The sequence below is a fragment of the Triturus cristatus genome, chromosome 12 (assembly GCF_964204655.1).
Source record: "Triturus cristatus chromosome 12, aTriCri1.1, whole genome shotgun sequence".
Lineage (NCBI taxonomy): Eukaryota > Metazoa > Chordata > Amphibia > Caudata > Salamandridae > Triturus > Triturus cristatus.
The window spans coordinates 763,187,020-763,331,198 of record NC_140595.1 but is presented as its reverse complement, the minus strand read 5'-3'; the positions used below and the strand labels follow the sequence as shown (position 1 = coordinate 763,331,198).

The 144,179-nt window shown below is 44.4% G+C and overlaps 1 protein-coding gene across 1 annotated transcript; it reads right to left on the bottom strand.

Annotated features, from left to right (window-relative positions):
- Positions 1-48,728: 48,728 nt before the first annotated feature.
- Positions 48,729-139,330, bottom strand: LOC146782752 (extracellular calcium-sensing receptor-like). Its single transcript, XM_085637227.1, has 6 exons — positions 138,810-139,330; positions 133,138-133,429; positions 115,994-116,815; positions 82,615-82,839; positions 49,746-49,869; positions 48,729-49,657 (listed from the first exon to the last, which is right to left on the bottom strand). Exons 1-6 carry the CDS (start codon positions 139,328-139,330, stop codon positions 48,729-48,731), a joined length of 2,913 nt encoding a protein of 970 aa, XP_085493353.1.
- Positions 139,331-144,179: the final 4,849 nt, after the last annotated feature.

Below are 144,179 nucleotides of genomic sequence, written 5' to 3'. Positions count from 1 at the left end.
TCTGGACACCTTCATCCCGGGCCCTCCGACCTCCAAGTGCGAGGGTCCGGACATCAAAGGGCGGTTGCCCTATAACTGGGGCAACTCCGGAGCAGGAAGGCAGTTGTATCCTGGAGTCAAGAGACACCGAGAGAACTCAGCCTTGACGGACTACTGGCGCTGCCGTAGCCCGCTCTTGTGAACCATCGTCCTGCCTGCTGGCGCTGCTGCGGCCTTCTACAACCTCCATCCTCGTCGGGACCTGCTGGCGCTGCCGCGGCCCGTTGTAACGACCATCCTCACCGGGACCTGCTGGCGCTGCCGCGGACCGTACCTCGACCATCTCCACTGGGACCTGCTGGCGCTGCCGCGGCCCGTGTACTGATCATCTCCACCGGGACCTGCTGGCGCTGCCGCGGCCCGTACCAACTAAGCTCGAGGATTGTGAGCTAATCATCATCTCATCCAAACTACCTGACTGGTAGACAGACTGTCCCGCTTACCCTGCTTTGAGAGACTTGAATCGAGGGGACCCCTGAGTCCAGACCTCCTTGTACCATTTAACCGTACCCTAAGAAGTGCTTATAAAGAACCCTGAACCTTATCCGTGTGTGGTATCTGTCTGTGGGGGGGGAAGTTACTTGTCTGTACGATCGCTGGAGACGGCTCTCCCCGGAGACCTCTCCTCCTGACCCCGGCCGACCCTCCCGGTCCGTCTACCCTTTCTAACACGGGGACAAAAGGCAAAATGGGCAGCGGGGCACAGAGGGGACACGGGCACACAGAGAACAGGGACAAAAGGCAAAATGGGCAGCGGGGCACAGAGGGGACACGGGCACACAGAGAACAGGGAACAAAAGGCAAAATGGGCAGTGGAGCACAGAGGGAGCAAAAGGAGCAAAGGGCACACAAGGCACTCAGATAGCGCAGGTGGAGCTGCAGCGGGGGGGAGCGACCTACCTGGCAAGGTCAAGGGTCGCTCTCCTCACCGCGCAGAGGCCACCATTTTAAGGGTAGGTGGGAGGGACGAGCAGCTGGGAGGCGGGAGGTGGGTGGTAGGGGGCAGCGAATGGGTGCAGGGGGGTGGGGCCACAGGGGAAGCAGCGGCGGGAACGGGAGCGGCGAGGGGGGCGAGCAGGCACAACAGGGGGCGCAGAAGGCAAAATGGGCAGCGGGACACAGAGGGGACACGGGCACACAGAGAACGGGGGACAAAAGGCAAAATGGGCAGCGGGGTACAGAGGGGACACGGGCACACAGAGAACAGGGGACAAAAGGCAAAATGGGCAGCGGGGCACAGAGGGGACACGGGCACACAGAGAACGGGGACAAAAGGCAAAATGGGCAGCGGGGCACAGAGGGGACACGGGCACACAGAGAACGGGGACAAAAGGCAAAATGGGCAGCGGGGCACAGAGGGGACACGGGCACACAGAGAACGGGGACAAAAGGCAAAATGGGCAGCGGGGCACAGAGGGGACACGGGCACACAGAGAACAGGGACAAAAGGCAAAATGGGCAGCGGGGCACAGAGGGGACACGGGCACACAGAGAACAGGGAACAAAAGGCAAAATGGGCAGTGGAGCACAGAGGGAGCAAAAGGAGCAAAGGGCACACAAGGCACTCAGATAGCGCAGGTGGAGCTGCAGCGGGGGGGAGCGACCTACCTGGCAAGGGTCGCTCTCCTCACCGCGCAGAGGCCACCATTTTAAGGGTAGGTGGGAGGGACGAGCAGCTGGGAGGCGGGAGGTGGGTGGTAGGGGGCAGCGAATGGGTGCAGGGGGGTGGGGCCACAGGGGAAGCAGCGGCGGGAACGGGAGCGGCGAGGGGGGCGAGCAGGCACAACAGGGGGCGCAGAAGGCAAAATGGGCAGCGGGACACAGAGGGGACACGGGCACACAGAGAACGGGGGACAAAAGGCAAAATGGGCAGCGGGGTACAGAGGGGACACGGGCAAACAGAGAACAGGGGACAAAAGGCAAAAAGGGCAGCGGGGCACAGAGGGGACACGGGCACACAAAGAACGGGGACAAAAGGCAAAATGGGCAGCGGGGCACAGAGGGGACACGGGCACACAGAGAACGGGGACAAAAGGCAAAATGGGCAGCGGGGCACAGAGGGGACACGGGCACACAGAGAACGGGGACAAAAGGCAAAATGGGCAGCGGGGCACAGAGGGGACACGGGCACACAGAGAACGGGGACAAAAGGCAAAATGGGCAGCGGGGCACAGAGGGAGCAAAAGGAGCAAAGGGCACACAAGACACTCAGATAGCACAGGTGGAGCTGCAGTGGGGGGAGCGACCTACCTGACAACCTCAATGATCGCTTGGATGTTTTACAGCACCTAAAAGAATACAACGATTTACAAAGCAACGTTCAAGTAAAACGCACCACCACTGAGGGAGTGAAAACAGTAAGGGCAAGATCTGCCTGGGTCCTGGAGATTGGGGACCTGGTCAGAGAAAAAAACATGGACAAAAAATAATTTGGGCCGTCTTACCTGTACCTGTCCTAGCTGTCAAAGGAACCAGAAAGGTCCTTCTTCCTCCTCTTGCTGGCCGTTGAGACAAATGGTTTGTCTCAGTTGACCTGACCAAATCACATTATGTGGCTGATTCTTAACAGTAGGCCACATGGGCTTCTGGGTATTTTATTTATTTATTTATTTTTAAAGTTTTTATATAGCGCTAACAAGATCCCAAGGGATATCAGAGCGCTTTACATTAGGATGGGAAGAGGACATACATGCAAAAACGCTAACAAGTAACCATGAAAAACAAACAGGAATGAGCACTGATTCAGGGACAGTTACACCATGGAAGGTAATACATTAGGCAAATAAAAGTGAGCCCAGATGGGGTCATTGTAAAAGGAAAAGAGGAGAAGTAACAAAAGAAGGTACAGTGGAGTAAGAGTAATGTCCAAGGAGGGTAATACAGTAAACAAGTAAAAGCGGGCCCTGAAGGGGTCATTGTATAGGAAAAGAGGAGTATTAGCACAAGATGATACAAAGGAGGTAAGAGCAATGACTTCGAACAGGTGAGTCAAGCTCAATTAGGGTAAGAATTTGTTCATAAAGAATCTTTTGTCTTCCACTTGGAACGCCGATGTTGAAGAGATTCTGCTTACTTCTGGAGGAAGAGAGTTCCATATATTGGGGTGGCGCCTCAGAAGGGTCTGTGACAGGTTCTCTTTTTCCTAAGGATGGGCGGTTTCAAGAGGAAAGTATGGCTCTCCTTAAGTCTCTTGCCCCACAAGATAGCTCAAGTTTTTGCGTAAGGTTCCTGGGAAAATTTAAGTGAAGAGCTTTGTGCTTCAGAACAGCAATCTTTAACTGAATACGTGCATCATAGGGCAACCATTTGAGAGATTTTAGGACTGGGGATATGTGCTCGTTTCACTTGGAGCCTGTAACCAGCCTGGCCGCGGAGATCACTGATACTCTTAAGGGAGCCAGGGTGTATTTAGGAAGGCAACAGAGGGTTGCACTGCCGTAGTCAAGCCTCGGCAGGACAAGTGCTTGGACCACCTGTTTGAAATCGTTTTGAGGAAGAAAAAGTTTGATATTCCTGAGTGTCCCTAGTAGGTGATTTGCTCCCTTGCACACCTTACTGGTGTGATTTTTCATATTCAGGTGCTTGTCCAAGGTGACTCCGAGCGATTTGGCGGAGTCTATGATGAAGAGGAGTGCAGTTGAATGTCGTGAGGAGATTCAACCAAAGGTCAAGTTTGGGGGTGTGGTACAGAGGGAAGATGACCATGAATTCTGTTTTTGCGGTGTTGAGAAGGAGATGGTTCCCAGTTAATCAGCTTTGAGTAGATGATAGGGTCATGTTGAGAGGGATGAGATTTTCTGGGGAAGAGATTTTCACATAGATCTGCGTATGGTCCGCATACATATCAAAGAGAGTGTCCGGGGAGTTTAAAAAGTTAGCTAATGGTTCCAAGAACAGGTTGAAGAGGATAGGTGATAGGGCGGACCCTTGTGGAACCTCCATGGGGACTGGAGAGGGCTGGGAGAGAGAGATGTTTGCCTTGACCCTTTGAGATCTGTGGTAGAGGAAGGACGAAAACCATTGAGGCACCTGACCAGAAAAACTAATCCTGTTTTTTAGAATGTCAAGGAGGTTGTCATGAATAACCGTATTGAATGCAGAGGAAAGGTCCAGGAGGATCAGGAGGCAGGATTCATTTTGGTCCAGCATTTTTAAAATGTCATCCATAACGTGGGTGAGAGCCGATTCAGTGCTATGCCCCTTTAGAAAGCCAGATTGATGCTGGTCAAGGAGTTGATCATTCTCTAAGTGAGCACAGAGTTGGGATTGTACGCATTTTTCAATGAGTTTCGCTAGGGTGGGAATGTTGGAGATAGGATGGAAGTTATTGCTATTAGCCTTGTCTGCATTAGGTTTTTTCAGCATAGGTGATGCCTGATACACATTTAGGCAGTCGGGGATCAAGCCTTGTGAAAGGGAAGCATTTACAATCTTTGTCCAAGTGGGGATGAGTACATTCTTGATGTCTTTGAAGATGGCCGTGGGGCAACGGATCATTGAAGTGATTGGATGGGTTTATATTCTGGAGGATCTTGGTGTTGTTTTTTCACTAAAAGGAGTGAAGGTGCTCCAAGCCGCATTGTTTTTGAGGTTCAGGTTAGAAGATCCGTGCTTTTCTAGGAGGTCAGGAAGTGAAATGTCACTGGAGGAGGGCAATAGATCCTTCTTAGAGGCGAGGTGAATGGTGATGAGTCTTGCTTTCTCAGTGAAGAAAGCCGCAAGTTCATCGCCAGAGGTTGAGCTGCCCCCAGGGTCAGAGTGACCAGTTCGAAGAGTTTCTTAGGGCGCTCTTAATTTGTTTGTTGTAAATGCTCCTGGCTGCTCTAAGGAGTTTTAGGTTGTCCAAAGAGGGATTGGATCACCACAAACGTTCGAGTGCTCTCAGGTTGCGTCGTTCCATGTTTAAATTGTCATTCAACCAGGGTTTGGATAATTTTGTTGAGGCATTTTTTTGTTGGATTGGAGCAAAGTCATCCATGATGTTGGAGATGGTCGAGTTGTAGGAGTCGGAGTTTAATGATCGGAGGCCCCTTTTCCATATCTTTAATTTAGTAGGTTGAGCCTTCCTCATTGACAACTCCCTGTTGATAAAAAAGAGGATGCATAGGTAATCGGGCCAGTCACATGGGGTAATGGCGTCCAAGGTAATGGAATGTTCATTAGAGATAATGAGGTCTAAAGTTTCTCCTTTTCTATGAGTTGGTTGGTAACAGTGCTGAGTCAGATCTTGCTCATTTAAGAATGATTTGAGGCAGGATACCGCAAGGTCAGTGGGGTTCAACCAGTGAAGGTTGAAATCACCAAGGAAGATTTGGGCCACGGTTGGTTCAACGTTTACAGAGATGATTTCCATTAGTTGCTCGATAAATGGGAGCTTGTCTCCCAGTGGGTGGTAGAAGGTGTGAAGTTTACAAACCGGAAGGTTCTTGCTTGATATGCTGAGACACAGGTATTCACAGGAGGCTGGCGTAATGGACTCACTTTGAGAGATCGAGATTGTGTTTCTGTGAATACTGGCTAGGCCAGCCACACTCCTCTCACTACTGTACAGATGGGAGATTTAATGATGACTGAAGACTCCACTTTTCAGAAAGAAGCTGTAAACGAAAATGAGATGTTGCTTCTCACTTTTGAAACAACTACAACTATACATTGAACAAGTACAGAAATTTCAATTCAATTTTTTTACGACTTTTATGTCAACGTGCCACAGATCAAGTTATCTCTCAGTTCTACAAAACCTGCTGAGCTGCCAGGAATAGACCGGACGGCGTCTGGCTCCTTCGTGCATTATGACGATTTCTCATCAGAACAAAGTGAACCTGAGATGCCGTCACTGCCTCTCCCTTTCAAGCTTCAGGTTTATGCTTTCTATCTTTGGCTGAAAAGACTTACTTTATTGTTCTCTAGATACATCTATAGCTTACTTTGCCTGGTACTACGGATTGGTTTAGTAACAGTCTTTTTTCTACTTTTAAATTGACACTATTTCCCAGAATGCTCTGCAGTCCAATACGTGAACTTGGTTCTAAAACCACATGCATCATCACACTGTCAACTAAGAGACGTGTGCCTGTTGAACATTACAGTGGTTCCAGTTCCTGACTGGAACTCCATGGGACAGGGTATCGTATGATATGCATGGTCCTACGGAACTTTTGCAAGTTCCATATTTGTTTAAAATTTCTTTAAATTATATCATCACCTCTAGTACTTTCTCTGATGATTGGGACATTGAAACTGCATAATTTGCTTTCAGATTTAGAGCAATCAGCTGCAATTTCTAATGATAAATTGTATTATGGTATAAGCAATTTTGGCGACATGTTCTATTAACAACATTAAGATCACTATTTTTTGTTTACAATAACACCCAATGGGAACACTGCCCAACACCACCAAAAAGTAGTTCAAACACATTTGCAAGGAAGTTTGCTTATTTTCCAGGTTTTGAAACATCAGACCCAGCCCTATATTACTATAGGCTTGCACCTTCACCTGCAAAGAAAAATATGCTAACAAACATCAAGCCCCTCTATGCTGCCTGCCCACCTGATGAGCCAAATTGCACTGTGTTTGTAAGCATCCTGTGGTCTTGGCATGCAAGAGCTAAGTCTGATAAAGTCAGGAACCCTTCTGTTCCGTGAATTTTAGGCATGGTGTAGTTTACCCTCCTGCGAGAAATTTCAACTGCCTTTCCAGACCTGGACAATTCCCATTTACCTCTGACATGGTTACCAGTCCTTTTGGCTGGACAATTCACATCTACCTCTGCAGGTGTTTCCCGGCCCTATCGGGGAAACCTTGCAATGTAGTACTAAAGAGATCATGCCTAATTCACAGAGCCCTTCAGTTTTTATACGATTCTGAATTAGCGATGAACCAAGCCCTCATGCTTGGTGTGCTTGCGCATGGCTTATTTACCCTTCTGTAGGCAAGTTCGATGGCCTCCACTTAACTTGGGAACTACTGTTCTCTGTTTTATCCACAGCTTTATTTACCCCCATGAGCATGTTCAATGGCGTCCCCGGGGTTGCTGCAACTGATCTCTACTTTTACCACTTTTCAATAAGACACAATAGACACAAAACCTCTCTGGTGGACAAAAACGATTGGCAGATTCAGGGCACAAAGGCCTTTTTTAGAACATGCCTCATACCACATCAAATGATTTTCCTGAACAAGACAGTACAACAAAGTTCATGTCTAGGTATAACAAAAACAAAGGATTTGAACACACCTCGTATTCCTGCATTCTCACATTTTGAAATTGGCAGCACTTTACACACTTTAGTGAGGATACACTAGACACCATGATATGTAATGGTTCTTTCAATTCATCAGACTCAAATTGGAAGGGATGGTTGGTTTGGCCTGTGGACACAAACTGGAGTCAGTCTAGATTCCTTGGTAACTCCATAGGATATAGGATCAATAAGACTGATCAGCAATATGTACAGACAGAACACTCAGGTGGTGCCGTCATATGGTGTTGGGAAGTAATGCCTAGATTGGCTAAAAACCTCAACACTCTCCCAGGTGAAGCAACACTTGTTCAATATTTCTGATGACATGGATCTCAGGGATTTTTTACTAGGTCCCCGGAACCCACGTCAAAAGTGCTTTTTGTACAGAATATACAATGTTGTGTGGAAGATTTCTGAACAGGAAGCTGCTAAGAGATTGAAGGGTTAACCTAGAGAAAGCTTTGGCTGTGGTTGACAATCACATGACCACTTTCTCATCCAGAATGTATTCACTGGGTAACATAGTGTCTTCCGCAATTGACATAATACGACAAGACATGTCTATATTACAACATGGAAAGTCACAATTACGGTCAGTAGTAATATTGAGCTGGATATAACATTATTCTCTGGCCTGGTGCAATGGCATTACATCAACAGTACAAATCTGTTTTTAGCATATGATCTAACAGAAAACAGATGACAATGGCATGTAGAGATCTGAAATATATCATGTTGTGCATTCAAAAATTTGACCAATTACCTTTCACCGTAGCTGAGACACCATCCATTGACGTGTTTGGAGGGCTCCTTCTTGTCCTGCTACCTCTGGCGGGAATAGTGATTTTATTCTATCTGCTCCACAATAGACGTCCCAGTTCAACTCGGAATGGAGACATCACTGCTAGTGCTGCGTTGCCGTGAGTGCATGATACACTGCTTCAGCACAACTCGGCTGCAGGAACTAAATGAGCACTGGTTCTTGTCTTTCAGGCCAGTCTGGCTTAACTGCATTTAACCTGTCTTCCATTGGCTGCTTTGCAGCTAAGAATATGTCCTGGATATATGTCTCAGATCAGAATTGGTTGCGCCACTGGACATTGAAGTACTGCTGGACCCCATAAAGGCCCATGAGTATAACGGCTCTGTGGAACACTTGTTGGATACAACACATCCCTCAGCGGCTGCTGTGGGAATTGGATGGAATCACCTTTGCTCCATAAACATACTATGAGGTGCGCCTCTGGGAATGTCTTCAGATGTGGGCAACAGCACTGTTGCGTCTACCACTTGGAACATATAAACAACTGGCCTTTTCCGTGAGAGAACAAATCTTTATTTTAAATGTACCAAAACAGCCTTTTCTTTTTCTAGACACCATGGCTTTTGGGGGTTCTTGGGATCTCAAATAATGTAATGGCATAAAACATTTTACATATTTTATTGGGAATCTCGCTTTTACAGTTGTTTTTTGATGTTTTTAAAACTGTCTGCTGGCTTTTTAGATAGCTTTTTAGATGTTGACCCTTAGTATGAGGAGTAGGTGTTATATTCCGAGGTTAGGCCCATGTAGTGCAGCAGCTCATTTCTTACATTGTCCTCACAAATAACATTTCCAAGCTGTGACATTTGCATGCACGAAATTATCACAATGCCCTGAACATCATGTGCAAGGTCTTGTTCCTTACTACGTATAGATGTCATCACTATTTTCATCCATGGGGCGAAAGGGCTTTCTACATATCCACAACATCACTAATCTATGCGTACATCACAAGCCTGCTTTCTATTATAAATGATGAGCATCCCAATAAATTAGTAGAGGAGGTACTTCCACTGACACCTAGGGTCGTTGCATGTTGAGAAATCACCATGCAGCGGTCTGACATCTCACGAGGGGTGTCCAGTTCATGACCAAGATGGGGTCCTTCACTCTTTCCCATCAGGAAATGGGGTTGGATCGTCCCTTGGGGAGATTCTTGGCTCCACAACTATTTGCACTCTAGGTACACTTAGAGTAGAGTTCACATAGTAGGAGTAAGTCAGACTACTGCCTTGTGTATAAGCCTGCATATATACACTTGTTAAGCACATATCTACTATTTACGCTCTTGGTGCTTGTAATCACGTTTATCTGCTTCTGTCTACTAATCATTGCTGCACATGTATTTTTTGCAAGAATAACGTTGGTTCAATAAATATTATTGAAAATGTCTCACTGTGTATTCTCTGTATATTTCTCTGGGAATAAGTGAGCACGAGTGACCGAGTGAAATGTTCTGTACTGTTTCCACAATTCCTGAGGAATCAGGGTTGTCATGTTCAGTGGTTGCCAGAAACTCTTCGCTCCCTAATAGGTTAGGGGGGCTTATGGTGGCACTGTGAGCTAGCTGGCCTATAAGCCAACATATCCTGCAGGGGTGTCTAGAATCAGTCTTGACACCAAGCCCTTAGTTTACATTGTCCTAATAATGGGCAGGTACTATAAATTGGTAGGAATTAGACGACTATGTAGAATACAATACATGCGTGCAAGAAAAGCAAAAAGAAATGTATGGTACCCTTTCAGAAACACATACAAGGAACAGCATTCTTAAAGACACCGGATGTGCTTACTAAAAACAACATTTTGTGCCACTTTAAAGACTTGTCAAACCAGGCACCAAGATATTTATACTCGTTCACGTTTTCCAATTTGGTTGGGCCCAAGTACCAATTAAACCTCTGGTCTATCTTTCCAAAACAAAGAATTACGGTTTTGTCCATATTTACAGTTAAATGCTTGGCCGCACAGTATTCACTAAAAGCATTTAACTTCCTTTGTAGGCCCATCTCTGTCTGGTCAAGAAATACTTAATCATCGGCATACAGTAGGCAGGAAAGTTGTTTCCCATTCATTTTTGGGCTAGCACCTCTGTCTACCTCCAAGTGGCAAATCAGTTAAGAAGATGGCGAAGAGTAGAGGGGCCAATACACAGCCCTGTGTTAGACCATTATTAATCGCTATTTTCGGTGTCAAGGCCCCCGCCGTATCATTAATGACTTGGGCCCAGATCTGGATTGCAGCCAGGAGCCCTTCTGAGATATCATATTTTCTCAAGGTCTCCCAAAGGCATCTCCTGTCGACCATATCAAATGCTGCGCGGAATTCTACAAAGCAGCAACACAACTTTCCTCGCTGCTCCATAGACTTCGGCGCCACCGCCCATAGGGCGAAACAATGGTCCACCGTAGAGTGTTCATCCTTAAAGTCTCCTTGTTCCAGCGGCACGATCGATGGCTGTTCCACCCATTCCTTCAAACTGCCCAGAATTATTTTGGAGAAAATGTTTTCACTGATATCCAGCAGATTTGATCAATATGTAATACTTTGGGGCTTTCCTATCTCCCATCAAATGGATTGACCTAATTACTGCCCCTCCACTTTTGGGGTATTTGACCACAGTCCAATATGGCTAAGAACCAATTAAACTGTGTCTTTATTATAATGGCAGGGAGGTTGTCGGGTCCTGCTGCACGTGTTAATGCAAACTTTCTTATAGTGTCTTTTACCTTTTCTGATGTAAAGAGAGTTTTTAAGTCTTGGATTACCACTCCCCAGAGTTTTGTATTGCTTACTACAGACCTTTCACTTGTCCCATACAGTTCTCCTAGATACTCTTCCCAAGGTGATTCTTCCACTACGCAGCTCAAGGCCCCAAAGGAATGTCCGGATGCTTCCTGTATCAGCTTCCAGAACTTTCATATAATTTTTGTTTAAATTGTTTCCAGAAGGTTAGCCCAACATTTCTCTTTAAAAACCCTCTTCTGATTCCTAACTAACATTTTATATCAATTTAATCAAGTTTAACAGTCTTCCCTGGTCATACCGAATCCATAGGCTTCTTTCTTCTCGCCTTATTAATCTATTCTTATTCATACATTCCCAGTTGAACCAGCTTGATTGTCTTCCTTGTATTGTTTGCTTATCATTTGGGCAACCGTTCTTACGTTTTAATTCTACTCTAAGGCATTGTACAACTTGTTCTATTGTTTACTCAAACCGTCCACTTTTTGATCCCTTACTTTTTCCACATTCAATTTCTGTTGGGAGCTGACCAGTTTTTCAACATATTCCTCTGTCAATCTTGTTGTCAGGTGCTTTGGGTGCTGCATTTGTTGGAGAAGTACTATTTCACGGTGGCTTGTTGACCCCCTGGATAGTCCAAACTACAGGGCGTTAGGATCGCTGCCTTCGCTCTGGGTTACCTGGAACCCTTTTACTAAAGGGAAATTCCATGCTTGGATAAACACATAATCAATGGGGCAAAGTTGGGTGCCTATCCTGTAGGACTGTTTAGCCGAGCGGTTGGTTTCCACCTTACCATTTAAACAAAACAACCCCTTTATCCCCAAATACTTCCCTAGCATTACATCTTGTCTAGAAGTGGTACAATTGGGGAAGAGAGCAGGCACTATAATATATGAGACCAATATTTCTTTAAACCAGGGAACTTGTTTTTTTTGGGTTCAGTTTATGATTAATATCTCCCATTACAATAACCAGATCATTCTCGTATTTTTCACACAAAGGTGCCGATTCCGATCCTGGAAAAAACGGGTACGAACCGTCGGTCGGAGCGTTTTTTCCGTCCGACTCGTACCCGGGACAAAAAAATTACAAACATGCAAGTACGATTCGCACGGAAACACCATTTCCGTACGATTCGTAAAAAACACCGACCGACGAAAAAATACATACCAATGTGATCCGAGACAGCGCCGACATGACGTCGGGACGCATTCAGGCTGCGTTCCACGAACCAGGAAGTACGATCTGCACCTCACCCCGCACGGATTAAATTCTCCGGCTGCCAAAAACTGCCGGGAAATCAGGACGACGCGCACAAGGAGCACCTGGACGCGACGGACAGCCATGGACCCGAACCTACGTGTCATCCCAGCACTCATAGCAGTCCACCTGCTCTACAGGAACCGACGCAGACGCCACAGAAGGTCAGAACAACACCCAGGGGCAAAGGTGGGGGGGGCAGGGGCAGGACACATAACCCCCACCCAAGTAACAAATCACACATGCCCTGGACATACCTGACCTGCAGGACCTGGTCACCTCGAGGGGGTGGGGGCGTGTCCAGCAACGCAAGCGTCCGCCACAACGGAAGTGGATGTTGACGCGAACCGGCAACACAACAATACCGGTACGTACCGTACCCACGCCTTAGGAGCGTGGGTATGGGTCGTACCATGCCCACCCCTACGTCACCCCAACAATGGCGGTACGGCCCGTACCCACGCTCTGAAGGCCTGGGTATGGTGCAGACCCCCAACCCTTCAGAGCGTGGGTACGGGTCATACCACGTGTACCCCTACATCACCCCAACAATGCTGGTACGGCCCGTACCCAGGCCTTCAGAATGTGGGTACGGGCCGTACCGCCATTGTTGGGGTGACGTAGGGGTGGGCGTGGTACGACCCGTACCCACGCTCCTAAGGCGTGAGTACGGTATGTACCCAGGCCTGCAGATGGTGGGTACGGGAATGTATGGAGCGTACCCCCACCCATGTATGAATAGAGCGTACCCACACCCACGTATGAATGGAGTGTACCCACACCCCACCAGTGTATGTACGGAGCGTACCCTCACCCGTGTATGAATGGAGCGTACCCCCACCCGTGTATGAATGGAGCGTACCCACACCTGTGTATGAATGGAGCGTACCCACACCCCACCAGTGTATGTACGGAGCGTACCCCCACCCGGGTATGAATGGAGCGTACCCCCACCCGTTTATGAATGGAGCGTACCCACACCCCACCAGTGTATGTACAGAGCATACCCCCACCCGTGTATGAATGGAGCGTACCCCCACCCGTGTATGAATGGAGCATACCCACACCCCACCAGTGTATGTATGGAGCATACCCCCACCCGTGTATGAATGGAGCGTACCCACACCCGTGTATGAATGGAGCGTACCCACACCCCACCAGTGTATGTACAGAGCGTACCCCCACCCGTGTATGAATGGAGCGTACCCACACCCGTGTATGTCCCGAGCCTACATGCCCAGACACAGGAGGGGTGGGTGACTATCACTCCCAGCAGTGCCCAGACATAGGAGGGGTGGGTGCCTATCACTCCCAGCAGTGCCCAGACACAGGAGGGGTGGGTGCCTATCACTCCCAGCACTGCCCAGACACAGGAGGGGTGGGTGCAGAGTCCTCCCAGCAGTGCCCAGACATAGGAGGGGTGGGTGCCTATCACTCCCAGCAGTGCCCAGACATAGGAGGGGTGGGTGCCTATCACTCCCAGCACTGCCCAGACACAGGAGGGGTGGGTGCAGAGTCCTCCCAGCAGTGCCCAGACATAGGAGGGGTGGGTGCCTATCACTCCCAGCAGTGCCCAGACATAGGAGGGGTGGGTGCTTATCACTCCCAGCAGTGCCCAGACATAGGAGGGGTGGGTGCCTATCACTCCCAACAGTGCCCAGACATAGGAGGGGTGGGTGCCTATCACTCCCAGCACTGCCCAGACACAGGAGGGGTGGGTGCAGAGTCCTCCCAGCAGTGCCCAGACAAAGGAGGGGTGGGTGCAGAGTCCTCCCAGCAGTGCCCAGACACAGGAGGGGTGGGTGCCTATCACTCCCAGCAGTGCCCAGACACAGGAGGGGTGGGTGCAGAGTCCTCCCAGCAGTGCCCAGACACAGGAGGGGCGGGTGCCTATCACTCCCAGCAGTGCCCAGACACAGGAGGGGTGGGTGCAGAGTCCTCCCAGCAGTGCCCAGACACAGGAGGGGTGGGTGCCTATCACTCCCAGCAGTGCCCAGACATAGGAGGGGTGGGTGCCTATCACTCCCAGCAGTGCCCAGACATATGAGGGGTGGGTGCCTATCACTCCCAGCAGTGCCCAGACACAGGAGGGGTGGGTGCAGAGTCCTCCCAGTAGTGCCCAGACACAGTAGGGGTGGGTGCAGAGTCCTCCCAGCAGTGCCCATGGAAAGAAAAGGGTGCAGTACCCACAGATACAATGCCCACAATTGTCAGTCAGGTGCTCAAAGACCCTGCAGAACACGTAACATGTGTGCGAGGCTGGGAGTACACACATGCATAGTGTGTAAAAGGGAACATGTCCACATGAAGTAACTTCAATATACTCCACACACAAGTACAGTGACCACCAAGGATGCCACAAATGATGCAGGTGGAGACATTGCCCAGCATGCATGGCCAAAGTTGAACGGATCCGTCACACACAAAGGATATGTAGACACAGCTCAGCACAACATTTAGGAAACACCCTGCAGGGAAGATGTCAGGGTCCATAGAGGAAGGAACACACCTTGGGACAATGTCACCATGCAGTAAGAGCATACATGAACAAAGTTATTTCGCAAATACCTTGTGATGGCACACAGATACCAGGGTCCATCCCATGAGCAGCACACTACTACATTTGCCAGACACCTAACACATTATCCCCACCCCAAATCATGGAGCTGCACCACCAACAGCAATACCAGAAAAGCAGTAGTGTGCAAAGGGAAAAAAACATAGCTTTATTCAGCATTAAAAAAAGATTTGTCATTAAAAGTTCAATATGTACAAGGCCCATAGGGCAGTCCATAGTCCAATTCCTAGTGGGGGACACATAGGGACGCGTGTCCCCTAGCTTGCCTGCACAGTTCATACCTCCTTTGCTTCCAAAGGGGGGGCATCATGTGGGGGGGAAGGACCAGGCACCGCAGGGACAGGAGGGGCAAGGGTAGGTGTTGTGGGTGCAGGGACGGAGGACTCCACCACAGGGAGTGGGGCAGCGCCAAAGGTGGAGGTGAGAATGGCACTGCACACGGTTGCAAGGTCCTCCAGCGTCTCCCCTGCACCCGAAGGAACCACAGGCCCCAAGGAGGGGGGGTGTCGGAGGGATGGGTCGCAGCGCTACTGGGGAAGGGTGTGGACAGGGGGGGGACTCAACTACCCTGACCGGGGACTCCTTCGACCGCTTGCGGGGTGGTGTCACACTGGGGCTCAGGGACAGAGCGGCCATGAAGGATTCTTTAGTGGAATCCTGGCCAGGAGAGCTGAGGGGAGTGGATTTGGAGGTAGTGGGTTGTGATGAATGTGGACTCCCACTGTGGCTGCGTGTCTTCCGTTTGCCCCCCGACCCAGTGGGTGTGCCTACTTCACCCTGTGTGTGCGTGACAGGAGGTGTGCGCTTGGCCTTCCCTGGTGGTGTGGTGCCTGTGTCTGGTGGGGTGCGTGCATGGGTATGTCTGGGTGTGCTTTGGACAGGCATGGGAGTGGGAAGTGTGGATGGTGCAGGGGTAGGGGGGACGTAGCGCTGCAAGAGACCCACTGCTGCAGTCAGTGTCGAGTCAATGGACCTCAGCAACTGGTGTTGGTCAGACTGGGCAGCTGAGACGCCCTCCATGTATGCCTCCATCTGGGTGAGCACTCGTGTGTGGCCATGGAGGACATTAAGCATCGCAGTCTGACCAAACTGCAACTGGCGCAGGATGTCCACAGACTCGGCATTGGCGGCAGCAGTGGAGACAGGGGCAGGGGGTGCGGTGCCTGGCAAGAAGGAGACACGTGGTGACCTAGCACGGCGGGAAGGGACCAGAGCAAGTGGGAGGCCGGTGATGGGAATCGAGGGGGTGGGTAGAGATCGAGTGTTGCTGTCAGCTGTGGGAGCAGCCTCCGCCCCCTCTGGGAGATCAGCCTCGGACCCGTCATAGTCATAATTGGTGGTGTTACTGGACAGGTCCTCCGCCTCACTCCCCTCGGCCTCCGTGCCACTCGATGCGCCAGACAAGACAGCACTGCTGCCACTGGTGCCTGCTCCCTCCTCACGGTCCGTGCCAGTGTCTCCTTCGGAGTCCCCCGACGATGCTGTGGGCAAGGTGAAGAGACAGGAAATAATCAGACACCTGTATACATATGTCACATGAGTCAAATCTACATAGGTCACAGTGCATAGCCTGAAAAGCAACATGAGTAACATCTACAACACAAGGTACATATGTAGGCCCTGCAACACACAGCTGGTTGACCCACAATGCCACTGAGAAACAATGGAGAGCATGACCCAACAGCAAATTCCTTGCTATCAAATAGGACAGAGGAGCCAGGCTCTGGGGACAATCGTGCACAGCATCTGTACCACATAGCATTGACAAAAAAGGGATGAGCAGGAACCATGTCTATTAACTTTTTGCACATGCTGCAAAGCTGATACATTAAAACATGCCCAACATGACTGGGTCACTGCACCTTGAGTGTATGTCCAGACAAACATCACACACAGGCCAGACCTAGCAGGGAGACGTCAGATTTGGACATGTAGGCCTTGCCCGCACAAAGCACCCCCTACCTGAGACAATGTGATTGAGACAGAGGAAGTACTTACACCTCTTACTCTGGGATAAAAACACATGGCCGGCACTAAATCCTGATTGTACACAAACTACCCCTGGTGCGCCTGTCCACATATATCATTGACAATCAACCATCATCAGATTGTCGTTCCAAGACACACAGGCACTGCCCACTGTGAGTATGCACAAGCAAAATTGGGTCACACTGTACAGTGGACACATGTAGCACAGTTTACGTCAATACAGATGAGGCCAGGGTACAATGCCACAGAGCCCAACCTATGCCGAAGACACAGAGAATGTCCACATTGTTGGATGACACACATGATACCTAGGAAAAGGTGCCCAAGGGCACGGTAGTGGCCACACACCTCCATGGTCCTAGATGGATATGACTGCAACTGAAGCAACCGTCCCTGCACTATGCATTACTCTCACTCATGCACATCATGTCAGAGGGCACAACATTGGACATGCATGCTGGAAGGCAGTATACTTTAAAGACACACTCCTATGTTGGGACTCAGCATCAGTGCCAACTGACATGGACCCCAAAATGACTGAACTGGCCAGGGCACAGCCAAGGTCCCAAAACCTGTTACACTCCACCCCCACACATGATGCTGCAAGCATTGGGCACTTGGATTAACTGCCAGCCTAGATTACCTTGTGCAAGAGTGACTACACACAGACCAGGGAACACATGGCAAGGAGGGGAAGGGAGGAAGAACAGCACCGGTTTACTTTGGGGAACTGGTTATGCACTGTACATGTAAACCCTGGCAGTGTATCCATGCAACTGCGCACTTCCAAAAGCTGGTGACACACAACAAACACACATGTACCTACCCCCTTCCTGCTGCTGCTTCTCCTGTAAGCGCCTATCCAAGTCGGGGAAGACCACCGCCAGCACACGCTTATGGATGTGGGTCAGACGCCGGCGCCTACGGTTCATCCGGCTCTCAGGTGAGTCCCCCAGCAGGACCCCTGCAATCCTCCTCATCCAGCACCGGATATCCTGCCAGCGTTTCCTCACCTTGGCTAGGCGCCGCTTCCGACCCTCCGTATTCCTCACGGCACTGACGGCTTGCTTCCATATCTCCCCCTTGGCATGGACGCCTACCTGTGAGGATGCAAAAGTGAGAATACTTTAATTCACCTGAGCAATGACACAGAGACACACATATTAACAATTTGTCTTCTTTGAACAGGCCATGGTATGCAGGCAACTCATTGCACATTTGTCATAGGGACATAATCCACTGTGGAAGACAAAATGCACTACGTGGCATTGAAAGTACACAGGTGGCATGAGGGGTGCCACACAATCAATGATCCTGGATCACACTGTGCATCACAAGCTACACAAGGATTATGTACAGCACCTCAAAGCAGTCACATGCCCCAGCCCACTGACGCTACCTCAGCAGAGTACACAGACACACACAGGCACAGGACAATCACCTGCCATTGCCAACTGCGGGTACAAACCTCACTCTGCCCATGTGCCACTAGACTGGGGGGTGGAACAGGTGTGGGGCAGGCTCAGCACGGCAGTCACACAGCACTGCTCCCTGCTCACATCACATGGGCAGGGTATATCCATCCCTCATGCAGCTGGTGTGCAACACTCCCCATATGCACTCAGCCACATGACAGCGGACTTACACACACACCAATGTCCAGGGGACCAACACATCATTTGGACACTCACAGCACAGGTACACTAAACAAACACACATCTATGGGTACTGTCACCTGTCACACTGGGGGGACCACAGAATCACATCAGGACTGTAGCAACAACATTCCCAGGAGGAGTAGCCAGGCAGAATGTGGCATGCACCATGCATTGATTGTCACAGTAAGCACAATGCAAGTGAGGAGTGCACACAGGAACCACAGCATGCTCTGCATGGGAGACATGAGGCATTCCCCACCCTGGGACCCACTTTAAACAACATTGCATGTCTGTCACACAGGGACACAATGCCAGAAGTCACAGTCACAAAAAAGGGGCACAGTCTAAGCTAGTGGAGTCTGCACTCACCTGCTCCCCTGGTCGACCATACAGCATGGTGTACTGTGGGAGGATCACATCCACCAACGCCATATTCTCCTCCATGGTGAATGGCTGGGCCCTCTCCACAGACCTGGACATGGTGCCAGAGGAATCACGAGCAGCAGCAGTGTTGTGGAATGAAAGGATGTGCAGGCAAGTGCTCTCTCATGGGACCTGGCTGCCTTATATCTGCCTTGCTGGCCTGTTTAATTTACAGGAGTACAGAGTGATTGGTCAGTCACATTAGCATCCTACGTTTCCTCCAATCCCTTTACACCTACCCCAGTGAGTGGCTTTGCATGGTTTAAAACTTGAGCATGATGTCAAGTCAACAACCACTTTGCAACAAAGTATATTGTTTCCAACCGACTTCTGCTGGCCACCTGATGCAATAATTCAAACTTTAAACTGGGTCTCCATGACAACCAGCATGCATTTAGGCCCTTATACTTGTCCCTCATGTGTCCCCTATGTTAATTCAATATTTACACACAGGTACACCCCAGGGCCTAGGGCACCCCAAATGCAGTGATACGGACCGTACACGCGTGTGTAGGGTCCCTATCACTATGGGAGTGCTGGCGTATGCGTACGCCACAGTGATACGACCGTACACGCGTGTGTAGGGTCCCTATCACTATGGGAGTGCTGGCGTATGCGTACGCCACAGTGATACGGACCGTACATGCGTGTGTAGGGTCCCTATCACTATGGGAGTGCTGGCGTATGCGTACGCCACAGTGATACGGACCGTACACGCGTGTGTAGGGTCCCTATCACTATGGGAGTGTTGGCGTATGCGTACGCCACAGTGATATGGACCGTACACGCTTGTGTAGGGTCCCTATCACTATGGGAGTGCTGGCGTATGCGTACGCCATAGTACTACGGACCGTACACGCGTGTGTAGGGTCGGTCCGTATCACTATGGCGTACGCATACGCCAGCACTCCCATAGTGATTGGGACCCTACACACGCCCTCAGAGCGTATGTACGGTGCGTTTCACACCTGACAGTGGTGACAGGTGGCACACAGAAAGGAATTGAGCTGTCATACTTGGCCAAGGCTGGACATCAAGGCATTGTCTGTGCAGTACTACATGTGTCGGGCACAGGTGGGTCAGGCTGTGATGTGGCACTATACTCCTGAGGTGTGAAGCTAATAAAAGTATGATGAGCTGTGTACACATGTCATGTGTGATGGTGCCCTATGTGCCACACATCCCCTTCACTCCTTTGAAATGTGTGCATGTACTACAGACTTGTTGAGCCATGCGTCACTGGCATGGCACAGTCACCGACACCCGCAACTGTCCCCTGATGCCAGGTACACGGAATATTACCCCTGACATGTGAATGCCCACGTTGCACGCTGTAACTATGTCATGTGTGTGTCATGTGTTCCCATAGGTTTGCTGTAGGTGTTTGGTCAAATGCATCTGCAGTTGCTGCAACCAACATGTGTCTGTGTGTAGATGGCCATGGCACACTGTTACGCACACCAGCCCACATGTGTAATCCGACGTAAGGTGTGTATGTATGCATCGACACGGAGTTTCAAAACAAGGACATATCTGCATACTCTCAATGTATGTGTGATCAGTCTTGACATGTAATCCTTCATGGCAAGGTGTGTGGTCTGTCCTTTTTCTATGACATGTGACCTGTGCCTCTAGTGTTCCGCAACCTGTCTGTACAATAAACATCCTTCTTCTGCACATATGTGGATGTCTGTAACTCCTGTAATGCGTCTGCCTGTTCACTTACACTGGCCCACAGCTAGTTTCATGGCATGGCATATTGAGGTTGAGAATCAACGTTTGTAGCTGGCTCTTGGTAGGAGTGTCACCTGCCTGGCATACGTGTCCAGGGCATATTGCACAGACCTGACTCTCTATGTAGCATATGTGTATTGCCTGTTGAACATGTGCTCAGTACATTGACATTGGTGGTGTACTGTACTCATTCTTCGTTGTCCCTTCTAATTCACTGCAGGGCTCCGCCTCTCCCTTGACCAATTCCAGACTTGGCTGACCTGAGGGAACATGACTGTATACGCCGCTACCACTTCCCCCAACATTTGATTGAGGACTTGACGACACGGCTGGCACCACACCTCCAACCGCTACACAGGTATCCTACTGCACTGACACCCAAGATGAAGGTGATGGCAGCCCTACATTTCTTTGCCACGGGTGCCTTTCAACATACCATTGCCCATGTTGGTGGCATGTACCAAACCATGTTCAGCCGTGTTCTGCATGATTTTTTAGAGGCCATGTTGGATCACCTGGATGAGTTCATAAAATTCCCAACTCCTGAGCAGTTGACAGGTGTCAAGCATGAGTTCTATGCCCTGGGAGGGATGCCCCATGTCATTGGGTCCATAGATGGAACACATTTGGCTTTGGTACCACCACAGGCACAGGAGGTAGCGTATAGGAACCGCAAGCATTACCACTCCATTAATGCCCTTGTGGTGTGTCTTGCCAACATGGTGATTTCACATGTCTGTGCTCGTTTTCCAGGATCAGCACTCGATGCCTACATCATGAGGCGTAGCAGGGTGCCTGAAATGATGCTGCAGCTGCGCAACGAACGAGCATGTATTGTTGGTGGGTATACTCTGGCAGTCCTTTATTTAAAGTCATCTTCCTGTCTTACTGCTTCTCCTGACCCACTGTTGTCCATGATGTTTCCATGTAGGGGACGCTGGCTATCCCAACATGCCATGGCTGATCACGCCTCTCCGCAACCCCAGCACGGCTGCCGATCACCGCTACAACAACGCCCATGGGCGGACCAGGCGAGTGATAGAGAGGACGTTTGGCCTCCTGAAGAGCCGATACCGTTGCCTCCACAAGACCGGTGGCGCACTCCCATATGCACCGGTGAAGGTCTGCAAGATCCTCCTCGTGTGCTGCATGCTGCACAACATGGCAGTGGAGAAAGCTGTGCCACTCATCCTGGATCCAGATGAGCAGGACCATCCACCCGTGGAGGATGAAGGGCTTGGTCACGAGGCAAGTGATGTGGAGGAGGAGGAGGCGGTAGAGGACATCCGGAGTCGGCTCATACGCAACTTCTTTGCTTAGTGGTGAGTTCCAGTGTCTGAGTGTGCACGCATTGGGCCGTGTGTGGCATGTGTTGCAATGTGTGTGTCCATCTGCATGTCTGCCAAGTGAGTCAGAGGTGTGTTTGGATGTGTCACTCGCGTGATGGTGCAATGGAAGAATGTTTTTCCAGAGTCATTATTGTCACCTAGCATGTTGACAACCTTATACGTGTCGAGTACATGCACATGCATGCGGATGTGCTTCTTTTGGCTGACTTCTGGTGTGTCTCTCATCCACAGGTACTTGCGCATGCTGTCTGCTGGTGGCATTGTTGTGCTCCTGCTATTCCTCATGAACACAGCAACATGTGCTGAATCAGCGTTACATGCACGGACAAGTTTGAAAATCTCCTTAGGGTAAGGGATGCAGCACGGCTTTTTGGGAGTGGTATTTGTTTTGAATGTGTGTGCACTGCTCCTGTTCATGTTTGGATACTTTACATACATGTAGAATCACCATGGGGCACATGACATGGAGCTGAATTCACCTGAATTGATGGTCAGACTTGGGCACAGTCATCTGTAATGGGATTGTGGATTGTGATGAAGTCATCAATGTGTGTAACACTGCCCTCGGAAACATACGGGTTGCACCGGGTTGACATGGTGTGTGAATTCCCCATTAGGGGCTCAATGGTGTATAGCAGCCTCTCCGTGAGCAGCAGGGGGTGTTTAGCTGTAACCCGTCACTTGTGTTCCAGTTCTATGGATTTCCAGCATCTGTGCTGCAAAGGGGGGTGCCAGTGTTGGTCCCACATGTTCATCCACATGAGCTGTGTATGTGTTGATAGAGTTGCATTAGCATTCCGACACACATGAGTAATAAAGGTGTCCCTCTGCCTCCAAGGTGCCTCATCTCTGTCAATGGTGGTCTGTTGCCACTGTGCATGCGGCATGTCTGGCATTGTTCTCAGATATGGTGCATATGAGTCTATGTGTAGAGTAGCAAGATGCAAGCTGTTTGTCAGGGATTAGAATCTGTATTGTGCATGATGTCCATGGCTGTGTAGGTATTGTGGCATGTCAGTATCCACGACGGCCACTGTGCTGCATGTGAAACCATTGTGTGTGTGTGTGCCATGTTGAACCAGACATTCCTTCCTTGACATACACCTTTTGCATAGTTCCTTCCTGAGATCCTTGTCTTTGTGTGCTACTTGTGGCATTGTTTTCTTGACATGGCGCATGCTGCTGCAGGCCCTGCAGCAAGGGCACCCAGTGTCCACGCAAACGAGGTGGTGTTCATCATGGATAGCTTGCTGACATGTGCTATGCTGATCAGCAGCATCTGTGCCTCATGCTGCAGCACACTCTGCATTATGCACAAGATCCCCAGTTCCATACACCTCAAGGCAAGAGGGAGACCATCCCCCAGGTCAACTACGACAGCCGTGTCTCATCCTACCCTGCACTCTACGGACATGTGCGTTACAAATCCCATGATACTTGCCCACATCCAGGGTGCATCTGCACAGCTCTGCTTCTACATCCGGCGACCAGGCCACATCAACGTCCAACAGAGATGGGGGGAATGGATCACTGGCAGCTGCAGGATGACCTTCTCAATCCACGCACACACTCAGGATGCAGCCAAAAACCACAACACAACCTTGTAGCACTGTGATCCAACACCCCATTGTGCCATCTCCATGCATCCAACCTTGGCCGGCCCACTATTCTCCACATCCACCTGACTCAAGCATGCAGGACATGGTTCTGCCACGTGTCTACACATACCTGGGACTCCCACTCCAGGACACTCCACATGATCCCTGATCTCTGCGCATGACTGTTGCTCTTCTAAATAGGTCTGTAGGCACAGTTGTGCGGGCACCCCCTCAGCTGGTTGGGCCCATCACGGGTGAGTATGGTGCTCCATGTCTGTATTGGATGATACATTGTGACCCATGTGTGTCCTGTGCCAGACTCAGACCCCAGGGTATGGATGGTTGGAGTTACTTCTGAAATCTGACATGGTTTGACTTTACAACACACACATGTAGTGGAATAATGCAAAATGACGGCATCATCTGGTGATTGTGATGATTTTTATTTGTGGTGGGGCACGTGTTTGGGGGGATGACAAGAGGTGCTTGGCGGGAGTGTAGAATCCAAAGTTCACTGGGGGAGTTGGTATCCTTGCCATTGAAAGTCATCAGAGTCTATGCCACAGTCTTTGTCAACATTGGTCAGACAGTGACCAGCAAGGCCATGTGGAAGAGAATGTCATTTGCTGATGTGCTGCTGTTGGGCCAGAGGGCCAGGTGCCAGGCCAGGTGACCTGGGAGATGGTGATGTTCCGCTGACTCTCACGGTCTTTTGCGTGGGCGACCCACCCTCCTGTGGGGACCCTCAGAAGCAGGCCGTGACGATGCTTGTGATGCTCCGTCGGATGAATCCTCCTCCTCCTGATCCCTCCCTGTGGGTGGTGATGTTCTTCGCCTGGTGGCACAGGGAGGGTTGCCCATGTTTTCGGCAATCCGACGGAGTACACGGGTCATGTCCGTTTGCACCGCCACGAGCTCAGCCTGTCTTGCCTCCATCCGTCCTTGGTGTCGCTGTTGACAGGCATGTTGCTCGGCCTGCAGGGTCATCTCCTCGAGGGTCCCCTTGATGTCTGTGAGGGTAGACGCAATCTGGACCAGGCCCCTGGCATCACGCCGGTATGTGTCCAGGATGTTGCTGACGTGTGACATTACCGGTTCCTGAGCCAACTTGTCAGGTTCGCGCCACCGCCATCCTCCACTCCCACCACCCCTGCCCACTTGCGCCTGGCCTGCCGTTGTGGGCACATCGGGTCTCCGGGACCCCTGAGGGATGGCATTTGCGGTGTCGCCTGCCTCCTCCAGGGTGCCCGGAGAACCTTGTCCCTCCTGGACAGACTGGCTGTGTTGTTGTGTGCGGGCAGGGCTCCTGGGTGTCTCCTGGGATGTGGCAGGAATGGGGGTGGTGGTTGGCACAGTTGTACCTGACGCAGGTGCTGCAGGTGGTTGGACACCAGAGGGCCAGGTTGGTCTGGGTCATCCACGGAGTGGTGAGAGTCGTCGCTGCCGGTGGGGTCCTCTTCACGCAGAGCCTGGTCCTGTGAGTCTTCCCCCCCAGTGTTGGGGGGAGATCGACGACGTTGACCTGTGTGTGAGAGAGACAGTGTTAATTGTGTTACATGCGACATCCATGTTTCATTCATTTTTGAGTTGGCACAGTTCCTCTGGGTGGTTGGATTTGGCTAGCATTCCTCTCACAGTGCACTTGTGCATGGGTATGTCCCTTGGCCACAGCTTTCGACACTTTACCTATGTCTGACACAATCTTAGTTGATGCATCTTTTGGGAACGCAGTCAGCAGTGTAGTGAGCAGGCGTAGCAAGCCATGCAGAGCTGCCTTACGTGTTGCACTGTACGTGGCCAAATGGTGTTTTTTCCATGCTATTTGAGAATGCAGGTAGGTAACTTAACCATTTGTGACAGGGTTCTGACAAACACAGTGGGTGGGTATACTGGGTGTAAGGTTATGTTTGTGCCTGCAGCACGGATGTACTCGTGCACAGATTGACACATGGCCCAGTGTTTATCAAAGGTTGAAGGGGGGTTCACGCACTGCCAAACCTTGTCTACATGCACACAAGCCACCTGCTGATGAGCGGACATGGCCACACCAACCAAGGGTTATTTGGTCTCCCTCTGTCTCCCTTTCTCCCTCCCTCTGTTAGCCTCCTCCCACTGTCCGTCTCCCTCTGTCTCCCTTTCTCTCTCCCTCTGTCAGCCTCCTCCCACTGTCCGTCTCCCTCTGTCTCCCTTTCTCCCTCCCTCTGTCAGCCTCCTCCCACTGTCCATCTCCCTCTGTCTCCCTTTCTCCCTCCCTCTGTCAGCCTCCTCCCTCTGTCCGTCTCCCTCTGTCTCCATTTCTCCCTCCCTCTGTCAGCCTCCTCCCACTGTCCCGTCTCCCTCTGTCTCCCTTTCTCCCTCCCTCTGTCAGCCTCCTCCCTCTGTCTGTCTCCCTTTCTCCCTCCCTCTGTCACCCTCCTCCCTCTGTCCGTCTCCCTTTCTCCCTCCCTCTGTCAGCCTCCTCCCTCTGTCCGTCTCCCTTTCTCCCTCCCTCTGTCACCCTCCTCCCACTGTCCGTCTCCCTCTGTCTCCCTTTCTCCCTCCCTCTGTCACCCTCCTCCCACTGTCCGTCTCCCTCTGTCTCCCTTTCTCCCTCCCTCTGTCAGCCTCCTCCCTCTGTCCGTCTCCCTCTGTCTCCCTTTCTCCCTCCCTCTGTCAGCCTCCTCCCTCTGTCTGTCTCCCTTTCTCCCTCCCTCTGTCACCCTCCTCCCACTGTCCGTCTCCCTCTGTCTCCCTTTCTCCCTCCCTCTGTCAACCTCCTCCCTCTGTCTGTCTCCCTCTGTCTCCCTTTCTCCCTCCCTCTGTCAGCCTCCTCCCACTGTCCGTCTCCCTCTGTCTCCCTTTCTCCCTCCCTCTGTGAGCCTCCTCCCACTGTCCGTCTCCCTCTGTCTCCCTTTCTCCCTCCCTCTGTCAGCCTCCTCCCACTGTCCGTCTCCCTCTGTCTCCCTTTCTCCCTCCCTCTGACAGCCTCCTCCCACTGTCCGTCTCCCTCTGTCTCCCTTTCTCCCTCCCTCTGTCAGCCTCCTCCCTCTGTCCGTCTCCCTTTCTCCCTCCCTCTGTCAGCCTCCTCCCTCTGTCCGTCTCCCTCTGTCTCCCTTTCTCCCTCCCTCTGTCAGCCTCCTCCCTCTGTCCGTCTCCCTTTCTCCCTCCCTCTGTCACCCTCCCCCCACTGTCCATCTCCCTTTCTCCCTCCCTCTGTCAGCCTCCTCCCTCGGTCCGTCTCCCTTTCTCCCTCCCTCTGTCACCCTCCTCCCACTGTCCGTCTCCCTCTGTCTCCCTTTCTCCCTCCCTCTGTCACCCTCCTCCCACTGTCCGTCTCTCTCTGTCTCCCTTTCTCCCTCCCTCTGTCAGCCTCCTCCCACTGTCCGTCTCCCTCTGTCTCCCTTTCTCCCTCCCTCTGTCAGCCTCCTCCCACTGTCCATCTCCCTCTGTCTCCCTTTCTCCCTCCCTCTGTCAGCCTCCTCCCACTGTCCGTCTCCCTCTGTCTCCCTTTCTCCCTCCCTCTGTAAGCCTCCTCCCACTGTCTGTCTCCCTCTGTCTCCCTTTCTCCCTCCCTCTGTCAGCCTCCTCCCACTGTCCGTCTCCCTCTGTCTCCCTTTCTCCCTCCCTCTGTCAGCCTCCTCCCGCTGTCTGTCTCCCTCTGTCTCCCTTTATCCCTCCCTCTGTCAGCCTCCTCCCACTGTCCGTCTCCCTCTGTCTCCCTTTCTCCCTCCCTCTGTCAGCCTCCTCCCTCTGTCCGTCTCCCTTTCTCCCTCCCTCTGTCAGCCTCCTCCCTCTGTCCGTCTCCCTTTCTCCCTCCCTCTGTCACCCTCCTCCCACTGTCCGTCTCCCTCTCTCTCCCCCTCTCCCTCCCTCTGTGTGTCACCCTCTGTCACCTCAGCCCAGCTTCCTGGGGACACACTGTTTGCAGGTCTTTCAAAGGCCATTGGCTTGTTCATGTGGGTTTGTTTCTTATCTCCGGGCACCCATTGGGCGGAGTGTCTGAGTCTGCGCTGCTGCTGTGGCGGTGTGTGCTGACACTCTTTCAGAGTGATGCATCTTCATCGGCTGCTGTTATGTGCAAATTGTGCCTTCATACCCATGTCATCCTGCAACGCGGCCACCATTAGCAGGCAACACAGTACTGTGTGGGGACACACTGTTTGTATGGCTGTGCCCTAGGCCATATGGGCTGAGGGCATTGTTGTGTGCTTCAGAGTTGCTCTATGTTAGTTTTGAGGCCCACCCTCCCGGCATCGGGGACATCCTCTCTTGTGTTGGTGTTTTGTGTGGCCTGTGACTTGGCATGGCCTTGCTTGGGGCATGGGGCATGGACGCGCTAGTGGCATGTGTGTGTTTTTGGAGTGTGGTTGTGTACGATGCTGGCTTTGGGGGGGTTGCGTGCATGATTGGTATTTTGGTTGTGCATGGCGTTCCCCCCATGTGAGGTGAGTTGTTTGTGTACTCACCAGGCTCTCGGACTCCTTCTACTCCGTCTACTCCCACCGGCGGCAGCGTGGCCATCACTTTCTCCTCCCAGGGATGGTAGTGTACCAGTCTGCGGGGCGGCCCTCCTCCAGTGATGTTAGCCTGGTTGTGATCATCCGTCATTTTGCGGCGGACCGTCCTCCGCAGATCGTACCACCTGGCTTGGCACTCATGCCTGGTCCTTCTGGTGGACCCAACAGCATTCACAGAATTGACAATCCTCTCCCACATGGCGGATTTTTCGGATATGCTGGTCCGTCTGACCAATGTTCCAAAGAGCTGTGGCTCGACTCTGACGATTTCGTCGACAGGGACCTCCAGCTCCTCCTTTGTGAACTTTGGATTCTTGTTAGTGGGCATGGTGTGGGGTGTGGGTGTGGATGGTTGTGGGGGTGTGGGTGTGGATGGTTGTGGGGGTGTGAGTGTGGTTGTGCAGGTGTGTGTGTGTGAATGTGATGAGGGTGTGTTTGTGATGGTGGTTGTGTGAAGGAGTGCAAGTTTAAGGTGTATTGATGTATGTAGTATGGTGCAGTGCGTTGTCTCTGTGGTCTGGCAGTAGTGGATCTGTTGCAAAGGATCATGGTTCGTGTGTGCTGGGCCTTTTTATTGGTCCATTTGTGGGTGTGGCTGTGTTTGAACTTTGGGTGGGTGTGTTATAAGGAGTGGTAGTGATTTGGGGCTCTGTTTAGCTGTTTGTCAGTTGCAGGTCAGTGTATAGGATGTATTTGGGCTTGTCGGACATGTTTTGTGGTGTTGTGTGCATCGAATAGACTCTCCTTGTGTTTTTTTGGTTTGTCCTGGTTCAGTACGAGTGTTTTTTGCGTCTGTACGGTGCGTACATGGGCCATGTTGTTGTACAGTGCTGTCCTTTGCTATGGCTTAGTACAACTCATACATGCGCGATGTTGGGTGAGGGTGCTGGTGTGGGGGCCTGGGGTAGGGTGCGTACAGACACGGGCAGGGTGTTGGTCAGCACCGTCCATCGGTGGTGGTGTTTCGCACCGTACATACAGGGGGGGCTGGGTGTATGCTCCGTACATACACTGGTGGGTGTTGGTACGCTCCATTCATACACGGGTGGGGGTACGGTCCGTACATACACTGGTGGGGGTACGCTCTGTACATACACGGGTGGGGGTACGCTCCGTACATACACGGGTGGGGGTACGCTCCGTACATACACTGGTGGGGTGTTGGTACGCTCCATTCATACACGGGTGGGGATACGGTCCATACATACACTGGTGGGGTGTTGGTACGCTCCATTCATACACGGGTGGGGGTACGGTCCGTACATACACTGGTGGAGTGTTGGTACGCTCCATTCATACACGGGTGGGGGTACGGTCCGTACATACACTGGTGGGGGTACGCTCCATACATACACGGGTGGGGGTACGGTCCGTACATACACAGGTGGGGGTACGCTCCGTACATACACTGGTGGGGTGTGGGTACGCTTCATACATACACGGGTGGGGGTACGCTCCATACATACACTGGTGGGGGTTCGGTGCGTACATCCGCGGCCGGGGGGGCGTTTGGCGCGTATATGCACGGGATGGGGGGGTGTTCTGCGCGTACATATGGGGTCTGGGGGGCTGTTCTGCGCGTACATACGGGGTCTGGGGTGGGGTGTTCGGCGCGTATGCGGGCACATGTCTCCATGGTTGCTATAGGAGTTCGGTCCGTACGGTGTTTTTTCCATACAGTTGTAAAATCGAAAGGACGGGAGTGATCGTACTTGCACGGTCGGACTTCATTTTTCTGATTCGTACGGTAAATCGTCTGGGGATGTGTCGGACACATTTTCCGACCCGAGGACGTGTGGGGAAATTTTCCCGATGTGATTCGTATGGAGTTTTTCCCATGCGAATCGTACTTGGCAGTTTGTACGCTACTTGTACGATTCGTACGGAAAACAATCCGGATACGATTCGTACGGGGTAAATTTTTCCAGAATCGGAATTGGCCCCAATATGTCCAGATCTTCCTTGAAATGCCCCATTTCCACCTCAAACTCCTCGTTGGAGCCCCATTGAATGTAAACATTCACAATTACCAAGTGTTCACACTTCTTTTCTATGACCAGTAGGGATACCTTACAAACCAACAACCATTTGCATAATACCTTTATTGACATCACCTTTTTCACAATCCTGGTTGAGGTGAGTGTCATAATCCCCCCGGCGGGATGGCCAAACAGTGTTTTCCTTGCTGGCCTATGAAGTTGGGCAAAACCTTCAATTACGGGGGTATTGTCGCATAGCCATGTTTCCTGTAAACAGATGCGCTCTGCACCCTGGGCAAGTTATGGGAAGCCCTGTTTCCCTTTTCAATATCACTGAGGCAATCAAACTCATTCTGATTCAACTGGGGTGAGCTTAGAAAACTATTTTCTGGACTCCAATTACCCCAAGGTTTACTGAACTCAGGATTCTTAAATGCCATTTTGATGTTTTCTCTTTCCCTTCCTTCCCCGGCTATCAGCCTTACCTGCCTTTCACCTACCCTGAATGACATTTCAGAAAGGCACAGTCTTGTTGGTTACCTCCCTCCAATTCCCCTTCTGGTATTAATCTTATCCCCTCTTTCACTACCTATCTTTTTGGCTTTTCTGAAATCTGCTTTTACCAGCTCTGAGTACACTGGCACCGTGGTAATTTATTTCCCTTTGTTATTATAGCTGAAGCCTACCAGCCTCTGATCCTTAGTCCCAATTTCTCTCGAACTTGGGCATTTTGAGAAAGAGAATAAAAGTTGGGATCGATTTAGGTGTGTGATCTTCCTTTTTTTTTCCCTCCCCTTTCCTATTTCAGATGGTTCAAAGTGTAACCATAAATTACCGCTGGTTCCTGCTGCAATGGTACTAATATTCTCTCATCCCCGCAAATTCCTTTACCTGCTTATTGTTTTTGGTAGTCTCCCACTTGTGGCAATATTTCTGATGTTATCCTTTCGCTCCTGGGGTTTTTCACACACTTTAGCCATTTTGTCTTCACCACTGTTCTTTAAAAAAGTTTTTAATTGGTCCTTTCTTTTTTTCTACTTCCACATTCACCACTCTTGGTACGTTCTTAGGTTCCCCCATTAACCTGCTGCTCCTAAATATGGTTTTTGCTTGTTCTATACCCCCTTCTCCCCTTCTTTCCTTTAGACCCCCTTTACCCCTCCCTTTCATCAAAATCTTTAACTTCTTCTGTTGTTCCACCGATCTTCTTATGTATCTCCATGGGTTATACTTATAACGCCTATACCACGTGTGATCCCACCATCTCTTAATCAACATCGGGCATCTAGAGATATAAACCTCCTGTGAATTTGTTCAGAGTCCCTGGCACAGCCCTGAATCGGGGTTTCCGGGACCGGTTTTACTATTGATGGCATTAGGCCCCTAATCTCTTGCAATTCACCCACAATTTTCTAAAATTGAATTTCATGGGTTTTTAGTATGTTATTATTTAACACGGTCACTTCTAACAACCCTTGCAAGGTTTTTTGCAACAACAGCATTATGTCCAACATTGAGGCCAAGGGCGTCGCTCATATATCTATACCCAATGTAATGTTGTGAGCTGACATTTCTATGGACTCAGTTCCTTGGTTTGCAGACTGCCCCATGCTCTTAGCGGGCTTAGACAATATAGCTAAGACAGAGTCATCTCTCTGGTCACTCCTTATTCCATTTGAGGCATCCCCCTCATGTTCCGGTTCATCATCACCAGACAAGGAGATGTTGGGTTGGGTTCAATTCGACTTAAGTTAATTTGGTTACAAAAATTTGGAGCTCAGTGTCCAGTTACCTCTTGATGGTTTAACTGTTCGTGCTTAAAGTCTGGGGTTCTTACTGGGGTCTGCCTCCTCTTAAAGTGCTTGCCCACAAAGTCCTTTATTGATTTTGACACTTGCGCCTCCCCTTTCAATCCCGGTTGGGTATCTTACAATTTTCTTCCTTGTATTTCTCTTTGATTACCTCTTTACATTTTCCTCGGAGGAGCCCATACTCTCTGGTAAAAAAGCCCCATTTTCAATTGAAGATTTGTTGATTAAAATGTTGGGGTCTTTTCGCGCTTTCCATGCTTTTGGCTAGGCCTGGGCGAAAATTCCGTTCTGCTTGCGGAAATTGCGATAATTTGACATTTTCACGTTCCGCGGAAAGTGCGAAAATGTTAAAATTTCCGCAATCCGCATCTTACCGGAAATTTTTTGCTTGCTCGCGCTATAAAAAAATACATTCTCATGTGCGTGCGATCGCCTTACCTGAATCCCCGCGTTCGCCGACAAGATTTCCCGATCCGCTCGCGTTCTCCACGAGATGTTGGATTGTTGGACAGTTCGCGCCCGCATTGACGTCATTTGTCACGCGATCACGTCATTTGTCACGCGATCACGTCTTTCTTCTCGTGATCATGCACCGCGAGACAAGTGAAAACAAGATGGGCGCGCACGTGAGCAACCGAATGGGTAAGTTGGCGAGCCGCGATCACGCAGAAAATACCACGAACGGGCGGGAAAAAAACTTCCACGTCTTCGCGATATTTCCGTGTGTTTGCGGAGATTTTTAACATTTTCGCGATAGTTTGCGAAAGTGAATTTCGCAAATTCCGCACACCCCTACTTTTGGCCTCCTTGGTGCCATCTTTCGGGCCCCCTTCCATATCCCTTGTCTTTATGAGGTTATATATTAGTTGAGTTGGGGGTGTGAAGCTCAGGCTTTCTTCCTGCTAATGTGTTCACTATTTTGACTCCACCACACTTTTTTCAGACTTTTACCTGGCATGAATATTTCTTTACCACTAATAAAATGTATTAATTTTTATAAATCAAGCACTTATCTCTGCTGTGCAATGGCTGGCTCACCGTGTCTCCTACTGTAAGCTGGAAAAACTTCACGTCACAGCGCCGGATTGGTCCCAAACTACCAGCAGCCTGAGTGCAGTTTAGCCCCCAACTAAGGCTGAGGCAAGTAGGGATAGTAGCGTTGGAAGGGGGGTGCTACTGCGAGAAGGAGGCTATGGCCCCTGCACCTCCTGTTTCCCGGTTGCACACCTTATGCTTCCCCCTCCCCTGCCTTGAATCTTTTACCCACTTGGGCACCCAGCCCTAACTCGAGCTCCCTTCACCTCCACCGACCACCAGCGGCCAGGCGACCACCGGCGTTGTATGGGCTCGCTCAAGGTGCAGGGATTAGTGTTTTTGGGTCCAATCTTAATTAATGTCCCGTATTGTTCTGGGACTCCGCAAATCGTTCACCGCAGTACCACGGCTCCTGTCTCCATTCACTGTGGTGCAACATTCCGGCGTTTCAACACATCCATGTCGCTCTCCCGGAATTGCGCGAGTTGCGCACAACAGTCTGTCGGCGTCTGCAACAGCGTCACAGTCAGCCACACAGCAGAGGGATTCGACCCCTTCCCTTTTGACCTTTTGTGAATGGGGCACCAACATTTTTTTCAGAGCAGGCAATGGTCCTATGGACCACTGCCTGCCCTTAACAAGTGAAAAGTAAACTTTTCTTTTTTTTCTTTTAAACGCATCCCATTTTCTTTTAAGGAAAATGTGCTGTATTTAAAAAAAAAACTTGCTTTATTTAAAAAGAAAACAAAGACATCAGACATGGTGGTCTGCTGTCCCCAGCAGGCCACCATCCCTGAGATTGTAAAATTCAAAGAACAGGGTATTCAAATGTTAGGAAGTAGTGGCGCTCTGCTGATAAACGTAGGTATATTGAGTTACAATATCTGTATGGTGCAAAACAGGGAGGGGAAACCCCTAAACCCCTCAAATTGTAAAGGCCAAAGAAATTTTGACCTCAAACTGAGCAAAAGACCGGTCCTGTGCACACATCCAATTATATAGTCACTGGTCGATACAGGTAAGAGCAATGCAACAAAGAAAACATTCATAAATGATTAGAAATTTCCGTTTAATGAGCATAACCAGCCGACACGTGTTTCATCGTGGGAAGTGTGAACCACGAATCTTCAGGGCTGGAAAAAATACAAAATGATTCATGCTAAGACAAGTGCCATAAGCAAGGCGACACTGCACAATAATGATCATTACAAACATAGTATGTAAAAACAGTGCGAAAATATACAGGAAGAAAACACCACAACTCCAAGAAGGTGCTGAAGTAGTCATAAGATATATGTGTGAAAAAATGCCTACACCTCCAATCGGTGTAAAGTCAAAAAAGAGAAAGGAAGAAAGGAAAAAGCAACTAGATATCACCAATGCACCCGAATATGTGGAGCGACTCAAAACGTTAAGTCTCTCACCGGTAAAGGAGTACCAAGCAAAATCCACAAAAGAACCATACCTGAAGCTAATGCCAAACTAGCAGTAGATGCTGTAAGGTAAAACAATACAAACAGCGAATAAACAAGAGGTCTTAGAATACCAAGACAATGGAAAGCGAAGCGTGTAAACACATAATAAAAAACCTTACAGACAGTTGAGCATGGGCTCAATTATGACTCAGAAATGCAATATTTCTTGGGTTGAAATTAAATGGTTCCGTATTTTGATGTATCAATGATTTAATCAGCTGGTGTTTCTTTCTGCTCTCTGTGCCAGTGCCTTACACGTTTTGTTGATATTTTGTTTTGCACTAATTGTGATGTTGTCACAGAACAATTAATTGGGTTTTATTAAATGCTATACTGATGTGGGTTAAATTATGCCAACTAGCTTTTTATATTTCTGCTAGTTGGTGTGCGTGACATGTACTGTATTTATATTTTGTCCGGTCCCCTCTTCGCTATACTTGCCTTTTCCGGTTGCCTTTGAGCCTGTAAAGTTGAACCCTCATATATGTTACTGTAAACAATGTATTCTTTAAATATCATTTTTTGTTATCATGTATTGCGGTATATCTTCACAATTATGAATGACGAATTCTTTAGTGCTCTGATTTACAGTATACATTCTCTTTGTTTGCGGTCTAACTCATTCAGTGCTTGTAACGTGATAATCATATTCTTATACTATATATATTTTTTCACTGCTTACATTCCTCAGCATTGTCTGATCCAATGTGCTATATACACCACTAATATGAGTCATATCAATGTAAATTAATATACAGTTCTCCGCCATATACAATGATAATTATTGGACAGTTCTTAACCTTGTCTGATCCAATGTGCTATACTCCACTATGTTGCATGTATGGATTTACCTGATGGCAGCCTAGGAGCCATAATCAATGATAATTATTGGACAGTGATGTCACGTGTATTTACTGTCCCACCTCCTTCTCTCTTTACGCTGTCGCTCCCTTTTTACCCTTTCCCTTTTTGCTTTATCTTTTACTCTATGTTAAGGAGATAGATACTTATAGTTTCTTCATATACTGGATAGATTGCTATTTACACCTTTAAATAAGTAAGCACACCGTGGTAACTTTAGGTAGTAACACTCATCACTCGCGTCCTTCTTCGGCGGGTTTTGACGACATTTTTTCACTCTCCCTTTTCGCGGATGAGCTTGAGACATATTGTAACATGGCGCTTTGACAATGGGTTCTTTTTGGCGAAGGCTTATCGACTTTCTAGTATGAGACTCTTTGTGAAATTATTTTTTATTACGAGACTTCATCGTTATCACTGTGAAGTCTGTCTTCTTTCGGGTACTTTTCTTGGTTGGTTTACGTTCTAGTGTTCCGGTATTATCCGGCTATTTAAGCACTTCCGGGTCGGGTTTCTGTGACACACCAACACACGGAATTGATGCCGCCAGGCCGCTCGGACGCTTCGCTTCTACTGTAAGTACTTAGTTAGTTGATACACTTATTCGTGGTACACGAGACGAGAGAGATGTCATTCCACATTTTTATCAACTTTGAGTATACGCAATGGGTGATTTATGACTTCACCTAACGTGTTTTCCGTTGTGGTTTACATTATAGATAATGGATGTTACTTACTTGCCTTGACGAACACGTTGACAGACTACTAATTTCGGGAATCTCTCCCTTAAAGACAATTTTTATGTACTTTGGATTTTCACGCGACTGGCGGTACGAAGTTAGTTTTGAACGTGGCTGCTTTATTTTGAAGGTATGATTTGTTGTCTTGTTATTTTAACAGTAAATTTTTGGCTTGCACTTACTCCTCTACGCTTCCACATGCTGTCTACATTAGGCATATTATTACTTTTTATTCACACAGAGACAGTACTATTCTGTGCAGTCCGACTGACCCTGTATTGACCCTACCGGGTTGGAATTATCACCGGTAGTGGGGTAAGAAATCCCTTTTTTATTATGTGTTTCACGCTTCGCTTTCCATTGTCTTGGTATTCTAAGACCTCTTGTTTATTCGCTGTTTGTATTGTTTTACCTTACAGCATCTACTGCTAGTTTGGCATTAGCTTCAGGTATGGTTCTTTTGTGGATTTTGCTTGGTACTCCTTTACCGGTGAGAGACTTAACGTTTTGAGTCGCTCCACATATTCGGGTGCATTGGTGATATCTAGTTGCTTTTTCCTTTCTTCCTTTCTCTTTTTTGACTTTACACCGATTGGAGGTGTAGGCATTTTTTCACACATATATCTTATGACTACTTCAGCACCTTCTTGGAGTTGTGGTGTTTTCTTCCTGTATATTTTCGCACTGTTTTTACATACTATGTTTGTAATGATCATTATTGTGCAGTGTCGCCTTGCTTATGGCACTTGTCTTAGCATGAATCATTTTGTATTTTTTCCAGCCCTGAAGATTCGTGGTTCACACTTCCCACGATGAAACACGTGTCGGCTGGTTATGCTCATTAAACGGAAATTTCTAATCATTTATGAATGTTTTCTTTGTTGCATTGCTCTTACCTGTATCGACCAGTGACTATATAATTGTATGTGTGCACAGGACCGGTCTTTTTATCCCTGAGATTGTAACGTGGTTCCAATGGGTCGCAAATTGCTACCTTCCTACTGAATATTGATGAGGTAACTCATTTCAGACCCCATTGGGAATCACTAAATGTGCTTGAGACACAATAATACATTCCATTTTGTGTGTCGTAAATTGTGAGTCACAAAAAAATCTCAATTTATGACATGCAAAATGGAATGGGGTGGCAGAGTGGGCTAAAGAACGGTGATGGATCAAACCCAGATCTGTTGACTGGATGTGAGTGTTTGATTGGTTCTGACGCTCCGTCCATCACCACCCCCTTTTGTACCGCTTTGTTCGCCATAAGTTGGCAGGGTATGCTCAGACGTGAGTCCCTTGCTCACTTTGCCACTGGTTTCAAGCAAGCCTGGCTGAAGACGGCTGAAATGCCAGAAACCGGTCCTAGGAAGCTTGTTTCCGGTCCAGGGAAGGCATGGCTTGGCAGTTCGGGCTGGACTGTTCCCATGAGACACAGGGTCAGACTGATTTGCATATGGCCATGTCTGAACTGGGGTGGCAGAGTGGGCTAAAGAACGGTGATGGATCAAACCCAGATCTGTTGACTGGATGTGAGTGTTTGATTGGTTCTGACGCTCCGTCCATCACCACCCCCTTTTGTACCGCTTTGTTCGCCATAAGTTGGCAGGGTATGCTCAGACGTGAGTCCCTTGCTCACTTTGCCACTGGTTTCAAGCAAGCCTGGCTGAAGACGGCTGAAATGCCAGAAATCAGTCCTAGGAAGCTTGTTTCCGGTCCAGGGAAGGCATGGCTTGGCAGTTCGGGCTGGACTGTTCCCATGAGGCACAGGGTCAGACTGATTTGCATATGGCCATGTCTGAACTGGGGTGGCAGAGTGGGCTAAAGAACGGTGATGGATCAAACCCAGATCTGTTGACTGGATGTGAGTGTTTGATTGGTTCTGACGCTCCGTCCATCACCACCCCCTTTTGTACCGCCATGCAAAATGGAATGGTCATACATCTGGCCCTTAGTGTTTACTACAACTCTGTTCTTAAGACCAAATCTAACCTTTTTCATTTCTTCCTGATTGACATCTTAGATTTTTCAAAAAATCTGTTTGCCCCATTCTCATTTTCTTTACAATATATGTGGTCCTGCCTGGCAAGATGGAATTTGAGGTGGCCAACCTGGAAGGCATACACAGCAGCCCTGCTCTAGGAGTTCTGCCAGGAAAGAAGGTGGTTAAATACAGGAAGTGCAAAGACAGCAGCACTTAGAAAGCCTTAAGAGAATGGGCAGAAGCCCACCCAGAAGAAGAAGTGGGTGAGGTGGAGAGGTCAGAGTCTGAGGAGGAAGGATTGGAGCAGAACCACGATGGAGGTTTTGCCTTGCAGCCTGCTGATGAGGGGGGTAACATCCTCCCAGACTGGAAGTCCACAGTAGACCAGGCAGAAGTGTGTCATCAAGAAACCAGTCCCCAGACTGGAGGGAGGAGAGGAACCATAAATTGGATCTTGCGAAATTAGAGAGAGCAGGACATTGCTAAATTGGAGAAGGAGCAGGCTCTTGAGGAGAGAAAGCTGACCATGGAAGAAAGTAAAATGGCCCATGAGCTCAGCATGAGAAAGCTAGATATCAGAGACCCGAGAAAGGGGTTCAGCAATGGTGGCATCATACCTGCAGTGTCCACTGGTGAGTTCAGAAATAGGACCCCAAAGGATTTGGTGCCTAGTTATGTGGTGGGGTGACATAGACAAGTAGTTTGCAGTCTATGAAGTGACTCTGAGAGTGCACAAGATCTTAGAGGATTTCTGGGGTGGTAGTTTGTGGAGGTATATGCCCACAGTAGGGAGGGACACATTCCTTACACTAGAGGTAGATGACCAAACATGTTGCACTGCAATGAAGGCCAACCTAGTCAGCAAGTTTGAACTGACCCCTGAGAGGTATAGGCTCAGATTCAGGGGCATCCACGAGATTTCATCACAGACATGGGTGCATTTCCTGGATTTTGCCAGCAAGGCATTGAAGGGCTGGGTGAGGGGCAGCAAAGTTGATGATTATTCAGGGCTGTACAACATAATTTTAAAAAGCATGTGCTTGATATTTGTTTTCCAGAGCTGCATCATTCAACACCTACTTGAAAGCAAGTTAACTGAGCCCAGGAAACTTGCTGAGGAGGCAGACAGCTGGGTCAACACCAGAGTGTACAAGAATGCATCTGGGGACTCCCAAAAGGGTGGTGTGGGTTCCCACCAGAAGAAGAAGGGAGGATAAAAAGACAGAGTTCTATAAAGACCCCTAAAACATCTCACAGGAGAAATGGTCTGGTTCTCCTTCCGAGTTTGGCCACCAGAAAAAAGTTACCCTGACAAAGGTCAGCAGTTCAAGCCCATTAAGTGCTATGAGTGCTACCAGTATGGACACCACAAATGGGAACTCAAGTATACAGAAATAGCTCCACCTCCCACTGGAGGAAAGAATCCAGAGGTGGCTACTGTAGTGCTGGGGAAGGAGTTTGTCCCAGTTAACAGGGGGAGTTTAGTGGGGTTACCCTAGGGTCCCTGAGAGACAGTGAGATGGTCCCTAAGATCCATGTGCCCTCAAATACTACTAAGTTTAGGCAATGGGTCAGCATCAATAAGCAAGGTGATGAGGCTCTGAGGGATACAGGTACCACCATGAGTATGGTAATGAATCAGCCAGTGTCCCCAGAGCAGGTGATTTCCAATGCACTCCACCAAGTTGTGATGTCTGACAATAGGAAGGGTCACTATCCAGTGGACCTTGTTCCCTTTGAGTGGGGGGGGGGTACAGGTCATCTGAATTTTGCTGTGAGCTATGCCATGCCTATAGACTGTTGGGTAATGACCTTGAGCACACTATCTGGAATGAAGTGGAGGTCAAGGCTCATGTAGAGTTGTTGGGGGTTACCTGATTGGATCTGTGAAGTGACAATGTAGATGGCTGCCCGGAAGGGAGTCTGAAAAGGCTGGAGCATGAAACTATGGCCCAGAGAGCTGTTAAAAAGGCAAAAAGGCAAAGGACATTGTAAACTGCTCCTGAGTATCTTCCAGTGAGATGGATAGGGCACCTGCAGTGGCCACCCAGGAGCCCACTGAGGATGGCACTGGTTCCCTAGGTGACCTGCCTACACTTGATGGATGGCATGTAGACCCACCAAGGAGGGGTTCTGTATGGCACAGTGGGAGTGTCCCACCCTTGTGGGCATATGGAAACAGGCCAAAGCCCAAGAGGCAGTGATGTCTCTGGTAGTTATTACATTTGCTGGGAGGACATCCTCCGTTACAGTAAGCCTAAGGCTCCTGTGCATGGGGTAGCCAGGGCCTTGGTGGCCCCCAATGACACAGGGCCTTTACACTGGAGCTGCTCACTAGATTCTCCTGGAAGGACACTTAGGCAAAGACAAATTCTTTGTAAAGATTGTCCCACAATTCATTTTGGACCAAGATCAGGACATCCTCAGCTTCATTCTGCTAGACCCTTGTAACCTGCCAGGCTAGTGGGAAGACAGGGCAAAGGCTTAAAGTCCCTCTTGACCCACTGCCAGTCATTGGCGCATCCTTTGAGAGAATGGCATTGGCATTGTATGACCTATAGTTCCCCAGACTGCTTCAGCAACAGGTTCATCATGGTTCTGGTAGATCATGCCACTCAGTACCCAGAGGCAATTCCTCTAAGAACCATGGCTGCACCTGCAGTGGCAAAAGATCTGATGGGTATTTTTGCCCTAGTGGGTTTCCATAAGGAAACTGAGCCTGACAGGGGCACAAAATTCATGTCTGCTTATATGCAGTCAATATGTCCAAGTAATGTCTCACTTTGCACGTATGCTGCATTGTAGAGAACACATACAGAACAGGAATAGCGTTAGACGATTTGGGGTAAAAGGGTGCCCTTTCAGTCCACTTGTTTTAAAATGGGCACAAACACCATTGCAATACGGGACAATCCTGTGTGTGTTGAAGCATTGGAGCCAAAAGTGTGCTAGCACAGGGAAAGAGGAAAAACAGTGGCAATCTATTTTACACAATGCAACACAACAGCTCTAGTTGTGTTACGTTTTAATAAATATGTATCTAAGTGTGCACCAACCAGGAAGTCTCACACGTCTAACGTCTTCACCTCAGGTACATTTGGAAGTATTCACTGTTTATTCTCAGCATTGCTTAACTTGTAGAAGAATGAGTGCCGGTGTGCAAAGCTCTGCTCAGAAGCACCCGCAAAATACCAAGGCTGTGTAGCCTTGAGTTCACCTAATGCCTTTTGAATTTCCTTCCAAACTCTCTCTGCCCCTTTATCACATTCTTGCAGGTTTCTTCTTTCTCCCTTTGTGAAAATTTTTCCATCTTTCGCATCCTCTGTCTTTACCCTTTGTGAGTTTTTCTCTCTCTTGATCTCAGTAAGTGTCTAACGAGGAAATTAAAAAAATAGTGGTGCCAAGTAACGAGTGCCGATAGGCCCCACCAGCAACCACTGGCTCACTGGTTCTAGGAGGGTTTACCCTGGCACCTTTGCAAAGAGTGGTTAGGAAGCCCTCAAGGCAGACAAAGACAGCGTGGAAAGGATCATGCTTTCAGGCAATGGAGTTCATATCAGGATGGGATGATGTGGTCATATTTCTTCAGGCCCTGGTGAGGCTTGCTTCCTATTTACGATACCCTTAAAAGGGGGTAGTGTGGAGTCTTGGAGGCCTTGTATCAGCACATTTTCACTATCCAGATTGAAAGAACGGGGGCTTAAATTGCGGTTCTGAAGTCGCTTCCTAGGAGGAATGGTTTCACTTTCCTTTCGAAGTTAACAACGCGGCGAGGGTGAGATCGACATCCACATTGAATATTTTTGCAAAAATCCCTATCCCTATTCAGTGCTACTGCTGTTCCTTTGACATTTCTAAATTCTATTGCATGTGCATCAGCCTGCATTGCTACTGATTAATAGACTATTAGAACGGATATGAAAAATGTATACCAAAAAGGACATTTCCTACCTGTTTAATTCCTCCAATCCATTGAATTGCACTAGCTTTGTTTATCAGTATTTTTCCTGGAGGGGCGCTGGAGTCATAGCTGCCCACCTTCACGTATTGTTACCAAGTTTTGACCAAGAAGCATTGTCCTATGTTGATAACATATATCTTACAGATGACTACTTGGAAACACATCTAGACAGAGTAGATCACATTGTTGTGGGATTTGCTGTAATAAGGTACAAATTCATTTTGCAGAAATCAAAAATTGCCTTTCTCAGTTTCCTGTTGTTGGGATATGAGTTATCAAATGAAGGCAAACACTTAGTGCCACATTTCCTTAGAGGCTGTCACAAAAGGTGGCATCCCAAACACAAAAGCCTTACATACAAGATGAATACAGTGGGCCACTTCACTACCAGTGACTTACATAGACTATGTCTTTGACTCAACATTACAAACACAAGCTTAACTACAGTATGAAAAAGAATAGCCTGTGCCCAGGGAAGTTATGCATCTAGATCAATATGACTTCATTACCTACACTGATGGTTTTGCCCAGCCCACAGTTGGACCAAAACATCAATACTCCACAGCTTACACAGCAGAAAGGGGTAAAATGAGGGATAGAGAATTTCATCCTCCAAAAATATTCATGAAGTCACTAGATCGTTGCACTACACAGCTGGCTGAACTGAAAGCTCTAATTCTGGTACTAGAGAATACAGATCCCAAATTCCCCACAAATATAGAGTGTAATTCGTAATAGTGTGTCAAGTCTTAGAGTGAGTACTTACACCATTGGAGCCAGAATGGATTAGAGATGCAAAGGGTCATACTATCAAGCACAATTTGGTTTGGGGAAAGGTGACAAATCTTAAAGCAAGTTTGTCACAGGCTCATGTTATCCATATACTGAGCCACCAACATGCAGAAATACACATTACAGGGATTTTACTGGCTGATGAAGCCACAAACACAGCAGTGCAAACTACATGTTGTAGCTGGAGTAACTCATTCCCACATATGGGTAGATGGAGACATCATGGCGCCTGTCACAACTTTGCACTGTGGCACTCCATTAACAAAATCATATCCAGCATAATACCTACCTACTGAGTGCACATTACATTCAGTTTACTTGTATTCCTGGAGTGGAGAATAGAGTCACTTCAAATTCAGATAGCACACCAGAATTGAGCTTGGCAGCACATGAGGGGCTAGCTTCAGTCCATGCTGGTGTTGTGGCTAATATTTCATTACTGCAGCAATGCTATTGGTGGCAAGGTCTTGCAAACAGATTAAACAGCATGTCCTTAATTGTGACATTTTCCAACAAGATAATGTTTCCACTGTAGCGCACTCACAGCAGACACCCCTCTTGATTTCTAGCAAGCCTCTGGCCTGTGCATATCTGGACCATGGTGGGCAATAAATAGTGAGGGACCCTATACATGCAATCTGTTAGAAGTGGACCCATGTTTTAGATTCCTATGTGTATGCCCACTGTGATCGGCTGATGCTCGAACCTTTATAAAAAAATTTGCATGTCTATAGTAGGACCTAAGGAGTAGCTGCATTAAATTCAGGCCAAAGACCCATGTTTGCCTATAGGGCTTACCCGGATACTATGGGTACCTTCGGTGTGGCTATGCACTATTCCTCTCCTTACCATCCTGAGGAAAATTCAATAGTGGAGAGGAAAAACCATGCCTTAAGCAGACAGCTATAGTTTTAGATTCAGGTCATAATTGGATCCAACACATGAATGGGGTCCAGAGAACTTTAAACAATCTAACTAGAAGCTCCTCCTGTGATTGGAGTCTCAATTAAGTCCTGTTTGGGGTCCAGATGCGGGTTCTGGACCTTGACAATCCTAGTACAGTGGAGGTGGACATGTTTTTTGATATCAATGAACATTTGGCCATCTTACAGGAACTGAAAGACTTCCGGGATGAGTGACCCAATGAGTTTGAAAACATTCTGCCCCTAGAGAAGTGAAGGTGCAACCAGCAACTGCTGGCTGGATTCCAAACATTGGGGATCTAATTCAAGAAATAGCAGTTTGGCTTATCTTACAGAGCACCGGTGCCGGTTCTGGCAGATGAAGATAAATTAACAGTACTTCAACACCCCTTGTTGGTTGCAGACAAAAACTATTTGCATCAATTTATTTAATTAAACCACACCATTTGGACAGTACTACACAGTAGGCCATGATGGCTCATTGGTAGTTACCTGTCTCCTCTCACTACCATACAGGAAATCCCTTTGCATGTATTACCAAACACAGATGTTTCTGCTCCCCTGCAGGGGATGTCTGACACTGAAGTTCTACTACTTCCAATAGCAACTGCAAACACCATACAAACACTACACACAAATTCACACATTTTGACTGCCCCGACTAACAACAAAATAGTTTATTATGAGCCACCTTTGAAACTATCACTCAGTTCAACACTGCCTTGTGAGGTCCCTATTTTTGTACAAATTACCTCTGGCTACTTTGTTGATATTGATGACTTTTCCTCGGAATCATCGAACCAACTGTTGCATGGACCTCGTGCATTTATTATTTTGCTCAAAAATTAATATCTTGCTCCACCTTGGATTTACATTTTGATTTACATCTTGTTGCTTTTCTTTTTCATCTAGGTTGGTTTTGTGACAATATTCTTCTTGCTCCTAAATGGACATTATCTCCCAGAATGCTCTGCTGTTGAACTGGTAACCAAGGTATTGAAGCCTCATTCTTCTTCACACAAAGTGCAAAGAGACCAGCCCCTTGTCAACATTTCCACAGGTCCAATCCCAAATGGCATTGTTTGGGATAAGGTCCCATTTGATAGTTTTTGGTCCCACAGAGACTTTACAAATCCATATGTATTTAAGATGTCACTCAACAATGTGATTACCCTTGGTAGCATTTATGATGATTGGGATATTGGTACTATTAGTTCTATACTTTCTGAGCTAGAACATTATACTGTATTTGAGAGTGAAGATATGCATAGTGGTACATCGAATTAGGATGACATCTTTTGTTAATATCACTATGTACACCATTATTTACACAGGGCTAGTATTCCACATGTAGTATTTAATTATACACAATGGGAAAATTGTCCGACACACAGGAAAAAGTTTGCATATTTTTCTAGCAACAACCTCGCAGACCCAGTGTCTTATTATTTTAAACTTCTCCCTTCCCGGCACAGAAAAATATGCTGACTGAAAGAAAATTAATTTATATGGCTTCCTTTATTTCCCAGAGGTCAATAAAGGGTCAGACTTTTGGAAAGTCAATGTTGGTTTAAAATCTGTTTGGAGAACAATACATTGGCAAGAGCAAGGCACTAAAGCCTTGTTTAGAGCATGTCTCATACCAAGACAAATTGTGTTTCTGTACAACAAACATCTTGCCTAGGCCTGGCCAAGGTAAAGGATTTAAATATACTAAACATTCCCACAGTTTCACATTTTGAAAACTGTCAACAATTTACAAACAACACAGAGGAGCAGCTCAAAAATATTGTACAGAATGGTACATACAGTTCTTCACATGCCAGTCCAGAAGGGTGGCTAATGTGGCCATTATTATTATATATTTTTTATAGTTAGATACTAATGGATGTCATGTACATTTTCTGAACAACACATAGAGTTTCAGAACAAACAGGCCAGACCTGGACTTTGCGGAGGAAACATTTTTAAGTAATCATGCTACAAAAGCTATAATAATTTTTTTTATTACAAAGAGTGCGCTACTGTGGATTGGTTCCATGTCACAAAATTATTGTAGCTGATTGCAACTAGCCAACACGTTGCTCCGGAGGACCACCTCTTGACTGCCATGCTAGCCCGGCCATATTTCTCAAATCCAACTTTATAGAAAATTGCACTGCCCTAGGAACTTGTAGGTGAATGGACTCCAAATTCGACATCTTGCACTTTATTACAACTCCTTTTTCACTTTACTGTATGCACTAAATGCCGATTATTTTACTCCTATTGTAGTTTTATGGAATCATTGTAATTTCTCAAACTTAATTTAACTAACTTTATTAATAAAAAGGGTTGTTTTAGGCATGTTTTCACATGTAACCTACCTTGCAGCTGACCGTAATGGTTTTTATCAATTAAGAACTTTTATATGTGTTGTTCTATGTAGCTGATTGCAATTGTTTTTATTAACTAAGCAATAAAGATTATTATTGTAACAGGCCAGACCCACGTTAAGTGCAGACACAGCGCTCTGGGGTTATTACGACATACATGGAAAAGGTATACCTTCAATTGTTACAACATTCCATAATGAAAGAAGTAAAAAAACATGTCTCTCCATTCTGATTAAATGGATTTACAGTTTTTTTTTTAAATTAGGCTCAAGACAGCCACGCTATAAATGCTTTCTGCATTCTGTTGAAGGAAGTGTATACAATGAGCTTTGGAGGGCTCACAGCGGGGAGCTGCTGAGCTGATACTGAAGTTGACAGAGTAAACATAGAAAAGGCTTTAGAGATAGTTATCAGTGGTATGACTACTTCATCCACTAGAATGTATTCTTTGAGTAACATTGTGTCATTAGTTGTTAACATCATACAGAGTGATATGTCAATTTTACAACATGGCCAAAGTGAGCTTAGATCCTTCATGCTATTAAGCTTGATGTTACAGATTCTAAAAAGAGGTCACAAACCCTAGAAGCACTTAAATGCTACTAATTTAACATATCAGCAAAAAATAATGGGGAAGAAAGATGAGACATACACAATGCTAAATATAGAACACTTAGAGAAGCTGCCATTTACGTTTGCAGATACACCATCTGCAGATTGGTTAATTTGTGCATTTATTTCTCTATCAATTTCAACATTTCACTTCACGTCTGGTTTGAAATACTTTCAGGTAGACAGATATGAGGCATTAAGGGAGAGATTTGTACATGAGACATGGATCCTACCTTTCGATTACAGGTATACAATCCATGCCAAATGTAATCTTTGCAAATGCTAGAGTACAGTGCACGAACATGCTGTCCTAACAAAAGGAGAATGTCCAATGGGAACCATTTGGATTCGATACATGAAATATTCCTCAGCTTTCCTTAGAAGGTACATGCCAAGCACAACACATTTCCACAATAAGCTTCCAAAATAGATGAAGTGTTCAAAAGGTGCAAAGCCTTAAATTGAATTTGCTTAGTCAGATACATAAAATGTGGAGAATGTATCTGATCATTATAAACAACTAGAAACATCAAATATAACATGCAAGCAGTAGTATGGACACACATAAACTTGGTACTATGGTTTATTGCTCACATGTATCATTAAATGGTTTGGCATAATGCAAGAGTCACAAAATCATTATGTTTACTAGTGTTTGTCAAGTGGGACATTTGAAACCGTTTACAACAGGCATCTGTCTCAATCAGTTATTCATTGAAGAGAGTGTTAGGTTTCAATAGGATGGTCCAACATTTGAAGAAAAAAAATATGCATGCAACTAGAGTCTAGAAGTACAGGGTTTTATCCTTTCGACGTCTGAGAACCCCAATGTAATAATTATTGGAATCCTTGGCCCCCCACTGAATCATCGTTGGAATCTGTGGAACCTCTATGAGGCATAACTGGAATCCAGGTACCCTCGCTTAAGCAATTTTGGTGATTTGAACAAGCAGTCACCACATTTTTTTTAAATTTTAATGTAAAGATTGGGGCTTTGCGAAAATCAAATGAGGCCACCCATCACCCACACTATACTCTGCTTGATGCATTTGCACTGCCCCAAAGAATCAATTTGAGGAAACCAATTACATTTTTGGCCTCCAATTCCAAATCCCTTCACATTTACGGAATGTTTTAACATTTTCAATTTTATATGTTTCTGCTGTATTTATATACACTTTATTAATCTGCTAATATTATTCGTTTTCTAAGTAGTCATGGACGCCCTGAGTAGACATTGCAGACCCCAGCTATCACCAGACCAAAGGTTAAGAACTGCTGGTGCAGATCATAAGACAAGAAGACAAATATTTCGGTTGCTAATGTGTTTCTTCCTCTGATGTGAAATTTAGGTGGGCTAAACACTAATTAAAGTGATTTTAGGGACGCTGGTAGATGTGGGTTTTTTAAGCATTTTTTCAGATGTTTGGATAAGTCAGGCAGAAGTTTAATGCATTGGCACTAATGGCATGGCATTTTGAAAGGGAAATTATTGCCCATATTTATCATGGGTTTGTGCTGCCCCGCACCATACAGGGGGGCAAAAAGGCAATGCAAAACCTTCAATGATATTTTGCAAGCTACTCAGGGTCACCTTGCATGGCCCCTTGTGGCTATGTAAATGTGGAGTAAACAAGTCAGTGCTAATTGCTGCGTTGAGTTACTCTGCCCCAGAAGTGAGTTACATGGGTATGAGTCAAAATTCTATGCCTCCATAGGGAATGTGAAACGAGGAGAAATATGTTAATTTCTTCCTGTTTTGTCCTCTTTCTATGTGTGCTGCGTTCTGCAGCACACATAGAAAGAGGGTAATTGCCTCTGAGGATTGTTTCTGTGCAGGAAGGTGTCCCTTCCTGCACTAAAACAATCCTGCCTACAATGCAGGCAGGTTGCTGCATTGGCGTTTCTTGCTCAAAAGTGTGCCAGTGCTAGGAAAAGACAGGAGTGCACAATACAATGTTAAATATGGCACAGTCCTGCCCTTTCCCTTTTACGCAGCGCAGTAAGGTGACTTGCTGCATTGCCTTGCATTAAGTTTTGGAAATTATGGCCCTCTATATGTTTAGAAGGATGGCTACTGGAGGAAGAACATATGCTCAATGTCCCTATTACCCATTTGCTGAATTTCATGTAAAATTACATTTTTTGTGCCAGATCATTATGGTTACATGCAGATTTAAATGTGAGCTCTCCTGAAGTAAGAAAATATAATAGTCATTCAAAATTCAGAATTATGCCTTATATCCTTTTCACCTTTTTTCTTTTTGCCACTCCACGTCCCATCATATAATCCTTTGTATTCTTCTCAGATCTGAACACAATTATGTAGCATTTTGGTAAAAATATGCAAAAAACCAAGGAAGAGCTTGATGACAAGATGGCAAAAATCTCCATGGCCACCATGTACTCGCCCTTGGTGCTGAGATAGGCAGGAATAAATGATAGCCAGACGCTGAGAAAGGCAAGCATGCTGAAGGTGATGAACTTAGCCTCATTGAAGTTGTTGGGAAGTTTTCTGGCCAAGAAGGCAACTATAAAACTGATAGTTGCCAGAAATCCAAGATATCCCAGCATGCACCAGAAAGCAATAGGTGAACCCTCATTGCATTCAATGATAATCTTTCCAGGATAAGTTTGAGTGTTATTTTCAGAGAAAGGAGGGAAAAAAATCAACCAACAGACACAGAGAAGAACCTGGATGAGCGTGCCAACACCAATCACTGTGTAGGACAGCATGGGTCCAGCATATTTTTGTAATCTACTGTTGGGTTTGGTGGCTTTGAAGGCAATGACAACCATGATGGTTCTGGCCAAGATGCAAGAGACACAAAAAGCAAAAGTGACTCCAAAAGCAGCTTGGCGCAGGAGGCATTTTTCTGTGGTGGGATATCCAATGAAAGTCAAAGAAGAGAGAAAGCACAAGATGATAGAAATAAGCAGTAAGCCGCTAAGTTTAGAATTACTTGCTTTGACGACAGGAGTGTTCTTGCAATACATAAAGAGTCCCAAAATAATAGCAGGGATCACCGATAATGAAATGCTGGTTGCTGCCAAGATGGCTCCAAATGTTTTCATATAGGAGAGAAACTCGGTAATCTTTGGGATGCATTGGACTTGCTTCTCATTGGGCCACTGATTCCATGGGCATTTAAAGCATTCAATGGCATCTTAAAAAGGAAAATAATCACATCAGAGCTCTTATCCTGAGGAAGTGAACATCATATTTCAAATTTCCTCGGTTACTTATTCTCTTACCAGTTTGGTTAGAGATCTCCCCGAGTACACACGGGACACACTGGAAGCAGCAAATAGGCTTTCCTGGTATCGTTACTTTTCTATATCCAGTGGGACAACTTGGATTACACACAGAGGGAGGGACCTGGAAAGCGAAACAAGGTCATTGATTAGAGGTGAATGTAAAATGTGACATGGACAAATATTGTATTGTAGCTTTTGCATTGGCCCATATTGAGTTACTTTATTATAGAAAAGAAAGTATAGATAGAAGGAGAAATTGGAAAACAAGAAAAAACACAGGAGGTGAGCGGGTTTTTCGCAAGAGAATTTTAATAAGGCCCTCTTACAGGGTGGGCCACCGGGTGGTCTGGATATTGACTCTGCCTGTGACGCTTTGGATAGACGTATCACGGAGGCACTCGATAGTAACGCACCGTGGTCTACAAAGGCGTCAGGGAGAGAAGCAAAATCTGCCCCCTGGTTCGGGGATGAACTTAGAATGGCAAAGGCAGCCTGTACATGGCTTGAAAGACGTTGAAGAAGAGACTTCTCAGCTATTGTTAGGAGTGAACACAAAGCCAGTCTCAAGTGCTATCATGCCCTTATTAGAAAGACTCGGGCTTCCTACTATAAGGAGAGGCTCGAGATAGCGGAGAATTAGGTTAAAGAGTTGTTCACTGTTTTTAAAGCGATATCCTCCCTGGGTAATATTGCAGTGCCCATTACAGGCTCAGTGGAGTCCTGCAATTGGGTGGCAGACTTCTTTGCGGAGAAGGTAGAGAAGATTTACTCCACCTTCCCGGTCTCTGCACGTGAGGGGTGCATGGATGTTGACGTTTCTGTCAACATAATGGGGATAGAATGCCTTGATACATTCATCGCTCCATCCCATGACACCCTAAATAAGATAGCCACCAGCATTAGGTCTGGCTCTCCTAGAGACCCTATAACTCACAAGGTGCTGAGAGGGAGCACTGAGTCCCTCGAGCCCTGCATTAGACATCTCTTAGAGCGCTTCTTCAGCTCAGGTACTGTCCCAAAAAAATGAAAGGAGGCTGTTGTTCTCCCTTTAAAAAAGAAACCTGATGTCAGCATGGACCAATTGGACAATTTGCGCCCTATTTCGCTATTACCATACTTTGCGAAAATTGCAGAAAACGTAGTCAACATCCAACTGACGGCCCACATCAGTAAACATAGTTTACTTCACCCTACCCAGTCTGGCTTTCGAGCACCTTATTCAACCGAATCGGCTTTGCTCCTTTTTGTGGAGTCCATTCGAAAACCTGTTGATGAGGGACAGACGGAGGCCTTAATTCTATTAGATTTAAGTGCCGCATTTGACACTGTGGCCCAACAGACGTTGCTACAGTGTCTTAGAAAGGGAGGTGTGGTTGGCAAGGCTCTGAAATGGATGGAATCTTTTCTGCAAGATCGTAGTTTCCACGTTGCTCAGGGACCCCATCTCTCAAAAAACATCAAGCTGAAACAGGGTGTGCCACAGGGGTCCACCCTCAGCCCGACCCTATTTAATCTCTATGTCACTCCGGTGGCAGAGATTTCGGAAAAAGTTGGGGTCAAAGTCGTGTCCTATGCTGACTACACTCAACTGGTGGTGTCCCTAACACAAGCAGATGAGAAGACAGCCATTAATTTTACAACATGTTTGCAAGAATTGGGGGCCTGGATGGCTAACAATTGCCTTAAATTAAATGGGAACAAAACGGAGGTGTTGGTGGTAGGCAAAGTCCCTTCAGTGTGGCCGTCGGCTTGGTGGCCACAGACTTTGGGCCCTACCCCCATGCCCAGGGAACAAGTTAGGAACTTAGGGGTGTGGCTTGACACCAAGCTCTCGTTTGAGCACCACACCAGGCGAGTGGCAGGCACATGCTTTGGAGTCCTGCGTGGACTCCGGAAGACCCTGGACTTGTTGCCTACCTCAGCCAGGAAAACCATGGTCCATGCCTTGGTGACATCGAGGCTGGACTACGGAAATGTACTATACCTGGGAGCAAATGTCAAATGTATACCGAGGCTCCAACGTATCCAGAACGCAGCAGCTCGCTTGGTTCTGATGCTACCCAAGAGAGCCCTTTCTAAGAGGGCCTTGATCTCCCTGCACTGGCTTCCGATCAAGGAGCGAATTCTGTTTATGGCTCTTTGTGCTAGCCATCGGATTCTACAAAGGAAGGGGCCCACCTACTTACACAACCTCTTAACCCCTTATTCCCCCACCCGTCAATTAAGATCGAGTGGGACGGGGCAGGTTAGCATCCGTACCATCAGGAGGGCAAGGATGGGCGGTCGCTCCTTTCACTTTTTGGCGTCACAGCAGTGGAACAAACTCCCTTGGGGGCTGCGGATGGAGGCTTCGGAGACTACCTTTCGCAAGGAGCTGAAAACTCACCTTTTCCCCTCAGATTAAGCCATTTGTCTTCTTTTCACCTAGTTCAGGGTCTTTCGGGATGTGGCTCTTAGGTTTGTACTGCAGCGCGGGGACACACTAGCCTAGTGTAACCAGGCGCTTTATAAAATTGAGTATTATTATTATTATTAGTATAAGGTCAAAATGTTGCAAAATATGAACCTTCAGTAGGGTAGGTATTTTATTAGAAGCGGGAAGCATTGGGGACTCAACAAATGTTCTGCTGGCTGCCATTTGATAGCTCAATTGCTGTTGACAGCTGATTTATGGCCTGATTTAGATATTGGCAGATGGGATACTCCATCACAAATATGACAGACATCCCATCTTCCGTATCGCAAGTGCAGTATATCCTATGGCACTTGTAATACAGCACTCTGGGTATATGTCACATTTATGATGGAGTATCCCATCAGTCAACATCTAAATCATCCCTTACTCTAGTAGAATTTATGGTAATATTATCACAGCAGCATTACTCTACTTAGTATTCAGTGTGACATTATTCAGATTGGTACTTGACCCTCAACATTTAACCCTTAACACTAAAGCTGTGGTTTTACATTTGCTAACTTTCCATTGTAAAATTAGAGCTGGATACAAGTTCTTCAAGATAAGTTGAGTTTATTAGTGGCAAGATCCCTATGGTATTGCCTGGAGGCCAGCTCAGTTCCAACTTCTCAGGAGTATCACCACAAATAAAAGAAAGGGAAACACTGCAAGCTGTGAGTTTTCTCGCTTGGCTTTAAGTTACAACGCATCCACAATTTGGAGAAAATACAGGGACTGGGGAACTTAAAGTTGTGATTATTATCATTGATTCTGTGTGAATTACAAAAACTCTAAAAGACAGTATATATGTGATCCTTCTTTAACCACTTAGGGGACGATTCCGATCCTGGAAAACCGGGTACGAATCGTCGGACGGAGCGTTTTCTCCGTCCGACTCGTACCCGGGAAAAATACCTTACAAACATGCAAGTACGATTCATACGGAAACACCATTTCCGTACGAATCGTAACAAACACCGACCGGCATAAAAATACCCACAATTCGGATCCGGGACACCGCGGACGCGACATTCGCATGGAGTCAGGCAGCGTTTTACGGATCAGCAAGTACGATTCGTACCCACAGCACTTCGCACAGCAATATTTTTACGGGACCCAAAAAGTGCCGGAAAAGCTAAGTACGCCGCGATGCACGATGAAAAGGGGGCCCGCTACGTGCTGGGGGTACGCACCGTACATGCGGGGGGGTGGGGGTACGCTCCGTAACTACACGGGGTGAGGGTACGCTCCGTACCTACACGGGGTGGGGGTACGATCCGTACCTACAAGGGGTGGGGGTACGCACCGTACATTCGGGGGGTACACACCGTACATGTGGTGCGTACAGGTACGGGGCTGTGGTACGGAGGTGGGGTACGGCGCATACACGTATGAGTGCTGGGGTACGGTGTGTACATGGGGGGCTGGGGGTACGGCGCGTACTTGGGGGGTGGGCTGGGGGGGTGTTCGGGGCGTATGCGGGCACATGTTTGGACGTCTCCATGGTTGCTATAGAAGTTCGCTCCGGACGGTCTTTTTTCCATACGGTTGTGCATTCGGACGGACGGGACTGATCGTACTTGCGCGCTCGGACTTCAGATTACCGATTCATACGTAAAACTGTCCGGGGAACGTGTCGGACGCTTTTTCCGACCCGAGGACGTGTCGTGGACTTTTCCCAATGCGATTCGTATGGATTTTTTTACAGTACGCGCCGAACACCCCCCCAGCCCCCCCATATGTACGCGCCGTACCCCCAGCACCCCCCGTATGTACGCGCCGTACCCCCAGCGCCCCACCCCCTGCGGATGGACGCGCCATACCCCCAACCCCCCCCGCGGATGGACATGACGTACCCCCAGCCCCCCCACGGATGGACGCGCTGTGCCCCTAGCCCCCCCGCGGATGGACGCGCCGTACCCCCAGCCCCCCCACGGATGGACGCGCCGTACCCCCAGCCCACCCGTGTATGTACGGAGCGTACCCCCACCCGTGTATGTACGGAGCGTACCCCCACCTGTGTATGTATGGAGCGTACACCCACCCCGTATGTACGGAGCGTACCCCCACCCGTGTATGTATGGAGCATACCCCCACCCCCGTATGTACGGAGCATACCCCCACCCGTGTATGTACGGAGCGTACCCCCACCCGTGTATGTACGGAGCATACCCCCACCCGTGTATGTACGGAGCGTACCCCCGCCTGTGTATGTATGCAGCATACCCCCACCCGTGTATGTACGGAGCGTACCCCCACCCGTGTATGTACGGAGCGTACCCCCACCCGTGTATGTACAGAGTGTACCCCCACCCCCGTATGTACGGAGCATACCCCCACCCGTGTATGTACAAAGCGTGCCCCCACCCATGTATGTACGGAGCGTACCCCCACCCATGTATGTACGGAGCGTACCCCCACCCGTGTATGTACAGAGCGTACCCCGACCCTTGTATGTACGGAGCGTACCCCCACCCCTGTATATACAGAGCTTACCCCCACCAGTGTATGTATGGAGCGTACCCCCACCCGTGTTTGTACGGAGCATACCCCCACCCCCGTATGTACGGAGCGGACCTGCACCATACATACGGGGGTGGGGGTACGCTCCGTACATACAGGGGTGGGGGTACACTCCGTACATACACGGGTGGGGGTACGCTCCGTACATACATGGGTGGGCTGGGGGTACGGCGCATCCATCCGCGGGGGGGCTGGGGATATGGCACGTCCATCCGCGGAGGGGGGCTGGGGGTACGGTGCATACATATGGGGGGCTGGGGGTACGGCGCGTACATACGGGGGTGCTGGGGGGTACGGCGCGTACATACGGAGGGGCTGGGGGGGGTGTTCGGCGCATACCGGGCCCCCTTTTCCTCACGCTTCGCGGCGTACTTAGCTTTTCCGGCACTTTTTGGGTGCCGTAAAAATCTTGCCGTCCGGAGTGCTGTCGGTACGAATCGTACTTGCTGGTACGTTAAAAGCTGCCTAACTACGTACAGATGACGCGTATGCGCTGTCCCGGATCACATTTGTATGTATTTTTTCGTCGGTCGGTGTTTTTTCTGATTCGTACGGAAATGGTGTATTTACAACGATATTTAGGATTCAATATTTTTGTGCTTATAGTCCTGGCTCGCTTTGTCAGAGTGTTCTCAACTATGTATTATCCGGGAAATTAATTATTCTTGCCTTTTCTACGCTGGTTTTGGGATCTATTTATGGCCCATTTGTCCCGGGAATGCTCTTTTTAGCTCAGAATGTACTAATTGTGATCTGTATGGTTGTTTCTTTTATGGCTTTACCAACCGAAATAAAGAATTTGATTGATTTGTGTATCTTATTGTAGAATCTGTGGCTCGCAATGTTTTACATGTAGAATTCTAGTGACTGCAAATTTTGTGTAGCTATCCTCCTCTTCTAGGTCACAATGAGTGCATTTTACAGCACCAGATATAGCCTGGCTAGACCTTCAACTGGTTACAGAATGGATTCTATCACCCAGGCTCAATAAGGGAATTCTGTTGCTGCACACAGAGGATAGCCTATTGTTTAGATAATGAATGATATCCTAAACTGAGTGTGCTGATTGCTCCAACAGCTGTAGTTCATAACCCAGGTGGACTCTGTGAAGACATGATAAGAGTTTTGAGAGTTTAATGAAGCACTGCCACCCCAACTCTGCATGCCAGATGCACCTGTGCTTGATGCTATCTGATTGATGTTAGCCTTGTGACCTGTGGCAAACATGTACCTTTGCCCCGGAAAGGAGCCAGACTTGCTTGGGATTTTTTCTTAGGCAAAGAAAAAAACCAACATGTATTTAGCTCCTGGTTGGGTCCCAGAACTGTGTATCTGTGTCCGCCCAAGGAGCCAGAAGCTGTTTGGAAGTTTCTCTTTTCTTAAGAACAATGATTCTCACATACAGGCAAATAAATGAACCAGAAAGTGAGGGCTGGAAGGAGAGGGGCTGGGAACAATTCTAGTCCCTCCCCTTTCAGTCCCTATCTCCTAGTTCATTTATTGTTTTGGAGAATTGGAAGGGATTGTGGGAAGAAGGGTGGGAGGGATTAGGGTGCTCTTCCTGCCTTCCCTTTCCCCTCCCTTATTAATTCCAAAACAAATGGATTGGGCTGCTGAATGTGGCTAGGAAGGGGCTGGGGATATTAATACTTTCCCTTAGCCTCTTGGCTAGCCTGTTTACAGGCTAAATCCTGTGTAAGGCCCTAGAAAGAGCTAAGGAATCCTTTTGTTATGAGATGTTTTTGGTAATACCATATTAGCTGGAGATCCTCAATCACACATGACTGGGATCAAAGCAGTATTTCACTCATTGATTGTGGCATAATGCAAAGAAAAGGCTACCATATCAGACCTATTCTCTGTGTTCTTCATTGGCTCCTCTTACAAGCTAGGTAATCTTTCAAGCTCTGTCTCCCTGTTCATAAGGATGTTCAGAAGCTGATTCATGGTAGCTGTCTATCTTACCTAGCAGAGTTTGTAAATGTTTCAGGATGACCCAAAGGTTTGACATGTAGCCACTCTCTACTGTTCCTAAATTAAAATTTGCATTAGCAAAGAATCAATCCTTCTCTGGTGCAATGGTAGAGCATGGAACTTTTTACCTGTCATTCTTGGATAGCTCGCATCTCTACTTGAGAACTTAAAAACACATTTGTTCAAAATCATTTGTTCAAAACATATTCTTCAAAAAATTCCTGACACAAAGACAAACTAATCCAAATTTTCACCCCCTCTCAACCAAACCAGTTTTCCATCTTTTATTTGTACTGTCACCTATCTGTTAATCAGTCTCATTATTCCTTCTAGAAGATCTGACTTGATTGCCCCTTACAAACTCCTGGATCAATTTTATTGGTTATCTGCACCTACCCTTTCTCGGTGAATCCTTTACTCATAGTTATTGGGTACCTTTCCTGTTCTTGGTTGAGCTATATAAATATTTAAATTTTAAAAATACCTACCAATGAGGCAGCTTAGCAGTGAGCTTAATTCAGGAGTTCGCCAGTGATCAGGAGGGATTGAGCACTGGCAAACTCCCTCTCACCACCCTCACAATGAAAAGAAAATTATACCCCATAGAGGAACCAAATTGTAAATTGGCTCTGGGTTTAGCAAAAACATGCTGCCATATATACATCTCATAAAGGGCATTCTGGCGACTCTCTTCCATGATATATTTATACACCAATAGTGGTTCCAAATAAGGCAGTAGTAACACAGTCCTTTATGCCCAAAGTGGTATAATTAACTTGATTGGGATTACATAATATTTAAACTTTTGCAATTCACGATACTATACAAATCTGAGCCATTCTACTTGCACCTCTTAATACCAAAATAAGAGGCATTTAATGCAGTGGCATAGCCCCCCATTCTAGCAGCTTTTGTGGATGCTGCCACTTTGCCTGATGGACTGGTGAACTGTGTCCCATTAGAATATTGAGCAGTTGTTTATAGACCTCTAATGTCTGCAGCTTTGTGACAATTGAGGCACTCTATGACAGGTGGGCACAGTACAGGCTAGCATGCACAGTGAAGGTAACACAGAAAGAGAAATGATGAAAATAGGAGAAAACACAGTGAGGGGGAAACTGAACAGTGAGCATGACATAAAAGAAAGAATTAAAAAAAGATGTGTTGGTAGGCTGATAGAGGTAACAGGAGTGGGAAGGAAAAAGGAAGAAAAAGTTAAAGGTAGGAGGGGATAGTGAAAAACAAGAAGGGTGAAAGAAGGAGTGAATGGAATGATGAAAGGATGAAAAGATAAGACAGTGACAGGATCACTAAACTAAAGTATTAATAGATTGAAGGACATAAGAATGGCAGATGAGTGAAATTATGGAGCAAGGAAGAGTGAAATAATGGATGGGTTAATGTGTAGATACATGGGTATAATATTCGGTGAAAGAATGGATGGAAGGCTGAATGAATGGATGGATGAATGGGCTGATGGAAAGACGAAAGGAAGGACAGATATGTGAGTGAATAGACATAAATGTAGAAGAATGGATGGATAGAAGGGTGATAAAAGGAAGCTCAGGTTTGCTCACTTCACGTGCTGATTGTAATTAGAGGTATGGTTGAAGTGGGAGGGTATTTTTGCTTTCTAGCTGCCCCCTTACTTTAATGTGTAAATTGTGAGTAATTAAACAATTAAGGTGTACCTGTACCAGTAGAGGAAAGAAACGAGGGTTATTTCCTGGGCACAGCCTACTATGAAATGATATAGAGGTTATTAAGGTAAAGAAGCATTTAAAATCATGGTATATACAAATATAAATTCGATAGTGAAATTTCAGGACTTGGAGTTTCATTTCCTATTGGATGGTAATGGAAAATCCTGTGATTCTAGAAATGCTGAATTCTTAGGAGAATTCACTGATGATATCCATGTGGTGGACCAAATTCGAGCATCCTCAGGATTTAAAATTTCTCAAGGATAGGCATTCAGAGTCAACATGATGAATTGCAAGTACATTTAACATTCAGTCCAAAGTAAGTCAGCTCTTTAACTGCTTTTAAATAATTCTCTTCGGCGATTTAAATCTATGAACCAAAGTATGGTCTTAGAAAATAATCACATTTATGAAAAATGTCCCAAATTCATACATTTGTTACAAAATGTACATCTTACAAAAAAGTACAGAAATCAATTAGATGTTAGTACCATATGTGGACTGCATTACCCGAATACCTTGGAAGAAAGACCTAGGAAAATATAGATTTACACTATTGCCATAAGCTGCAGTAATTTTTATATTGATTTTGCTTGAACAAAAGGTACATTTTTAGTATTTTCTAAAAAAATTGGATTTATATTAGCAAACTTTTAAAACTGTTGAAAACTGCTCGAAGATACTGAGTCACATTTTAGGATGAAATTAACTTCATTAACACACATCCTTTTCTTACATAGCAGGATCACTACTTTCTTATCATGAACATAGCACTTCATTTTATTGAGAGCACAGATGCAGCTGCTTAGATAAATTTTTCAGGCAACTCTCAAATACAGCCACATGCCTGATGTCAGTGTCATCACTGGAAAGTGTGTCTTTAACACAAAACAAGAACATCAATTCTGAAAAGCATGTAGAGGGTGCACCTCTTAAAATGGATTGATGTTCATCAACTCAGTAGTAAGACTCTCCTAAGGAGTAAACAAAGAAAGCCATGCTGGAAACATTTTTAAATATTGTTCAGTGGAGGAAAATGTGATCATCCCCAGTGCAGAAAGTGAAATCCTGGGAGTCTTTGATGTTATCAAGTTGCTCTTCCAACTCCCTAACCATTTCATTAGAGAAAGTAACAAACGAGCAGCAGTGTGCGAATAGGGGGCAAGATGGCGGACATGCTCTTCGTCTGTGAGAGCAGCTGAGTTGTGCTCACCACATTTCGCTTCCCTATGCATTACATCGCATCACATCGTTGAGCCAGCTTCCAGATCTAAGATGCTTCTGACATTCTGACATGCTAAAGGCTGCTACCCTCTATCGTTGCTCCATTACCTTGCTCTGGCGGTCGGTGTTTGCTGGCTTGTCGTACCTGAGGGACACGGGTCTGCACTCTCCTCCATTCTGTGCGGACTGTGAGCGGGGCTTCTGGTGCTCAGTTTCGAAGTCGGCTTCTCCCCACGTAATGCCGCCGAAAACTTCTAGCACTGCAAAGAAGCTGGCTAAGGGAAAGCCAAAGCTGAAGACACGGGCAACTACGGTGGTAACGGTAACGGCAGCGGTAACGGATACCCAGGTCTCCGAGGCCAATATTTCGCCGCCCGTAATGGAAATTTCATCGTCAGCAACTTTGCCGACAACTTTGCCGACAACATCAGGACGAACGGCAACCCACCCTCTTCTCTCGGATTGCTTGCTGAATGGTGAGAACGCTGAGAACGGTGAGAACGGTGAGAACGGCTTAGGTATGTTGAATCAAAGCGCTGCAGTGGTACCTTCTGGGTCCGGTAGTTCTGGGGCTATTCCGAAAATTCCTGGAATGTTTAAAATGAAAAGTGTGACTTCGTTGAATCCTCTAAACCCTCATTCAGATCCTTCCATTACCGAGACTACCTCTTTAAAGACTGTACTTAAGAAAGTATTTGAACCGGTTGCCAAATTAACAACTTATATTCACACTAATACTAACACTTCTCAGCCAGCAGGACAGATTTTGACTGAGTCCTTACTGCTAGATGTGTCGGCTGCCTCCATATCCACCGATATTACAACCAGGGATGTTAACGCGGACACAGAATCTGCTGACTCAGCTGGTAACTTTTATTCAATGTTCGATCTTTCCAATGCATTGGAGCTGGGGAGCATGGACGCAGAGGCGCAGGAGTGGGGGGACGACACAAGTTTAACTACCTCGCTTCAAGAAGAAGATCAGGAGTCATCAATTGAAGAAGAGGCTGATATTGAAACACCCCTGTCAGCTAGAACGGAGTGGGGTGCAGGAGACAATATGGTGCGCAAAGCTCCAGTACTTCCTGGAAAGAGCCCCCCCGTGCTTCTTGATTCCTGTCAATACCTACTACAGCGGAAACATCGGAAGATCAAACCTATCCACCAGAAGTCACACTTAACATGCTATATCAACTTATGCTTCAACACCGAGAGGAAACCAAGATAGAGAACTTGTGAATACAAGGGGCAGTCTGACGACTTCAAAACAACTTTAGGAGGGTGGCGAAAGCCTGCAATGAAACAACTGCTAGAGTTCTGGAAGCTGAGGGCAGAATTTCGGCAATCGAGGACGTCTTAGTTGGACAGAAATCCCAGCTTTCTTCTCTTGACACATTAAAGGACGACATTAATTGGAAGCTGATCGATTTAGAAAATAGGTCTAGGCAAAACAATTTACGAATTCTCGGAATCCCCGAATCCAGCGAGGGGTCAAATGTCCGACAGTTTGTTATTGAGCTCTTTACAGAAGCATTCCCTGATCTCCCCCAGTGGCAGTGGGAAGTTGAGATACAAAGAGCTCATAGGTTCCCATTCCTACAGAAGCAATCCAGAGGTACTTCAAAAGTGATGCCTAGAGCCATTCTGATTACTCTCAACAACTTTCTGGCCCGAGAAGCCTTATATGATCTCGCCCGTCCAGACCGAAAGCATAAGGGAAAAAATCTTGACTCTTTTGTTCGCCCGGACTATTGTCATGCCACGGTTCAACAACGCTGGCAACTACGTCCCCTGATTCCCTCTTTTCAAGCCAAGGGCGCTCAGGCCTTTCTACTTAATCCTTCAAAACTTAAAGTCATCCATAAGGAAAGAACATATTTTCTGGCTACAGAGAAAGCTGCTAGGGACTGCTTACAATCGCTTTGATGTCACGGGAAAAAAGGGGGAAAAATATATAATTTTTTTTTTTTTTTGGATAATTATCTGGCTCGTCAGGTGTATCATGGCCTTTTCAGGATGTGAAAGGGAAAGGTATACGTCCAAACTCTAACAAAAAAAATAATAATTCTGTAGCCTGTGTATGTTAGGATTTCCTTTTGCAATCTCGTAGAGTTTTAGGAATTCCATACTTTACATTCTATATATCTTATCCTTTAATTTGCTTGTTTAGTAAAGATACCCTATGTGGTTGGAAGCGAATGGTGAGTAGCTCTAAGCTTCTCCATCCATCATTAGAGGGACTTTTCAGTCCCTTTGCCCTTTGTGGGTTGGTGTTGGGAAGGGTGGGGGGCGGCTTGTTATGGGTGGAGGGGGGTTTCGGTGTCTGGTGGGGGGGCAAGCAGGGACAGCCTTAGTAACCTTGGTATCCTTAAGAAACATTGTGATTGTGAAGGACTTTGCTATTTATATGTATCTCTTCACTGTTCAGTATCTCTAATACTTAATCTACATTATATGACACTATGTGATCTATTGCTTAGACATGGACTAACTTGCTGTGATGGCTAGCATCAGAGTATGTTCTTGGAACGTCTGTGGCCTCAATAATAAAAAGAAAAGGGGAATATGTGCACAACTAATACAGAGTATGCGTTTAGATTTTCTATGCATACAGGAAACTCACCTTATATGGAATAACAGAGCATGGCTGGCTGATTTGGGTATGCATGTAATTGGCTGTACTAAACAGGGTGCCACTACTAGGGGGGTGGCTATCCTCAGTAGAAGAAATCAGGCTACCCTGAAACGGATTAAGACCGACCAGTATGGTCGGTGGGTGATAGCCGAAATCTTAGTAGATTGTTTCTCGTGGATTCTTTGTTCTATCTATGGCTCAAATACAGATGATCCAGACCTGCTTAATTTTTTAAGTATAGAGCTTGCAGGCTGGCCTTCCACCCTTATCCTTTGTGGTGATTTAAACATTCATTTGGAAGCAGATTTTGATATTCTTCATGAGTCACCGTATACAGGATAAAAAAAAAAGATGTTTAAGGCATTAAGTAGTTTGGTCTCTGAATTGGGGCTTCAGGACGTAGGATTCGTAAAAAGAAATTCTCTTTCTGGCTATACTTTCTTCTCAGCACCCCATCAAAAATTTGTCCGTTTGGACTATTTTCTCATATCTTCTATTTTAATATCTGACTGCAAGTACGAGATTTTCCCAAAAATTATCTCGGATCATAATCCTATTGTAATAGAGATTAAAATAGACTCTGGATCACTGGGTAAAGTAACAACATGGATATTTGAACGGAGGCTTTTAAGAGATCCATCTTACATTGAGCATATGGAAAAATTGATTTTCTTGAGTTTAATATGGGATCAACCTCCATTCAGATGGTATGGGATGCTTTTAATCAGGGGTGAGAGGGGAGACTCTCTCTTTTTCAATTAATAAACAAAGTAACTATCAGCGTAAATTAACATCTTATTATAATGCAGTTCTGGAATATGAAACAAAATTAGCTATAGCCATTAAGAACTCTTTAGATACGGAGCAGATCAAAGCCACTTTACCCATATTTAAGTCTAGGCTATATGAGAATTTTGCTTCCAAACTTGCAGAATAGCTCACTGCTTTTAGGACACAGGTATATGAGCTGGGCGAGAGCCTGAGGTCAGGTCATATTCTGGCAAAAAAAATCCGGCAAAAAGATATCTTCAACACTATAAATAAAATACAGGATGAATTCGGCCAAGTCCATGATCAGCCCGATAAAATCTTGGAGGTTTTTCGCCTCTTTTACAAGAATTTATACATGGAGGAGGTGATATCGTATACATCAGACTCAATCTTAAACTTTACTGCCAATAATAATATCTCTAGGTTATCATCCACACAGACGTCCCTATTAGACAAAGATATCACTTGGGATGAGATAGAAGCAGCTATTCTTTCTCTACCAGCGGGCAAGGCCATCGGACCAGACAGAATTCCTCTTGAGTTTTACAGATCTTTCCGGCATGTCTTAAAACAGCCGTAGAGTTTTCATATGTTTGGAAGCACAGAAAGGCGCAACTCCCCCTTCTTGGAGCGAGTCAACTATCATGGCATTCCTTAAAAAGGAGAAACCACCTTTACAACCGGCCTCATACAGACCCATATCTCTTTTAAATGCAGACAGTAAAATCTATTCAAAAATATTGGCCTCTCGTCTTTCTGGGGTTATCTCTACAATTGTTTCACATCTGCAGCATGGGTTCATCCCAAACCGTGATACTACTGACTATATCAGACGAATGATTGCTTTAATGGACTGGGCCCATGGCTCTAATACAGATTTGGGAATCACCCTGTTGGATGCCGAAAAGGCATTCGACAGGGTGGCGTGGCCATATCTTTGGGATCTCCTCACCTGTAAGGGCTTTGGTCCTAAAATGGTTACGGCTTTAAAAGCACTTTACGTCGCCCCCTCTTCTTTTTTTAGTATTGGTGGGAAGAAATCTCTTCCCTTCAGTATTCATCGTGGTACTCGACAGGGCTGTCCTGCTTCACCTCTTCTTTTCGCTTTATACATTGATATTTTTTTAAATAGACTGAACAATGCTGACCATATAAAACCAGTTCAAGTGGCTGCTACGACATATAGAGCTTTAGCTTACGCAGACGACATAGTAGTCCTGACTACGGATATTAAGGGGGCAATACCAATAACTCAAGATCTAGCATCCCAATTTGGCAATTTTTCTGGCTACAGGCTAAATATACAAAAAACACAAATTTTATTTGTAGGATCGAATCCCCCAGCACAACTAAATATAGTTTCAGTGGCCACCTATTTGGGCATAAAAATTACATCACCTGTTGCAGCTATCCCAGAACTTAACCTGACTCCTGTACTGAAAAAAGTGAACTCTTCTCTAGAATGCATTCATCATCTTCATTTATCTTTATATGGCAGATGCAGCGTTTTAACCTCTTCGATGCCGATGACGGAACGGTTCCGTCATGCACGCCGGTTGGGCTGTGCTTATGACGGAACCGTTCCGTCATGGCCACGCCCGCGCTCAGATCTTTCAGCACTGCGCGGGAATCCGCGCAGCGCTGAAGAGGTTAAAAATGATGATCTTACCTAAATTTTTATACATGTTTAGGGCAATCCCATTAGCGTTCCCCTCGATTCTTTTTCAACAGCTGGAAAGATTGTCTGCTAGATTTCTTTGGGGGTACAGAGGGCACCGTAGGTCATACAAAAAAATGATTCTTCCTAAATTAAGAGGAGGTTGGGGAGTCCCTCATTTCCTTTACTATTATCTTGCTGCAGTGTTGCAGTTCATCTCACCACTGATAATTGGGCCCAGAATATGTATTTCACCTAGACATTCACCATCAATTTATGAATTCGCAATGGGCACAGAATGCCAAGGCAGCTTTTTGAGAATTATTGAGCCTAGCTACTTCAAAAAAAACAAGTTTAAGATTTTGAGTGCTGCGTTCGGTGCTTGGCGGTTAATTAAAAGACAAATGGGCATAGATAAAATCTTGGTGTATACCCCATTTAAATCATCCAGTATCTTTCCGGCAACCTTTCAGGATTCAGTTATGACTCGGTGGCGTAATTTAGGTATTAGTTGCATAGGCGATCTTTGGCAGGATGGTCATCTAATTCCCTTTTTATTATTAGAGAGCAAATATAACCTAACCCGCAATGATTATTTCAAATATGTACAGATACATAGCTTTTTTAATACTCTCCGTCCGCAAGATCGATCTCGCTTAAAGAGGATCCCACTTATTGATAGTCTTTTTACAAAAAAAAAGATTGGCTTATACTATAATTTACTTTTGGCTTCACTTCCAGATGATATTCTGTTATATCAAAACAGATGGAATGAAAAATTGGGTACTGCAAATATTAAAATTCATGAATCTATAGTTCTGGCTAATAGTATATTAATAACTGGGAGAGCCCGTACACAACATTATATGGCCTTATTTGATCTATATTATTCACCCTTCAAAATTAGCAAATGGGGTACTACTGTAGGTACCTCATGTAACAGATGTGGACTTTTTGCAGCAGATGCAATTCACATGTTTTTTGCGTGCCCTCGATTGTCTTTAGTATTGTCTGAAATTCAAACTTTTCTTAAAATATTGATAGGTCAGACAATTGTTTTGACAGGAGAACTAGTGCTAATTGGTGTATCGTCTAGCGATCTATCTGAAGGTCAGACAAACTTTCTTTTTATTTCTATGGCAACTTGGAGGGCATGCATTACTCAAGATTGGGTGAACCCAGACCCCCCCTCTTTTTCTTTTTGGAGAGCACGCTTATTAGCTAAATATAATTTGGAAAGGGCCATATATAGGGCTAAAGGCAGGAAAAGGAGAATGATGGGTGAACAATTGTGGGCGCCTCTAGAGAATTGGATTAATGAGATTATGCACTAAGATGTTTATTTACTTATCATGTGTCTGGACGTCCTTTACCTTCGCTTATAATCTTATATACTATGTTAATATATTATATGTTCTGTTTCTTTTTGTATTAGTTGTACAATTGCTGTTCCCTGCCTGCATTAAATGAAACTGACAATAAAGAGATAAAAAAAAAAGAGAAAGTAACAAACACAGAACCATCTATACTCAGAAGAACAGTTTTGTGGATCCATATTAAACAAGGTAGATTTCAAGAGATAGCTCATTTATGAAGCTTGGTCTACTATATTCTTTACACTGGACCACCCAAGGAACAAATCCAAAAATCATAAACAATACAAAATCTGACAGGCAGATTGTGAGTGGATTTAAAATAAATTGTTTATAGCAACTGTTCCTTGGGTTGGCTCCATTGGTTTCTGGAACTTCAGGGAATTCAGTTTAAAGATCTCTGTAGCAGGTTCAAGGTGCTCTGCAATGGAGGATACCTTTACCTTCATAAATGCACATGTCATCAATTTCCCCATATGGGACCAAACATCCAAATCCACTATGAAAGATTACCAAATGAAGATCACATAAAAAGATGGCATAACATCAATATATGTCATTCATTCATTAAATCTTTATTTCGTATAAAATCATGAAAGACAGTTCCATAAAAATTTCATATCTAACAATGTAAACAAGTTATTTGACATTAAAACATAATACATTAATGCTCTTGATGTTGACAGGAGCGAGCCGAAGTGGAGGTTGCGAAAGCGAAGGTGGCGGCTGAGTGAGGAGAGAGGAGCAACAGCCGTTTGTGCTCTCCCGAAGCGATGCAGTCATACCTTGAGAAATGATGACACTCCCTTTACCCAAGGATGTGGAATCCCTCTGAACTCTATCGGATAAACAATGGTAAAGCGGCAGCAGAATTTCGCAGAGATACATGTAACTTACTCAGCTGGGCTTCAGCGCTAGCCAGATATTCGGAACAGTTGTTTTTCCGTGTTGAGCGAGCCGAGAGGCTCTGTGCTTTCCTCTTGTCGGCCGTAGCTTCAACCTCAGCTTGTGCCATTGGGCCAAAATCCACCGTAAAAAATAGAGGCACAGCGGAACATCTTGTCCCCCCGGAGCTGGAGATCGCCCCCCCAGCTCGCGGGCGCAGGCTGAATTCCAGCGCTCGCACAGAGATCCCGGCTGACAGGAAGGGGAGGGGTTGGGTGCTCAGCCCCAGCCGCACCGGCCCTCTGTTTCGGTTATCGAGTCACTCAGAGGCCAGAGTGCCGGGAGTACCCCAGAACATAAACATGTTTCAGTGGCTGGCAAGCAAAATTCTTGTCCTGACCAGGCTCAGGAAATTAGTCGTGGGAATCTGATGGATTCGTCTGAAACTGGGGAAAATCTTAATTTTAAACCCTCCGATCGGAAAACAGGGCTCCAGGGGGGCAGACAGAATTAACTTTGGATATGGCTCAGAGTACCCCCCTTCAGTTGTCTGACGCTGGGTTAAAAGTTAAAGGGAGCTCTAGGGGCCGTCGGACCCCACGTCGGGATTGGGATAAAGATTTAGACTCAGAGGCCAATGACTTTTTTTCATTATCAGACACAACTTGGTCAGGATTTGGTTCAGACTCAGGTGGGGAAACTTTGTCCAGTGACGAGATGGCAATTCAACATAAGGATAAGTCAGCCTCCGCCTCAGGTTCTGTGGCAACAGTTCGATCATTGAATCTCTGCTCTAAGAGACTCGAGGGACAATAACAGGCGACCCTGAAATGGGATTATGCACTCGGGGACCAACTGATGGGTGCGACTAAACCCAATTCCAATTATGAATCAGAAGCTTGGCCTATTCCGGCTCCTCCAACTTTAGATTCAATCATGCAGTGCGTGGTTGCACACCGCGAGGAATCTCGGATGGAAAGTAAGAGGTCGCAGAATGCCTATCGTAAACTTCAAGGGGCAATTAGGAAAGTCGCAAGGACTTGTAAGGACATAAGTGATCGAATGACCGATACTGAGTCTCGGACTGAAGTCCTGGAATCAGAGATCGCCGGCTCTAAAGGTCAAGTGGACGCTCACGAGGCACGAATTGTGGATATTCAGTGGAAGTTGGAGGAGGGTGAGAATTACCAGCGTAGGAACAACCTGAGATTTTTGGGTATTCCAGAGGGAAGGGAAGGGTCCGATCCACGTACCTATATGGTGCAGTTATTACAGGCCTCCTTGCCGGATTTGGTTGGATGGGACTGGCATAAGGAGGTACAAAGGGCACACCGGGTCCCTTTCACCATTCGTCAACCCGCTCGACCTGATGCCAAGCCTAGGGCGCTTCTGGTCTATTTTGGAAACTATCTGCTGAGACAAAATGTTTTTGAAAGAGCAAGACCAGATGCCCAACTAAAAGCTGAGGGGTTTTTGTTTTTTACTAGACCTGAGTTTTTTGTCATGTCACCGTAGAGCGCCGGTGGCGTCTACGCCAGATGATCAAGCCCTTTCAAGAAAAGGGTGCTCAAGCCTTCCTCTTAAACCCCGCTCGATTAAAGGTAATTTGGAAGGACACTACAAGTTTTTTCACGTCTGAGATAAAGGCGAAGGAGTTTTTGGAAGCTGGAGGGAAAGTTAAATCTTAGGTGTAATTAAATTATTGTTATATTTAGTTTTTCCCTCCTCCTCTCCCTTTTTTTTTTTTCCTCTCCTTTGGATGGTTAGAATGGAGATAGGTAGGGCTATCTGGTCATGGGAGGCGTTATTTTGGACAAATAGGGGGGTGCTAGCTAAGTTAAGTTTATGCATCACTTTCGGGAGAGCACATCATTCATCCACTACAGACCTGTCAGGTCTGTTGCTTTCATTTACAGGGTGGGAGGAATGGGGGGGGGTCTCTGGGGAGGGGAGGGGTAGGGAGTGGGGTGGGCAGGGAAGGGGGGGTAAAAAAAATTCAGGGAAACCAGAAGTGAGGCAAAATCCGTTTGACGCTGAGATGGGGGAATGCTTTAAGTCACTGCATTGGTATAAAAATTATTGGGATGGGTAGGTTGAGAATTTGTTCATTGAACATAGGGGGGCTGAACGATGCTGGCAAACGATTTAGGTCAGCAGAAGCTATTCGATCATTGGGGGCAGATGTTATCTGCCAACAGGAGACCCATATACCTTTTCAGAAGAGAGGGATAAATATTATTCCCGGGTATATGCAGGCGATCTGTTCACGGCAGACAACTACAACAAGAGGTGTGGCTATTCACACTTCCAAACGGATGCCCGTGGCTGAGCGAATTTTAGCGGATAAATGGGGGAGATGGGCAATAGCCTTACTACCTTGTAGAACTACTCTATGCACAATTTATGGTTCTAACCTGGATCACCCAGATTTATGGGCCAATTTAGAGCTCGAGTTAGCTGCCTGGCCTTCTCCACTTATAATCTGTGGAGATTTTAATATCCACCTAGGCACATCAGATGTCTCTGCGGGAAAGTATGATGGGAGGAAGCCACGAGTATTTAAGGCTCTTAAAGCTTTAGTAGTGAGTCACGAATTAGTTGATGTGTGGACTCGAAAAGAAATTGGAGACGCCGGGTATACATACTTTTCTTGTCCCCATCGGAAATATGTTAGGCTCGATTATTTTTTCATATCTGCTTCCCTTATAGAGCGAGCTAACATACGGAAATTGCCCAAGCTGCTATCAGATCATAACCCTTTGATACTGGAGATAGAGCTTGAGGAACATCTGAATCGCCCCTTAAAATGGTCCTTCGATAGGAAACTCTTGGTAACCGAGGGATTTATGGACCATCTTCGGAGTTGGACCAAGCAATTTTTTGAGGCAAACCGGTATAGTGCATCTAGGGAAATCGTTTGGGATACATTTAAAGCTTGCCTAAGGGGGGAGATTATTAGTTTTGCTGGGCATCTTAGGAAAGAGCAGAGGGTGGCTCTGCAACAACTTATGGCTGATCTTTCTAAGTACAAAGGAATTACATTTGCGAACTATTGAAAATAAACAGATGGATGCATTGAGTTTAATTGAATTAAAAGTGATAAGTGTTAAAGCTAAAATAAACGGAATATATAACAACAGGAATGCTAAATTATATCAAACACGGGCTAGAGATAACTATGAATATGGGGAGATGACTGGGAGACACCTCGCACTAAAACTGAAACAGAGGATGGCAGCAAATAATATCTTGAAGTTAAAGCGGCAGGAAGAGAATATGGTAACTAAACCTCAGGATATTCTTCAAGCTTTTGCTGAATTCTATGGTGATGTGTATAAATCTGAGACTGATCCTCAAACAGAAGCTCGGTTGGGATCAACTATCCCCCCTCCAATTATTCAGGAATTGGAAAAAGATGTATCACTAGCCGAAGTTACTGAGGCACTATAGATCATGGCGCCTGGCAAGGCTGCTGGCCCAGATGGAATTCCGATCGAAATCTATAAAGCCTTGCAGCCTGAGCTAGCACATATGTTACTGGATTTGTTTTTAGCAGTACAGTATCATGGCAGCTCACCTCAGTCTTGGAAGGACACCAATATAATTTTTTTTTTTTAAAAAGGCAAATCACCCGAAGACCCCGCTTCGTATAGACCAATCTCCCTTATAAATGTGGACGAGAGACTATACTCTAAAATTATAGCCCGTATACTTGCTAAAATAATAGCCTCCCTGGTTAGTCCATGGCAGCATGGATTTATTCCTGCTCGGGGAACAACTGATCATGTTCGCCGGGTGATCTCTTTATTTGACATCACCGAACAGACTCGGGATTAAATGTCCCTGTTCTTATTGGATGCTCAGAAAGCTTTTGACCAGGTTGAGTGGGCCTTTTTATGGCAGATCCTAAGTACTAATGGTTTTGGCCCCCATATTCAGACAGTTATAAAGGCCATGTACATACAACCCTACGCAAAAATACAACTGATGGGGATGGAATCCGGGAGAATTAAGATCTCACGTGGTACTAGACAGGGATGTCCGTGCTCCCCGATTCTTTTCACTCTTTATATAGACCCATTAATAAGAGCAATGCTCAACGATCAGGCTATTAAACCCTTAGTGGTTAGGGGATATAACACCAAAGTATTAGCATATGCGGATGACATCGCAATAGTTACCCCTGACCCTAAGGCAGCTTTGGACCGAATTGAGGTTTTGGCATTGGAATTCGGTAGGCAATCTGGTTATAGACTGAACACAGGAAAAACCAAGATTGTCTGCTCCAAAAATACTCAGTTCTACAATGTTCGGAGGTCCTCTGAGGCTATATATTTAGGGATAAATATAAATGCGGTGGTAGGGACGATTTGGGACATTAACTTGGTACAGATGATAAACAAGATTAGTATTGACTTAAAGCGAATGGATAATTTACATATTTCCATTATAGGACGAGCTAATGTCATAAAAATGACTATGTTCCCCAAAGATTTTTACTTATTTAGATGCATCCCGATCGAACCCTCCAAAGAGTTTTTTATAAAAATTGAAGGAATATTTTCACAGTTTATTTGGGGCTATAAAAAGACCAGAAGATCAATAAAGCTGATGACCTTGCCACAAAACTGTGGGGGTTTGGCAATCCCCCATATGCTATATTATTTTGGGGCTGTAACCTTGCAGCAAATGATTAGCCTTTTTCAGCCTAAAATTGGTACAGGTACAATATCGGTGGACCATAGTAGGGAGTCTCCTCCCTCTATTTATGAGCTGGCTCTAGGGGATCTCGCTTCAGGTGTCTTATTAAGGCAACTTGAGGGGAGTTATTATAAAAAAATGCGGTTCAAAATTGTTAGAACTGCTTGGAATGTATGGAATAAAATAAGTAAACTTCTGAGAATCCCTAAGGTACATAGGCATCATTTTATATGGCGTTCGTCCATGTTCCCATCTTTACTCTACGACAAATTAGGGGAAAATTGGGAGCAGGCAGGAATTAATGTAGTAGGGGATCTATTTGACCAATCTGAGCTAAAATCTTTTGAAGAGCTTCAAACCCAATTTGGTGTAGATTCCAAGACCTTTTTTAAATATTTACAACTTAGGGAGATAATTAAATTAGTAATGGCCCAAATAACTGAACTGGATAATATACCGATACTTGACTGTCTGGGGCATAGGCAGCCACGGGTAAAAGATTTATATTTAATTATGTTAAATGCCAACCAAGATGATATTGCCAGCTCAGAAAGTGTTTGGGCAGGGAAGCTGGGGGACCAAGATGTGGACATTTGTAGGTCTCTTTATTTGTCGAAAAAAAAATTCATGGCAACCAATCTTAAAGCTCAACACTTTAAAACTCTGTTTAGGCTTTATTACACCCCTGCCAAACTGTTTAGATGGGGGAAAAGGGAAACTGACCGGTGTCCTAGATGTGATCAGGGCCCAGCAGATATGATTCACATGTTTTGCGGTTGTAATAAGCTTGATACTTTGAAACAAAAAATAGATAATTTTCTTAATCAAGTCACAGGTGGTTTAGCACGATTAACTCCTACTTTGATTATAATTGGGATTGATGATAGTTTACAGATGCACTCCTCTCAAATATATTTTTGTTTTATGGTTTCTGCCATTTTTCGATTAATCATTGCAACTCATTGGAAGGATGCTGAACCACCCTCTTTTCAGGAATGGTATGCAAGACTTCTTCATGTTTTTAACTTAGAGAAGGCACTTTATAAATGTAAAGGGAAAAGAGCTAAAAAAAGAGGTCTTCAGGTGTGGGGTCCGATATGGGAAATTGATGAGAATTGAAGGAATAACTGGGAGCTTTAACGAAGAAGTTGTATCTCTTCTTGTTTTCTACCCTTTCCTAAGGGATATATGGATGTAATAAGTAATTTGCGGAATTTGTAGTGATTATTTGACGTTATTGATTCTGTCCTTTTTTTTTCTCTCTTTTTTCCTTTCTCTTTGCAACAATGTATGTATTGGTTTTCCTGATTGAAATAATAAAAAAAAACAACAAAAAAAACATAATGATGAATTTCATAGACATCGATATGAGCAATTTTGTGCATTAAAAGGATGGTATACAAGAAGATAACAGATCCACAATGAAGAGATACATAAATATTTGATAAATAATTAAAATTGCTAAAATTCTCTAAGAAGACTCCCACCATAGTAAGTATAATGATCATAATTACATTATAGTCAATGCAGCACAGTACATAATATTATTCACCCCGACAACGTACAAGGAGACAATTATCAATCCCTCCTCTTCTTTGCACGTATAACCCACATCCAGCTTAAAAACTTGGCAACGGCAATCACAATGGATTCATTAGTAGCTGTTTTTAGGATCCTTAGTGCTTCGCTGCTTAACCTAGTTCCCAGGTTTAAACAGATAGGTTTTAACCATCTGTGCCTAGGAGTTTTATAGGCTGGACAGGCAAATAAGATGTGTGCCAACGATTCATTCTGTGTTGGACAAAATGGACATTTGCTGTGGTTCAGGTTGTGCCATTTACTGACAAATAAATTAGTGGAGAGTGATCCCACCCTAACTTGATGGTAAAGTTTCCTATCTTTAATGGAGGTGATAAGGTCCCAGTAATTTTCATACTCCACTTCATGCTTGTGTTCAAAATTGTCCCTGGATATTAAGGCAGAGAAACGCTTTGCTTTAATCATATTCCAATATGCTGCCTTATATTCATTCTTTGCAGGAAAGGGGTTTTCAGCGGGATTTACCCACAATCTACTCATCCCCATCTCACAAAGTGTGATTTTTACCTGTCTCAACCATGGAACTGTATGCATGCTATCAGCCTCCCTGACTTCCAAGAGTGCTTGTGTGTACCGGGATAACTCTGGGGTAACCCAGAGCCTTCTCAAGTATGCCGCCGGTCTAAATTGTGCAATATCGTCAATAGAATAACAGCCAAGATCTAAAAATAAGGGCAATGGAGGAGTTGACTGGGGAAGGCCGGTCAGTGCCCTAAAAAAGATATTTTGGGCTGTTACTAAGGGGGCTAGGTTGTCGAAGCCCCGCAGTTCGGCCCCATACAAGACCGCGGCGCTAATTTTAGAATTATATATTTTTAGGGCTTAAGCAACAGGTTTAGTGTAAGAAAGACGCTGCTCCTTCAGCAGGGCACCTGACAATTGGGTATGCCTAAGGGTCAATAATCTAATCTGAGGCTTCCAACTAAGTTTACTGCTGATAGTTACCCCCAAATAAGTAAAATTCTGAGTCTGTTCCAGGATGCCTTCCTTCATTTCAACTCTACCATTTATAACCTTGTGTTTATGTAGGACCATAAATGTTGTTTTCTTACATTCACTAGGAGATCATGATCCTGACAGAACTCCTCAAATCTCACCAGAGCAGACTGTAAACCCTTCTGTTTCTTAGAAAGCATCAGAGTGTCATCTGCAAACATAAGCAACGGGATCTTCAAACCTGCTAAGGTAGGAGCATCAGTGGGAAAGTTCTGGAAGTACTGGACTACCCTATTGATATACAATGAAAAGAGGGTTGGTGCCAAAACGCACCCCTGGCGAACCACCTTTGCTATAGGGAACCTTTGTGTGACACTCCCCTGCAGATCCCGGCGTACCTGCGCATAATTAGCATCATGTAGAGTAACCAAAAAAGCCAATATTTCAAGTGGAATACCTAGTTCCAAAAAGGTTCTCCACATTATGGCGCGGGGGACGAGGTCAAAAGCCGACTTAAGGTCGACGAAAGCAGCATAAATAGTGCCCCCGCCTAAAATTACCACACGCAAATAAACTAAAATAAACCTAAAAACCTGGTCAATAGTACTGGTACAAGAACGAAAGCCCACCTGAAGTGGTGACAAAATATCAAATTCATCCATCCAGGCCTGGATTCGGCTTAGTACCATCCTAGCTGAAACATTCTGCATACAGTCAATGCGGCTTATGGGCCTATAGTTACCTGGGTTAGAGCGGTCTCCTTTCTTAAAAATTGGTAGAATTTCTGCTCCTAACCATGTATCGGGCATAGATGCTCCCCTAGCAATAGCATTCACAAGGAGCTGAATGTAGGATGCGCAATTAGTTATATCGTGGAGGAACAGATCCGCCGGGATACAATCTAACCTGGGTGCCCTGCCTCTGGGGACTGATTTTAATGCTGTTTCCACCTCTTTCTTTGTAAAATACAGAGTAGATTTAACAAATGGCAATTCAAAAGTTTCCTGTGTGGGGTTCATAGTTGCAAAGTGGGCCTCATAGTGAGATACCCACTGCTCGGGAGCTACGTGGTTCACTGGCACACAACTCGGTTCACGCCTACCCCATTTCATGAGATGCCAAAAGGTGGCCATGCTTCTCCCTGTACAAGCCTTGAGCAGCTCTACCCAGTATTGTTCATCCCATTCCCTTTTTGTTTTCTGTTGGGTCAACTTGTACCCCGCCCTTGCCTTTCTTATTTCTCCCCGATTCTTGGATCTTATTGCCCTAGCTAGAATTCTATAAGCTTTTCTACATGATTGACCATACCAGGCGGCAGCCTTAGGGCCCGAATAACTCTGTGTTTTTTTGACCATAGTAGTAAAAAAGCCTTTAAGCTTGTTAAACAATTCGCTGTGGACCTGTGAAACCTTTGAGTTCACCTCCTCTTGAGTTGCACAGTTTTGAAGGATAGCTGTTGCACTAACCACTAACTCACTCATCAGCTGTAAGTGCTCTACTTTTTTAATAACAGTAGTCCATTTAACTCTCCTTGTATCATTAGTCAAATGTGCTTCTACATAAGCAGTTCCAGGCACCTGACTAACAACAATGGGAATGCCTTTGAGCTGCATGGAGAGGACTAGGGGGTTATGGTCGCTCTCGGTTCGCTCCCGAACTACCATATCGACTAGGGAGGGCCAAAATTCCTTGTTAAGGAAAATAAAATCAATGCGACTATTTTGCAACCCATTGTTAAAGGTTTGCAAGCCCTGCCTATCTGAGACGGACCTCCCATTGATAGCCCTAACCCCCTGTTCCAGACAAAACACTTTTAACTGCAGGGCTGCCCCTGTCCATTTTTTAATGGGTGGAAGATCCAAATGCGGTATGTTCCACTGGACATCCTCCTCAGAACTGAGATTGACATCATTATCATCAAGGGGCTCAAAGGAGCAGTTGAAATCTCCAGCGATTATCATATTGCTTACACCTTTGTGATCATGTAAAAACATATCTAGGAGGGCTACAGTGGGAGAGGCTTTCCCACCTGGCATACCCCTAGCATAAACATTAATAAGCCACAAATCGGGGACTTCTGCCATCTGTATTCTAATTATTAAAATGTCCCTACTGTCAATATGCAGTTCCTCCGCCCTGTAGAGGTCAGACTGCCTCACCCATGTTGTAAGTCCCCCCATGGGTCTTCCCCTCTGCCCCCCCTAGTGCTGTTTTTGAAAAATGTATAAAACCCTGACGATAAATATGGTCCATGGCCCAGGTTTCCTGGAAGGTCATTATGTTGTGGCCTTCAATAAAAATAGACCAATCCACTGAGGATATCTTTGAACATAACCCTGCTACATTCCAGAAGACTAATTTTAGGTCTGGCATGGAATAGGGCTTATTTACTTTGCACACAGGGGGCCGAGTATAATCTACATGGATTCAGCCCGAAACCCCCTCACCTAACGGGATACTTATTTGTGTTAATCTACAATCCCCTTCTTCGCCCACCATATTGTCACTTGTGATTCTATCACTCCTGTTGCCTGTTGGTTGTGTTAATATGGGTGCTCCTTTATTGTAAATGTTCGTTGTACGATCAACCACACACCGCTCCTTAAATAGGTATGTGTCTGGACTAATAATACTTGGTGTGTGTCCAAGTCAATCTATTTCCTCCAAAGTGGAAAAGGCTTCAAACCTATTACATGTAGGAACCGGGTATTTCTTTCCCATAAACAAACCTACCGTTAGCTCACAAAAGACTTGAACATCACCCATTTCAATTATGTTTTTCTAATACGTATTTTAAATTCGGATGGCCCCAAATTTTGTCTTAGGTGCATGGTCCTAACCTTTTTTCAAACCCTGACACTTCTTGCTTGAGAGAAATGAATTTATCAAATACTCTAACTGATGTACCAAGGAAAAGACAACATGCACCTGTAAAATCCACATCGGTCATTTGTAGCAGCAGTAGTTTCAGCCACTTTTACCCCCACCTTGCACTCAGAAATTAATATAAAGATTACTTACCTGTAATCCCCATTACACTGAGTCCTACTGTTACTCATCACCGTTCTAACATCAGGTGTTACATCCACAGAGACACGCCCCTTTAAGCCATATTTTTGCAAACCTCTCTCTTTGAAGGAAATCTACTAGATCGCTTCCGAAAGAGTCAATCATAGTAAACATCAAATGAAGCTAACATTTAGTACCCATCATGCTTGAGGGAGGGATGGTGGGACGTAGGACTAGGACAAGGAAGAACAAGACTCAGACTCATTGTGATGTAGACTACAGTTAAATAATCAGAGCATTACCACGTATTTGCTCTTCCTAAAGACCATCCTAACACATGCAGATTTGGCAAGCAATATAGGAAAACATTGATATAAAAAGTTCTCTTACTTGATACATCACAAATGAATATTTTATTTACAGAGATAGTGCAAAAAACAGAGATTACAATGCCACAGAGCCAGGCATAGCAAAACCAAAGGCAGCGCCCAAACCTGGAGCCTGCAGTGCCGAATGTAGGTACTCAGTGACAGCTCTGCAGATGTCAACGATAGAACACAGGGCAACTATTCCAGTCAATCAACTTAGTACAGAAAGAGAAAGGGGATCTAAGTCAAAGGCCAGTGAAATGGCAAGATACACCGATTGGCTAAGAGTCAAAACAGATGGTCTAGGACCCTGTTGGCTAGCCCCGAATGTCACAGAGAGTCAGACTATAAAAACTGGAAGTATGCTCAAAATACACATACAAACCCTCCCACCAGCCATTTAATGTAATGTATGCTCATTATCTAATGAGGAGGAAGGCCATAAATAATGAAGAACAATCCCTTACACAATAACAGTATGTAGGGTAAAGAAGAGAATGTCCACTATTGCTTCCTCTGCACAGCAGGGGACTAGCAATGTACCACTAGAATGACTGCAGAGCAGTGTCACTAAGCCCCAATAGTTGGGGTGAAGCAAATCCAAACACTGCAGGGCTTCCTGTAGTAATGAAAGAAAGCAGAAATATTTGTAAATATCTTCTTTGCGCCTAAAAGTTAAATGCAGGAGCACTAAAATGTTTTCCTTCCTCCGAGACAGAAAAAAGACAGTATTCACTTTACTGCTAATGACCTCTTACGATTCCCTTAGAGGGAGGAGTTTAAGAAATGCTTTAGGACTTAAAGGAGCCTGTTTCTGAGGTGGAACACCTCATGTGTGAGGACGAGAAAGAGGGACGAACTGGCTATGGTCATCGAGGTCACATAGCACCATACAAAAGTTTAAGTATATCAATATTTAATTCTGTATTTATTTGGGGTATGTTATATTGAATAAATCCTGCTGACCTGAAGTTTTTCACATAAATCGATAAGGATTGAGTGGACAATGGTAGCTGCACAAAATTACAAAAGGGTGCCACCCTTTTGTCTCATCCTATCACAAGTAATCAAAATGCTGCAGCTGAAGCTGTACGTGTAACTTGCAGCTCTAAGTTCTCCCACACAACCTCACCCCTAAAGAAACAGGAAAAGCTCAATGGTCAAGCAAGGCTCAAGTTCAGGCTACGTTTACTGAGCACAGTTTTCCGCATATTCGCACGTCAACATCCAAGCTCACAGTAGAGAGCACAAATTCCTCTAAAGAACATTTGGTAATACAAGCTCTTTCCTTCAACCATGTTAGATTGGCTTATACACAATTAGCATATTTAATTCACTTGCAAATCCCTAGTAAAGTGGCACTCCCCGTGGCCAGAACCTGTAAATTAACAACCACTAGTGAGCCTGCCGCACTGACTGTGCCACCCACATAAGTAGCACCTTAAACATATTTCAGGTCTTCCATTGCAGTTCTAAAATGCTGTTTCGTCCTGGCAAAGTAAAACTCTTACCAGGCCCAACCCTTCCTTGTTAATACATATGTCACCCCTAGGGTAGGCCATGGACAGCCCAGAGGGAATGGTGAAAAGTATTTAATAAGTAAGACATGTACCTTTACGTTTCATATGTCCTGGTAGTGACCTACTCTGACTTTTTTTTCGCTACTGCAAGGCCTACCTTTCCCTTAGAATAACAATGGAATTACCTTATTATGTTTTACAAATTTAATTTCCAAATGGGAACAGGTAACCCTTTCATGTTTTGTGTCTGGAATCACAATTTAAAATCTTAACTTATGGTGAAGTCAGTTTTTACATTCAAATTCTCAAATGCCACTTTTAGAAATTTGTCATTTTCCTGCCTTAGCTACTTAGTGCCTTTAACTCTTTCCTGGGTCACATGACTGGGTGTAGCTGACAGATGAGCTTTGGGTATTTCTCTTAGACAACCACACACAATAGGGAGCTCAGGAGTGCCTGGATGGGCCATCACTGGCAGAATGAGAGCAACAGTTACACTTGAATAGGCTGTTTCCTGCTTCAGCATACCCCCTGTAGTTAGTCTGGAGCCTGGACAGGGAATAAAGGATGCCTGGGGACTTCAAAGGGAAACGTCTAGAAGGTTCTACTCCACTTCAAAGGCATAACTGACTGTAAATACTGTACCTCAGACACCAACTCTTTAGTACACTTCTGGAACTGTAGATACTCTGCCAGGAAGAAGGACTGCTGTGCTGCTGAAGTACTGCCACTCTGCTGGACTACTGCTTTGCTGTGCTGCTTTGCTGTGCAGACCTGCTGCCTGATGTCCTCCTGCCTGGGTGAGAAGGACTGGACCTTCATCTCTTGAACAGAGAACCAGAGAGTGACTCCAAGGGCTATTTGGTTGGCCTCTTGATTTGAGCCGCAAGGCTAAAGAAGATTGTGCCTGCACCTGGACTTTTGCCATCTGTGAGGATACCCTGCCAAGTGGTGCCACCTCAGTCCTGGACCATTGGAAGTGATCCTAAGGTGCTCAGCCAGCGTTTTGTGGACCCAGCGGAACCAATGCATCTCCTCTGCTGCGCGGCGCAACTCGCAGCAGAACCGTTGCATCGCCGCTGCTGCATGGATCGGAACCGCAGCAAAGAAGGGCATCGCAATGCAGCCTGTAGCTGCATCAGAACCGCTGCTGCCTGACACATCCTCAGCGCAGGCCCTTGCATCCCTCATCGACAACAGCCTCAATGATGATGCCGGAGTCCGCATCGCAGCCTTGTAGCTCCTTTGGACCTACACAACTCCCCCACTGCACAACTCATCCCTGACTCTGGACTTCTCATTGCAAGCCCTCATACAGTGGATCTTCGACAATGATGAAGCACAACCTCACACTGCAGCTCGACGCAGTGCTTCAGCTACACAAAGCATCTTCGATACTGATCCTCTCAATTCTCTGCAAACCAAGATTGAAGGTACTTTGTTCAGCAGGCCTAAAGTGATCCCTGTAGCCAGCCTGTGCTCCATCGCGGTCAGCCTTAACTTGTCACTTTGTACCGGGCTGGCGCAACCAAATTTCCACAGTTTGCACTTTATGCCTTTTGGCTCTATTTTTATTAAAATCTTTAAAAGAGAGAGCAAATTGTGGAAAGGTCAAGGAGCTCTCAATGCAAATGAAGGCAGTCTGGAATGGATCATGCTGTCAGTATATATGCAGAGGCATGTTGCAAATCTGCCCCTGTGGGCTGTAAATACCTTTGTGGTGGAAGGGAGGGCTTACTACTGCCACTGCATAATTAATGTGCTTGAGCAGGAAAAACGGGGTGACAGTGAACCACCACTCCATGGGGCATATTATCAAGGGCCATAATAAGCGACGAGATATTAATCGCACTATTAACAAGCTCACGCTAACCCTTGTTGGCGCTTGTTTTCGCGCGATGGCTGCCATTTTCTTACCACCCTGCATGCCCTCGCTAATGACATGCAAAGTAGGCGTTCCTGAGTAAAACAGCATGGGAGAACTTGCTAACACGGCTTAACGATATTATCAAGCCGGCAGCAGAGCCATGAAGCGATGAAAATAATTCCGCTAAGCCCCCTTTATCGCAGGAATTCAACTCCTGCTATAAAGTTGACTTAGCCATCTTAATAATGGGAGGTGGATTGCAAGGCTAAGACCACAAGGGCGTATCAGCGATGTTTTCATTATCGCTCAAAATATATCACAGCATTTCCCGTGATATTCCCGTGTTTTGCTGCTATCGCTGGATTTCTTATCGCCTTTGAGATAAGCGTTGATAATACCGTGCTAACTCGGCGATGAAATCCAGCGATAGTCGGTGATAGAAATAAACACGCTAAGCGCGCTCTGCGATCTTTATCGCAGTTTGTTGATATTATGCCCCATATATCTGTGCCATACTTATTGTAATCTGATTGTCCTGCAGTCTCAGTTCATGAATGTGATAAATACACATATCCACATTATAAACGTCAATGACTAATAGAAGTGCATAAACTTAAATGGATATATTGTATTGAGAATAAATAAAGCAAAAAGCAATATATGATTTTCTGTAGCTATTCATGGCCCATCTCCCTAACCTTTAAACATGCCATCAAGAATGTATTGTTCTCTTAAGTTGTCCATTTTTTGCAATACTCCATTTGCTTTTTGCACCCAGAAGCAATTTAGTATTTTGTGGTGCTGTGCTTGTATGTATGCTGCACTTATATAGTGCAAATGTAGGTGAAGGGTAATGTTGTGCTGTGCAGGGTTCAACAAAAAGATACAGCTGACATGATTAGAGGGTATGAGATTTCTAGAAGTGAAAGTGGGCTGTTACTGCATCATTATGATGTAGTTTTTGCATCAAAGCGGTGTGTCTTTTTCGATTTCCTAAACAGGTAGGGTTGGCCGGGGCCGTGCTAATGGATACATTGATGTTGTTCATGATCCTAGGTGCATAATGGAGAAGATATGATACCTTGTTTTAAAAGAAATTGCACTTCTTCATCTCTGATATGATGGTACCCTGGGTGTGCCAAAAGCCAACTGGAGATGATGAGCTTGTCAGCTAGCTAGGCAGGGGTGCCAGTCGTGATGGGTTTTATAAATGATGCAGCTGGTTTTGATGATCATGCAGGCTGCAAGGGCTGTCAATTGAGCTCATATCAAAATGGGGTAATGTAGTCATATTTCTTCAGGCCCTTGGAGAGGCATGCTTCTAATTGTAGGATGCCCTTAAAAGGGGGCAGTGTGGAGTATGGGAGGCCATGTATCAGCACATTGTCACTATCCAGATTTGAAAAAAGGAGGGCTTGGAGTTGCTTCCTGAGAGGATTGGTTTCACTTTCTTTTCAAATTTTACAACAAGGTGATGTGTTATTAGAGGGTTGGATCGGGGTCCATAATTAATTTTTTGCAATAGCAATGTCCCCTACTCAATGCTACTGCTGATCCTTAGGCATTTCTTAATGTTATCACATGGGTATCCTCCTATGTTGCTACTTATCAATATAATATTTATAACAGATATAATAAATTTTAAGTCAAAAAGACCATATCCAACCTGTTTAATTCCTCCAAACCATTGCACAGCACTATCATTGACCATCAGTATTTGTCCAGGAGGGGCGCTGGAGTCATAGCTGCCCACCTTCACATGCCTTATGGTTCCATCAGAATCCCGCTGCCAATTGACAATATCATACCGTGCTGGCGGGTTGCCATATCTATCGAAGAACCCCTCTGTGTCCTCTTCACTTAAGCGCACATTTTTGATATAGTGAAGGAGCTGGAAGGAAAGAAAAGTTGAATTTAGTATAGAAAAACATTGTTGTCTGGATTTTCAATGTCTTTACCAGAACATTTTCTAGACCTAGCCCCTTGTCTTACTCTGTTACCACAATTATGTTGCATGGGCAAAATGGAAGATGAGTAGCATTGCTCTCGCAATCTCATTTTGATATATTTTCTAACTTTTGTTCATTAAAATGTACCCTTTCAACAAGTCACTGAATTTTTCTAAAAGCCTTAGGTGCTGGTGGACCAGATACATCACCTAAATTTATGAGATTGTATTTTGGTTAAAATTCCGAGCAACTTCTTCAATTTGCGGAACCGTACCGACATTTCTGCCTTAATACCTGATAGCATGCTATTCACAGCATGCATGTTTTGTACGATTATGCATGTTTTTCCCTCTTGCTGTGACTCAGACTTCTCAAATATTAGGATTTATTAATTTCTTTATTTAATGATGTATATTTACATATGTATCAGGTAATTAGAATAACATTGATTTGCTTATAAAAAAAATTTCATGGATTTTTAAAAATGTTTTAGAAAATTAAAATTGGGTTTCTGTATCAAAATTAACTTAATGGTAAAATTGAAAAATATTTTAAATTAAAATAAGTCTGGTTCATATTTTTAGTAGTATTTCCGTCTGTATTTTCAATCTGTGGCTTATATTCTATATGAGTCAAATTTGTACATGAATAGATCAATTAAAATTGTGATCACAAGATTAAAATAATTGTTGATCATGACAATAGTTTATAATGGGGGTACTTTTATAATATAAATAAAATATATATATATATATGACATTGGAGGTAGACTAATAAATCTACCCAAACACAGTGCCTGACTCCTGTGATGTTTTCTCTTATTCCCTCCAGAAGTGAATTAAAGGCTGGTCACTTGGCCATGCCCAGTAACTCTGCTGTGCTGCTGATGGTTCCAGTGAAACAGAAAAAATGCCACCGTAGAAGAAAAGTTAGCTGGTCTTCCCCAGTGCGGGTCCAACTCCCTCCACGCACACATTCTGCACTTATATTTGTCCATGACAATGCAGTCTTAAGTCCTTGAAATCAATGGCCAAACAGTAAAGTAGGCAAAATAAGGGAATTGTCTTGCACCCGTGTGAAAGTGCTAGAATGCACTAAACTGGTAAATATTCTGATTTATAGGATAGCAAAAGGGCTCTGGCTTGTTCGTTCTTGGGCTATGCAAGTTAGGGCAATTTTTCTAATTAGGGTCTTGGTTATAGTCGGGCTAGTTCATTAGATGCCAAGCAATAATACTTTTGCCATTTTATGCAAGCGCCAGTGGGTGATATAGATCCTTTCACAGCCTCTTGGACTTCTCATCATTGGTTAACAATAATGAATAGGGAGGAGTCTGCTCTCCAGCTGTCCCCTATTTTCTTCTGCTCTTAAACAGGATTTGGTGGTGCACCCCTAGTGGGAAAAAGCTAGCACCTCTGCAAGGCCTTATCCTGACAAGGTGCTCCAAACATGACCAGCTTTAGCGCTGGTGTTTCCAGGTGCACCAATCTTTTTTTGCGGACCCCCAATTGCCCCCTTCTCCACAGATTCCCACACTACCACCCTCCAACAGTGCCCCTCGCTTCATAGTCATCTCTCCCTCACATACATTTTATTTGTTTTAAAGCATTGCTCATACCAGTGCATGGTGTCAGAACACTACAAATCGTACACACATTATACAGAGACAATGAATCATAAGTGTGTAAATCAGTCTATAGGAAATGTTACATAGGAGAATGAGGTGTACAAGGTGTAGGAATTACATGTCATCCATACCATTAGGCAGTATATTTTATGAGTGTTTGGTCTGAAGATGCACAAACCCAGGATTTAATACATTCCACAGTGATTGGGGTTGGTTTTTACTAATAAGAATCATTGAGGAGACGTGTTAATCTTACAGAACAAGAGATGGAGGGGTCGGACAGCTTGTAGGGCCCTGTGAATAATCAGGCTAGGTGCTCGTGGCTTGACCGAGATAGCAAGGCAGTTAGCAGCAACGATAGAAACAAGAAACACAAGTTTTGGGGTTTAAAAACTCAGGTGTCAGGAGCAATTGAGCCAGTCTCAAACTCAGCAACAGAGGAAGATGCTATCCAGGGCCAGGCTAGAACCCTAGAGAGGTGCAGCTTGTTTGCTAAGACTACTGTGAAAGGTGGTGCTGATGCTGACCCTCAGACAAATGCTGCAAGGATACTGGGAGAAACTTGTGCTGCTGAGGAAGACACATTGACTGGCCACATGACCTCGACCCTTTGGACAATCAGTTTGGATCCTTAGAAACCATGGTTAATCAGGATTTGAAGGTGGATGCCTCGAGCTCTGTGCCACTGTGGCTTAAAGAGGTTCTGGGAGAAGTTAAGGGTCTAAGGATTCAGCAAGTTGACTTTGCAAATGAGATGAACCAGCATTTGGCAAAGATAGATGATCAGCTGACTGTTTGCAGACCGCTTCGAGGAGCTCAAGCAACGGTTTTCAAACTATGAGGAAAATCTCAAATCTACCTCCTCATTGAGGGCAAATTTGAACCAAGACATTATGGGCCTGATTTAGATCTTAGCAAACAAAAAGAGATGATGGACTTTTCAGACACTCTCCCCCAGTCACAGATCTAGGTTTGAATCCATCATCGTTCTTTAGCTCACTTCACCACCTTAGTTCAGAGCCAGCCATATGGATATCAGTCTTGACCCTGTGCCTCATGGGAACCGTCCAGCCCGAACTGCCAAGCCAGGTTTTCCATGAACCGGAAACAAGCATCCAAGGACCGGTTTCGGGGTAACACCCCTCATCTCCCAGATCAATGAAGCACAATCATTTCTAGCAGAGATCAGACTGGGGTTAATAGATTGATTTGGACAGATGTAAGGGAACTGCTCTGTCTGCAATGTTTGCTGGCTGCTGTTTCTTTATGTCCATAAATGTTATTGAGACTAGTTGGATGGGGGATGGAAGCGAGGGGAGTGAGTGGGCTTGGTTCGGACTGAGTAACACCCCGTCGTCATGGTGTTGGCTGCTTTCAGGCGAAGGAGGGTGAGCAGGGGGAGGAATGGCACAACTCCTGCTGTGGCTGGGGGATACGTTGTGAGGGGACGGGCACATTGGGGGTGGGTAGAAATGTGAGGGTGCATTGAGAAAAAGAAGGTTCAGTACCAAGGTTCTTACAGATTTTGCTATAATGCATCGAAGAGGATGTATTTAATGGTGGTTTGAAGGTAGACAAGGCTGGCCCGGCTGATGATAGGCTACTACCAGGATGAAGAAAGGCCAGTTAGAGCCTTATAAGCTTGTATAGGTCATGTACTCTAATGCACTTTAATATGGAATTCATAATGTACTTTAATAAGGAATGTATTTTAATGAAGTTTCTTATTAAAATATTTTGTGCTTCTAATGTATGCTGAAAGATTTCTGCTGAAGTGGGCTCCATTAACCTTCAACGAGGAACAAGGCAGTGCTGTCCGCTCTCTCCAGATCCCTTTGCTTTTTTTCATCAAGCCCCTGGCAAAAGTAATTCGAAATGATACAATTATCCAAGTGCCTGTACCTCCAATGGCCAAAATTAAGCTATCCGCTGATGACATCATGCTGCTGCTGGCCCCAGAAGAGAAGGGCAGGGAAGGGTGCTCGATATTCTCATGGCTTGCCAAACGTTGGGAGGATAAAGTGTGAATAGAGAGAAAACCTGTGTTATTCTGAGCAATTCCAAAGTCGAAGAATTTATTCGAGAGCTTAGAGGCTGTGTTCAGGCTCCCCCTAAGCGCTATTTGGGGGTATAGTTTACTTAGGACGTGAATGATTTATAAGACTTGAATTATAGACCACTACTCATTAATCATAAAAATCTGTTAACTCGATGGGTGTCGCTGCCTCTTACATAGCTGGGGCAGGTTGTTTTAATGAAAATGTCAGTTCTCCCTTTATCTTTGTGTTTGCCGCTGTTCTGTGTGCTATTACGTCGAATTGTTTTGCTGAAATAAATTGATTGTGTTCTTCCTTTTTATGAAATAAGCAAGCCCAAGTATTGTACTATGCACTTTGTATCGGTGCACGGAGGAAGATGGCAGAGCCCTCCCTTGCTTCGTGGCTTATGAATTATTTTGCACATTTTGCGCAGTATATGCACAGGATTAAAATACATGCACTTCATACAGCTACCTTCAAAACATATTAGTTGATAAGATGCTGAAAGAAAATCAACCTAGAGACCTTCGAAGACGTATCAAGGGGCATATTTTCAAGCACCGCGCTAAAATTATCGCCGCTTTAGCGGCAGAAAACTGGCGCTAAAGCGGCGATAATGGGCTTGATAATTTGCCGCAGAGACTTCCAATAAAACCCATGTTGACACCAGAACCTGGGCTTCTACGGGAATTCTCAAGGGCATATTATCAAGCCCATTATCGCTGCTTTAGCAGTAGTTTTCTGCCGCTAAAGCAGCGATAATTTTAACGCCGTTTCTTGATAATATGCCCCACATACCTCACAAAAGTCTGATGTAAGATATTACAAGTGCTCCTCAAGAAAAGAACACAGTTCTAAAAAGTTTTTGACATTGTGTATATGAGTTCGGAAACTCCATTGAGTTAACTAGAGTTAGAGGGAGGGGACAGGGAGGGGACAACATGGATCACATAATAGTAGCTAGATGGGGAATTAATCATTTTTTTTACTTGGATGATTTCCTACAGAACGGATAACTTGGTGGGAGATAGAGCCGCTGATAACCTATGAGAAAGTATGGCTGCAGTGGTCCTACAGAACCCTGCTTCGGGTGTTAAGAAAGGTTGATCTCAAAGTTGTGCAAGCAAGAAGTAGTGAGGGGCAGATTTACAAGCCCCCTGCGCCACCAGTACGTCACTTTTTTTGACGTACTGGAGGAGCATTTCACTTCTCCATATTTATAAGGAGAGGAAAAGCCACCCTGCGTGGCGATTCCTCTCCTTGTAAATACGGGCCCTTTACACGCAGCACTTTGCGTGGAAGGGACGTTCCATGGGTGTTGCTGATGGTGTTCCCACGCAACATCCATGGAACGAGACACATTTCCTGATTTACAAGGATTCATAAATCTGGAAATGCGTGTCATTGCTACGCCTCCCCAGAGGAGGCGTAGCGAGGCCCAATGAGGAGAAATGTTTTCATTTCTCCTCGTTTTTTCCTCTTTCAAAGAGTGCTGCATTCTACAGCACAGATTGAAATAAGAAAATGCCTGTAGTGATTGTTTTCATGTAGGAAGGTGCCCCTTCTTGCACAAAAACAATCTCCCCCATGACGCAGGCATCCTTGTACCATGGTGCAAGGGTGCCTGCGTCGGCGCGTAGCTGCAGTTAGTGCGCCAGCGCAGGGGAAGCACAGGAATGTGATATATCATTGTAAATATGTCACATTCCTGTGTTAGGAAGTGTTGCAGCGTGGCAGAGCCAAAGGGCTTGTGTTGCCGCGCTGCGGCACTTCCTTGTAGATCTGTCCCATAGTGTTGAATTTAGTGGAAAATTCGAGCATCAGGAAAATAGTTCTATTGAGTCAATACTTGCGGTTCTGCTACAAAATAGCTTTGTATGAGTAAAATTTGGTGAAATGTCTCAGAGAAGAGAATGTGACGATATATATAAGGATGTTTGATCAAGAATCAATGAGTTTAACTTCTCAACCTTGAGGGGGTCTACTTACTACAAAATGCAGTATTTTGCAAAATGGCTGGTGTATAGGACGCCCCAGTTCATGCACACATTTATCTTCAAATTTGTATTGTTGCCTGAAAACTACTGGGCACACAAGGAATTCTGCAGCAGGTGCTTTTAAATAAGTTATTTTTAAACACAATACCCGCTTTCCCCCAAGCACAGCACGGGGTGCGGCTGCATCGGTCGCATCGCTCTAAAGCTGGCCCTGATTCCAACAGTCCTTCATCCATCATAGATTCACTGAGTTGCCTGTTTAAGCCCAGATATACATTGTACAAACAGACTTTTGTTGCATTCACAAGACAATTGCTAGGCTTCTTATGAAGAAAGCCATGTAACCGTATTGCATACCAATTATGGACATTGTTATTATATACATTAATAACATAGCATATTTCCAAGGAATATTCAGGTGTTCCTTATTCATGCATTCAGCAATGACCCTGTGTATGTGAAGGATAGGATAAGATCCAGGCAGACACAAGCTTGGTCTGTACCTTGAGAGCCAGAGTATATTTTGACTTGCAATAATTTTATTTTTACAATGCGTTCTAGAAGCCTAAATTATGAATGTGCCAGTTTTGGTGCATGGATATGGAAGGGCAGAGAACCTTGATTCTAACCAGTATTCCTGTACCAAATAACAGCTATTATGAGTCAATCCAAAAATGGAAAATAACTTATGAACCCAAAAATACCAGATCCTATACTGTGCAGTTGTTCACCATTTCGAAGAGAAAACCACTGACATATCCCATTTCCCCTGAGCAGGCAGAAAGTTTCAGCGGGAGACCCAGTGATGGTGGAAATGTCCAGGGCTTCCCTCTGTTTGTCTGGGGGGAGCATTGTGTGCTCCTTCTAGGATGCTGCTGCGGTCGGGCTTATGCCGGGCTGTGCTTCTGTCTTCAGCCTGCTTCCCCTGCCACAGCAAAGTAAAGTTGGATTTCTCTGGGCCCGGGATTATCAGCTCCAATGTTTGCAGACCCAGTAATTCTGGGCCCAGAGACACATGTAATAACGATTGGTGTGATTGCGACCAGAGTTATCTTTACCCATAACATTGTGCCCCTCCTCATCATGGCCTAGATGTGCATCTCCACCACTGAGCAATATAATTGTCTTTTTTGGGGGAGGCACCATTTTCATTTTTCTCCTTATTTTCCTATGGTATAAACATTTGCATAGAGCATTTCTCCTATCTGTATTTTCTCATAATGCTTATAGATACTGAATGCTCTTCCAATACAGTGTGAGGGGCATCATTCACAATATCAATTGTGAAATGTATGCACATGCACTCCATGTCACAGAAGGGGTCATACAAGACACTGCAGACCAAAGTGCCCTGAGCACAGGTAACCGGCATGAACATCTGTGGCAGACTCAAAGCTATTGTCATAGGCTCCCAGGTAGGATGCTGTAATTTATTCTCATATGGAATGCACTGGGCACCACCGTCTAATATTTGCTCTCTAATGCACGTGAGTTCATGTGATGCAATGTTTTCACCCTTTTCCCTGTTGCTAGCACGCTGTCCTAATTATTGACATTACATTTTTACAAAAGGAACTACAGCACAAAGCGGTTGGTAAAGTCACCCTGCTTCTACTTGTTTAGGCCTTGGCAACAAACAGCTTCATCTGTCTGGTGCACCTATTGCTTTCAATAAATAAAATATACTGAGGTGAACTTTGGGTCAACCCTTTCCTTATGACTGTATAACTTTCAGGGGCGGCTGGTGTTAATGGGCGAAATGGGCGCCGCCCTCCCACCCTTGGGGGATTAAAAAAATGCGAGCTGGAACACCGAGCAGCTAGCAATAAATTGTGCTGGCTGACTGGCTGCTCGGTGAACAAACATGGGCAAATCTGGGTTTTTCCTTGAGGGGGTGGGGGGTGATGGGATGGCTCTTGGCTCTGCCTCTGTTGTGCATGCTTTTGGCTGGGCGAAGATTTCTTCGACCTGGAGCCAGAAAGCAGAGGAGTGACGACACACAGGTGGGCAGGATCTGTGTATCACTGCCGGAATATAACTTAAAAATTGGGCGAATTTCATAGAGCCCAGGGAGGAGTCAGAAGCTTCCCATTCATTCCAATGGCTGGGGGCAGGCCAGTTCAGCTTCGGGAAAGTAGTGGGGGTGTGGCAGTGGCCTCTACCTCTTCCTCGAGAGAGGCCCAGTAACAGTTGTTGTTTAGGAGGTGATTGGTGTGCTGGGGTCTGGGGGAGGGGTCAACCCAGAATTTTCCAGTTTGATTGGGATCTGCCTCATTGCCACTCGGAGCCCGGCGCGAGAGAACATGAGCTCGTTGTAGGATTCCTGGAGCCGGGGCCCGGAGGTAGAGGCGAGCCACTGACTAAGTAAGTACAGCCGAGTGACAGGGTGTTGATGGGGTGCTCGCAATTACACTGAGGTATATTAAGAGCTGATTACAATGCCTTTAATGGGTCAAGTGGGATGGGGGAGCTGCTGTTTCCATTCCATGACGTCAGCCATCCCCCGGCTAAGCCCCTCGGAATATGAGTAAATTCAGTCTGAATGCATGAAATGAAATGTGCTTCTCACTATGGGCTCACAAAATTTTCATATAATGCTGCTATGCCGGGGATTCCATATCCCGACCTCGTCATGTCTGCAGCGGCAGGAGTTAAAATATAATAGTCACGCAAACACAACAGAAATGAAAGCCCCGTGCATTACGAATAACATATGCAATTCATTAACCCGATGCCAAGCGCTTGCGTTTGAGCTGCCAATACTGCGTCAGCGGTGCGCGCGCCCCAACTCCGGAGATCAAAGGCGTCACTTCCTTGACTTATGTAATCTTTTCTTCTGACCCTCGCGCTGATGGCTGAACTGAATCCTGTAAGTTCGGCTCCCCTCGTGACTGGCAGAGTGTTACTGCCAATTTGCCAATGCCGAGTGAAGAAAGGGGAGTGAGGCACGCAGCTGCTTTAAAAGCCATGAATCCAACTCTCACTGCGAAAGGTCAGGCCTTTCAGACTCCACTAATGCTGCCCTCTCCCTCGTCGGGTTCTTGTCGGCTGATAAATTGATAGGGTTCATTTGCATGTCGTAAATCACTTCCACATTTAAATGCCATAAATATTTGACCAAGCGGGTGCGTTGCGTTGTGACAATTTCTGTCTGTGCACTTCAGCTGTGATGTCATTTCCAGGTAATGTGCTAAAAAAACACTGGCATCTGTCGGCGGTGGGTTTAATGTACAAAGGGTTTGTAATGCAGATCTACAGAATAAATAAGCAGTGTGCGGTATAATTAAAATAGCATGGATGTCCGTGGCCTGCCTAGTGGTTCTGGATGTCATGCATTAATAGGGATGCAGCCTTGCACTTCTAGGCCGAGTATGTATGTTACCAGCGCCGGACTGGGGAACCAAACGCAGCCCTGGCAGAAATGCTCAAATAAGCCCCGCTCCCTTTTCCTCCACACACTAACTCCCCCTTTCCATCACGCCATTCTCCCTCTCCTTCTCTTCACTCTTTTTTCTTCCTGTCTCATCGTTTTCACCCTTCCCTCTCTCTCCCTCTCTTTCTCTCTTGAAGCCTCTGGTGCCTGCTGCACTTAACCTGGGAAGCTGGGGAAAGTGACATTACTGTACGATAGAATAACATTAGGCACCGAGTAATAACAGCAGGGGCGGCTGGTGGAATTTTAAACTGGTGAGGCGTAAGCAGAACAAATTAAAGTATGCGAGCGAGCGCAGCGAGCGAGCCCGACGGCAATAAGGGGGTGTTCTCTCCCGGGAAGATTTTTAAAATAATTTGCATCTTTTTGGTGCGATTTTCAGCACTTTTTCTGTGATAAATGGACTGAAAGTTCAGTTCTTCTAGGCATTCATAGAAGAAAACTCATACATTATTTCAGAGAATTTCTGGGTTGCCAAGCAAGTCTGACTTCTGAAGAGGGCTAGGGTACTAAGCAAGACTGCTTTGGCTCTACCCTTTCCAATAGAAAACACTAGTTAGCAATGTGAACAAGTTCAATGGACAAATCTATATATACACAATATAGCGAACTATTTCAATGGTCCCATAAAAGAAACCCATTCAAAAGAAACTCATATTTCCCAAGACACACTAGACTCCGAACTAATCAATGGGTCTGGCATTCACAAATTGGCTATACACTACAGGTTCCCTCGATACCGTGCAGTAATCGTTTCCTTCCTCTAAGTGAAATTCTGTGTTTTAAGTTAGAACATAGAGGCTCTGCTTTTGACGAGAATACCGAGGAATGGCATAATCCTAGGGTGCGCTGTGAAGTGTAAAAGCTAGAGTGCACTTGTCACCATAGAATAAACTGAGGGGTGCATCGTATGATAAAGCATAAACCGGGGGAGCACCATTAATCCCAGCATGAACCAAGATGTGCACTGGTCATCATTGCACATATCAATGGGTATCAGTATTGGTCAAGGAATAAAGCCAAAGGTAGCACCATTTATCAATGCATACATGCAAGGGGGACCGTGGTTCATTAAAGCATAAGCCCAGTGGTACTGCCATTCATCAAAGCATAAACGCAGAGGTAGCACTATTCATTAAAGCATAAACCCAAGGTTTGCATCATTCATTAAAGCATAAACCTAGGGGTTGTACCCTTGTGTCCACAGCATAAACCAATGGGTAGCGCCATTCAACAAAGCATAAACCGGTGGGTAGCTTGATTCAACAAAGCATAAAATTTCAAAGTAGTGTCATTCATCAAAGCATAAACCTAGGGGTAGCACAGTTCTTTAAAGCATAAACCGAGGGGTTGCCCAATCACTGACACATAAACTGGGGTGCTGCGCCATTCATTGAAACATAAACCAGGAGGTGATGCTATTCCATAAAGCATGAACCGAGGGGTTGCCCAATCACTGACACATAAACTGGGATGCTGCGCCATTCATTGAAACATAAACCAGGGGGTGATGCTATTCCATAATAAAGCATGAACCGAGGGGTTGCCCAATCACTGACACATAAACTGGGATGCTGCGCCATTCATTGAAACATAAACCAGGGGGTGATGCTATTCCATAAAGCATGAACCTAGGGGTACACTGATTATTAAAGCATACACTGAGGAGTACACCAATTATCTCGGCATCAACTGAGGCGTGTGCCAAAATGATCGTAGCTTATACCGAAGGAAAAGTCATCATCAGCACCGATGAAGCTCATGTCGACATCCATCTCATATTAATAATGAAGGGGTGCGCCATTCAGTTTTGCATAACATGAAGAAAGTGCCATTCATCATACTGTAAATGAAGGGTGTACCACCCAGGTGTGTCCGCCATCATTGCATAGTGCACCAGTAATGAAAGCATAAGCTCTGAGTGCTCTCAGCATAGCTTAACCTGAGAGGTGTGACATTGCATAAACCACAGGCATGCCAATCATCATGGCATAAATCAAGGAATGCACCAGTAATGAAAGCATAAGCCTGTGAGTGCTCTCAGCATAGCTTAACCTGAGAGGTGTGACATTGCATAAACCACAGGCATGCCAATCATCATTGCATAAATCAAGGAATGCACCAGTAATGAAAGCATAAGCCTGTGAGTGCTCTCAGCATAGCTTAACCTGAGAGGTGTGACCTTGCATAAACCACAGGCATGCCAATCATCATTGCATAAATCAAGGAATGTACCAGTAATGAAAGCATAAGCCTGTGAGTGCTCTCAGCATAGCTTAACCTGAGAGGTGTTACATTGCATAAACCACAGGCATGCCAATCATCATTGCATACATCAAGTAATGCACCAGTAATGAAAGCATAAGCCTGTGAGTGCTCTCAGCATAGCTTAACCTAAGAGGTGTGACCTCGCATAAACCACAGGCATGCCAATCATCATTGCATAAATCAAGGAATGCACCAGTAATGAAAGCATAAGCCTGTGAGTGCTCTCAGCATAGCTTAACCTGAGAGGTGTGACATTGCATAAACCACAGGCATGCCAATCATCATTGCATAAATCAAGGAATGCACCAGTAATGAAAGCATAAGCCTGTGAGTGCTCTCAGCATAGCTTAACCTGAGAGGTGTTACATTGCATAAACCACAGGCATGCCAATCATCATTGCATACATCAAGGAATGCACCAGTAATGAAAGCATAAGCCTGTGAGTGCTCTCAGCATAGCTTAACCTGAGAGGTGTGACCTTGCATAAACCACAGGCATGCCAATCATCATTGCATAAACTGAGAGATCGCCAATCATTATAACCCAAACCCTTATCGGCAATGTATCTTTTTTAGAAACTTCTGCATAGCCGGGTGAGCATACCCACACTAATAATGAGCTCCCTTTTCCTCCACACACTAACTCCCCCTTTCCATCACGCCATTCTCCCTCTCCTTCTCTTCACTCTTTTTTCTTCCTGTCTCATCGTTTTCTCCCTCTCTTTCTCTCTTGAAGCCTCTGGTGCCTGCTGCACTTAACCTGGGAAGCTGGGGAAAGTGACATTACTGTACGATAGAATAACATTAGGCACCGAGTAATAACAGGAAGTGCCGTGAGCTATTGTTATTATCTTATTTTTATGGTAGGTGTTTAGTAGAGATTCTATATTCCCAAGGCCTTTTATCCTTTCTCCTGTTTCGAGGATGCCCAGTATAATTCTGGGAGCATGATTTCCTGTGGTGCGTGGGGTTAAAAGCCTAAGTGAATAAGTATACGTCTATGTGAACATTTGCACATGAGTATGTAATGCATAGGTGCATACATGTGCGAATGCGTCTGTGTTTTTTGTATGCATGCGTTTTTTTGTTGTGGTCAAGAGCTTGCCCCATGTTAAAGATTTTGCAAGTGCCTGTATGGCTTTCTGTGTGCTGTGTAAGGCGGCGCTTTTTCGTATGTGCTTGTGTCTGGTGTATGAGTGTGGCAAAAAGATGACAGCACAGTGACTCACTGGGACGGTTTCTTTCAGTTCGTGTCTGCCTGGCCTGGTTTTTAGAATCAAAACTGGGTCGCGGCTACATCTGTTTACAGAAAGCAATAATTGTCTGCCAACGTGAGGCAGGTTACACAGGCCAGGTTAAGTTCTATGCAAGCCGGTTACTGTGCTGAAGACTTACACAACAATCTGGTTGTAGGATCTTGCACGCTTGGTTGTACTCCAGCTCATTATTAGTGTGGGTATGCTCACCCGGCTATGCAGAAGTTTCTAAAAAAGATACATGGCCGATAAGGGTTTGGGTTATAATGATTGGCGATCTCTCAGTTTATGCAATGATGATTGGCATGCCTGTGGTTTATGCAAGGTCACACCTCTCAGGTTAAGCTATGCTGAGAGCACTCACAGGCTTATGCTTTCATTACTGGTGCATTCCTTGATTTATGCAATGATGATTGGCATGCCTGTGGTTTATGCGAGGTCACACCTCTTAGGTTAAGCTATGCTGAGAGCACTCACAGGCTTATGCTTTCATTACTGGTGCATTACTTGATGTATGCAATGATGATTGGCATGCCTGTGGTTTATGCAATGTAACACCTCTCAGGTTAAGCTATGCTGAGAGCACTCACAGGCTTATGCTTTCATTACTGGTACATTCCTTGATTTATGCAATGATGATTGGCATGCCTGTGGTTTATGCAAGGTCACACCTCTCAGGTTAAGCTATGCTGAGAGCACTCACAGGCTTATGCTTTCATTACTGGTGCATTCCTTGATTTATGCAATGATGATTGGCATGCCTGTGGTTTATGCAATGTCACACCTCTCAGGTTAAGCTATGCTGAGAGCACTCACAGGCTTATGCTTTCATTACTGGTGCATTCCTTGATTTATGCAATGATGATTGGCATGCCTGTGGTTTATGCAATGTCACACCTCTCAGGTTAAGCTATGCTGAGAGCACTCACAGCTTATGCTTTCATTACTGGTGCACTATGCAATGATGGCGGACATACCTGGGTGGTACACCCTTCATTTACAGTATGATGAATGGCACTTTCTTCATGTTATGCAAAACTGAATGGCGCACCCCTTCATTATTAATATGAGATGGATGTCGACATGAGCTTCATCGGTGCTGATGATGACTTTTCCTTCGGTATAAGCTACGATCATTTTGGCACACGCCTCAGTTGATGCCGAGATAATTGGTGTACTCCTCAGTGTATGCTTTAATAATCAGTGTACCCCTAGGTTCATGCTTTATGGAATAGCATCACCCCCTGGTTTATGTTTCAATGAATGGCGCAGCATCCCAGTTTATGTGTCAGTGATTGGGCAACCCCTCGGTTCATGCTTTATTATGGAATAGCATCACCCCCTGGTTTATGTTTCAATGAATGGCGCAGCATCCCAGTTTATGTGTCAGTGATTGGGCAACCCCTCGGTTCATGCTTTATGGAATAGCATCACCTCCTGGTTTATGTTTCAATGAATGGCGCAGCACCCCAGTTTATGTGTCAGTGATTGGGCAACCCCTCGGTTTATGCTTTAAAGAACTGTGCTACCCCTAGGTTTATGCTTTGATGAATGACACTACTTTGAAATTTTATGCTTTGTTGAATCAAGCTACCCACCGGTTTATGCTTTGTTGAATGGCGCTACCCATTGGTTTATGCTGTGGACACAAGGGTACAACCCCTAGGTTTATGCTTTAATGAATGATGCAAACCTTGGGTTTATGCTTTAATGAATAGTGCTACCTCTGCGTTTATGCTTTGATGAATGGCAGTACCACTGGGCTTATGCTTTAATGAACCACGGTCCCCCTTGCATGTATGCATTGATAAATGGTGCTACCTTTGGCTTTATTCCTTGACCAATACTGATACCCATTGATATGTGCAATGATGACCAGTGCACATCTTGGTTCATGCTGGGATTAATGGTGCTCCCCCGGTTTATGCTTTATCATACGATGCACCCCTCAGTTTATTCTATGGTGACAAGTGCACTCTAGCTTTTACACTTCACAGCGCACCCTAGGATTATGCCATTCCTCGGTATTCTCGTCAAAAGCAGAGCCTCTATGTTGTGGTAAATAATTTAATTACCGGGACTTAATTTGATACAGAACATAATAAAAATAGCTCAATAAATAAGAGGCAGAATCCGTGGTATTAGAGGTTAGGAACGGGCTTTATTCCAATGGACGATTTCGAAATCGTGGACTCCAGGTTCCATCACCACGGAGGCTCAGGAAGTGAAGTACATAATTTATTGATAAGTAATTACTTTTATACAATAGGCATTACAGTGAAGCAAATGCGAGAGGCGTAACAATTGATAGTGTGGATAAAACATACATACGTAGCAAAAGTAGGTGTAACTGGGTGTGACTAAAGAACGTCATCAGATGTGATGTCATAATAGGGTGGTTCCATGAAAGAATTTCGCAATGTCAGCAGAAATACTTGGCAGAAATGCGCGCACAGCAGCATGACGTGTGATTGACGTGCGACTAGGGGGTGAAGGGGACTTGACATTTAGCTCTACATGTGGCGACAGATGTCTGGAGGGTCAAGTCAACCTAATCCCAAATCATATCTAACATCCTATGTTTAAAGAACTATGTTATCCAAAAGAGAGGTCTTTTAGAGTAGAATCTTATTCTATACTGACTATACTGACTGTTAGTGCGTGTACAAGCGTCTAAGTGTCTACACTAGATGCGAGGGCAGAAGTCTTCCATGGTAATAGGGCTATGAATTACTTGTATAAAGACAGAGAAGCCGGGCCTCTGCTCGGTAGCTGGCAGAATGTTTACTTAAACTACTAGACAGGAATGCATTGGGCAGGGAACGGAGCAGATAATTTCGAAGGTGAAATACAGTTCTTGGCAGGCAGCAAGCTGATGTCGGGCACTGTGAGCCGTGCAGAGGATGAGACAAAGTTCATGGTCACAGATGCAGGCTCAGACTGGAGCTTTCAGATGCAGAAGGCAGAAAAGCTTGATGACAGAATCAGGGCCTACTTGCCTGGACTGTAAAATGGCATAAGTGAACCATATAAAGGCGGTGGCCTTTCGTACTTAGGAATGGAATATCCGGCCCATTCATGGCAGATCTGAAAGAGGACATGTTAACGGTGGACGCACATGTATTTGCGTCTTCATAACTGGAACTGGAGGGAACATACATGTACTTGTAACATGCGCATAGAACCGTTGGGGTCCAAGATAGGGGACATAACTGACCAGAAAAATCCATATTTCCACATTCCCTCCTTGTCCCCTACTTGCCCGTCAAGAGATATCAATCTTCATCAATCCATTGATCTGTTCATATAGCATCATTTGTTCTTCTTTCTTCTTCCGGGATCTTGAACGAAAATCTTGATGTGGAATACACGATGTGGCACACAGACCACAAATCGCTGGTCCACATTGCAGGCATAAGCAGCAACTGAATAGTATGAGAAGGCCAATACCTAGGAAGGATAGAACTCTCCATCCCCAGGCTGATAACACGCTCCAAAACCACCCGGACCAAGTCCAAGTGCCTGGATTCTGGTGTATCTGGCTCACAATCTTATGAAGACGCGTTATAGCTTTATATACAGATGGCGAATTTTCTGGTATGAATACGCAACAACTTGATCCGATGACCCTACAAGCTCCGCCCCTATCGGCCAGGATGACGTCAAGGACAAGACGATTTTGAAGTACAACAATCCGCATAGCAGACTGCTCTTCTGTTAAATTGCCTAAGGCGGAAATAGTTTCGTTCACTACTGTTTCAAGGGTTCTAGTTAATCTACGTATCAGCTTACTATTAGTAACGGTACCTATATAGGGAAAGAGACCTTTATTGAAATCTGTGTATTTTTCCCATGCTGTTTCAGTGTAATCGACTATTGGGAGATCTCTCCTTTCTCTATTGTGTACTAAATGAGTATTTCTGTGATAATCAGGAGGAGCTAGAAAAACAGGTGGCAAAAGGAATCCAATGTAGCAGGTACCATCCCAATCTAGAGGCAAACGTACATATGCCGTCTGACCACATATAAAATAGGAATGGCGGGAAGCTCTAAATGTCGACTTGCCTTGATCACTGAATTCTATTACAATGGTGCATCTACTATGGCCCATATGTATGGAACCATTCTTTCTTACACATAATTCACCTTTTACTGGAAATACTGACATGGCGGGCAAACTTGGAGTAGCTTCGGATTCAACATTCAAGATCAGAAGATTAAGCGTAAAATTACCTAATCCATATACTTCATTTTCTAGATCAGTTCCTGTTCTTTGGGGAAGTCCCTCCTTGTTGGGGTGGCAGACTTTAAGTAAAACTAAGTTCAGATTTCCCCATACCCCGTTGTCTTGATAAACTGCGGAGTTCGAATCTTGGGAATTAAGTAAACTAAACCATGCTCCACAGGAGCCGTTGTGTGTGAACGGGTATGGAAAAAGAGGTAGAATTCCTTTATAGTTCTGATAGGGAGGGAGTCGGCCACATATCCAACAATTTGTAGCATTGCTAACCTGATGGGAATGATGTAACATACTAATAAAAGTATTATTGCGCAGCGCAAATCTGTATGACAATTCATGCGGAGGTAATTCACTAAAAGAATGTTCAGCAGTAACATTATAAACATGTCTAAAAATAGGATAACATATGTGCAACAATATACTTGCAGTAATTATTAAAAGACTTAGGAAAAACAAAATCAATAACGTCACTGTGCAATGACTACGCAGTGATTTACAGTATGCATGTCGTTTCAACATTTTTCGGGTTCTTTCTCTATTCAGATCTAAGGGATACATGTCAGAGACAAATTCAACCGCTTCACCTTGGAGAGGACTTAAACAATCAAATTGCCCGACTGGTTAGATCTGAGTTTTAGTTTATATTGTTCGTGACTACTTGATTCAACCAAAGGAAGTTTTGAGTCAATGGGTGAAGACACGCGAGGTGTGGTTTTTACATCCGATGGTAGTCCATAAAATTTCTTGATATGACTTGAATGTACCCAGCCTTTCCTGCCTTCGATCTTCACGGCTGTCCTTGTGGTGAGCAAGACCAGTTGCGGCGACCTCCACCTAGGATCCAGCTGAGTCTTTCGATCAAAGTTCCTCACCAAGACCAGGTCCCCCGGAACTACGTCATGGGGTTTCACCTCAGTGTTGTCAGGAAAAGCTGCAGCTACCTGTGAACGACAAGATTGTAGTGCAGACATCAAGGAAGCCAAATAATCTGTCAGCATATTACAGTCAATATCAGTTATTTTACGTGGTATAGGCGTCCCCCACATATTTGGTGGTCTGCCAAAGATCACCTCATACGGGGATAGCCCTGTTCGAGAGTGTGCTACCATTCTCATGTAAAAGAGTGCAACTGGTAATGCTACTACCCAGTCGACACCTTTCTCCCTGCATATTTTGGACAATCTAATTTTCAGGGTCTGATTATGTCTTTCCACGAGACCTGCTGCCTCGGGGTGTCGGACACAGTGGAATTTCCACTGATAGCCTAACAAAAGTGAAACGTGTTTCATTAGTTCGGATGAGAACGGCTGGCCGTTATCTGAGTAGACAGCACGTGGTAAACCGTATCGTGGGAAGAATTCTCGAACTAACTGTTTGGCAGTAGTCGGGGCAGTGTAATCTGAAACCGGGTATGCCTCTGTCCAACGGGAAAGAGCACAGACAACTACGAGAACATATTTGAATCCTCGACATCGTTCCATCTGGATATAATCCATCTGGAGAATTTCAAAAGGGTGATCAGGAGGCTGAAATCCACCCTGCTCTACGGGAATGCTTTTTCCTGGGTTGAACTGACAACAGATCATACAGGTACGAACTTTTTGTTTGGCTGCTGCTCGTAAATGTTTGTTGAACCAAATGTGTTGAATGCTGTCTAGCATAGCTTTTTCTCCTAGATGTGCTGGACTATGGACAGTGTTAATAATGACTTGGACCATTGAATCAGGAAGGAACCACACAGATTTTTCCTTCGTCATCCATCCTTGATCCGTTTGGATCCCTCCTAATTCAGTCCATTTCCTTATTTCGTCTAGAGTAGCATGTGTCTGTATGTCAATTACATCAAGAGCGGGATCCTTAACCATCATGCAATGTGTTGGTGTCTGGACTATTGTCTTTGTCATGTCGGATGTTTGAGTTTGAGCAGTCTGTTTAGCTGTTCTGTCAGCTAGATCATTGCCTTGAGAAATGATATCAGTAACTTTCGTATGAGCTTTGCATTTCATAATCGATATTGCAGTGGGTAAATGTATTGCATCTAATAAGGCATGAATAAGGGGTCCGTGCTGAATGTGGGCACCGTGAGAAGTTAAATAACCTCTCTCTCGCCACAGCACGCCGAAGTCATGTACAACTCCGAATGCATAACGTGAATCAGTGTATATGTTGACTCTTTTATTTGTGGCTTGAATACAGGCTTGTGTCAGAGCGATGAGCTCTGCTGCTTGAGCGGACAAGGTATTTATACACTTTGTTTCAATAATTTCAGTGTCTGTTGTGACTGCATAAGCGGCCACTAACTCTCCTGTACCTGTTCTCATACATGAACCATCTACATACAACGTCAGGTCTGGATCTGACAATGGGACATCTGTCAAGTCTTGTCTGGGTTTCGTCGTTATTGTAATAACTTCAATACAGTCATGAGCTAGTGGGTCTGTTCCGTTTACAGGTAAAAGTGTGGCAGGATTCAATGTGCTACAACGTCTGATTTCTATATGTGGCTGAAACAATGTTAATTCGTAACCTGTAAGTCGCGCTATAGTCAAATGTTGTGTTTGCGTTCGATTCACAAGAACCTCTACTGCATGTGGTACTTGGAATGTCAATAGATGTCCTAACACTATGGCATCGCTTTGTCTGATTGCTAAAGCTGTCGCTGCCACTGATTTCAGGCACGCAGGCAGAGCCTGAGCTACGGGATCTAATGTACTAGAAAAATAAGCACACGGTTTGCGTGATCCTGCTTGTTCCTGTGTGAGTACTGACAAGGCAGTACCTTCTCGTTCTGTGACAAAGAGTGTAAAATGTTTTCTGTAACATGGTGTTGCTAAAACAGGTGCTTGGCATAGAGCTTTCTTTAAGCTTTCAAAAGCTAGTGTGTGTTCCTGAGTCCAAGGGAGGACAGTCGATGTGGCTGCCTCCTGTGTTGTTAATTTAATGAGTGGTTTTGCTAGAAATGCATACTGAGGGATCCACTGCCTACAATACGAAGTGAGGCCTATGAAAGCCCGCACCTCCTTTTGTGTCTTGGGTATTGGCATATTTGCAATTAGCTGGATGCGATCTGGTGTAAGCTGCCTTCCCTCCTTGGACAGCGAGTGACCAAGGTAAATAACTCGCTGGACACAGAATTGCAGCTTAGAAGGGGACACCTTGTGTCCCTTTGCGGCTAGAACTTGTAAAACCGTCAGTGATGCTTTTTCACATTCAGGTTCGCTTCGGGCGGTGATCAGCAGATCATCGACATATTGAAGCAGAGCAGTGTTGACTGGCATGTGTATACTGTCAAGTTCTCGTTTCAGTGCTTGGGTATAGATGCTGGGGCTTTCTGTAAATCCTTGAGGTGCGCGTGTGAATTTAAAGCTACGTCCATTTAAACTGAATCCGAACAAGTATTGACTTTCTTGGTCTATTGGGACGCTGAAAAAGGCATTCTTGAGATCAATTACAGTAAAGAATGTTGCTTCGGAATCAATAGCTGTCAGTAATGAAGAGATGTCTGGAACTACGGGGTATTGTGGTACAATACATTTATTTAATTCGCGCAGATCAATAACCAATCGATATACTGGGGGAGCCTTTGGATCAGTTCGTTTAAGAATCGGAATTATCGGTGAATTACATACATTGGAGTCGGTCTCCACAACCACTCCTTGGCCAATAAGCTCGTCAATGATTTGCAGTAAAGCCATTACAGCATCTGGGGGTAACTTATATTGTCGCATTCGTGGTAGTACCACTCCTGCCTTTAGTGTGACTCGATATGGTGTAATGTTCATGCAACCAACATCTGTAGGGCCTTGTGCCCATAAATGTGGGGGTAAAGTCTGCAGTCGGGAATCCATATCTCGAGACACATAGTGACCTTTGAAATCACGTAAAAACAATCTTACTCCTTCCAGAGAACAACATATTATAGCTCCTAGAGCCTTCAGTGTTTTTATACCTAACAAGTTTTCTGGACATGATTTAGTAAGCAATAAATCTGTAGTTCTGGTCAAGGGTCCTATCGTAAGTGGAAGGGGCTGTGATACTTCATTAACAATAGGTTTTCCTGAAAAACCAAGGGAAATATTCTGTGAGCCTGAGAGGGGTGCCCCTGGAACTTCACTACGTTTTATAGTTGTTCGACTTGCCCCTGTATCAAGTAAAAATTTTCTATCTTGGCCTAATAATTCACTATGTACATAAGGTCCTTCTTGGTCTACAGGGACCTCGATAAGGGGTAAGTCAACTTCCCTCTCTAGGCTGGTTCATGCGTATCGTTGATAATCAGGATAGTCATACTGTGCGGTCTGGTACAGCTGTCGTGTCGTGGTTTGTGTGGCAGCAGCCGGCAGCGCTGGTGCAGCTGGCACAAACTGTATAGACTGTTGTGGAGCTGGCATGGACTGTGCATGCTGCGGTGCTCCTTGTTCATTCTGATCCTGTCTAGGTGGCCGTGGTCTTTCTTGTGTTTTACCTGTGGCGATATTACGCTTCAAGACTGGGCAATCGTGTATGTAATGACCTGGTTGTTTACAATAGTTGCATGTCCCTTTTACAGGTCCTGCTGAATCACCGGACTGTGTCGTACCCTTTTTATGACCTTCAGCTGGAACTGTCTGGGAGACTAGCATTTTCATTTTTGTGTCTTTCATGCGTCTTTGTTCATGTTCTTGTTCTTCTCTAATTCTATTGTAATGATACTGTAACATTTGTAACATTTGTGATGGGGTATTACCTTGCCAGGTACTCTCGAATTTTAATACTCTATTCTTCACTTGAGGCAAGGAATTTTCAACTAATTTTGTCACAAACAGATGTGGGTATGACTCGCTACTTGCTTTTATACCACTATTTATACCAAAACATTTTTCGAATCGGGCATAGAAATCACTAGTGTCTTCATCTTGCTTTTGTTTACAGGCTGAGATTGCACCCCAGTCTTCCTTTTTTGTAGTTAATAAACGTGGCAGTACCTGTACTAGTAAACCTGGTAGTGCTTTAGTTTTGTCCCCAAGCCCCGAACCTGGACCTCGGGCCTTTTCTTCATTTTCTAATGCTGTCCAATCTATCTTTTGGTCTCCTACCTCCCACTCCTTTTCCTTAAGTTTTTCATAAATGCCAGCAGGCATTAATACCTTTAATATTGTCATAATGTCGGGATAGGTATACTCTCCCATGAGTAACATGTCTTTAATTTCTCGGTGGAAACCCGCTGGGTCTTTGTCATGACTGGGTACCACTTTCTTCATTTCTAACAATTCTATTTTCGATATGGGCGTATATACATATACACGTTTAAACTGATTGTCCTCGCCCTTTATTGGGTGTACTTCTCGTAAGGGGTTCTGTCTGTCCATGTAATACATCGGTCTTTCCTTGATGGGCAGTGAAACATGTTCTGGACATACAAAAAGAATGTACTGCTTTCTGGATTCTAGTATTTCCTTAATTAACTTAGTACCTGAACCTCTCCATCTATTCGTGAGTAATTCAGTCAATATATCAGGTAAGGGACCAGGATCTGAATGTTGGCTTTTATATAGTATAAGAAGTTGTTGAATCATATAAATCCCAGCTAAACGCTGTTCATCTGGGGTGAGGTTCAAAAATGTGTGTGCTACTGTATCATCACCATATTTTCCGGGACTGTCAACCCAATGAACGGCTGACCTGGCTAATTCTTGTTCATCCATAGAATCGAGTAAATGATAACCCCTTCGTTCTCGCAGTAATTTGTCAGCGGCTTGGAACGAATGCTCGGGGGACCTCATATTTATTATAGGTGTTTGGAAATTCCTGTTATTATCTGGACATATCGGACGTATCGGGTCAGTAAAACATCTAGTACTATTACAAGATCTTCCTCTACCTACATAGGCTATGGTTTCTGACTGTCCTGTGGACGGTCCTGATCCTTCCTCCTCCTCGTTTTGTTCAAACTGGTCTACCGCTAATCTTTCTTCGTGTAGGCGTTCTATTTCTTTACGGATCTTTCTGCACATGGCTATTATACATTTTTGCCTATCATGTCTCCCTTCTGATATATTCTGGCTCCATCTGGTAAGAGTTTGCATTATTTCCGGATCTACCCCCGGTCGGTCTTGATTTCTGATCACACAATTTATGAGGAAACGTAGCAGTTCCCCCTGTACCTCCACTTTCTGGTATTCCATAGCTCTGTTAATACATTCAGAATCTCGCCCTGTTTGGACATAATGATATATATTATCTAGATGCACAGTCATTCCTGGTAACTTCCCTAAATACACCGCGGCTCGTCTGATACGTAATGATGCCATGATCATTTCGTCCTCTTTGCCGGGCACAGGGTCATATCTACAATCTACTAGAAGTTCCTTAAGCGTGCGGGCATTTATGAGTTTGGGGGTACGTGGATGTGCTGACTCTAGAAAGGTAAGTTTATTTACTCTGGGTGGCGTAGAAAAAATGTTGGTAGCACCTCCAGTAGCCCCGTCTGGAGTATCGGGCGTGAAAGGATTCGTAGAACGCGATACAGCAACTATAGGTGTGGACACAGCTATAGAAGTAGCTGTAGGAACAGATGTGGAAACGGACGTGCTTGCCGGATTTTGTGTCAGGTTTTGTTGTTGTAGAGATACAGATACAGGATCTTGGCGTTGAACCTCCCCGGCCGACGGTCTATGTGGGGCGGGGTTAGCATACTCGGGAGCTGCATCATCTAAATATGAGGAAAGAAAAACATCTTCTGCGGTTCTAGGATGCCCCTTAGGATGTACTTTTATTGGAAATAATGGGGGTGGCAAGTCTTTTGGTATCCCCGGAGTAGCCTTAGGTAATCCCTCGGCCAGAAGGGGATACATACCCTTCATAAGGGCATTTCTTTGTCTGTCTACTTGTTCTGATTTCACTCGTGTACCTTCCTCAATTAACAGATTTTCTCGGACTTCATTTGAATTCTCTTTACTCTTCTCTTCCTGTCTACGTGCTTTTTCTGTCCGTCTATACGATTCTTTACGCCATAATTCAATGGCGTCTTTCTGTGACTGTCTGACTTTCCTTTTCCATAATTCTTCCTCTACTTTCACGATGCAATCTGCATCCCAGGTCCCAGCTGCGGGCCACCTCTGACTTTCTGGTAATTCCTTAGTGTAGTCTACCCATAGGTCAAGAAATAATATAGCGTCTAAGCCGTGTTTATGATACATGAAGTACCCTGGAGTGTCCCTAGGAGGGATGGGAACAGCTTCTTCGAGTACCCCTTTTCTAGTTGTGATCTGTCTTAGTTTCGAAAAGAGCGGCATATTGAGAACTGGTCTGATACTTGGTCTTGAACAAACTTAATACAATAAACCACGATAATGAACAGTCATTCACACCACAATATGCAGGACGTATTAATACATTTAACATTTAACATTTTAAATGAGCAACAATGGAGATGACGATCTAAGAAAACTTAATCACAAAACATAATTCTCGACATTAACGGAATTATTCTGAATTTATATACTTGATATACTAGATATACTGCTAAACAGTACAGATACACTGCTAAAACAGTGCAGACCGGATTTGTGTACCCAAACCCGTCTGGATCGGCACAACTTATGTGCACGCCAGAACGCCTCCCCAGTAATGGTACTCACCGGGTAGCTCGGAACGGAAGGCCTCGGAACGGAACTGAACTGAACTGGACCGGACTGGACTCGACTCGAAAACTTCGGACACTTCGGGACATCGGAAACCTGGTGGGCCTCTGTATACCTCGGATCTTGCTCTCTCAGCTAGGCTCTGGTCGGGATACTTCGCACTTCTCACCGCCTCGTCTGGGTGTTGATCGCAGCCTCAGTCGCCCCCGCTTGACCGGAGGGAGATACAGGAAATCCTGCTGGTACGCGTTGTTGTCCGTCCAGCTGTGGCAGGAGACCGGGCCTGCAACGCACCGCCGGCGCGTGAGATGAGAAAGTGTCCCTGTTCGGGCGCCATTCTTGTGGTAAATAATTTAATTACCGGGACTTAATTTGATACAGAACATAATAAAAATAGCTCAATAAATAAGAGGCAGAATCCGTGGTATTAGAGGTTAGGAACGGGCTTTATTCCAATGGACGATTTCGAAATCGTGGACTCCAGGTTCCATCACCACGGAGGCTCAGGAAGTGAAGTACATAATTTATTGATAAGTAATTACTTTTATACAATAGGCATTACAGTGAAGCAAATGCGAGAGGCGTAACAATTGATAGTGTGGATAAAACATACATACGTAGCAAAAGTAGGTGTAACTGGGTGTGACTAAAGAACGTCATCAGATGTGATGTCATAATAGGGTGGTTCCATGAAAGAATTTCGCAATGTCAGCAGAAATACTTGGCAGAAATGCGCGCACAGCAGCATGACGTGTGATTGACGTGCGACTAGGGGGTGAAGGGGACTTGACATTTAGCTCTACATGTGGCGACAGATGTCTGGAGGGTCAAGTCAACCTAATCCCAAATCATATCTAACATCCTATGTTTAAAGAACTATGTTATCCAAAAGAGAGGTCTTTTAGAGTAGAATCTTATTCTATACTGACTATACTGACTGTTAGTGCGTGTACAAGCGTCTAAGTGTCTACACTAGATGCGAGGGCAGAAGTCTTCCATGGTAATAGGGCTATGAATTACTTGTATAAAGACAGAGAAGCCGGGCCTCTGCTCGGTAGCTGGCAGAATGTTTACTTAAACTACTAGACAGGAATGCATTGGGCAGGGAACGGAGCAGATAATTTCGAAGGTGAAATACAGTTCTTGGCAGGCAGCAAGCTGATGTCGGGCACTGTGAGCCGTGCAGAGGATGAGACAAAGTTCATGGTCACAGATGCAGGCTCAGACTGGAGCTTTCAGATGCAGAAGGCAGAAAAGCTTGATGACAGAATCAGGGCCTACTTGCCTGGACTGTAAAATGGCATAAGTGAACCATATAAAGGCGGTGGCCTTTCGTACTTAGGAATGGAATATCCGGCCCATTCATGGCAGATCTGAAAGAGGACATGTTAACGGTGGACGCACATGTATTTGCGTCTTCATAACTGGAACTGGAGGGAACATACATGTACTTGTAACATGCGCATAGAACCGTTGGGGTCCAAGATAGGGGACATAACTGACCAGAAAAATCCATATTTCCACAATGTTCTAACTTAAAACACAGAATTTCACTTAGAGGAAGGAAACGATTACTGCACGGTATCGAGGGAACCTGTAGTGTATAGCCAATTTGTGAATGCCAGACCCATTGATTAGTTCGGAGTCTAGTGTGTCTTGGGAAATATGAGTTTCTTTTGAATGGGTTTCTTTTATGGGACCATTGAAATAGTTCGCTATATTGTGTATATATAGATTTGTCCATTGAACTTGTTCACATTGCTAACTAGTGTTTTCTATTGGAAAGGGTAGAGCCAAAGCAGTCTTGCTTAGTACCCTAGCCCTCTTCAGAAGTCAGACTTGCTTGGCAACCCAGAAATTCTCTGAAATAATGTATGAGTTTTCTTCTATGAATGCCTAGAAGAACTGAACTTTCAGTCCATTTATCACAGAAAAAGTGCTGAAAATCGCACCAAAAAGATGCAAATTTTTTTAAAAATCTTCCCGGGAGAGAACACCCCCTTATTGCCGTCGGGCTCGCCCGCTGCGCTCGCTCGCATACTTTAATTTGTTCTGCTTATGCCTCACCAGTTTAAAATTCCACCAGCCGCCCCTGATAACTTTGTTGTCTACCTCAGGTCTTTGCTCTTTATTCACTGGATCTCCTTCCTATTTGTGTTTTTCCAGTCCAGAAACATTTCAGTCTCACAGTTTTCTGAATGGATAAGCTGCATCCTTCTAGTGATGACCTGAGGGAACATTTGTCTTTTCAATTTAAAAAATCTGTACTTTTTTAGTGGGTTGTTCCCTGTCCACTTATAAATCCTGACTTCTCAGTGAATGTATGATGTATTCCGCATGTCTTGGGAATGCCATCATTAGAACAAACGTGTCGTTAGCACGCATTTGTACTGCATGCAAGTCATTATAAAAACTTGCCTAAGGGGGGTGCTGGATTTTGGAATAGTTTAATTTACTATTCCAACTCCAGTCTGCGCAATAGCAGGGAAGGTGTTGGACTTTAATTCCAACACCATTCCACTAATGCGCAACACCCCCCAAAGTAAGTCGTTGTAACGACTTTTATGCAGAATGAATGTGTGCTTAAGATGCATTCATTCTGTTGCTGGCGCTGTGAAGGCACTTCGTGATTAGGGCTTTGTCCTAAAGGATGTTTCCCCATCCAAGCATCGCCTCCACTGCATGCACGCTATTTACCTGTCACTGTTAGTCCGTTGCTTCTATCCCCACTCTCTTTTCCATCAATTAAATTTAATGAGGGGCCCATGTCCTGTCTAAATTAATGTCAATTTCAGAAGACTTTTTGATTTAGGTTGTGACTGTAGCATGGATATGGACCTCTTTCTTGACTGAAAATACAAATCTACATTTATTCCTTCATATCTGCATTCAGAATGTATCTTCACCATAACCCAGAGATCTATAGTTGGCACTTGAGACTAACCAACTCTACTTTATAAGAGTATACCTTTTTTACTCCTGTACATTTCACCCAATTTAGTATTGACTATCTGTTTGTTTCCGAACCTCTATCACAACACATTTCATATGTAGAAATTTGTCCTATTTTGATATCTAATTATGCTCCCATCACATTGCATTATACCTTCTTCCTGTTGGTGTTGGTAAAAGTAACAAATGTGGAGATTCAGTAATGCTCTTCTGCTTGATCCTGTTTTCATCCATAGGATTGAGGAATTTCTGATTAACTCTTTTTTAAATCAATGAAACACTAGAGGTCTCCCACACAGTGTGTTTGGGATTCTATCAAGGCTGCCTCCAGGGATTGTATTCTCTCTTTTGTCTCTCACAAGAAAAGACTTTCTTCTAGAAAATCACCCCAACTTATGAATTATATAAAAATTAGAACATATGTACTATACTTCCAATTTGAAAGTGTTGTTGGATGAAATGATCAAAGCCAAATAAGCTCTCAACGGAGGATGCTGCATCTTATCTTCTTAAGTCCAGTGCTAAATACTAGGGAGGTCAAAACAAAGCTGGAAAATATATCTTAAAATCAAGAAAGATTGCGTCAAAGTGGATTCTATTTTACGTGCCACTGGCACCATGGTCCACAAAAATGAAGTTATCTTAACTGAATTTGCTCATTACTACCAACATTTTTATACTCCTGACTCAGCCCCTTGCCAAGAAAACATTTTTCATTATTTATCTTCCATTACAGCAACTTCAAATAGTGAGATAGGTTTTTCACCTCTGGAGGTTGATATCACTCTTGGTGGCATCCGCATTGCCACCTAACACACTAGGAAATGTAAAGCTCCACGTCCTGATGGTTTTCCTATAGAAATTTATCTCCACTACTCTACATTTTTAATTCCCAAACTAAACCAACTTTTTATTTAGTTCACATCCTCTGGTACAATGGGAGGTTCTTTTCAAGATGCCCTGATATGTCTAATACCTAAAGAAAATAAAGACCCTAAACTTTGTAAAAACTATAGACCAATTTCCATTAGTTAACTCAGATTACATTTTTGCAAAGGTTCTGGCCCACAACTTGATCCTATACTCCCTAAACTCGTTGGGAGAGATCAATCAGGCTTTATTAAAGGCCGACTCATCTCTGAGAATACTAGATTATTTTTTAACATTCTCAGTAAATCCAAATCTTATAAACACTTGTTAGCCACTATGTCCTTGGATGCTGAAAAGTCATTTGACCGCATAAACTGGTCTTTTATTTTCACCTCTCTCTCTTTTAGTTTGGGTTTGGTCCAAAGGTTCTTCATTTAGTATCTCTTTTATATTCTTTTCCTAAAGCCTCCATTTAGTAAATGCTTTCACATCCTCACCTTTTTCTCTACACCAAGGCATCAGACAGGGTTGCCTTGGAATCCTTCTTATCTAAAATGCATCAAAATCCTAACATCCACGGGTTCAGATAGGGAGATAAACAGTTAAAACGTGCCATATATGCCTATGATATTCTTCATTTCATGTCTCAAACGCAAACTTCATTACCAGCTTTTCTGAGAGAAATCGCCAATTTTGCTTCTCTATCAGTCTACAAATTACACTCTGATAAATGTGAAATTCTACCACGTATTTGATTGTGTTTTCACTCAGACTTTATTTCCTTTCACTTTCATTGGATAAATATTCCCTGTATCAATTAACGAAATATATTATATCCTCTCAGCTTTCCTATGATAACGTATCTTCTAAAACGTAAACTGCCTAAGCAAATGGGAGGGGTTACTTTTAAAGAATTCTGATCTTATAACACTGCATTCTTTCTAAAACAGTCCCCCTTTATTATTTGTGAAAGTGAATCATTATCCTTGACTCTATGAGTGGATCTTGAGATATCTTTTATTCATCCCTTTGCTTTTAGCACATTTTTCCTGAAACTTCCTTCTATATCCCTCCCCATCCTCAAAACTTCTACGTCCTATATTCATATTGTATCTTCCAGATAGGGATCAATCATACCAAATGTGTTTAATCATCTGTGATTTACATAGTACTTCCACAGTTTTCTCCCACTAACTTATCTGAGAATACTATTCCTTAAATAGCAACAGTCTTTTTGTTCTCCCCTTCCTCATTACATATTTATAATATCACTACCACTTCTCCAGATAGCTGTGATAAGATGGCAGATGACCTACAACGTGAGAGAGATTTAGGTTTCTCTTTTCCCATTTCTTTATGGAATAATATTTGGCAACAAATACAAAAGACCTCTATCACAGTCAATACCACTCAAACTGTATTTTTTATTTACATGACCCCACTTGCTTTACATAAGATGAAATCATGTAACCCTACCTCTTATTGGTCATGTAATATCAATTTCTCTGACCTAAAACATATGCAGTTTGAATTTCCTCCCAATTTTCAATTTTGGATGAATGTGTGGAAACAGAAACACACCATTTTTCATTCTCACATACCCTTGAATTTAAAAACAAATACTTTTAGGGGGTCTATCTGATGATTGGTCATTTTTTCAGTAAGGGTTCATATTCTAGATTTATTAATTGCAGTTGCCTTCCAACACATCACTAAATCCTAGCAGGACTCCTCTAACATCTCATATAAATCATGGTGGTATGGTATTTGGTATACCATAGACTTGACAGAGTACATGTCAACCCTGTTTCCCTTGCAATTTAAGAGATACTCTCTGGTCTTTAGTGACAATTTTCCTAAACCCTCCTGTTCAATCTGTTAATTTACATACACAACAAATTGAGGAAGCACCCAAACCCCTTTATTTTGTATCACTGTCAATTTCACTGCAAGTATATGCATACTCTTATTATTCAACAGGTTTATATATAATAAGCAATGACATTTATTTGTGTAATAATATTTACAACATTCCTGTGTAAACATTCATTTTCTGTTTCTTTCCCCTTTTTCTTTCCTTATATTTTCTGTTTGTTTAAGCAATCTCTTGTTATAAGATGTTTATTAAGTGTAATAGTTTTATCTGATTAATGCTTCATGGTTATTTTATTATAAATATGTAAGAAATGCTATCTTTAAACTTTAAAATGACTATCAGCCATGTTGGAATGTCAAATTAAAAATGCCAACATGGCCGCTGGTACATCATGGCATATGTTCATGCATGTGCTCTGGTGGTCATATTGAAAGAGCTTCATGTGAACACAAGGATCACAAAACACATGTGTACTTATCTGCCGCCATTTTAATCTTCAATAGAAAGCCCATATCAAGATCAGTGCCCATGCATCCCCATGTGTGTTATGCACTTGGCCATTTTGGCATCAGCTTAAACGAATGAAATCAGGCAAAGCCAAAAGCTCCACCTTTTACTGTCAAAACAGATTAGCTTTGCTAATTCTTTTTTGGTTTTCTTTGGTGCAATGAGAAAGATGATCTTGCATTTGCATAAGCTTCTCCAATGACTTTACAAAAGTAAAGTCCTTTGAGTATCAGGCCCACTACTTAATGATTTGGAACTTTCCGTCCTATTTAAAGCGCATCTTCCTATTAGGCGATACAGCAAACAGATTACCCAATCTCAGTCTCTGCATTCTCTCTCGTTTCTAGCTTCTGGCATCTCCATCCAATTTTCATTGCTACTAAACTTGGCAGGGACCTGCAGAATGTTTGTTGAAGGGGGCTGTGTGGCTTCTGCCAATGCAAGAACCTGGGTGATCGTCCCACCTAATTTTTTTTCGTATTGTGAATGCGCCTGCCCGAACGGTACACAGCTGCAAGGCTGCGCTCATCTGTAGAGCGGAACTAAACTCGAATCACACAGAGCAAATCAGAAAATGTTGTTGTCTTTGCGATGCTCCTTCTTTATCTTAGAGCTCAAATGATGTCAGCATAAGGGGGTGTGACAGTAGAAGTTTACAATCCTGCAAATTATAACTATACAGAACGTTTAATTCTTTTGCAGTGTGGAATAGTTTTTACCACTTTAGGTTTCACAATGTCATGAGCAGACTCTATTGTGCAGGAGAGAATTATTTCGCAACATTAGATACTTCAGTAACATATATTTGGAAGCAGAGTATTTGGTATTTTGAAGGAATTTAGTAGACTTTTGCTCATCTCAAACCTGAGAACCTTACCCTGCTTAAGGCACATTACCATAGAGGTAACAAATGTGTCACTGCAATTTAAATATATTTATATCTTTACCTTTAGTAATGCACGCCCTCAGCAATCACTCTAACTGATCATTGACATGAAGAAACGATGGTCAGTGGACAGTGTTGACAGGTTAATCAATAGTTTTTGATCAAGTCCTACCATACTGTCTAGGTGAGTGCTGCTAATCCTTTTCTTATCTCTTGGTTCAGGAATAACGTTGCACCCACTGTGTGGACTGCAGGGTTCTCCTGTTGCTTGCTTTTGACTGTGGGAAGCAAGCATTTACTGGAAATGTATGCTGCCAGGGTTCACATGTGGCCATTATGCAAGAATTTACAAGCACTACCCTGACTATTTATGTTTTCTCAAAGACTGCAAGTGTATACAGAAGTAGACTCAATGGGCTGTCGTCTCAGTAGAAGGGCCCTCTACAAATCCGTTCATATGATTCTGTGAGATTCCAATGTTATATATCTCTTTCTAGACTTCTCCCTTTGGTAACGTGTCTCTCTTGCTCTGCCTGCCTGAACCTGTCCTCATGAGTGTGTTTCCCTGACTCACTCTGGTTGTCTGTCCTTACCAGCATGGATCTTCCTTCCTGATTCTCACTGCCCTCATTACTCCAAGATCACCAGACCACAAACAGCCCACAGTAGACTGCCCTGCAACCTACAGAACTGTTCATCGGGTACTGTTGCCTGTCATGCCACTCACCCTGTTTTTGTACGGCTCTAGAACAAGGCATATATAGCATGATATGTTCTTTCATCCAAACCTTTGACCCCTGTTAGTAGTACACACATTTTTTTGGGTAGCCAACCTTAGGCATTTTATCAGGTAGTTCTGTGTCAATGAAACAGTTAAAAACTCGAAAACATTTAAAATTCACATGATTTGTGATTTAATAGACATGCTATTTTTTAAGTTTAAAGTCAGAGTTATGTGGTTTGGGTGGTATTGAAGCCAGTTAGTTTATTTTTTGGTTGAATCCTTATAGGGAGAGTTGGTTAAAGCCATGCACCAAGCAAAGTCAGTCCCACATCTGTGCCAGAAAATTAATATTTTTTGTGTGTATGTAGGAGAGGTCATACCCATCAAAGGTAGAACCAATATCCCCTTCCACTTCTAGTCCTTCCCTGATCTGTTAGTGCATGTATTTTCTTACAGAAAAAAATAACTGGAGATTTTTCATAAATAATCTTTGTTGTTGGATAATTCTACCACACAAAATAATGTTTTATTCATTATTGCAAACTTTGTCAAGGTGAGGACGTTGGTAAATTCTAACTTTGCCAACATAATTTTTACTATGCACTTCCATGTTGCACTTTGTCTCTGAGCATTTTCTAACTTTCTCTATCCTCATGTGCACATTCATGGTGGCCATGGTTGTTGCGGACGATGTGCAAAGCAGTGATGTATCTTTGTAATGACCTATAAGGAGATGTGTTTACTATTGTGTAACATTCCCAGAATGTTGGATGTATAATTTCTTAGCTGTAATATTTACCTGCCACGGATGGAAGTCTGAGATGTTTGCACAGGTCCTTTGAATGAAATGCTCCCCATCTTGTAAACACATCCTCAGATTGTTTAAAGCTAGAGCAGTTGCATGTACAGCTTTGTAGATATTGTAGGTAATTCTAAAGTCCATTATTCTGTCCATTGGAAGATTTTCCAGTTTCTCAGCCCCTGTACATATTTTGGTCTTGTTGTCCTGTAACAGGAAATTTGTCTGGTCCAACCAGTGGCAGCTAAAGGCTTCCTCCCAGAACCTTTTCACAAAGATATCTCCTTGGGATGTAGCCGGGTGAATGCTGGTGAAATACTCTTGATAGCCCTTTATCTTTCCACTGTGGGTTGCAAATCCGATTGTGCCAGTAAGTATTTCAGAAAATTTATTGATGGAGAGAAGAGAATATGTTGACCATGCTTCACTGGCGATCCATATCTTGCCAGTTACATTCTGCTTCACCATCTCATCCAAGAGAGGAACCAGGTAAACAGTGGATGAGAAGATAACAATGGCCCTGGCTGCTGAGGTTTTGATAACTTGGACAATATGTAAAGCATTATCTTCAGCTTTGGTTAGGTGGATGTTTTCAATAAATGCCACACAAACGCCTGCCTTGATTAGCTCTTGCTGTACCAGTTGACTGCCCAGTTGACCATAGTCATCATCTCCAGCCAAAATCCCGACCCATGTCCATCCAAAGTACATCACTAATTGGGCCAGCCCAAGGGATTGGACGTCATCGCTGGGGATGGTGCGGAAAAAGGAAGGAAATTGGTTCCGGTCACTCAGGAGTGGACTTGTTGAAAAATAACTGATCTTTTGGAAAACAGAAACAAAAACATATTAACACATTGGAGTTTCAAAAGTACATTTGCTCAAATGGTCAGCTAAGTGACGTCTGTATCCCAGATCCCCACCCACTCTGGAATACTTGTTTAAACATGGCTGCCTGTCACCTTCCCTTTCTCAGTAAACTGATATTGCTGTATTATTTGGGATTGTTTATTATTAACACAATTGTGCATAACTTTATATTTAATATTTAGATGGCAAATTAAATTAAGGATTTATCTCCTGCTGGAATCACGGGTTAATAGTAACTGACAGCAGCAAACAGACAAAGCACAAACAAGAGAGAGGCCTCACATCTTCAACTTCTTTGGTTGGGGTTACTGGCTCTAAAGGAGACACATCTTCTGATTGGGACATATCTGTCAGTCAGTCTCCAATTTCCATATATGTACTGACCCTAAAGTTTCAGCATTTGGTACACAGGTGGACTTCAGAATGAATATCTGCAGCAAAGAGGAGGCATTGTACAAGGAACAGTACTGGGTGTAGCTGTGGCTGCATGTTTAAATATCAATGACAGAAACATTGTGCTACCAAATATCATTGATCAAAATATTGTGAACATAGAGAGTATAGGTAACGCTAGATTTACTCTACTTAATTCCACATCTCTCTCTCTCTATATATATACGGATAGTAGCAATTTCACACCAAATTCCTTATAATCTGGCTTTTTAGGATCTCGTAGCAGGCCGGGATAATACCATGGGCCCGTTATGAGAGTAGCGGGGGAGTGGTAACATAAATTTCAAGAGAATTTTATCATCTCAGGATTGTCGTTAATCCATATAACATCTATAATGGATACCGTTTACAACAAATTCCTTGTTGTAAACAATACGTGATTGATCCCTACCAGGATATTAATTCATATTACTGAAATAGATCGGAATAGAAATTATTTGCACACAATTATATATTTATTTATTCATTTTATTTTATTTTTTGCACCAACACTAGCACTTTATGGTTCAATTTGCACTACATTGTCCAAACTCATACTGCTGCCGACTGCAAAGATGGAACATAGAAAAAATAGACTCAGCATTAGGGATTTAACCCGTAAATTGTAGCTCATAGGCTTATTTTTCAAGCGAGGCAATACAATACCAAAAAAACGCATTTCTCATGAATAATGAATGGACCCAAAATGTTTATAATGCATTTGTGATTTTATGGTCTCAATATAAGATTTTCACAGATCCATTCATATATGTACAAATTTCGAAATATGTCATATTTTTTATCTGAGAAAAAATATATTTTGATGTATTGAGAATCAATCCTGAATGAAAGCAGGATTTGCAATGCTTTTAGTCTGTCTTCCATGTTCAGTAATGTAAGGCACACGTGATGAGTTACTTGTTATGGCACTGGCACTTTAAATATCGCGTTGTTCAAACCTACCACTGTCATGTGACAAGGCTCAAGGGAGCCGAAACGTGTAATGGCGACTGGTGAGGAACATTAAAATTTCACCGTAAGCACCAAGTTTGGGTCTGTGTCCGTCTTTGAAGGGAACTCTGCCACGTCCGGAAAAATGTGCTATATATATATATATCTTTATATGTTAAAACAGCCTCCATTTTACCAAAGGCCCCCGACCCTGCAGGGCGGGCTCTGTAAACAGGAACGGAGAATCCTGTTGTAATGGGTTTTACCAGGAATGAACTTTCAGAGCCCAACTCCGACTTAAATCCAAACTCGACCTTTATTTGTTTGCGCTGCAGCATTTAAACTACTCTTCGCTTCCTTAAATGTTTCAGCATTATCACAGCCTTGTTCACAGGTGAGTGGTTTTGTATACTCCCAGTGGTCACATGCCCCATAGTATTCACTACGCGCCCCAGAATGCACCATATTTACAAATTTTCACAACGTGACATTCTGCTTAGTTTTATATTGCTTAATAGCGTGTTTCTGCAATGTCACGAAAAGTAATGACATTTCTTGGGGTGCACACTGTTAAATTCATTCATGCTGCAAAGTGCCTCCATATGCTGCGTGCTGTAAATTAATATGGATTGCAGAGTTGCCAGAGGGAGGGCATCACCTCTCTCATCTTCCTTTCTCAACGCTACTCACCAAATAGCCACGGAAATCCTTCTGGCTGGGGTGGTCATAAAAGCGGGCCATGCCTTTTCCATTAAATGTAAAAACATCCTCCATTTTACCAAAGGCCCCCGACCCTGCAGGGCGGGCTCTGTAAACAGGAACGGAGAATCCTGTTGTAATGGGTTTCACCAGGAAAGAACTTTCAGAGCGTGAATGGGGGTGTGCAGTGGGTGTTGCGGTGGGCGTTGCACCGCAACAAACATTGAATTCGATGCTGCCACCTATTATCAAGGGTGGCGATAATAGGTGGCAGCGCCGAACTTAAGACCAGGAAAATCCTGGTTTTAAGATGGCGAAAGAGGAGAAATGCTTTATTTCTCCTCTTTTTTGCTTTTTCCATGTGTGCTGCCTTGTGCAGCACACATGGAAAAAGCAAAATGCCATGGTTTGTTTATGTATAGGAAGGTGTCCCTTCCTGTACATAAACAAACCTTTTTTTAAAATGCCATTTTGTAACTTATATGTGTGCTGCATAAAGCAGCACACATGTAAGTTACAAACTGGCATTTTAGGTTTGTTTATGTGCAGGAAGGGACACCTTTCTGTACATAAACAAACCTCCCTGCTCGCAGACACCCTTGCTCTCTGGTGCAAGGGTGCCTGCGTTGGCGCTAAGTTGTAAAACTTAGCCTTATCGCAGGGGGAAACGCGAGGCTGCACCATAATATGATGCAGCCTTGCATTTCCGAAGTGGCAGAGAGAGGCGTTAAGCCAAGAAGGCTAATGCCTCTTTCCGCAACTTCCTTGCTAATATGCCCCATAGTGCCAATGCAGGCACCCTTGCACCATAGTGCAAAGGTGTCTGCGTGCAGGGGAGGATTGTTCATGTGTAGGAAGGTGTCCCTTACTGCACATAAACAATCCTAGAAATGCCGTTCTGTCATTTTCATGAGTGCTGCTTCAGTGGCATTTTTTTTAAAGGTTTGTTTATGTACAGGAAGGGACACCTTCCTGTACATAAAGAAACCATGGCATTTTGCTTTTTCCATGTGTGCTGCATAAGGCGAGGAGAAATAATGCATTTCTCCTCGTTTTGCAAACTTAAGACCAGGATTTACCTGATCTTAATTTTGGCGCTGCCTCCTATGTACGCTGCCCTTGTACATAGGGGGCAGCATCAAAATGAATGGGTTTTTGCGCTGGAACTCCCACTGCAATAACCCCTGCCCACTCCTTTCACGCTAACCATACACACATCACATCACACATAGAAGAAGGAAGTAACAAGGAGAAATAAAGGTATTTCTCCTTGTTACGCCTCTCCTGGGAAGGCTTATCTTTTTGGCATATTCCCAGATTTAAAAGTTCTGGTAAATATGGGAATGCTTCAAAAACCATGGGAATTTTGTGGGGACACCCACACAACACCCATGGAACACCTCCCTAGTGTAGAGTAAGACACCATAGTGATTTTACTCAAGATGTATGTCACTCAGGGCCACGCAAGGTGACCTTACTTGGATTCATAAATCTCATTTTTGAGTTGCGTCGCTCTTGCACCATGTTGTGTGGTGCAAGAGTGACAAAACTGTGGTCATAATTATGGTCCCTAGTCATTTGGCTGCTCTCAACCAGTGGGAGACCGTGGCTTCCTGCATTTTGTGCCTCTCATAAGTGGCTAACCGGTACAGTGTGTAGAAGGACACATTGAGCTTTAGAGTTGAACATCGTCCTGATGGCACTATCAAAGGACTTAGAATCTCTTTTCATTATACCTGAATGCCTGCACATTTCCACCATATGTACATCAACTCCATTTCCTCTCTATACCTCCAACACTGATTTAAATATATTTGCTGCAATCTTTGAGGTAGCATCACATCCTAGCCTTGTATTAGGTTTCCATGTGTTGTAAGCACCTGAAACACTTAGAGAGAGTTTTCTAGCTATTTGCCTAGTGCATCTCAGGAATCTCTTTGCCTAATTCCAAATCCCATTGTGCTTAGTATTTACACTTATGCTCCCTGAAATTATTCTCTAAAGGGTGAGTTGTGAGAATAGCCTCTTTGTGGATTCAAACCTTCCCAGATATTTTGCCAATGGGGTGAGTTGTCCCATGGCTGGCATTACCTAGCATCTAAGATGGGCATATTGAAGTCTGTCAGGTTCTGTAACTTTAAAGTTGTTCTTACATTCTATAAAGTGTTAAGCGGTCACCCATTTTCAATTTCTCAAACCTGTGCCAAGATCCTAAACATGTGTGTTTTGGTGATTGTGTGTGTTTCTCAAACTTGTCCCATGATCCTAACCATCTGTGTTTATGTATATCGGTGTGTAGGGTGAAGGAAATGTAGAAGCCCTCTCCTTGATTACTAATGTGTCCCGCGTTTCAAGAGAGGTTCACATCATCTCTAAAAAGCACTGATTCTTGGGGCGATCATCTTTATATAGCCAGGAAGAGTCCTATGAGCATCAGCCTGCCCAAGCTGTCTCCATATGGAGCCAATGTTTCTTTCATTCTCCAACCAACCACTTGGCATTGGAACTTAAACGGGCTGCTAGTAATATTTTCAAAATATTCAGGCATGCAAGGCTGCCTTTTGCTTGTGGGGCTATAACTACTTCTTGGCTACCTTGGCCATTTCTCCTATCCTGATGAATAAATATATTAGTTTGGTTTTGTAGGGCTTTTAATTGAGATACAATTTAAGTAGGCATGAAAATATCTTGGGGCTCATTTATGAGTCCTTGCGTCACTTTTGCGCCGCCGGTGCGTCACTTTTTGTGACGCATCAGCGGCGTAAAAACTGGACCTTGTTGCACCATATTTACAAAGTGACGCATCTAGGTAGATGCGTCACTTTGTAAACCCCTGCGCTACATTATACCTGCGTCAGGTATAATGTATGCAGGGTGGGCGTTCCCATGTAAGTAAGCATCGTAGAAGTAACGCAGCGAAATCTACGAGATTTCACTGCACCACTTCTAGGGTGCAAATGCGTCAATATCTTGTGCCTGCCTCACAGCAGGCGTAAGACTGAGGCAGGCCCTTTCACATGGGGCTTGCCCCATGTGAAAGGACACATTGCTGGAGTTGCGTCACTTTTGTGACACACTCCAGCAATGCGTCACTTTTGCGCCTACAGATACGTCAGAAATACTGACGTATCTGTGACTCCTTGCGACATGATGCGTCATACTGTAAATATGACGCATCATTGGAGTCGCAGGGAGGGCGCAGTGAAAAGTGACGCATCACTGTTTTCACGCAGTGATGCATCACTTTTCATAAATGAGGCCCCTTAATTTTAATAACATTATTATGCATCAACAACAATATGAAATACCTGGCTAGGCCTGCCCCAATCTGACATTTTTGTGTGGCCCAGCTTATTCTTGCCCATTCTTTCACTGAATTTGTGATATTGAAACCCACGTATTTCATCAAATATTTGGCTTATTTAAATGGGTATTGCAAATTCAAGTCCTGCTAACCACTCCAGTGGGAAACATATGTTGAAGAGTTCAGATTTTTCTTTGTTATGTTATGTTGATATGTATGGCATAGCTTATCACCTGTGAGGGTATCCAGCTGCTAGAGCAGAATGTAGACCTGGGTGGTGCTCTTAGTTGATCAGCCAGATCTTACGTTTTTTGTGAAAATTGAGAAGTGAAGTATCAGAACTGATGTATTGAGGAAGGTGATTCACGAGCCTGTGGGTAATCTTTCTGCATTGACTTGCTTTAATACAACAATACCATAGGGCCAGAGGGAGAGTCAGACTTCTTATCAAGTCTCTTGCTTATTGTTCACAGTACTGTTGAGGTGATGGAGGCTGTCAGGAAGATTAAGTGAGCTATTGCCCAGAGTCACACAATGCTGAGCTGATCTGCTGCCGGCACCGGGGATCAAACCTTGAGCCCCATGCTCCGAATTCAGCCGCTCTGGCGACTGCACCACACCTTCCCCACTCCAGCTTGTCCACTGCGTTCCCCAATCTTATTTCATTTGGAATGGGAATAGTAAATGTGTATATGTATATGTATATATATATATATATATATATATATATATATATATATATATATATATATATATATATATAAATATATATATATAGAACACAGTAGCACAGCCAGTTTTCACATAATCCTTATTCTTTTAAGTTTACATTACCATTGGGTGCGGACATGAGACCAACGCTTTTCAGCCGTAGCCTTCAACAGGGTCATAAGTGTTTTACATGTGCAGAGGATATTTTTTTAAGGGAAAATCCTCTTAACTCCACCACTATTAAAAACAATGACTGGACTGTTGCCTTATTTACAGTTGTGACACAATCTCTCTACCATGTTGTTTGTGATACATTTCTGGAGAATTCCCACAACCTACTGCACAATTAATTGAACATACAGTTATTTACAGATTGATGTTCTGGTTTTTTTCTCGAATGTTTTCTTTTTTCATGCTTTTTATACAATTTGGGTGTAGTACCTGTTTTAAACTAACGAAGAGAGAGATGTTTGAACAAAGGGGAGAATAGTTTGACCCAAAGGATGAGAGCAGGATTAGGATTATGAAAAGGGAATTATTAAAAGAAAAGAAGACCATAATAAATTAGAGACATTGTTGCCAAATGTATGCTTTTACATTGTAAGGTGCCATGCCAGTATGCATCCATCAATATTATTAAACAGTAAGAATGACTTTCTCAGAACAACATATGTCTCTATTTCCATGTCATCAATTATTATGTCACCATAAACTCTTCTCAAATTGTAAACAAGTCTGCTCATATATACAAAGAGTGACAGACAGAACTGTACCTAACAAGGTTCTGTTAATAAAGTGCAATTCAATTGTAAACAATTTCACTCTTCTGTGCAAAATCACATGTAATACTCTCTCTCAAAGAACAATCCTTTGTACAAAGTTTGCCTGAATTGTTGATCGTAATAAGCACAAGCCAAATAGTTTTAAATATGTTTCCATTATAAACAGATTATTATTCTAAATAGAACAGCAATCCTCTGTGCAAATATGCATACAGTACTTAACTCTTATTATTTTCCCTATCAATCTAATGATTTACCTCAAGATCAAAAAGAACCATAAAAAGGAGAGAGAAAAAGAAGACAGATGCATGTGGTATAATTATTCTTCTCATTTTCCACCTACCCATTCCAAGTACTTTATAAGGAAATCCAATGCAGTGTATTTCCTCATGTTGTATATCTTACTCATTCTTAAAGTACAAACAAAAATGTAAACAATATTTAGACCCAAATAAATTCCTATATTGAGACATTTAGCTAATGTCTTCACATCTACTTTTCTCTTATGTAAACAGTTATAATCAATCACCACTGGGCTATACTTTAAGTACCAGTAATTAATCTCACCGTGTTTTGAAACTCCAGTCTCAAAGACATTTTTTTTCATACACATACATTTCCGGTATTGTATTGTACTTCCCACAACACAAAAATTATAGAAAATAGAGGAACCCTTTCGATAGGACATAAGAATTCTTATAAAATGTGCAATTCTGCATCAGCATTTAGTTCATGGTGGATTTCCGTGTTCATCAATGTTATCATTTTAGATTCTTCCTGCTGCCTTTGCGGACACAGTTATCCTTGCTCTTTTATTAAAGGAGGTGGGCTGATTAAGGACGCTGTGCTGCCCTGTCAACTTGCTCCTGTATCGGTGCTTAACGCTACAACACCCTGGGTGAGGGCTTCAGCCCCCAGGGTGCACCAGGCAATCTACAGCTGCCGCGAGTGAGGGGGAGGGAAGGCAATCGCGCTTAAAGTGCTTCCTCTCCACCCACGGCGTGGGAGGCGCGCGTGACAAAGCGCGGACGAAGCCCGGACCAAGGGAGGGCCCATCTGAGCCCGTCTGAGACTGGCAGAGACTGGACTGGGCCACCCCCCTAAAATCTAAGTTGCAAGTATATACCTGTAGTGTTATTTATCGTTGTGTTTGCCTTATATATTGTATTTTACTTAATATGAATAGACGGAAGGGGGGTTCAGGGGTTGTGGGTACTTTAGATGCGTTCCTTTCTAGGGCGGAATCTGCCTTGATCCATGAAATACAGCTTACCGAACGCCCATTATTGTTGGAGCCACTGCAACCCCTTGTTAGTCTTGTGTCCTCGACCCCCCCAGAGAGTATTGTTAGTACCATTGTTGCTCTATTTTGTAGCTCTATCACATCGCCTTCATTGTTACCAACAAATCCAAAAACCACCAATACGGGTAATGTATCACAAGTTCCAGCCTCCAGTATTCCCATGGTAAATACAAGAAGTCAAAAAATGAGACAGCCTCAATGTGGGGTACCACCCTCAAAGAAAAGGAAATTGCGGACCCCCCCAAGTCCACACAACAAGTAGCTAAACAAAAGTACACGGAAGGTGGGTGATCATGGGTGTGAAGATAGTGTTAACGATAGCACAGCCTTCAAAAATTCATGCACGACTCTTAATACTGCCGCTGCAACAGGTTCAGCTACCGGTATGTTTGAGGATGGTTTCCTCACTCAGATAGGCAATAAATTTGAGGCCTTGATCAATCCACTATTGGAAAAATTGACCCAGATAGAAGGTAGGCTGACAAAAATAGAGCAGACTATATATAGTGTTAGGATAGCCAACACCAATACTAACGAGGGACAGGGAGAAGGATTGGTCACTCTGAATGAAAATCGATCATGCACTAGGGATCGTCCCAATACCCTGCCATGTCCCGCCCCAACCACAGCGTTAACAAGGATTAATCAACCCCTGAATAATACCAATAGCGGCACCAATTCCTTTTGCCCTTCTTCTGTTGGGGATAGGTGTTCCAGGGTGCCTCAAAGTAGGAGTACTGGCATCACCCCACATATTCATAACACGTTGCATCTGCCCCCGGATGCAGCACCAGATACGGTGGTTTTGGCTAATGTGCCAGCCATCCAGCCCATGGCACAGGAACACTGGTCTTCATTGAGGAATGGGGCATTACATCTTTTGACAGCAAGGACTGGTATCAAGCATGAGCTTTATTCCAATTTTAAAATGGTACGTAGGATACCATGGATTGGTAGTTCACACAAATCTCTACCAGGCGACTGTGTGGTGTTGACTTTCGGGTCCCCAGGGCTGGTTCAACACATTTTGGACAGGGCTGGCAATCTTCAGATTAGAGTGAGGGACATTAACATCCTCCCCCTGGGCTTTTTCTACCAGCCAACCACAAACAGTAGGGGAATTAATGAGAGGTTGGTGCAATAAGCCCATGGAATACCAAGCTATTCAATCCCCACATTCAATTATTATGGGGTGTTGAATTCGCTGGAAGACATAGACTGATTTGGACCTGGTATTGACCCATCAATTCAACGTACTAGCAATTCAATGTGTATCCAAAAGAATGGGACTGTACTCCATCAATGTTCCATCAAAATATCAATCTTAAATGGGGATAATAGACACATAGAGGTAGGACATGTGGGTGTTATTTCAGACAGGATGGGAAATGGTGTAGATGGGGTGAACCTGAGAAGTGTAGTAGAAGGGGACCGCTCTGCCTCCTTGCCCTGTATCAAGCCCAATGTAGGGGTTTTTGAGTCCAATGATGGAAGTAGTCAAGAGGCTATGGACTACCCTGTCACTTTTGATCTCCATGATGTATCCAGAACACCAATACCAGGGCATGGTAACCCCAATCTTTCACTGGTAAGTTGGAATATTGCTGGCCTCTCCACCAAAACCCACTCTTCTGAATGGTCAACATTCATTGATAAATATGATATTTGGGCTTTTCAAGAAACTTAGGTGCTTGACCAAATTTGTCATCCAGGCTTCCATTTTTTCAAGCCTGCTTTGAAGGGACAAAAAGGTAGGCCCAAAGGGGGACTAGTTAAACAGAATGCGGGATACACAGTGGAGGAAATTAAGATCGATAGTGGGGACCTCTTGGTGATAAGAGTGCGGATGGGAAAGGTTTTGAACATACTGATCATCAATGTATATGCAAGAGGGACCCCTGGAGGTAAAGAATCGAGTACAGTTATGATACTGGATGGGGTTTTGGATATGCACAGGTGACATAGTAGCCTGATCACTGTCGGGGATTTCAATTGCACCTTCGAGCCCCAAGTCTGTGAAGATGGTAATCTTAGTAGTGAGGAGGATGCACACTAGGATATTCCATCTCTTGATCTTCCACCTATCAAAAAATGGACTGAACTGGCACTTCAGTTGAAAGGGTTGTGCTTAGAACGGGGCATAAGGGCAGTGAACGGGAGGTCCAGGTCCGATAGGCGGGGTATACACACTTTCATAAATGGCATGAGAAGTAGTGGGATTGATTATATCTTCCTCAGCCTGGAATTATGGCCGTCTTTACAAGCTATGGTAGTTTATGATCGGGTTGAAAGTGACCATAACCCGTTAGTATTGACTTTGCAGGTCCCAGGCCTACCTAATAATAAATGCCAGGAAATAGTAAAGGTTGTAGCAGAAGTGGAGTCCTCTAACGATTCCAGGAGAGTCAAATTGGTCAGTGTTGCAACCAATGAAGGGCACCTAAGACAGATGGAGGCACTGGTTGAGTGTTCCCTGGTAACTATCCAAGATTGTGACATTCAAGAGGACATAAATTCTATTATTTTGCAGGTTCATAACTACTTATTTTCAAAACTTTAACCTTTTTTTGCTAGGAAGTTAAAAAAACTGGAAAGGAAGCGAAGTCCAAAGGCAGCCCCATGGTACAATAAATCATGTAGAGCGGCCTATAGGAGATTAGAGAGAGCAATTAGACTAAGGAAAAAGGAAGAGATTAAATCGGAAAGGGCTGGCTATAAGCAAGTTTTATTACGATCCAAACAGGAATGGGATGAACACCATTGGCAAAATCTGCTCAGTGCAAGCCAGGAAAAAAACATGGCCAATTTTTGGCATCTTGTTAAATGGGGTAATGGCATATTAAAACCACTCCCCATTAATCACGTTGCACCTGAAGTGTGGACCTCTCATTTTGAGGCCCAGTTTGCTGTCAGTAACGATTATACAGCCCAATTTCCCAAGCCCAATCCCATTACCACCCTGCATTTTTCTAAACAAGAGGTTGAAAAAGCCCTTAAGCAAATCCCAAAAAGTAGGGCACCTGGATTAGATTGCATCCCAGCAGACCTGTTCATGCACAACAGTGACAAGTGGGTGAGTTATATTCAGACTCTTGCCAATGCTATAGCAAGTGGAGCCCCCACCCCGGAGACGTGGTCAGGAGCAGAGACCATCCCAATTTTTAAGAAAGGGGATGGATCGAAACCTGGCAGCTATAGGCCCATAAGCCTTATTGATTGTATTCAAAAGATCTTTGCCAGGATGGTCTTAAGCAGAATCCAGACATGAATGGACGAAACAGGTATTTTATCATCCATGCAGGCTGGGTTTCGGCCAGGGACGATTGACCAGGTTTTCAGGTTTGCAATCATTTATTGGAGGGTGGTAATCATAGGGGGCAGCCTGCTATTTGCAGCCTTCATTGATTTAAAATCGGCTTTCGATTTGGTGCCCCGAGATAAAATGTGGAGCACCTTTCATGATATGGGGATGCCGCCTGAATTGCTGGCCGTTTTAATTACTCTGCATAATTCAAACTTTGCCCACGTACGCTGGGGTGTGAATGGGGAAGTCACGAACAAGTTTCCTATCACCAAGGGGGTACGTCAGGGTTGTGTGCTTGCCCCGACCCTGTTTTCCCTTTTTATCAACAGGGTCGTGGAATACTACTCAAACCACCCAATAGATGCCCCATCCTTAGCGTTGTAGACCTGTGGCATTATGGAGAAGATTATGGGCTACTCCTGAGCTGTCTCTCTATGCCCAGGCATTGCTTGAAATCAGGCAGGCTGATACCTCCTGTAAGATCTTCTAGTTGAGAAGGATCAAAACCTACTTGAGCGAGATGTGGATGAGTGGGCTATGGGATAATCCTGAAGGCAACCTTCTTCCCTGAAAGAAAGAGTTTAACATAGCCTATTAGAACATGGTTGGGAGGAAACGTTTTTCATCCACCATGAGTCCCACCTTGACGAGCGATTTCCTGGAGAGGAAACAAGAGTACCATTATGAATCTTATTGGGACAATATTACGGTATCACTTGACAGGAAATTGTATCACCAATACAGAGTCGGCTCACTTCCAATTAAGACTTTTACCTGCAAATGGCATCCCTTGAATCATGATAAATGTAACACTTGTCCGCTGCAGAGTGAAACTATAGCACATGTTTTGCTCGCTTGTCCAGCCTATAAAGCTCGTCGAAACAGATGGCTCAAACCAATTTGTTTAAATCTTGGCACCAGGGAGGTTACAGAGGCTTTTAGGATCCTAAAGACAGACACAAGTGAGCCATAATTATTGCTCTGTCAAAATTCCTGGGCTGGATGTGGGCCATCCATAGCAAAATTGTCAAGTCTCGGAATGAAGTTAACATGTAAAAAGTCCATTCTCTCACAACCAGGCCATTGTAGTTATATTTAGATATATGTCAGTTCTCAGGATGATATTAAAATTGTTCTTATGTAATTGATTTTCCATCTCTTTTTAAATGGAAATATGATTGTATAGTAGGATGGATTGACTTATGGTTTTATGTGAATTATTTATATTGGTTTTATTAATCTTAAAATGTTTGTACGATCAAGTTGTTAACATTTTTAAGTATATGGTGGAAATTAACGGTTCACATTATGAATTTAATTGATGTACTGTTGTCTTTAATGATTTTACAATCGAAATAAAGACTAAATAAACGTGAAACGTGAAAACGATTCTTCTCTTCAGGGCTCTAGCTCTCTGTTTCCTCCTTGTGATTTTTTTGTAATGTACTTTACTCAATAATATGTCATATTTTATGCTTTTCTCACTCACTCACAAATTTGTTTAGCCATGGCATATTGAAAGTCCTGATTCTTAATCCCTCGCAGATGTTGAAGTATCCAGAGTTTTATTTTATTGATGGTACTGCCAACCTATTTTATTCCACAAATGCATTCAAGTACATAAATCACAAAGTCTGTTTCACAAGTGATCCATTGTTCTATTTCCTTCATATTTCCCATATATGTTATTTTATTAAAAATTGAAATGTATTAAACATATATAAATGTTTAACACATTAAATTTTTTAACATATATATATAAAATATATTATGGAGGCACATTTACTATTCCCATTCCAAATTAAATAAGATTGGGGAAAGCACTGGACACACAAGACTGGGGAGGGCAGAGGTGTGGCTCAGCGACCAGAGTGTAGTATATATATATTCTACCTGCTGGTAGACACCAGTAGGCAGTTATTCTTAAGACTAAGCCTGGGCAAAGCAATATGCTCACGCAGTCTGCGAAGTTTGCGCTACTTCGCACTACGTGAATTGCACGTAGCACACTGCAAACACGCGTAGCGTAGTGCAGCGGTCATTTTTTGCTGGCTCGCGGTCCTCAAGTGCAAGTTGGTGACCGCGAGCAAGCAAAATGACATCCTGGGGAGACTTTTTCCTCGTTCGCGATCGGCAACATCAAGTTGCCGATCGCGAGCATGGAAAATAAACCTCCCAGCGAGATTCTCAATGCGGGGAGGTCAGGTTTCTCACTGCGAGTGGTCGCGTATATGCTCGCGATGAGAAACTACCAGTCCGCGTTGAGAAAGCTGCCGCTCAAGTAAAAATCTACTCGAGCTGCAGAAAACTACAGCTCGCACTGTGCAAGTTGCCGTTTTCAATGATTGCACAGTGCCGGATGCTTGTCCGCACTGTGCAATCATTGAAAACAGAATCTTGCACAGTGTGAACAGGGTACTACGCAGTTTCACGAAGTGCTACTCGTAGTGCGAAGTGCACTTTGCGTAGCTTCGCGTAGCGCTACTACGCGAACTACGCCCAGTGTTAAAGACCTAGATTCCACCATAGGAGAAGAATTTTTTGACATGCCTATTACTTTGGTGTCGTATGACCAATATGCATGAAATTTTCCCCAAAAAGTGTCAAAGTAGGTTTTGTGTGTCATGGAAAGTTTGGGGGTGATCTGCGTGAAATAAGGGTGTGTTTGCTGGATGGAATTACACGAAGTTTGCCAGAAAGATATATGTTGTTACGCAGATTGTACTTTTTGTTATTTGGTGCAAATCCGTTCAAAAGTTTTTGAGAAATTCAAAATGAACAATGTATTTATATCTCTGGCTGCGTATATTTCGCTGTGGTTTCACAGTGGTCGAGGCTATTTCGCAATAATTCCACAGTACACCAGGAATGCTCTGATTGGCTGGACGCAACCTGACCAGAAAGTTTTGGCCACCATTTTCAGGTTGCGGTCATCATTTTATCGATCTGGAACGGTTTCCGGGGCTGACAATTTCTGTGAAAGCTAACACAAGGGTTCAGGTTGAAGGTACTCTGTCCCCATGTTTTAGAAATGGGGGTGTTAATGACACCAGTTATGTGTCCCAAATTTTTTTTTTTTATTGCACACCATATTCCCAATGACACCGTGAGTGACAGCGCAGCCCCCCTGTGTTCCATCACGGGGACATTGCACCAATCATGATGTCTTCATGAATATTGGTGAAAATATTATTTAAATATATATTTGTACACACTTGCCAGTCACTGTCACAGACTCATGTATGCACTCTCAAACTCACTCAGACACTTTACATGTAGAGACCCACTCAGAGACTCACAGACCTAATTAGAGACCCACTCATAGACTTATGCACACAGTCTCATACCCACTTAAAGACTCTTGCATGCACTCAGAGTCCCAACTGGGCACTCATGCAGCCACTCACAAACCCACTCAGAGACTCATGTACCCACTTACAGATCCATTCACACACTCATGTATGTACTCACAGATCCACTGAGACAGTCACCCACCCACTGGCAGACCCATTGAGACACTCATACACCCACTCACACACCCTTACAGTCACTGACACACTCAGTCACAGACCCTCTCAGAGACGTATGTACTCAGTCACCTACTCTTACACTCAGAGACTCACACGCCCCCTCACAGACTCATTCAGATATACATGCACCCACTCATTCACCCACTCAAAGACTCATGCACCATTCACAGACTCACCCAGATACTCGCCCTCTCAGTCACACACACTCAAACACTCATGCATGCACGCATTCACTCACCCACTCAGAGACGTATACTCTCTCACAAACCCTTTGAGAGACTCATACACCCACTCACAGATCTGCTCAGACACTCATATACCCACTCACATACCCACTCAGAGGCTTATGCACCCAGTCACTCATACACTCAGAGACTAACACACCCACTCACTGTCCTACTCAGAGACCCACTCACAGAACCACTTAGACAGTCACACTCCCAGTGATAGACCCACTGAGAGACTCATGCACTCACTTAAAGACCCACTCAGGCACTCATGCACCCATTCTCTCACCCACACAGACACCCACTTAGACACTCATGTATCCACTCACAGATCCAGTCAGACATTCATATACTTACTAATGCACAAAGGCACCAATATACCACTCACACATCAACTCAGAAACTCATGCAACCAATCACAGACCCATTGAGACACTGAAGCACCCACTCAAAGATGCACTGAGACAGTCATGCAGTTCGCTACAGAACCACTGATCCACTCAAATACTTTTACAGTGAATGAGAGACTTACTGATACAGTCACAGATTCCACTTAAGGAGTTATACATTGTGCTATAGAGATATTAAGCAAGTTATACATGCTATTATGGAGTCATTTGGATAGTAATGTGTTTAGTGTGTTGGTTATAATACATTTTGCAGTTATAAGTTTTGAATGTGGTAGTGGCTACAATTCTCTTGAAAAACCACAAGGGATCCCCTTACTAGAATAAGGGTCCCTACTTGGGTAGGTTGCAAGCCGTTGCCAGCTAGAGAACCCCGTTTCTAACACCCCTCGTACCATATTTATGCAATTGTATACTCCAAGCCTTCCAGAATGAGTATATGACTCTCATACTACATTCAAGTCTGATCTCTTCTGCCTATCAGAAAATGCCCTCTAGGACCTGATTGACTGCATGTGAATTTTTGTCTAGTATATTCTTTTGTGTGATAATTATGAATTAGCTTGGGTCCTGGCTTATGTGACTGTTTAATAAAACATCTAAGTGATACTTACACATTCTTACCTGTGGATATCTGTACAGGCCAAGAATGTAGGCAAGAGCCATTGAGCGTGTGGATCCAGAATCCCCAATGATGGCCGCTGGTGATAAACCTCTCCTGCACCGGTAGTTTGTGACTAACTGTGTTTGTCCTGAAAGAATCCATAGAATTCCTTTCAGTGATCGCTGAAGCATTGAACATGTATCGTAAATGTGGAATCCAAGGGTAATGTTGGGTAAAATGTTGTGGTTGTTGTTAATCTCTTCAATGGCAAACACCATAGCCTGGATCCATTGATAATTCTGGAGTCCAAACCTGGAATATTTCAGAGAAAGACCAACACAATTTAGGCACGTTTACTAATTCTCACAAAATATTTAGTAGCATTTAGGGGTGAGGCCAGTGCTAAGGATAATTTTCAATAATAAAGTTGTGCACAGATCACAGCTTCTTGCATAGTTTACAAACTTGCCACCAGGTGACATTTACCCAACAACATTTTGCAGGAGAGCTTGCCTGCCTAAACATAAGCTAAACAGATTTATTTCTTACATAAAACGTTTTTTGTGCAATATTTTTAAGTGCACATTGCAACCTCTCCTTACACTCTTAGAACATGCTTCGCAGCACATGAAGCCGCAATTCAAGTGTCTGACATGCAGAGCAGAAGGACGGCTGGCAGCAGCAGTGTTCATTTCCCTCTGCACACAGAGAGGATGAAGCACAGGCTGCAACTATGCAAGACTCCCCCACTCACAGAATAGATATAATATTGGCAACAGTAAAGTGAAATTGTGGCCATGTGTAATATTTACTGCCCATTAAATATTGGTCACAGTTTGCATCAAGATTTGATGTGACCAGTATGCAATTTTCAGAGTCAACATATGTGCAATTAGGTTGGTCGGGAAATTCAGATTGAGTGTGAGTTCCAATCTGACCTACCTCATTACTATTCAAGAAGGTTTCAAATTGAGACTGTTTTCGATTGGAGGCCATCACAGGAATTGTGGCCTGCTGGGGTCACCAGACAGCCATGTGTGCGACTGACTTTCAATAAACCAGCCTTTTTTAATATGCAATAGGACTGAGGTATGTATCCTGGACCACTGCTTACTCTACCTTTGGGACCTTTTTTTTAACATTCAGTAAGGGAAAAACGTCCCAAGGGGGGGGGGATATACTACCACACCAACTTAGTTTTGGAAACATTTCAATGGTTTAAAACCAATATTTTAGTCCTAAAACATTGATGCTTATGGATAGAAATATCTGTTTTAGAAGGGATGCCTACAATATGCCCTTTTCATTAGTGGTTATGAATACATTTCTGAAACCTATCTTAGGAGTTGGAAAAAAGTTTCCGACTCCTTAGATGGGTTTAATAAAAAGCAAAAAGCATTTGTGTGGTTGTAATCTCAGACTCGGAGCATTTGAGATCACAATAATGTTTTACACATCTGGCCCTTGGTTCACACATATGGAACTTTGAGAAGCAGTGCATGCTTTAATTAGACATACAACTTGGACAGTACAGGCCTCAGCAGTGAAAATATCATGCATGGAATATATATAGCATGGAACAATCAGTGAAAGCTTACCCGCCAACCACTAATGAAGTCTAGAACAAGCAACAAAACTCCAAGCACCCAAAATCGACAAAGGATCATGCCTAGATGCACAGAGAGATGCATACCCACACATACACACACAGATACACAAACACACACAGACCTTGATGACAATAAATGATCCATCCACAAACAGGAAAGGGAATGGAAGGAAACTAGAACTCCTGATGATCTCATGATACTGCAGTCCCTATATGCATTACCCAGACAGCTCATCACATGCAGATACACAAACATTTGAAAACACACACAGACACAGATTTTGATGACATTAAATGATCCAGCCACAAGCAGGAAAGAGAATGGAAGGAAACTAGAACTCCTGATGATCTCATGATACTGTAGTCCCTATATGCAACACCCAGGCAGCTCATCACATCTGCCAAAGCAAAGTACTATACCAATGAGTAAGTAAGTCATTTTTTTATTGCATGCAGTTAATTAAAACCATTACAAAAAAATCAACGAAATGTTGTCAATAAAATCACTATCAGCAATTATGTTTAAAAAAGAGAAGAGAAAAGAGGAGGATATGTCCATTTCCCAAAGTTCAGAATTTGTCATAATTAGTCAGCATTGATCGGTACACAAGTTATTACTCAGTGTTTTAACTTCTTTTGTCCTATTGCTATAAACATGTACAAAATAGTGTTTAGTGCCAAGTTTTACTGGTCTGCTACATCGTTGCTGGAATCATGAGTTAAAACTGCAGTCCTATGGTGCTGTGTGTCTCTCATTGCAGGCGGTCGCCAAATTTCATTGCGGTTATATGCGAGAAATGCCTTTGTGCGTGCATCCTTGACTACACTGCTTTAATCATGGACAATGTGCAGATATAAACTAGATGTTACAAGACCTCAGATTCATGTGCGATCTCAAGTGTATTATGAGCTTTAAAACAAGTTGATCTCTAGAAGTTCATAGTTATCTATCTTCTATTTGAGAATCAAGTACAAATAGCTAGTATGCTTGTCGCTTTTGGTGCCAAAATGCATATACACGTTGGCGCTATGTGTTTGTTTTAGATAATAATAGGCTAACTTTCTCCAGAAACTTGGCTGCCCTGCATGAGGTCTGAAGCGAATGGCAGTTCAGTAGTTGCATGATGGCTGGTCAACATGATCTAACTTGCAAAGCACGGAGTGCATGAAGAATATATTGCCGCCTCAACTTATTCACAGCTGAGCAAATGCACACTAGGTGGATGAGAGACTCTTCAGCTGGAGCACAAAGCCTGCAAAGCATTGTTGGCCACGATTGTTTTCATTTTGGACCCTGGTCTTTTGTGGTGAAGGCTCCCAACCGGATTAAAAGTAGCTGATGCTGGGTCGATGGAGTGATGTGCTGAACCAGGTACGGTTGAGGCAATCGCATCTCATATGAGGATAAGACCATCCAGCCATGTTTTTTCTTTGATAGGGCAGCTTTATCCATTATCCAGGGCTTTTGCTTTGCTTCGTTGTTGATTATATTTTTAAATGCATTGAAATTATAGTCAGTGTTCCAAGCGTCGTGCATATCAAGCGTTGTCAATGCTTGTTCGAGTGCTGTGTGCCAAGCATTTCTTCCTTTGGGTTGGTTCTTTATTTCTGTCCAGCAATACCCCAACAAAGAGTCCTCTGGTGCTGCTTTTAGTTTCCAGCACATCTTTATTACTGCTGCTTGTCTGATTGGATGCTGGTTTAATAACCCGAATTCCAAGCGAACTTGGGCTTGAGATGTATGCTGCGGAATCCTAAAGACTTGTTTAAATAGGCCTGATTGCAATGGGATCAAAAAGTTGGCATCTTGTCCTTTGTATAATTCGGAGCCCTATGTGAGAGTTGGGAGGATCTTGGCAGCAATAACTTTTAATGGGTGAGCGTTAGTTGAACACTTTAGTTTCACTTTTAACATGTTCAGCGCAAATCGTAATTTATTTGCTTGAGCTTTTCTGGTGTTTAGGTGGTCTTTGAGTGTAAACCTTGTGTCGACCACTACTCCCAGGTATTTATAGGAGGCACTCTGCTCAATTATTTTTCCTCTGCATACCACTGGTTATTTCCCTTATTGGGCACTGTTTTTGCTGAGAAATACATGACCTTCATTTTCTTGTAGTTGAGAGACAACTTGAGCTCCTTGGTGTATTCCACCAGCTCTGTGATCAGGCGCTGAATTCCCACTGGTGTCTGACTGCATAGGACGATGTCGTCTGCATACTGCAAACTTCTTATTTTGCGGAGTGCGATCTTTGGGGGTCACTTTGCACTTCTGATAGCCTCCTATCTAAGTCTGCGGTGAAGATGTTAAAGAGACTAGGTGCCAGCACGCATCCCTGCTTTAGACCGGTGCTCGTAGGAATCCTTCCTGTGGTACTTTCTCCATTGCCCAGTTTTATCTGGATCCAGGTGGATGTGTACAAATTAACGATGGCCCATAATAGTGATGAAGGAACACCCCATTTTGCCATTTTTTTCCACAGAAGTTCTCTCGGTACCATGTCAAACGCTGCTTTTAGATCGACAAAGCAGGTGTACAATTTGGTGGATTTTCGTTTGACATTTTCTACGAGGAGATTCAAAGCCAAAAGATTGGACAACATATTTGTACTGGGTCTAAAGCCTGTCTGTGTGACTGGGATGATCTTGCTGGAAGAGGCCCATTCTTCCAGAGCTATCAGGAGATTTGACACATATATTTTTGCTTCTACGTCGATTAAGGTGATTAGCCTAAAGTTCGCAGGATCCGACCTGCCGCCCGCTTTGAATATCGGATGTAGAACTCTACCTCTTCACAATGCTGGTATACTATTTGTTTGAAAAGCTCCAATTTGGGAATCCCCAGGGACCTCGCTATGTCTGAAGGATAGCCTTGCAACACAAATTAGAAGAGCGGATGTCACTATATGGTCAAAACTGTTAAAATCGGAAGGGGTTCACCCATGGGACGTCTTAAGAGCTAGGATTGGAAGTGGCTTCTCCAAAATTAAATACATGCAATTAGTCTCTTGGTTTGCAGCGGAGAAGGGGGATATACACAGGGACTGGGAGGTGGAGCAATCCCTTCAAGATGTTAACCTTAAGAGCAAGGACATTTCAAAATGGTAAAAGAAATTCCTGGAGGCAGAGGAGAAGGAATACCCCACAACAGCTAGTTTGGAATCAGGTCCCCCTGGAATGTGATATTGAAGAACTATATGAACCCTCTCTGAAGCTTCTGTATGAGTACGTCAAGCCAGCAAATCTCAAGAAGAACCACTTTTTTGTTGTGAATCAATTATACTATACCCCTGCAAGGATTGCTAGGTTTGCCACACTCTCCACCCCCAAATGCCCAAGATGCAGCCTCATTGAAGCCGATGACATCCATATCTTTTATGAGTGTCCAAGACTCAGTGTGTTTTGGCGAGAGAAAATTACTTTAAACATCACTTTAGTTTATTTAGGGATGAAGGCATGTTAAGTAAGAAGATGAGGCATCCACATAGAGGTCTATTACTATATCTTGTTTTAATAGCATAAAGGGAAATATGTAGCAATTGGAGAGACCCTTTGCCCCCCAAGCCTGAAGACTGGGTTAAAGCTGCTCTTGCAATGTCCCGACTGTACCAGGGAGGAGGAGAAGATAACTGTCTGAACATCTGGCAGGCCTTGACATTTTGGAGAAGAGGTCTGGGACTGGCATAGTCCCTCCCGGTCCTATGATTACACCAAGCCACCAACTATTTGGCAGGTCTGGGCTTGGGTACAGACCAAAGCGAATGCAGCAGCCTTGGGGTGCACAGGTCAGAAGGGCAGCTTTTAAAGAATTGCAGATGCATTTTTGGTGAGATGAGGACTTTAGAAAAAAAAAAGCATGATTGAATAGTGGAGTGAAGAATTCTGCCCAGAACGATATGTCTTGTTTAAAAAGCCCGTTTGGTAAGCAATTTGGGCCAGGGGCTCCACTGGATCTAAGGTTTTTTATCACCTTTTCAACCTGGTTAGTTTGAATCCAGTTTTCCTCAAATTAGTTTTCTAAGTTGTCTTTTTTTAGTGAATCTTTTTTGTAGTTCTGCCTTAATTGATGGATTTGTTGCTTTTCACCTTTGCTCGTTTTCAGTGCATTTCCACAGTTTTCTAAATTTTTGGTTGAATGCCCTTTTTTTCACAGCTAGGGAGCTTGAGGGCTCTGTTGTTTTTGACCGTAGGTAGTTTCCATTATGTCTTTCCTGTGAAGGAAATTTGGAAATCAGCATCGTGATCATGTTCACCCAAGTTGCCCATGGCTGTATCAGATTTTGTTCTTGTGTGGTCGATGGTAGGCTCTTTAAGTGATTCATTATTTCACCAGCATTTTTGCCGCTCCACGAGAGCCTTTTTAGATTGTGCGGACTTGGCGTTTCGGAGAGATTTTTACATTCCTCTGCTATTGTTGTGTAAATGTGAAAGTCGATTAACTGAGGGCTGTGGTCACTCTCTAGTCTGTGCTTTATTTGATACCTAGAGATCATCTGTAGTAGCTCTATGTCCACAATTGTGTAGTCTATGACCGAGTGTGTCTGCTTGGATATACTGCTTGGTCTCGCTGGGTGGTCCTGCGGAAAGCAACCGTTTAGGTTTATCATCCCTGTGTCGTCTAATATTGAGGCGCACAGTTAGCCATGGCGGTCTTTTTTGCCGATAATTTGTGATTGCTGGGGGAATAATTTTCCCTTTGAATTTACTTTGTTGTTTTTTTTGTGCCTGGTCCACTTGAAGTAGAAACATATTGAAGTCGCCGGACAATTCCTGACTGCGGGAAGGATGATTGCCGTGATTTGATCAATGTTTTGAAGGTCATGATTTTCCCCTGTTTTGCTTTTGATGCTGTGTGGATATATACATTGCATATGACTAGAAACTTTTCTTCACTGTTGTATCGCAGCCCATTAAGTGGATCTTGGGGTAGTGAGATTTTTATACATCGTATCCAGTTTGTCCTAGATCAATTGATTCATAGGACCATGGTATGTTTGTGCTTAAATAGATTGATAGACCACCAGATGGTTTGCCGGATGCTTTGCTTCTTGAGGCATTTTTCTGAAATTCTTTAAAACCATTATCAGCGTGGGTGCCAGCGACCAGGTTTACTGGAATAGGAGAATGTCAATTTTTTTTAGAAAGGTTTGCAAATCTTCTTTGTTTGCCTTTTTGCCAAAGGCGCTGATATTCCAAGAGCACATTTGTAATTTACTTTGTCATGCCATATTTTCCTTTATCTCCTTGCCCTGAGAAGTTGGAAGAAGAACTTTTCAGACTTGACTAGCTACTTCAGGTGCCACTTGATGGATGATGCATAGGTTTGACCGTCTCTCCTGGGCATTTGCTGTGGGACCTACTGCCCCCCCCCCCCGGAGTAATCCACTGTCCGATGCTGAACTTAATTCCGTTATTAGACTTAAAGGCCCGGGATATCGTTCTGTTTCTATCGTTCTTATATCGATTCCCCATTTGGTAAAAAAGTCTCTATGGTTCCACACATCCGTTGTAATTTTTGGATCACTCCAGGTTACAACCGTTGTTTCTCTCCCTTTGGTGTTTGGGGATGTTTTGAATTGGACGCTTTCTATGTGGTTTGTATTTAGGTGTTTTAACGTTTCGAATTTGCCAACTTGAGTATTGCACTACGATTGAGAATGTCATGGTTTCCTTTTGAAGTGTAATGTGGAATTAATTCTAACATTACTATGCCTTCTGGGCAAATTTGGCCTTCGTTGATTTGCGAGCAATTAGCTCTGTGGCAATATGGACTTGCAAGAATTCTGCTACATATAATATCTCCTGCTGGTATGATCCTCTCTATTGCAGGGTAGGGGCACGTTGTTTTTACTACAGCGCTATTGATTGTGCCTGCTTTTGATTCTTGTAGTCTAACTTGGTTTACTGGTGATGGGCAGTAATCTATCAGATTCACCAAACCGTCGCTGGGTTTTGGAAGTTGCTGCGATTGTACCACAGTTTTGCTGGTTTATGCTTTTACTTGTTTGGGGAATTATTGAAAGATACTTTGTTGTTCTACCCGTGGGTTTTGCCATGGTGTGCCGTCCTTATCTTGTTCTTTATTGGGGGAAAATGGTTGCCAAGGATCTTTGTGGTTAATTGTCTGCGTTATTGTTGGGTCAGATGGGCAACTGTTCATACCATGTTTTTCTGATTGGAGTCATGAGTAACAACTTTATTGTTGGTAAATTAAAACCTTACAATATAAAAGCATGCATCGTATTCATAAAATGGATACATTTCTTAAAAATTGTTAAAATAACATTTTGGTTAAAACTCGACTTGACTTCTTAACTGCTGTTAAAAGTCTCCTGAACCAGGTACGATCAACGATGTATTAACAGCCAACAAGGCGTTGGTATGCTCAATGGTGGAGTTTCCCTCAGCTCTAATAGGACAGGGTTGGCGGCCCTGGTAGCTTCCAACTGGCTTAATGCTTTAGTTACAAATTTTGTTAGCCCGATATTCAACTTTGTGTTATCCGGGTTAAAAGCTGCTATTATGGCTTGGCGGCAAGATCGAATTCCAAGTCTTCTCCATTCTTCCCGCAATAGTGAGCATCTAAAAGCAAGCATTGTTGGGCATAAGCAGACTATGTGTTCCAACCCCTCAGTGTGGTAACCACACAGCCCGCATTGGATGTGGCTGTATTTCCAGCGCCATTCTGGAAGATTTTTCAAGAAAGGCCATTCACCCAACCTCAGTGCCATGAACTTTCGTTTTAGGTAAAGTGCTGTAGTACTTGATAGATGACGGGATTCTACTCCTGGGTTAAAGTTAGTGATTACTGCCCAGGCGTGTTTCCTTTTTGACAGTATTTCCCTGTCTGTGTGAAAGGACCACAACCTGCCGCTCTTCTTGATAACTAGTTTTAATGCGGACTGGGGGGGGGGGGTTTGTTCCCCAAAACTCCTTAATACCAAGTAATTGTAAGCAGTGCTCCAGGTGGAGCCGAAATTTATAGGTGGAATGACTTTTCTGAATTTCTAGCCAGAGTCTGGTCTCCAGTGAGTCTTCCCGGGCTTGACGCAGTCTGTTACAAAGCTTTATGAATGCCCCTGCCTCTACGCCGTGATGGTCTAGTAATCCAAATTCCAGGCGAACTTGTGCCGGTGATGCTGAATTCGGAAGATGGAATGCACGTTTAAAAATTTTAGTTATCAGTTTATTTAGAAGAGTGTTTGTGATTCCCTTCATGATCTCTTGGCCGTATGTCAGGGAATTAGATATTATTGCCTTCATCACTTTTAACAGTGGGATAAAGCTGGGACCTAATAGTTTTGATTGGAGTCTTTGACGGGACACATTTTCGGTTATGCATGTCTGTCTGGGCTTCCAATTTCCTGTTTCCCGGGCTTGTTTCATTTGGATTCATTTGATGGCCGCTTGACCCAGACCCAGATTGCTTTGGAGCCTCTTGCAGAGAAATCTGTGCTGTGGCTTGGCATCTCTTTTGCTTGTTTTGCCTTGACTTTCTCAGTCTCTTACGTTCCCGTTTGGTCAATGGATTACTAAGGTTTTGTTGCTGTTGTTTTAGTGCAACTGCATCGGGCGCTAAGTCATCACAGGAGTCCCCATAGTGATTATTTTGATGATTGTTTCGTATTGACATATTATTTGATGTTTCTGTCTGTGTTTCTGAGTTTGAGTCTCTTGTGGTGCCATTCATTTCCTCCCTGATTTTTAAGGTACCCAATGATGGTATGAGATTCTGTTGGGTCACGGCTGTGTTAGTTGGAGATCTGTCGGCTGATGTTGCCATTGTTTTTTTTTTTACTTCTGCCAGTATGTCTATCAGAATCACCGGAATGGACTTTAGTTGTTGCATGGTACTTGAACATTGGCACTCATGATACGTTGTGTGAGGCTCTTTCTGCACCGGCTCAAATATGGAGTTTAATGCTTAAATTTTTCGTTCAATGCCAGAGCTTGCAGGAGATCTACTTGTAAGTTTTTCTGAATGTTGAAATAATGCGGATGAGATGGTTTCCATTATATTGATAAATGGAGACCATACCGGACCTTTTAAAGGTGAAAAATGATCTGTCTGATTTGCGTCCGGTCATGGGCTAAGACTTAATCATGGAGTTGTCTTTAAGGTCTCCCATCAAGCTTGTGCTTGATTGTACTGGAGATCCAGGCCCCGATCTGGACTTTGTTGGTTGATCAAATCTTGAATGGACTATGAAACAAGTCCCTGGTACTGTCTTTGTTGGTGAGAGTATAGTATTGTGATCATAATCATAAAGAAGCCCTGTTGTTAGCTGCTCTTTTTGGGTGAAAAAGCAGGTTTGTGCCATCTGGGTTGCATAGTTTGGCCGGAATTAACTTATTAGGCATTTCTGTATTTCTGGCACTTATTTATGTTCACCACTATTGCCCATCCCGTCACAGTGGCACTGAGAGTGACGCATGCCTGGTCTTTACCTAAATTGACCCAACGGAAACAGGGCAGTGCTCCAAGGTTTATGGAGCGCCTCTTCATTATTTCATCTGGTACTTCTTTTGTTGGCCTTTTTTTCAGTATTTCGCTGGTGTTTATCTGGGCTCTCACAGTTACTTGGTTGCCAGTTATTTTGAGAATTTCTGGAATATTAGTTTGTGCACTCACCATGTCCGGTATAGTTGTAGAGCCTCCTGCAACCAAAGTTTTTGTGGTTGAGTCCTGGGGTCTTGTTGTTCTGGTTGTTCTTTCCTGAGCTTGGAGACGGGGGAGATTAGAAAGTCTGTAATTTTTGTGTTCCTTCCTACTGACTTTTTCTATGGCATTGATAACATTGTTAATAATAGCATTGGTGACGTTATTGATGGTAATTCCAAGTTTGTTTCTGACTGTGTCACTTCTATGGATAAGACAGGGGCACTTTTGCTGGTCTTCCTGATGTTTTGGCAAACTTTTTTCTTTGGCTTTGCCTCATTTCTAACTCTCCCCGATCTCATGTCTTGATAATTTTGTTATTTTGTGTTTACATACCAGCATGCGCATTTCAGGAATGATTAAAAGTAGGAGCAGGGCACTCAAGCTGACCGTTAGCCATACCCAACATAGTTAGGTAGCTTTCACGGTCTGCGGGGCTCAACACTCAGCAACCGCCTCTAAGGGCAGTCATGCTCTCTGCTCTGTGGGCTGCCCCAGTCCAACATTGCCCGACAATGTCCAACAGTGCCAATGGGGTGATGCGGATGTGATGCGGTGCGCTGAGGCCGTTAAAGCAGTGAGGTGCACCCCCCCTCCCCCGTGACTGCCGGGGGAGAGGGGCAGATTTTTTGTTTGTGTTTGCAGGGGTGCAGCCGGTTATTGGTTGCAGTTAGACTCCTGTGTTACCACTGCCAGCTAATTTTCCACGCTGCTCCACACCTATCTGCACTGCACTGCACTGCCGAGTGCAAGATGTGCGGGGTGTGCGGGGGGCCATGAAAGAATAAAAAAAGAGC

Bases quoted from the DNA above. Each gene is read 5' to 3' on its own strand.
- LOC146782752 (XM_085637227.1), bottom strand. From the start codon at position 139,330: ATGATAAACCTAAACGGTTGCTTTCCGCAGGACCACCCAGCGAGACCA. The intron at 133,430-138,809 runs GTGAAAAGCAAC...GAAATATTCCAG, and splicing joins TGCACTGAAAACGAGCAAAG to GTTTGGACTCCAGAATTATC. The intron at 116,816-133,137 runs GTAAGAATGTGT...GTTTTCCAAAAG, and splicing joins GCCTGTACAGATATCCACAG to ATCAGTTATTTTTCAACAAG.